The 139971-nt window shown below is 42.9% G+C and overlaps 7 protein-coding genes and 1 long non-coding RNA gene across 18 annotated transcripts; 5 read left to right on the forward strand and 3 right to left on the reverse strand.

Annotated features, from left to right (window-relative positions):
* Positions 1-8438: 8438 nt before the first annotated feature.
* Lysmd1 (LysM domain containing 1) lies at positions 8439-21985 on the reverse strand. Of its 3 annotated transcripts, none has more exons than XR_010048706.1 (4): positions 21170-21985; positions 13709-14076; positions 13121-13326; positions 8439-9581 (listed from the first exon to the last, which is right to left on the reverse strand). XR_010048706.1 is itself a non-coding variant. In XM_005007782.4 (3 exons), exons 1-3 carry the CDS (start codon positions 21347-21349, stop codon positions 13188-13190), a joined length of 687 nt encoding a protein of 228 aa, XP_005007839.1. In that variant the 5' UTR covers positions 21350-21985; the 3' UTR covers positions 12150-13187. The 3 variants fall into 3 exon arrangements, 1 of the variants encoding a protein (XP_005007839.1); XR_216467.4 differs by lacking the exon at positions 8439-9581 and adding an exon at positions 12150-12756; XM_005007782.4 differs by lacking the exon at positions 8439-9581 and having other exon boundaries at positions 12150-13326.
* Positions 9303-25735, forward strand: Tnfaip8l2 (TNF alpha induced protein 8 like 2). 2 transcript variants are annotated; one of them, XM_063253244.1, is made up of 6 exons: positions 9303-9432; positions 11044-13606; positions 22521-22591; positions 22810-22898; positions 22985-23082; positions 25573-25735. In XM_063253244.1, exon 2 carries the CDS (start codon positions 11096-11098, stop codon positions 11648-11650), a length of 555 nt encoding a protein of 184 aa, XP_063109314.1. In that variant the 5' UTR covers positions 9303-9432; positions 11044-11095; the 3' UTR covers positions 11651-13606; positions 22521-22591; positions 22810-22898; positions 22985-23082; positions 25573-25735. The 2 variants fall into 2 exon arrangements, with proteins under 2 accessions (XP_063109314.1, XP_063109304.1); XM_063253234.1 differs by having other exon boundaries at positions 11067-13606.
* Scnm1 (sodium channel modifier 1) lies at positions 22096-25735 on the forward strand. Its single transcript, XM_003478971.5, has 7 exons — positions 22096-22272; positions 22521-22591; positions 22810-22898; positions 22985-23082; positions 23191-23279; positions 24847-25041; positions 25573-25735. The coding sequence occupies exons 1-7, from the start codon at positions 22222-22224 to the stop codon at positions 25670-25672; spliced, it is 693 nt and encodes a 230-aa protein (XP_003479019.1). The 5' UTR covers positions 22096-22221; the 3' UTR covers positions 25673-25735.
* Tmod4 (tropomodulin 4) lies at positions 24384-32063 on the reverse strand. 4 transcript variants are annotated; one of them, XM_063253177.1, is made up of 10 exons: positions 31509-32063; positions 30393-30553; positions 30034-30190; positions 29599-29715; positions 28748-28837; positions 28453-28583; positions 28254-28361; positions 27742-27885; positions 27338-27501; positions 24384-26366 (listed from the first exon to the last, which is right to left on the reverse strand). In XM_063253177.1, the coding sequence occupies exons 2-10, from the start codon at positions 30513-30515 to the stop codon at positions 26201-26203; spliced, it is 1200 nt and encodes a 399-aa protein (XP_063109247.1). In that variant the 5' UTR covers positions 30516-30553; positions 31509-32063; the 3' UTR covers positions 24384-26200. The 4 variants fall into 4 exon arrangements, with proteins under 4 accessions (XP_063109247.1, XP_063109250.1, XP_003479018.1 ...); XM_003478970.4 differs by having other exon boundaries at positions 26247-26366; positions 27357-27501; XM_063253180.1 differs by lacking the exon at positions 27742-27885.
* Positions 32064-32222: 159 nt separating this feature from the next.
* Positions 32223-45372, reverse strand: Vps72 (vacuolar protein sorting 72 homolog). The gene is made up of 6 exons (XM_003478973.5): positions 45164-45372; positions 39945-40097; positions 39678-39792; positions 38901-39077; positions 33093-33237; positions 32223-32806 (listed from the first exon to the last, which is right to left on the reverse strand). Exons 1-6 carry the CDS (start codon positions 45356-45358, stop codon positions 32419-32421), a joined length of 1173 nt encoding a protein of 390 aa, XP_003479021.2. The 5' UTR covers positions 45359-45372; the 3' UTR covers positions 32223-32418.
* Positions 45373-49256: 3884 nt separating this feature from the next.
* Pip5k1a (phosphatidylinositol-4-phosphate 5-kinase type 1 alpha) lies at positions 49257-95358 on the forward strand. Of its 4 annotated transcripts, none has more exons than XM_063253115.1 (16): positions 49260-49731; positions 63114-63152; positions 68009-68046; positions 68787-68867; positions 72823-72953; positions 73347-73464; positions 73959-74111; positions 78311-78610; positions 81538-81743; positions 82487-82570; positions 84455-84503; positions 84709-84793; positions 85931-86077; positions 86305-86434; positions 93220-93265; positions 93766-95358. In XM_063253115.1, the coding sequence occupies exons 1-16, from the start codon at positions 49656-49658 to the stop codon at positions 93766-93768; spliced, it is 1686 nt and encodes a 561-aa protein (XP_063109185.1). In that variant the 5' UTR covers positions 49260-49655; the 3' UTR covers positions 93769-95358. The 4 variants fall into 4 exon arrangements, with proteins under 4 accessions (XP_063109202.1, XP_063109185.1, XP_063109197.1 ...); XM_063253127.1 differs by lacking the exon at positions 63114-63152 and adding an exon at positions 65251-65343 and having other exon boundaries at positions 49261-49731; XM_063253132.1 differs by lacking the exon at positions 85931-86077 and having other exon boundaries at positions 49257-49731.
* A 3173-nt stretch (positions 95359-98531) lies between these two features.
* On the forward strand, positions 98532-109147 carry Psmd4 (proteasome 26S subunit ubiquitin receptor, non-ATPase 4). 2 transcript variants are annotated; one of them, XM_005007785.4, is made up of 10 exons: positions 98532-98671; positions 104030-104170; positions 106016-106130; positions 106487-106573; positions 106806-106874; positions 107007-107222; positions 107587-107695; positions 107865-107996; positions 108076-108143; positions 108845-109147. In XM_005007785.4, exons 1-10 carry the CDS (start codon positions 98646-98648, stop codon positions 109013-109015), a joined length of 1134 nt encoding a protein of 377 aa, XP_005007842.1. In that variant the 5' UTR covers positions 98532-98645; the 3' UTR covers positions 109016-109147. The 2 variants fall into 2 exon arrangements, with proteins under 2 accessions (XP_005007842.1, XP_063109272.1); XM_063253202.1 differs by lacking the exon at positions 104030-104170 and having other exon boundaries at positions 98631-98671.
* A 12599-nt stretch (positions 109148-121746) lies between these two features.
* Positions 121747-126939, forward strand: LOC134476911 (uncharacterized). Its single transcript, XR_010048719.1, has 2 exons — positions 121747-123638; positions 126096-126939. It is a non-coding gene; the product is annotated as an uncharacterized LOC134476911 (long non-coding RNA).
* The last annotated feature ends 13032 nt before the right edge of the window (positions 126940-139971 follow it).

Genomic DNA, 139971 nt, shown 5'->3' on the forward strand with positions numbered 1-139971 from the left:
TAAATAAATAAATAAATAAACAAAAACCTGGGGATGTAGCCCAGTGCAAAAGGACTGGGTTCAATCCCAATACCACCAAAAACAAAACAAAACAAAAGGGAGCATAGATCAGTGATACAGTACTTGTACAGCTTACAACAAGCCCCTGAGTTTGATCCTCAGCACTGCACAGGTTTGGAAAGAAATGGATGAAATTGGTGAAGTTATTTCAAAGGACAAATCAAAACAACTCTGCTCCTACCCCACTGGTGTTCTGAAGAAAATCACACAGTCCCACAATCTTTATAAATGCAGCATCTCCAAACTGGGAAAATCACTCTCTCCTAATACGCAAAGTAGCCACTTCAAGTCGTCTCCTCTTTTTTCAAGTTCCTTGCCTCATCCCTTCTTTACCCATCTCAGCAGAAACTACACCTATCTTCAGAGAAAATTAGAACAATAAAGTAAGAATTCCAACTTTTGCCTCCTGCAGATGAACTCAGCTGCATTATTATATTTCTCTCATCCTGGTGGACAAAGCATGAAAATCTCCAGTCCACTGTAATATGCACTCCCTGCTGTGTGTCTATCCTACTCACCTCTGTATTCTTTCCATTCAGCACAGCACTTGTGCATAGTAGGTGTTAACTATTAACACATTAGTTGAATAAATCTGTATTTTGAGCCAGGAATGGTGGCAAATGCCTATAATCCTAGCATTTGGGAGGTTGAGGCAGGAGGATTGAGAATTCAAGGCCAATTTGTGTTCCATAGCAAGTTCTAGGCCACTATGAAATATAGTGAGACCCTATTTAAAAAAAAACAGGGCTGGAGATTTAGCTCAGCGGCATAAGTGGCTGCCTTGCAAGCAGGCAGTTGTGAGTACCGATAAAAACAAAAACAAACAAACACCCCCCAAAGAAAGTAATAAGCACTAAGGAGTAATAAAATCCAAGATGTGTAAATTTTGTTGTAAAAAAGAGAGGGAAAAAAAAAAAAGAAAAAGAAAAAGAGCTCTAACGGATATAACAGCAAGTGTGTTTGGGGGCGTTAAATAGCTGACTTTATCAATGTTTTTGGAACATTGAACACAGCTGTTTGCAGTCTCCCTGTTTGAATGTCCACCTTGTGTTCTTTGATACTGTGATTTGAGGAACTATTTTCAAGAAAATAGTGTGTAATCTACTAGCAGGTAATTTCTTACTGTTATGGTTTTTTGTTTTGTTTTGTTTTGTAGTTCTGTATTGCGTGTACCCTTACGCCGCTTTGGTTTGTTTTGTGTTTTTCTTTTTTTCCTCTTAAATAAAAAAAAAAACAAACAAACAAACAAAAAAAACTAAACTAAAAAAAAAAAAAGACAAGTAGATAAATTCAAGTCAGCCCCTACAATTTAGGATTTAGTAAGACTCTCTCTCTTTCTCTCTCTTACACACACACACACACACACACACACACACACACACACACAATAACAATAATAATTTAAAAGGACTACAGATGTAGCTCATTGTGAAGGCACTGGGTTTGATCCTCAGTATTGAAAAAACTCTGGGTTGGGCATGGTGTCCCATACCTGTAAAACTAGCACTCAAGGGGCTGGGGATTTAGCTCAGCAGCATAAACACTGCCTTACAAGCACATGGTCATGAGTTCGATCCTGGTACTAATAAAAAGTGGGAAAAAAAGTAGGAAAACCAGTACCCAGGAGGCTGAGACCAGAGGCTCACTGTGAGTTAGATGCCATCTTGGGCTACATAGTGAATATAAAGCCAGCTTGAACTACTCAACAACATCCTGTAACAAAAAAACAAAACAAACAAAAACTAGCCAACTAACCAAACAAAGCCCAAAGCTCTGTACTGTTTTTCCCACTTTAAATATGGGAAAGAATTGTTGTCTGAATTTCATATTGTCTTCAAATCCTTAATCCTTTCCTTCTTTTTGTTTTTTGTCTTTTAAAGACAAGATCTCACTATGCAGTTCAGACTGGCCTTGGGCTCACTTTGGAGCCCAGGCTGGTCTTAAACTTGCAATAATTCTGCAGCCTCAGCTTCGTGAGCTGGGGTTACAGGTACGTGCCACTACGCCAGGCAAACTGCAACCACATTTACTTCTGAATCTTTTTAGTTTTTGCTTCCACTGATCCAGTCACACTCACTGAACAGCTCTTCAGTCTATTCATTTGTCCTCTTAGTGGCATTTGACCCTATTAATCTCTATTTCCTTGAAATGCTCTCCCCTTTTGGCTCATGCAGTTCTACTTTCTCTTGACAAAAACTAGGGGCTTAAAAAATTCTTAAAATTGGGGGCTGGGGATTTAGCTCAGCGGCATAAGCACCTGCCTTGCAAGCAGGCAGTCGTGAGTTCAATCCCCAGTACTGATTAAAAAAAGAAAAAGAAAAAAAATTCTTAAAATGCCTGTAATCCCAGCACTTGGGAGGTTGAGGCAGGAGGATCATTGCAAGTTCGAGACCAGCCTGGGCTATAAAGTGAGCTCAAGGCCATCCTGAACTGTATAGCCAGACCCTGTCTCAAAAAGACAAAAACAAACAAACAAACAAACAAACAAACAAAAAACTTAAAATGAGTCAGGCATGGTGATGCACACCTTATAATCCCAGCACTCAGGAAGCTAAAACAGAAGAATTGTTGCAAATTTGAGACCAGCCTGGGCTACAAAGTGAGTTTAAGGCTAGCTCGAACTGCACAGCAAGACCTGTGAATGGCTTTATTTCTATTAATATGCCTTCCTTAGCTTTCTCTAACCAACCCCTGGAGTGTGGGTGTTCTACAGAGTTCCTTTTTTTTTGTATGGGGGAACAAACTCACAACTTCGCACTTACCAAGCAGGTGCTTGTGCTGCTGAGCTAAACCCCTGGCCCTAGAGTTCCTTTTTTTTGAGACAAGGTCTTACTATGCATTTCAGGCTGGCCTTGAACTTACATTGTAGCCCAGGCTGTTCTCAAATTTGCAACAATTCTGTTGCTTCCGCCTCCTGAGTGCTGGGATTACTGACATGTGCCACCACCATCGGCTAGGGTTCCTTCTTAATGTACACATTTTCTTGGTTAAAATAATCCAGCTGGGCATCATGGTGCATGTTTGTAATCCCAACACTCAGGAAGCTGAGGCAGGAGGATTGATTGTTGCAAATTTGAGATCAGCCTGAGTTACAAAATGAGCTCAAGGCCAGCCTGAACTGCATAGTAAGACTCTGTCTCAAAAAGACACACAGAAAGTAAATAAACATATACAAATACAAAGATAATACACATTAATAGTTCGAATAACTCTGCGTTACTCACATTACCATGTAAACAGTTGTTCATTAGATAGTTCCATTTGGGTTTCTCCACTAAAGACAGGAAGCTTGTCTTTTATCTTTTTATCCTTAGCACTTAGTCATAATGTCTGGCAGGCAGTGGGTAGAGGAAGAAATAAATGCATTGAAGATTACAAGGAAACAAAAGATTAAAAGCTGAGAACTATTTCCAACTAGGTTGGGCCACCTTGCCTGGCTGCTAGATGTCATTCTGAGCACCCTCCGGAACTGATAGAGAGTTTTATCCAACCTCCACACACCCTCAGGGACAGGGAAGAGCTTGATGCAGTTTGGGGTTAGACATGGGAGGGCCTGGGTTCAACTTGCAGTACCCCAAACCAACAAAAACCTAACCTCAGCTAAATCAAAGTGTGGATTGTGCTCTAGTCTCAAAATGTTCATTCTGTTACAACTTTATTTTTTTATTTTCACTGCCGGAGGCCTGAAACCCAGGGCTTTGTGCGTGCAAGGCAAGTGCTATCATCAGGTTATCTGTGCAGATGTCACTAGGTTTCAAATGGAGATTATTCAAAAAGGTATTATTAATCTCCTGTGACCTAGCCGGACGTGGTGGCTCACGCCTGTAATCCCAGCACTTGGGAGGCTGAGGCAGGAGGATTGTTGCAAAGTCGAGACCAGCCTGGGCTACAAAGCGAGCTCAAGGACAGCCTGAACTACATATTGAGACTCTGTCTCAAAAAGACAAAAAAAAAAAAAAAAAAAAAAAATCTCCTGTGACCTTGACAATGGTAAGAAGATGATTTGAAGTAATCAAGACCTAGTTTAAAAAAAAAAAAGACCTAGCTTCTTCCCTGGAGCATGGCTTTGGATAAATTACTTCACTCTAAAACTGAATGTATTAAAAGCTGGGCGTGGTGGTGCACTCCCACAGTCCCAGCACTTGGGAGGCCAAGGTAGGAGAATCATTTGCAAATTTGAGATCAGCCTGGGCTACAAAGTGGTCCCAAGGCCAGTCTGAATTGCATAAGGACACCTGTCTCAAAAAGATAAAAGTCAATCAATCAATCAATCAATAAAACTGAATATCATCTGTGATGGACATATTACCTTTCTGCCTAATTCATGAGACCAACTAAGATAATGTTGTAAGGCCATTTGTGGATTGCAGGGGGAGAGAACCAGGCCTCACCAGGAGGTGATCCTCACCTGGAAACCAGCACCATGTGCAGGCCCCTGCTGGAGTAGGGACAGCCAGACCCAAGCCTCTCTCCGTGAAGCTTTTGCAGACTGTGGGGTGGGGTGGACAAGGCCTCACCAGGAAGGGATCTCCACCTGGAAAACATATCATTTTTATTGTTTTATTGGGTTGGGTTTCATTCTGTTTTGTTTATGTTAAATCTAATGACATAAGCAGCTATTTAAAAAATAGCAAGACATAGTATGGCAACCATTTTGGATTTACTATTGTCTTGTTTTGAAGTCCTTTATTGCATTCATTGTTTTGTTTTTATTGTTTCTATTCTATTCTGTTCTGTTCGATTTTTACCATGTCCAAAGGTATCTGTAGCTATTTTGAAGACAAAAAAAGGCATTGTGGTAACTTTTGTTGATTTTATAAGGTTTTTGTTTTATTTTGTTTTGAGATAGGTTCTCACCGTGTAGTTCAGGCTGGCCTTGAGCTCACTTTGTAGCCCAAGCTGGTCTCAAACTTGCAATGATCCTCCTGCTTCAGCTTCCGGAGTGCTGGGATTACGAGGTGCATCACCACGCCTGGCCTCTTTTGTAAGGTTTTGAAGTCCTGTATCACTTATACTGATTTATTTTGATTGGTTTTATTCTGTTTTATTTCCCTTGGTTTTATCCTCTTTAAAATAAAAAAAAAAAGATAATATAGTGAGATGCTTTGCAAACTCAAAAGCACTTCACAGTGGCAAGGTGGCACTTGTCTGTGAACTACACAGTAAGATGCTGTCTCAAAAAGAACCAAAATACCAAGGTTTCATATATTTAAGACACTATGATTAACCCATTTTCTGCCTACTCAGAGGCAGCACTCTGAACTTACTCAGGAAGAGCAAAGACAGGATATCTGTGGCTTCTACTGCTCTCCCCTCCTTCACATGGCCAAATGTTGCAATTTTCAGTTGTCTGCTTTTCTGCTATCCTAGTCTCTTTTTGCTGTGTCAATTCTCATTGTTACCAGTGTTCTTAAGTTAAAAGCACCTTTTTTTCTCTTTTCATTTGCAGTCAATTGTATGCTATGGATTTAGAGAGTACTAGACACAGGTGTACATTAAGAGAAAACAGGGGCTGGGGATTTAGCTCAGCGGCATAAGCACCTGCCTTGCAAGCAGGCAGTCGTGAGTTCAATCCCTGGTACCGATAAAAAAGGAAAAAGACAAAAAAAAAACCTTCCTTATGCGTAAATGAACATTATTACATGTGACTATCACAGCATTACAATCTCTCCCTTTCCCTTAGCTCTTGTTGGATATGTTTTGAATTTGTACTTTGGGAAAACATTTACTGAGCACAATAAAGCAGAATCTCTGTCTGCATCCAATCTACAGTCCAGTGGGAAGGCATTTACGGAAATCATCATCATTTATGAAATCATCAGCAGGAGTGTAGTTCTAGAGGACCATGTAACAGAAGCTAAGGAAGTAGAGGCAGCTTCACAAATCAGGGTTTTCAGAGGAAATGTGGGGGAGAATGTATGTGTGGAAAATTAGTTCTAGCAGATGGATAAGAAATGGGAAGGTCCCCAGGATGCAGGAACAACCGGCAGGAGGCAGGGAGACAGACCACCACAGAGAGTACCACTAGGCGTGATAGCACACACCTGTATTCCCAGCACTCAGGAGGCTGAGGCAAGAGGATTGTTTGCAGCTCCAGTTCAATTTGGGCTACACAGTGAGTTCAAGGCCAGTCTACACTACATAGTGAGACCCTGCTTCAAAAACAAACATATGTAAGAGAAAGCCAAGACTTAAGCAGAGCATAGGAAGTGACAGGAGACAGACAAAGCAGGAGAGGAAAATGGTTAGAGGGAGCAGACTTCTGGGATCAGAAGTCAATACTGTATGTGCATCTTCTTGTAGTTTCATTGCCTATTTATTTATTGGGATTGAACCCAAAGCCTTTGCACTTAGTTACATTTCCAGCCCATTTCTATTTTTATTTTGAAACAAAGTCTTGCTAAATTGGCCAGGCTGGGCTCAAAGCTGAGATCCTCTTGCTTCAGCCTCCAAGAGTGATGGGATTTACAGGCATGGTTGGCTGCCTTTGTTATTTTCAAAGTAGACTACATTTCACTCTCTGTCTGTCTGTCTCTGTCTCCAATCTGTCTTCATCTATCTTTCTTTCAGTATTGAGGATCAGACTCAGGGCCTTATTAATGCTAGGCAATTACTGTACCACCGAACTTTCCTCCCAGCCCCTGTGTATTTCTTACAAAAAGGTCTTTTCTCTTCCCATGATTTTGCTAGTGGCACCTAGTATTATCCCCAGTGCGTTCATAGAGCAAACTGAAGTAGAATGAAGCCATGTTAAGCTGCTCAAGTTATTAACTCATAAGCTTGTGAGTTTTGTTATTATAAAAAAAAAAAAACATGTTTGAGAAACAAAAAAGGTCGTCATGCTACCATTTGCTAGCTTTGTAATTTGGGGGCAAGTTATTCAACCTGCTTAAGCCTCCACTTTTTTATCATCAAAAAGGAAAGAGGGGCATTTTATCCATGAAGTGTTATGAAGATTAAATGAGATGTTTAAACTGGGTGTGGTGGTGTATGCTTGTAATCCCAGCATTTGAGAGGCTGAGGCAGGAGGATTGCCTGGAGTTTGAAGCCAGCCTGAGCCACACAGCAAAACCCTATCTCTCTTTTTTAAAAAACCCTATCTCAAAATAAGTAAGTAGGGGCTGGGAATTTGGCTCAATGGTTTAAGCACTTCCCTGGTAAACCCAAGATCGTGAGTTCAATCCCTGGTGGCAAAAATAAATAAGTAAATAATAAAAAATAAAGGAAATACATGTCATCTCACAGCACACCCCATAATGCCAGCTCACCTTACCTCTCACCTCCTTTCTTAGAACCCTTAGCCCATTATCTTCCATCTGCCCCTATACCTTACTTCATAACTATCTTCTCTCCTCTGCATTTGCTAAGCCTGCCTCTCCATTGGCTCCATTTTTAGCCTACAAATTGCCCTCAACTAAAAGCTAAAACCAGTCCCTCATTCAATCCAGATCTCCATTCTTTTAAGCTTTCCATTTCTCTTCATCTTTCTGCATCAAACTCCTTAAAAGAGAGTTGTTAACATTCCCAACCCAAGTTGATCCCAGAGCTAGAGTCAGCTCTGGATCTCAGGAGACAAGACCAACCACTGTTTCCAGGAAGGACCAAGGGAGTGAGGCATGCTGAGCACCTTGGGATACTCAACTTCACACAACCAAGCAACTTTCCAGGCTTTCCTCTTCTGGAGTTCCTTTCTTACAGAATCATTGTACCCACAGGCTGGTCTTAGCTTAGTGGTAGAGTACATGGCATGCCTGAGGCCCTAAATCTTCACCATCACAATAAAGTACTTTATCAATATCCTCCCCAACTACAAATTTATTGAAGCATCTTACATTCTCAGTGAGCTAATTACCTTACTTTCCTGATAAACATTTCTAGTGTTTCCTCACTGTCTACAGGAAAGCCCTGTACTCTTTTAGTTTATTTTTATTTATTTATGTTTGATTATTTTCTGGAGGCAGGGTCTCATCATGTAATTCAGACTGGCCTTTAACTTGAACCAATCCTCCTGCCTCAGCATCCAGAGTGTTGAGATTATAGGCATGCACCACCATATCTGGTGCAAGGCCTGAACTCTTGAGTAATTTCTTTAATGTCAGTCACTATCTTAGCTTTTTCTTTCTTCACTTATCTCTTAAAGAATGTATACTGTACATATGCAGAATAAGCCACTACTTCGTGAAGGTGTCTCATATTGGGGTTATTCACTGTACATAGTTATGCAGTTCCCATTATCTGGGAATCACTTCTTTCCAATCTCTGGCTTTTAAATAGTTTAAATTGCCGGTCATGGTGACACACACCTATAATTCCAGCACTGGGGAGGCTGAAGCAGGAGGACTGTGTGTTTAAGGTCAGTCTAAACTATTCAACAAGAATCGGTTTCAAAAAAAAAGTTTATTTTCTCTCTTTTTCTGTGACAGGGTCTGGTTATATTTCACAGGTTGGCCTTGAATTTGCAATGGTACCAATCAGGACAATTGAAGCTTCTTAAAATATTCTCGTAATTCTTTAAACTATTGAAGTTAATGGGAGAGCTGAGGGTTATTGCTTAGGGGTAGAACACCTGACTAGCAGGTTAAGAGGCTTGAAGCCACCAGCCCCAGCTAGATCACAAGACTCTTTTTTTTTTTTCTTTTTCTTTTTTTGTCTTTTTGGTTTTTATCGGTACCAGGGATCAAACTGACGACTGCCTGCTTGCAAGGCAGGTCCTTATGCCGCTGAGCTAAATCCCCAGCCCCACAAGATTCTTGATTGCAAACAGTTTTGCCTCGCTCAAGAACCATGACTTCTCATTGGCGGGTCCTTAGAGGTTTGTTCCCGTAGCGCTTCGGTGCAGTGCCGACACCTGCTGGTCACAGGTGGTTTGGCAGCCCCGGCCTCCGCATTTCCGCCCTCGGGCACTAATTGGCGGGATATCTACCAGATGCTTTCCAGGCTCTGGAAGATGCTTGTGATAATGTTGTCCCACAGTGCCACCCTTTCAAGCTTGCTAACTTCCCCCAAGAGCCCCCAACCCATCAACTTGGACTTTGCATCCTCCCCAGTACCACAGATACAGAATACAGTCTTAAGGAGATGGGTGACAAGAAAGAAGGGAACACTTTGAGAGACGGGAGATATGCAACCCCTTCTCCTCACCCCAAAGAGCCAAGGGTGTTTCCAACAAACCCCTATTCCTCTAGACCTCTGCCTTACTTCTAGGTTTCTCTTGGGCCATGGGCTGCTTGGTGCTGGTGGCCCGGAGGTAGAGCGGCCTGGGTAGGCGGAGCCTGCGGGGTGGGGCCAAGCCAAAGTGCCTCTCGCTAGGCGCTTCTCCATTCTGTCAGCTCTCAGGGACATCCACGCCAAGACTGGCACCCGTTGTGGCAGGTGAGGGACCGTCCGTGAGGGTGGATTTGGGAGCATGGTGGTGGAAGGGCCCCGAACTCCTTCAGCTTTAACTTTCCATATCATGGAGGTCTCACTTGTAGAGTTCTTGGGCTCCCAGTTCAGCTTCCTTTTCCTTGGGGCAAGGCAGCCTTTGAAAGAAAGAGCTGGCTTGGGATGGGGTTAAGTGTAGGGCTGAGGTACAGGGGTGGGCATGGGTGTGTGCCAAATCAAGGCAGTCTTGAGGTGTGGAGGGAGCTGGGTGTGGACCAGTGGGAGAACAGAAGACCTTTGGGAGGGCCCAGGAGACGGAAAGAGGGAGGAAACAGGAGGCAGAAAGAGGACAGGGGGCAAAGTCATGCTCCCCAGAGGGGCAATGGAGAGCCGGGAAACAGGAAGGCTGAGGAGGAAGGCAGGCTCACTGGAGCAATCTAGTCTTCCGGCCTCCTCCAGCTGCGGAGCCTGGTCCAGAAAGCCCCAGGGCAGGCCAGCAGCAGATGGGGGCTGCAGGCTCCTATGGAATGCGTCAGCGGGAAGGAAAAACCCTTCTGGTTACCCACTCCCCTGCCTCTTCAGACTCCCAGTTTCTTTCGGAGGAGAGGGCGAGGCTCTCCAAACTGCGGTTGCAGCCACATCCTGCAAGAGCAGGGGAGGGGGAAGTAAGAAGCAAAACAACTAAAAGAACCACAGGAGAGGACTGTGGGGTGGGAACCTGGACCTCTGCAGTAGACGGCCCCGCAGGGTCTCGAGTGCAGCTGGGAGCCCGCAGACCTGCAGGCCTCCTGCCCTGGAGGGGCTGGCTCAGCTCCCATGCCCGCAGCCACGCAGAGAGCAGTCCAGGGAAACATGTTTTGGGACTACTTGACCTGAAGCTCATTTTTATCATTTACCCATGACTCCAGCCAAGGTGTTTCATTTTTCTTAACTTCAGTTTTCTCACTGCAAAGTGGGGATATCTGTTTATAGAGCTGGAAAGAGATGCAGTTCACAAAAAGCAGCACTTGGCACACAGCAATCTCTGAGTAAATGTTAATTATTCTTATCAGAACTTGCAGGACCCCTATGCTTCTCACTTCTTTAAAGGAAACAGTTGACATGGGATTTTGGAGTTAGGAAGTCAGCTGTGTTTGATCTCAGGTAAATAATTTAACACAAGCCTCACTTTACGGGGAGCAATGCCTATACCTCTCCGGGATGCAGGGTGCACAATCAGGGTCACAAGGTGGCTACGGGAAGGATCACAGCTAAGCCCTTACGGCAGCCCCCGCTTCCCAACCTCACCTTGGGGCTGCCTTTCCTGTGGCCACTCCTCAAACAGGGTTAGCGTTGTTCCACTGGCTTGCTCTGGAGAGCAAGAATCCCTACAACACTAAGAAAAAAAGCAGGTGCAAGGCAGCAAGACACAGAGGACATGGGAGCTTAGGGGAAACAGAGGGCAAGGTAATCAAATCACAGAAAAGGGAAAGCCTTATTTTGTTTGTTTTTTTGAGACAGGGTTTCACTGTGTAGTTCAGGCTGGCCTTGGCCTTGCGGCAGTCCTCCTGCCTCAGCCTCCCAAATGCTAGGATTACAGGCGTGTGCCACCACACGCAGCGTCATTTCTCTCTTTCTTAGGAGGTCTGTTGCCTCTCTTCTAGCAACCAACCACCTCCCCTCCCTGGGAACCATGGAGTCCTTCAGTTCAAAAAGCCTGGCACTGCAAGCAGAGAAAAAGCTACTGAGTAAGATGGCGGGTCGGTCTGTGGCTCATCTCTTCATCGATGAGACGAGCAGTGAGGTGCTAGATGAGCTCTACCGAGTGTCCAAGGACTACACACACAGCCGGCCGCAAGCCCAGCGGGTCATCAAGGACCTGGTCAAGGTGGCCGTCAAGGTGGCCGTGCTGCACCGAAATGGCTGCTTTGGTCCTGGGGAGCTGGCCCTGGCTACCCGCTTCCGCCAGAAGCTGCGGCAGGGTGCCATGACAGCGCTCAGCTTTGGGGAGGTGGACTTCACCTTCGAGGCTGCTGTGCTGGCTGGCCTGCTCACTGAGTGCCGGGATGTGCTGCTGGAGCTGGTGGGGCACCACCTCACCCCCAAATCCCACGGCCGCATCCGCCATGTGTTTGATCACTTCTCCGACCCAGGCCTACTCACAGCCCTCTACGGGCCTGACTTCACCCAGCACCTTGGCAAGATCTGTGATGGGCTCAGGAAGCTGCTAGATGAGGGGAAGCTCTGAGAGCTCTCAGAGCCTCCAGCCGGGCTGACTGGGAAAAACACACACCAAGGGCTTTCTAACCCTGCTCTAGGCACTAATGCTTTTCAACCCTCAGGCTTCGATCTCTCCCAAGGGAGCCTCACCTCTGAGACCACCCGCACCCGAACTGCTGGAGAAGGTGCAGCACTGAGCGGGGCAGGAGGCTCACTCCCACTACAGCCCCAGCACAGGAAACAGCTGCCTGAAAAAGGTGAAGTGAAACTTGGATCTCCCACACTTCTCCCACAAAGGATATCTGAAACAGGGAAGCCCCTCCGCTACAAACCAAAGGGGACAGAACCCACAGAACCCTTCTGGGGACACTAAAGACAGAAGAGGGATGGTGACACTTAGAGACTTCCTAGGCTTCCAGCTCTAGACAGAGCATGAACAGATACCAGCGGCTGTGTCCCAGGGTGCAGGAAGAGTGGTGAGGGCAGGGGAAGAGTCTTACAGGGGAAATAAAACTCCTGAAACATGGTCAGGGCTCAGTGTTTAATCTCTCCAGCTGCTACACCTTCGGGTCATCACAGAGGAAAGGTAGTATACAGAAGACACCCTATCTCACCTCCACCACGGCCACACAGGAGACTGAGGCGTATCTCTAGTACTACTGAGGTTCCCTTGCCTACTGCTTTGTTTGAGAAACAAAAAACAAACTGTACTGCAGATCAGTGCTACAAGTCACAAAAGAACACACAATGAGAAGCAAGGCATAGATAGGCTCTGGGGGGAAGGCGTGCAACTAAGTCTCCCAAGCCAACCTCTCCTCTTCGAATCCCACAGGAATCTCCCTCTGCCCTTCAGCCCCACTGCAGGCTGCGCAGAGAACAAGTCAGAAGGGTGAACTAGGGGAATGGAGAGGCCATATCCCTACTCTGCTGCTCTTTCTCACAGCAAGAGTTGTGAAAAAGTTACAGGGAAATGGTTAGTCAAGACTGAATCCAAATCCTTGAACTTACCATCCTTGGTGTGACACCAGATTGCAGAGTCCCTATGCTCAGTAACATGCTCAGAAAGGAGCTGGGGAAGATGAGGAACCAGCAGCTACTGGCTTGGCTCCAGGCTACAGAAATCCCATGTTTCAGCTAAGAGTGGGGAAGAGAGTTAGATATAGCAAATAAATATTACTCAATATAGCACCAAATAAATTAGGGAATATTGTTGGAGCTGGGGAGTTGAAGGGGAGTGTCTGCTTCCCTGCTCTAAGGGCAAAAAACAGTGAAAAAGAAAAGAAAGGCAGCAGGGATTAAAAAAAAAAAAAAAAAAAAAAAAAAAAGCCACCTGAATCTAAAGGACAACTCCAGATGTAGCCAAGAACTGGGAAGGGATTTAGTTCTCATCTCCTGCTTTTACCCCAAAAATGTGCTCCAGCTGGCAATGGACAAGAGCCTGGGGGAGACAGCTGGAGTAGAGGGAGGCAGGCTGGAAAGCCATGTTTCTGAGCCTCACCTCAGGCTCCTCTCTCCCTCAAGTTGTTCTTTCCAAATTCTGCTTCTCTCAGTCCATTCAGGGAACATCAGAGTTTGAAGATTTCATCCTCCTGGTCCCGTAGCATCCGAGTCCGAGAGGTCCGAGTCAGCGGCACAGGACCTAGGACAGCTCGTTGCTGGGTCCGAGGGGAGCTCAGGTGGAGATGTGCGTCCTCCCTGGGTACCCTGTAGGTGAGGAAAAGGGGAAAGAGCCCCAGATCAATGGAAGAAACTGAGAATGGGCCAGGAGGTATGGGAAACTTGTCTCCTCTCCTGCTTCATGAATTTTCTGCTCCAAGACAGTCTCAATATCATCTGAAAATCTTAGCCCTAATGTTCCTCCTGTATGGTTAAGAAAGCAGCAAGAACAATCAACTGTTCTTCTCCGATGAGAACATGGAACCCAGCTCAGCCCATCCTGGGAGCCATGGGCTACGCACTGCATCGTGGGGCCTCCCAGGCAAAGGTACCACCCTGCTTCCCCTGGTCCTACGCTTACTTACTTGTGTTTGTAGGAGGTTGGACAGGAGTCTGTGGAGCAATTTAGGAGGACTCAGTCAAGACTCACCCACTTTCTCCTTTGCTCAGCTTCTGTGTGGCGACCTTCTTTGACAGGCTGATCTGTGAGTCCAGCTTCTTAAGGAAATCTGAGGCAGAGAGGTCATGGGTGGGCCCAGGGGGGTCCTGGCCAGGTGTGGGAGGGACACTGTCACCTTTGGCAGGTTCTGAACCCATTTCTTGTTTGCTTCTCTCTGCTGAAGATGGCCTTGCTTCATTTTTCCTTGGGTGCACCTCTTCCTCTCCATCTTTCTCTTCTTCAGAATCCAAACCATTGAACAGGTCTCTGGGCTCTGTCAGGATGGGGATGTAGAGGGTTTTCTTCAAGAAGATGGAGTCATTAGTATAAAGGCGGTTTGCACGCTTAATCTGTTCCATCTTTAAAAAAAAAAAAGCCACCAAAATTAATGACAGTAACAACATCCATCTTACATAGAATCTCACGCTTTTAAAAGTAATTATATCCAGCATTTGGGAGGCTGAGGCAGGAGGATCACTGTAAATTTGAGGCCAGCCTGGGCTACATAACGAGTTCCAGCCAGTCTGAACTACATGGTGAGGCCCTGTCTCAAAAAGCTTTAAAAAAAAAAAAAATAGTTAGACAGTGATATCAGTCACTTATTCAGTGATGAATATTTACAAAATAAATATCTGATAAAAGAAATAATTCATAGGGCTAGGGATATAGCTCAGCAGCACAAGCACTTGTCTGGCAAGTGCAAGATCCTGAGTTTGATTCTCAGTTAAAAACAAAACAAAACAAAGAAATAATTCATACAGTACAACAAACATTTCATGAGGAAGCAAAAAGGCCTAAGATTCTAGTTCTATGTTCATCGTTAACTTGCCAGGTAAATTTAAGCAAGTAGCTTAATCTTTCTGAGCCTCTACCTTTACCTTTTTTTTTTTTTTTTTTTTTTGTCTTTTTCTTCTTATTGGTACCGGGGATCGAACTCACGACCACCTGCTTGCAAGGCAGGTGCTTATGCCGCTGAGCTAAATCCCCAGCCCCCTACCTTTACCTTTAACAGTGGCTCACAATGAGGTCTCAGGCTCTGCAGGGGCCCTCAAGGTCAGAACTATTTTCCTAGTAATAAAATGTTATTTTCCCTTTCATTCTCAGTTCTCATGAGTGTACAGTGTTTTCCAGGGGCTGCATAATGTGTGATATTGCAACAGATTGAATGAAGAAGCAGTTGGAGCAGCTGGGTGCAGTGGCAGATGCCCATAATCCCAGCATTTGGGAGATTTGAGACAGGAGGCTCACCACAAGCCAGCCTGGGTTACAAAGTGAGTTTAAGGCCAACTTAAACTTCATAGCAAGACCCTAACTCCGAAAGACATATACATTCTCTCTCTCTCTCTCTCTCTCTCTCTCTCATCTCACACATACTGAACCTTCTCAACTGGGTTATCCCAACAATTTCACAACTCTTCCTCTTTCATTTCTACTCATCTTCCTCTTGACATCTAGAAAACTGTCTCTTATTAACCCACTAGCCTGTTTATTATTATAAACCTCCCATGGCTTGTGACTGGCTAAGAAATAAAAGTCCAAATCAGCATTGAAGGGCTTTCTCAATCGAGCTCCCAACGGAAATGTCTAGCCTTGTCTCACTTTCATTACTTATGTAGTTTGCTGTGCTTTTCATTTTACTTTGAAGATTCCATCATCTTTCATACAGTTGAGTGTTTATTCATCCTGAAATGCCTCTCCCTACTCCCTTTCCTGCTTGGCAAATTTCTACTCATCAATTATCATATCTTTGTGTGACCCTCTTCAGGGCTCGCAATGCAGCCTGTAATGACAACAAAAAAATAATAGTTGTAGGGCTGTAACAATAGTTGCCCTGTGCTTGTGGGGGCTGAGGGTGTAGCTCAGAGCAAAAGTCCTGGTTCAATCTCCAGGGCTGCAAAAAACGAACTTGCCCTATGCGCTAGGGTACAGCTCTGGTAGATTGCTTGCTTAATACTGTAAGACTCTGGGTTTGATCTCCAGTACTGCAAAATACAAGATCAAATGCAAACAAACAACAATTCTGCCCTGTTATATGGTTAAGTCACTTCTTTGCTGAAACCATGTAAATCTTTTAAGGGCAGGAATGGTAACCTGCTGTCTCTGTAACCCAAAGGTGTGCCTTAGAATCCTACAGAGGTTGGCACAGCACAGGGGCTTATAAAAAGTACTAATTTATTTATGAATAAGTAAATAGATAATAAATACAGTATCTCAGATAGTTTATTAGTATTTTATTCTCAGAAGCCAGTGTCATTTTTACTATGTCATTTTACATTGGTACCAGTGTGGAAAATACTATTTCTTATATCTTATATCTTAAATATAAGAGCTTTTTCTGTCCTGAGGCAAGACTATTACAGTAAACTTGACAAGTAAAATCTTACAAGGCCTTTAAAAATAAAATCAGATGAACTGGAATTATTTTATTTCTTTTTTTGTTTGTTTTTTATCTTGTTATGCAGTTCTGGCTATGTGGACTGGCCTTGAACTATGTAGCCCAGGCTGGCCTCAAACTTCATAGCAAACCTCTTGCTTTAGCCTTTCAAGTGCTGGTATTATAAATGTGTGCCACTACATCCAGCACTTTATTGTTTTATTTTGCTTTTTGAGACAGGGTATCAGTTTGTAATTCAGACTCACAGTGATGTTTCAGCCTCAGCCTCCAGAGTACTGAGATTATGAGCATGTGGCACCATACTCAGCCTTTACTTTTTTTTTTTTTTTTTATCGGTACCAGGGATCGAACTCATGACTGCAGGCTTGCAAGGCAGGCGCTTATGCCGCTGAGCTAAATCCCCAGCCTTTTTACTTATTTTTTGAGACAGGGTCTTGCTGTACACTCCAGCCTGGCCTAGAACTTAAAACCCTTCTGCCTCAGTCTCCTAAATGCTCAGATTACAAGCGCGCACCACCATGTCTGTCAGCAATCTGAAGGATTTTAAAAAGTTAGAATTGTCTTGCACTTCCGAACATGCCAAATATTTTAATGCTATCAACTTTATTTTGCCTAGATTATCTCATAGATCTCCTCCAGTTCCAAGATGTTAGGAATACTCTGTGAGTTTTGTGGTGCTTTTATTATTTGCCAGAGGGATCCTAGTCCACCAATCTAGTTTTTTTCTTGAGAGGTTCTTAAGAGTCTAGTAACATAATAGAGAGATTAAAGCCGGGTGTGGTGGCTCATGCCCATAATCCCAGCACTGGGGCGTTGAGGCAGGAGGATCATTGTGAGTTTAGAGTTCAGCCTGGGCTACTAAGTGAACTCAAGGCTAGCCTGAACTACATAGAGAGACCCTGTCTCAAAAAGAAAAAAAAAAAGAGAGAGAGATTAAAAGGAAAGACTTTAGGCTGGGCATGGTGGCACATGCCTGTATTATGAGCGCTTGGAAAACTGAGGCAGGTGAATCAGTGCAAGTATGAGATAAGCCTGAGTTACAAAGTGAGCTCAATTCCAGCCTGAACTGCATAGTGAAATCCAGTCTCAAAAAGACAAAAAAAAAAAAGTAAGAATTTCAGAATGAGTCAGTCAAGTCTGAAGCCTAACTCCATCAGTAGTAATACTAGTTATATAGGTAATGGCAAGTTATCCTATCTCCCTGTCTGTTTCCTCATCTCTCCCTCTTTTTTGGTGGTACTGGGATCAACCTGAGAGACTACACACTGAGCTACCTCCCCAGTCCTTTTATGTTTTTAAAACATAGCCTCAGTAATTTGCACAGGCTGGGCTTCAGTTTACAATATTATTCCCTTGGTTTCCCAGAGTGCTGGTCTCCTGTAGGTATGTACCACTGCACTAAACTTTACTTATTTGCAGTACGGGGGATTAAATCCAAGGCCTTTAAACTGAGCAACACCTTCAGTCTTTATATTTTTATTTTGAGACAGACTCTCACTATGCAGTTCAGGCTGGCCTTGAACTCACTAGGTAGCCTAGGCTGGTCTCAAACTCACAGCAGTCCTCCTGTCTCTGTTTCCCAAATGCTGGGATTACAGCTATGTACTACCATACCTGGCTCCTCATCTTTAAATGGGACTAATTATACCTACCTCATATTCTTATAAGGAAAACATGCAATAATAGATATATAAAGCCTGGTATATATTGTGTTTAATAGATAGGTCGGTAACAATTTAAGCAGTTACCATTATTTAATACACTTTCTTCATTTTATAAAGGGTAGACAAACTGAGGTACCAGACAGGAGCAGTGATTCAACCCACAAGCAGAACCACAATACAAAACTCTTCTTAACTAGACTACAGAGTTTTTCCAGAGCTATAAGACAGTTTCACAAACCAGGCATTGTGGCATATGCTAGTAATCCTAGCTACTCATGAGGTTAATATAGGAGGACCACAAATTGGAGGCCAGCCTAGGCAACTTGTGACAGCCTCTCTCAAAATGCTGGTATGCAGCTTAGTGGCCGAGTATTGCCTTAGCATGCAGGAGGCTTTGGGTTCAATCTCCAGCATGGGGCAGGGGTTCTTAATAATCAGTTGCTGGTTCTCTGCATGACTTAGTGGGGTTTTTTTTGTTTGTTTGTTTGTTCGCTGAGGATTTAATTCAGGGCTTTGCTCATGCTAGGTACATAGGTGCTCCAGCCCTTACTATTTAAGACAGTCTCCCCAAATCCTTAAATTACCCAGGCTGGCCTCAAACTTATGTTTGCCACGCCCAGCTCCCAGTTCTCTGAACACAACTTATGAGCCCTTGCTAAGACCGAGGTTGCTCTGCACTTTTTTTTTTGTCTTTTTCGTTTTTTATCGGTACCGGGGACCGAACTCACGACTGCCTGCTTGCAAGGCAGGTGCTTATGCCGCTGAGCTAAATCCCCAGCCCCTGCTCTGCACTTTTCATACCCACTTCTTTGCTTAGGCCATCCTTTGACTTGAAACATTCTTTTATTCTTTCTCTTTCTCTTGCTGTCTCTCTCTCTTTTTTTTAAATTTCAAAACTGGGGATTAAACCTAGGATCTTTTGTACTGGGCTATGCTTATAGCCGTTTTTATTTGTTTTGAAAACAGGATCTCATTAAGTCACTAACTGCACAGGCTCAAATTTGCAATCTTCCTGTCTCAGCCTTCCAGAGTGTTGGCATTACGTGAGTGTGCCATCATGCCTGGTGGAAATATTTTCTTCCCTACATTCCCAATTTCCATGTGTGGAAAATCTAGTCACATTTTCATCCATTCAAAACAGTATCTTTTGGGCTGGGGATTTAGCTCAGTGGCACAACTGCCTGTCTGGCAAGCATAAAGTCATGAGTTCAAATCCCAGTGCCAAACAAAACAGTATCATTTTGATAAGAAAAGATGGCAACAAATAAGACAGATTTTTAGAGATTGTGAAGGGAATGAAGAAGGCAGAAGGAAAGTAGGAAATGGGGGCACAATTCAAAACATGTTATTTTCACATACTAAAATAGATTTCATTGTTCTGTATTACTAATATGTGCCCCAAAAGAGGTGGTCTCTTCATCTTTTATTTGCTGGTAACTATTAAATCTAAAGATAGGAAATTAAAACAGTTCTACTGGTTATGGTTTTAGAGGCCTGTAATCCCAGCACTCGGGAGGCTGACTGAGGAGCATAACAGTGACTCTGAGGCCAGTCTGAACTACATACCAAGATACAGTCTCAAAAAACAGAAAAGTATGTGTTGTGAGGTGATGGTTAAAGATGTGTGTAGTTCAGTGGTAGAGTGCCCCTGGGTTGTACCCTCAATAACACCTCCCCCAAAAAAAGAAAATAAATAGTTTCTACTCTAAAGGAGCACAGAGGTCACTGGAAGGCAAAAATCTGTAATAAATAAGTTTTTTTTTTTTTTTTTTTTTTTTTGGTACCTGGGATCGAACTCAAGACCTCAAGCTTGCCCAGCAGGTGCTTGTGCCACTGAGCTAAATCCCTGGTCCTGTAATACATAAGTTTGTAAAAGAAACATAGACGTTTCTAAGCTTTTCAAAGCCTACAGTGATGGTGGCCTTAAACCTGCAATGATGTCTCCGTTCTAGGTAAAAATTAATTTTCTCTGATTTCCCCCCTAAATATCAATAGAAATTCACCAAATTCTGTCATAATCATTGTGTCCCTGTACATTTTTCACTAGATTCAAAACTGCATAAACACAGCAATTGTACATTTAACTCTCCAAGAAGAGCTATCCTAGTGCTTTATTTTTTTGTTTTACTTTTTATTTTTATTTTTTTGTCTTTTTCCTTTTTATTGGTACCAGGGATCGAACCCACGACTGCCTGCTTGCAAGGCAGGCATTTATGCCGCTGAGCTAAATCCCCAGCCCCTATCCTAGTGCTTTAAACATAGAAAGCACAAAAATTCTGGTTAAATCCAACAATTGTAAATGGAGCTGGAAAAATCTCAAGAACATAAAAGCAGTATTTTTTTTTTTTTTTTTAAACTGGCATAGGAGTCACACCTGTAATCCTAGTACTTGGGAGGTTGAGACAAGAGGCCAGCATTCATGAGTCTGATGCCAGTCTGAGCTACACAGAGTTTAGGGCCAGCCTGAACTATATAGAAAGACTCTATATCAAAAGGCAAAAAACAAAAACAAACAACAACAAGAAGAAAAACAAAAAAACTTTCCACAAAACTTAAAAAAAAAAAAGAGTGGGACATGGTGGTACATGCTTAGAATTCCAGCATGCAGGAGGTTGAGGCAGGGGGATTGTGTCCAGTTCAAGGCCAACCTGGGCTACAAAGTGAGTTCAAGGCCAACCTGAATTGCATAGTGAGATGCTATCTCAAAAAGACAAAAAAGACTTAAAAATTTTTTTTAATTGTAAAAAAAGAAATTTTATTCACAGCAAGCTAATGCAATATATTTTTACATTTCTAATTTTACTCTCCAGTTATTATCTGAAATACTTAGGATAGAGAGGACCTGTTTTGCACCTTGCAGTTAGGAAACAAGAACAAGAGATAGGTACTTTAGGACTTAGACCTAAAAACCAGTTCTTCATTATTTGCTATAAATATTTAATCACTCTCAAAATTTTTCTTTGTGGTTAATAGTAACTTTAGAATCAGACAGAGCTTTCTGAATTCCAACTCTGACACTCAGTTATTTATCCTTGGTCAAATTGATTAATCAAGTCTCAAGTTTCTTCATCTGAAAAAAACCAAAAACCAAAAACACAATAGTTGTATATTTGATAGGGATATTAGGCTCAAACAGGTTAACATACTATACAGAAAGCATGGTATCTGGCATAATAAATAGGAGCTGCTGCTCTCTGTTGATATAGCGGAACAGAATCTGTCCCAACCAGACAGTGTAACATTGGGATGGGAAAACAAAACAGATAAAGGCAGAACAGACCATAGGGCAATTAAGAAAATGTCAGGGGAGGTTGCTTGAAAGGATCACTGCATTTTCATTAGGACTAAATTTCCCCTAAACGGTTATTTACACCACCATCCTGGAAGACTCACCGTCACTCCGTATTTGAGTGCCAGCCCAGCCAGGGTGTCTTCAGGCTTCAATTGATGCTCCAGGCGTCTTTCTCTTACAGGGGAGCAAGCTGATTGCACCAGGCTTCCATAAGAACGAGCCCGACTCCCTTGAAGCAGCCCAGACCCCCCGAGGGATGGCTGTCTAGAGGGAGAAGCCATGTCCTCACCCAGCTGGGCTTGCAGCTGAGGAAGGCCGGGCCAAGTGACGGCCTGAACTCAGGGAATGGATAATCAGGGAATTCCTATTCTCCGCTTCTTCTTTCCTGTGTCTCGCTGCTCTCCGCCGACTATGTCCGCGCTCTTCCCCTCCGGGCTTCTCCCACCTACAACCCTTACTCACAAATTTGTCTTCTGAATAATTGGTCCTTGTTACAGTCTCCACTTAACATCCCTCTTACTTTCGACCCTTACTCGCTACACTGACCTCTGACCTTTGAACTGCAGATACCCCGCTCAACACTTTTCCTCAGTTTACCCCCAAACCCAGCAGCTGGGCCTCAGGGCGTCCCCATATCTTGGCCCGGACTCGTCTCAGGGTTCGTACGCTAGGGTCAGGAACAAATTGGGCCTACCCTAGGTAGGCTACGGCCGCAGACAAAACGCGTGAGGATTTCGAGAGCTTGCAGTACACTTTCCAGTGTGAGATCCTCAAGGGCTCTCTTGCGCATCAGTCAGGTCACATCCTCAAACCCGGGCTACCCATCTGGGTTTTTGTCTCTTGAAAAGCCTCTAATCTCCCAAGATGCGACGGCCAGTATCCAGCAGAGCGGCAAATTTTTTGAAAAAGACTTCATTTCCCAAAAGGCTCAACACTTGCGGTGTCGCAGGGCACCATGGGAAATGCAGTCCGGGTAGCATGCTGGAGGCAGGCTTTCCGGATCGCGTGGCGCATGCGTAGAAACGCGCCCCGGAAGTGTGAAAACCGAATGGAAAGAGACCGGAAGAAGGAAAGGAGAGGTCCCACTGCTCCTACGGTGGCCCGAAGGAGTTGCCTGAGAGTATTGTGTCATTTCTGAGATTCAAAGTCGTTGATGTCTTTCAAGAGAGAAGGAGATGATTGGAGTCAGCTCAATGTGCTCAAAGTAAGCGCGAGTAGAGAATAAGGGCAAGGAAAGACTATGAAGAAGCATTGTTTTTTTTTTTTTTTTTTTGCTCTGGCAACTGCTTGGGAAAGGTAGTCAGGAAATCAAAACTGGGTAGTGATCCGTTCTCCATATGACCACTGTTCTTCCCTTGATGCTTATTCTTTATGACTCCTGTTAGTATTTCCCTTCTTCCCATCCGGATATGCTGCTGATCCCATCTGGACTTCTTTCCCTGTCTCTTGCAGAAACGAAGAGTTGGGGACTTGCTGGCCAGTTACATCCCAGAAGATGAAGTGCTGATGCTACGGGACGGACGGTGAGAGCAAGGGATAAATTAACATTGCGGTTAGACCCTCAACAAACTTTAACTATGAAGGAGAGGAGGGATATCTAGAATTTTTGGGGCGAGAAGTGAAGACTAGAAGACATGGAGACTGGGAAACCTGGAAGACTTTGGAAAGGACTTCTAGGACAGGGATGGAAAGATTCTCCCTATCTCCTTGAGCTTATTATTTTCTTCTCCTCCCTTCTTAGTTTTGCTTGTGCCATCTGTCCTCATCGACCTATCCTGGACACACTGGCCATGTTGACAGCCCACCGTGGAGGCAAGAAGCATTTATCTAGTAAGTCTCAGGGACGACAAGATAGAAAATAAACTGCAGACTATCCTTGCTGCTATGCTTTTAATTCTCATTCCTTTTCTCCTCAGGCCTGCAGCTCTTCTATGGTAAGAATCAGTCAGGAAAGGAAATGGAGCAAAATCCAAGACCACAGAATGAATTGAAGAAGGAAGGGACCAAACTTGAGGTAATCGGAGAGGGAGAAGACTGTTTTCCAAGAATGACCTTGCTGCACACAATACACTGGAAGAACTGTTCCCTCTTAAGACCTAACTTGGTCTCTTGTCTCTACCAGGCTCCTCTGCTAACCCAGACTCGACTTATCACCCAGAGTGCTCTGCACAGAGCTCCCCACTATAATAGTTGCTGCCGCAGGAAGCACAGGTCTGTGGGAAGGGTGGGAAACCTAGAGTAGGAAAAGACAGGAAGAGATAGATGGCCCTATGAGTACTCTTTTCCACAGTAGTTTGGGCATGGTGGTGTACACTCTAGGAGGCTAAGGTAGGAAGAGCACAAGTTTGAGCTCAGCCTGGCCAATTTAGTGACTTAATGGAACCCTGTCTCAGAACAAAAATGGGCTGGGTGTGTAGCTCAGTGTGAAGGCAGTAGATTCAACCTTCAGTACTGCAAGAAATAATTAAAGGAAATGCTTTCCAAATTGCATTCTAAGGAATACTAGTATTTTGGAGGAAAAAAATGATTTTTGAGATTTTAAATAAATTTTAGGAAATGGAGTATTGGTCAGGTGTGGTAACATCAGTAAACCCAGTGCTAGGGAGGCTAAGATAGAGTGGTAAATTTGAAGCTAGCCTGTGCAACATGATAGAAGACACTGTCTCAAAACCAAATACATAAAGAAAATAAAACACTGGTAATATTGGTATATTTTAAAGGCTGTACAAAATCCTTTTTTCTTTTGTACTTGGGAGTGAACCCAGAGCCTTTATACTGAGTTATATTCCCAGCCCACTCCACCCCCACTTTTTTTTTTTTGAGTTAAGGTCTCCCTGTGTAATTTAGGCTAGTCATAAACTTACTGTTTAGTCCAGGCTGGCCTTGAACTTAATCCTTCTGCCTCAACTTGCCAGCCCTTTTTATTTGTTATTTTAGAGACAGGCTCTCCCTAAGTAACCCAGGCTGGGATGAAACTTCCAGTCCTTCTGTCTAAGCATCCTGAGTAGTGGCTGGGACTATACCCATTTGCCACCATACCCAGCTATACAAAATCTTAAGGTTTAAATTTTTTTTTTTTTAAATTTTAGGATGGCTTTTCCCAAAGTTATACTCCAAAATCCTTTTTTTACCAGAACACTTATGAGGTGGGATAGTGGCACATTCTTGTAATCCCAGCATTCAGGAGGCTGTCAAGAGAATCCCTTTGAGTTTGAAGCCAGCGTGGGCTACATAGCGAGTTCAAGGTCAGCCTCAACTATATAGTAAGACCTGTCTTAAAAAACAAAGGAAATCCGTTCCAATACCTTGTTTAAAAAAAAAAAAAAAAAAAAAGGAAAATTTGTATTTTTTTTTTTTTTAATCGGTACCGGGGATCGAACTCACGACTGTCTGCCTGCAAGGCAGGCGCTTATACTGCTGAGCTAAATCCCCAGCCCTGAAAATTTGTATCTTAAGAAAAGTTTAAGAAACACTGCTTAGCACAGTGACCTGAGTTCAATCCCCAGTACCACAAGAAAGAAGAAAGAAAGAAAGAAAGAAAGAAAGAAAGAAAGAAAGAAAGAAAAGAAAGAAGGAAAGAGAAAAAAAGAAAGAAAGAGAGAAGGCGAGGGATTTTGCTCAGTGGCACAAGCACCTGCCTGGCAAGTGTGAGGTTGTGAGTTCAATTCCCAGTACAAAAAAAAAACAAAAAAAGAGACTGCTCTAATGAGTTGGAAGTCATAGAAGAGTTGGCCTTTTCCTTCACAGCTCTTACAGGCTTTGATTCTTCTCTACACAGACCAGAAGCCCCTAGTCCCTCTATCTCCTGTTCCCCTTTGCCAGCCCAAGAGATTGAATTCCAGAGTGAGAAGATCAGTAGGGAACCTGAGCCTAGGTCTGGCCTACAGGCTAAAGAGTCAACAACTGCCTCAGCCCCTGCACCCATTAGCCCCACAAGAAGACAAGCCCTGGACCGTTATCTCACTCTTCGAAGGTGGGTATTCCAATCCCTTTCCTCAGATTTTTCTCCTTGATCCCCTTTTTCTAACGTATCTGTTTTCCTTTTAATTTTAATTATTTTCAGACAGTGTCTCACATGTAGTCCAAGCTGGCCTTTAGCTAGCCCAGGCTGGTCTCAAACTTGCAATCTTCCTGTCTTAATGCCCCAAATACTGAGATTATAAGCATGTGCCATCACCGCCTGACTCTAGTTTTTCTTTTTTATTGCCACTAACTTTTTTTTTTTTAAAGACTAATCAAGTGCAATAGTGAGAAGGGGGGAAAGAGTAGAACAAGGAGTTCAATCTGTACTGACTGTGAACAATTAATTGAAATAAGTCACTACCTTCGGACCAGCCAACTTTTTTTTTTTTTGTCTCTTTCCTTTTTATCTGTACCAGGGATCGAACTCATGACTGCCTGGCTTGTAAGGCAGGCGCTTATGCCGCTGAGCTAAATCCCCAGCCCCGCCACTAACTTTTTAATAAACTTCTGTCCTAACCAATTCTGTTTGCTTCATTTCCAGCTCTGGATGGATCCCAGATGGAGAAGGTCGATGGGTAAAAGATGAAAATGTTGAGTTTGACTCCGATGAGGAGGAACCCCCTGATCTCCTGTTGGACTGACAACTTTCTACATTTGTTTCATAAATAAACTACAGTGGGCATTGGGAGCCCAACTTTGCTTAAGTCAGGTTCCTTGTCTAATCTCAGGATTTCAAATCTGTTCATTCTCAGCCTGACCACTCCCTCCCTGCAAGGTACACAGCTCCCCTACTTCTGCCCCCTCCCCCACTCTACCCCAAAGTCATGCCAAGCGTCAGCTGCACGTAGCCCGGTGCCCTATTAATAAGTCTGTCAGAAAGAAGTCCTTGCCCTTCATGTTGTTTTCCTCTGTTCCCAACTCCATTCAAAGTCCTTCCCTCTTCAGATCATAAGAGGACTCTGAATACGCCCTGGGGAAATCTGACCATATCTGGAAACAGAAATGAGTCCAAGAACCCTATGAAAGTAAGAAAGACTGAAGGCACTGGCAGGTTTATGGGGAACACCAAGGGACGCAGCTCCCCTACCTCCTAGTAACCTGAACCTCCCTGCCTGCTGATCCCCAGAGTATAAATAATCCCCTGATGAACTGGCAGTAACCCTTAGGGGTTAGTGCCAAGATTCCCACCCAAAAGCCCAAGGAAGGAGGCAGGCAAAGTGGACAAAAGGGCCTTTATTTACAGGAAAGGGGAAGAGATGAGGATTTATGAATCCAGGGCTTCCTGTTCTAGTTGGTAAAGGAAAGGGCAGTGTTATCTCTTCTTTTGCTGGCGACCTATATAGGAAGAAAAGTATGATCTTTCATTTCATCTCCTTTTGGCAAGTTCCTTAGCCAGATGCATATGGTGTTAGTGTTTGAGGCTCCCTGACACTACACTAACAAAATAAGAAGCCATAATAAAAGTATGTCTAGTTAGGTACAATAGTGCATGGCTATAATTCTATCATTGTGGGAGGGTAGGGTAGGCTTACAGAGACCCTGTGTCAAAATAAAAGGGGAGGGGGGTACAGTTCAATATGAAGGCTTTAGGTACTATCCTCAGTACTGAAGAGTTATCTAGCCAAGCACTGTGCATACCTAGCACATCTGCAATCCCAGCAGGAAGGCAAAGGCAGGAAGATTGTGAGTTCAAAGCCAGTTTGGGCCATATAGGAGACCCTTTCTCAAAAAACCAAAACAAAAACCATCTCATGAGGAGGCAGGATCAAAAGTTCAAGGTCATTTTGGGTAAGTTAGGGAGATCCTATCACAAAATTAGAAAAGCCTTAGTGGTAGTGTGCTTGGGTAGCATGCATGAGGCCTTGGGTTTGATCTCTGGTACTACATTAAAAACGATGTCTTTGCAGCTGGGGATTTAGCTCAGCAGCATGAGCGCCTGCCTGGCAAGCACGAGGTTGTGAGTTCAATCCTTGGTACAAAAAAAAAAAAAGTGCAGAGCCGGTATGGTAGTGCACACCTGTAATCTCAGCACTCAGGAAGAGGTGGGCAGATTGTCTTGAGTTCAAAACCAGCCTAGGCTATATAGTGAGTTCAAAGCTAGCCCAAACTACATAGCAAGACTGTCTTAACCCAACAAAGATGTCTAGGTTCTTTTCCATTTCTCTGATGGTATATATATTTGGAACAGGGACTTTTCTACATACTGTCTGATCTCTTGTAGGATCTGGGAGCCATCCAAGCTGTCACTAGGTCTTCTTCAGGGAGAACTCCCAGTTTCTGTACTATACCCTGCCCCCTGCCAATACCACGTCTGGAGTTGCTCACGTAGTTCGTTGTTCCTGGTCATGGCCTGGGCTGCCCGAGCTCGAGGCCCCTGTTGTGTAAAGTGGTAGCCAAAGCGGACAATAGAAGGACACTGCTCTAGCACGGTGGCCATTTCCATCTCCACTGCATCACCAGGCCACTGGCGCTGTCAGAGGGAGAAGCGGGGCTGTCAGCCATAAGTGGGTTGTTCATCCTGGACCACAGACCCCTTGGGAAGTCAAGAGTCTTTTTTTCACCAGAATAGGTGAAGAGAGGTTTCCCTCAGAGACAATGAAGAGGAAGAGTCAAACAGGATTAAAGGAGATAGCTGCCCTGTGGGGTGGCTCAGGGAGGAAGCCTGATGGGTATCAGTTGGATGCTAATACCAGGGGAAAGGGATACTGACCTGGTTGTCTACACGCAGTTCAGTGAGTGTGGAATTTTCCCGAACTGCCTTCAGCACAGCCATGAGCCCTGTGCTGCTAATGAAGTTGGACTCAATATTCAGGCTCTGGAGGCTACGGTTCTCACGTAACATGTCAGCCACCGCCTGGGTACCAGGGACTTGGGTTAGGATTAGGGAATAGTTGCACAGAGGAGAGAAAAAAATGGGAGCAAGAGGGAAACAGCTCTTTGAGAAGAGTCTAAGTGGGACTAGAGGGAGATAGCATGGGAAGCAGATGAAAACGGAGATTAAGCATGCAGTGGAACTGGGGGCATCAAGGTTGTGACCCTTCAGTACAATGATCTCAAGATTTGAGTTGTGAGCCCCAGGACTGAGGGTAGGGAGTCTCCATGATAGCAGCTTCCTAAGTAAGCATGGTGGAAAGAGTACTCTTAACACAACCATTTATGACAGCTCTCCTGGGAGCACAGGGTAAGGCAGAGGGAGAGTGCTGGGATGTCAACTAGCCTTACATGGGCGATGGGGTCACCACTCCTTGTGGCCACCAGACTGAAGCTCCGGACATAGGTATTCGTTTTCATTGCATCACACAGCTCACTCAGCATGGGTATTGGGATGTCCTATCAGACAGGCATGGAAACAGTGGAGTAAGGACTCTCCTCGGTCCAGAGTTACCCCTATGTTATTGTTAGGAAGATGGGAGTCAAATACCTGTATATTATTGAGATTCACCTCCTCCAAGTCCTTGTCGTTGCTTCGAACCCTTGTCAACATCTCCTCAATGTTTGTGGGATTTGGGGGCTCATCTGGCACTGGCTTATACTTGTCAGGCTGAACCACACCTGATGGGTGAGGGCAGGAAGGAACCCCAACATGTCCCCCACCATCTTTCCCTTGGTTCTCTTGTCACTCATGTGTCATGTCATCTCTTAAACCCCTGTTACCTTTGCTCAGGTTCTGAGGCTGCCCGCCTGGAGCCCTGGGGTCACGCTCCCCACACACTTACTGCTGATGCCTTCCGTGTTGCAGATTTCCCCACTGCAGATGGCATCATAGTACTGCTTGTTGCTCATCAATGTGTACATTCCCAGAATTGCTGCAGTGTATGAAAAGAGGGGTGCAGGGAATGAGAGGCGGTCTGTTCTAAGTCCTCATCTTGTCTCGATCTGCTACGGCCCATCCTTTCCATAGTTCCAAAGAGGTTTCCCACCTTCCCTCCGCTCTAGGCATCCCTGCCTTAGACTGCCTGATGGTTTCTATACCATTGAGCTGGAGTTCAGGAGTAATTCCTAAAGAGCCACTAGAGTGTGTGTAGATGCAGGTGGGGCAGAGCCCTATCTCAGATTTTAGCCAAAATACCTGTACTTTGATTTGTTTTTACAATCTCTTCATAAGCGTGGCTTATTTTGTGTGTGTGGGGGGGGTATGTGTGTGTGGCTGAAATGGTCTTGGGACATGGCCCAGGCAGGCCTTGAATTCACAGCAATCTTCCTGCCTTGGTCTCCCTAGTGCTGGGATTAGAGGTGTGTACCACTATGTCTAGTTTGAAAAAATGCTCTTGGGCTGGGGATTTAGCTCTGCGGCATAAGCACCTGCCTTGCAAGCAGGGGGTCGTGAGTTCAATCCCTGGTACCGATAAAAAAAGTTAAAAAAAAAATGCTCTTGACATGTTGACTTATTAAATTTAAAGATGAATTAATATGAAAACAAATAAATTAAAAACTATTGCTGGAAAAAAATAAAAACTACAGCTGGAGGCATTCTCAGACATCCACGTTCTAGGTCAGGGCCTTCCTTGGCAGTCCCTCAATAACGCAAGAATGCGCTCCCACCCTGAGCAACTTCCCAGCTGCCTACCTGCAATATCACACATTTCAGCATCAGTGGCATGGGCCAGTGCCTCTTCCAGCTCAGGCTCCAGCGTGATCTGTTCCTGTGCTGGAATTTCTCTTTTGGGCTGAATATAGGGTTTCCCTGATGGGAAGATGAAGGATGGTTCAGGTAGAGGTCATTTCTCCCAAGATCCTGGTTTCCAGCATCCTGTCCTTCTCCAAGAGGTACAATGCTGGGTCACTAGGGGATACCAGAAAGCCTGAATTCTTTGCCAGCTCAGGACTCCTGGGTCCCCCGACCTCTCACGAGAACCAAAGAGTACAAGCTGGCATGCAAGTGTCACAGTGCCCATGACCCTTGGCAGGTAGGAGCTGGAAGTTGAGAGGGGAGGAAGCTGAGGGGCGGCTTGTGAGAGATATCATTGGTTTTTGGGAGGCATGAATGGCACGGTGCCCATACCCTTCTTTTCTCCTGTGAAGGGCACCAAGTCATCACGTTCCTTGGCTTCTAGTGCCTGTTGCTCCAGGTACTGCAAAAGGGCCTCTCGGTCCAGTGGCCCTGTTGGGCTCTTTTTTGTCTGGTCACGTTGTCTTAGTCCAGCCGGCAGGAGCATGTTCTTAGGGATGAGTTTTGGGGAATAGGTCAGGTACCCCTCCAGGGCACCTCTAAGGCTCCCTAAAACATTTTCAGGTATCTTTTCCCTGGCCACCTTGGCAAACTCCAAGCCCTGTGGGTAGTCCTGGTCTCAGCCACCCAGCACCTATCACTCTTCCATAATCCTGGGGACTACTCCAAATCTCCTGTGCTGGGGTCCCTACCTCTGGGTCCATCTCCTGTAGCTCGCAGTCCAGTTGCTCTAGCTCTTCAGGGCTCAAGGTCTTTAAGATCTCATCTTCATCTATGTCTCTGTACTTCTCTAGTTCCTTCTGATATGATGACATAGTGGCCCCTGTCCCCTCTCCACTGTGACACTCAGAGCCTGGGAGGACATGGGAAAAGTAGTTGGACATGGAAAGATGGACACGGACACAGCAGGGATACAAAGAACCAGCCAGCATGAACACTGACTAGATACCCTGGCGCTTAGAAATGTAGTCGAGGATGGAAAGAGGGGAGGTCAGGTTGTTCAGAGTTAGAATGCAGTTTTCCCTCTACCTGCCTCCCCAGCAGCACGTCATTTTGGATGGGGATCCCAGGATCCAAAGAAGTTTTGTCATCTCACTATACGATGCAGAAATCCTGGTAACACCCCTCCCTGTAACCTCGCCCGTCAGTGCCTCTTGCCCTAGCACAGGTGCCGGAAGTTCTGCCAAAACAGGTGGCTCCATGCCCAGTAACTATTGAAAGGTGGGAGAGGGGTGGGACAGAACTTCAAGGGAATTTCTCTTCTTCTCTATTCACCCTTTTTTCTAAACTGGTTAAAGTGAGCAAGGACAGCTAGTGGCACTGGGCAAAAGGAGTCTCTACTCTACCCTTATATCCTCTTTTATTGTGGAAAGACCAAGATTTCACTGTCTGGTAAAATCCTAAATCCTAAAGAAAGGGCTGAGAAACTGAGGGACTGCCATTGGGGAAGGGCAATATGGTTTCAGGAAAAGAGATTTAGTCCTCACAAACTGTCACAGCAAGGTGACACCAGACCAATGGAGTGGAAAATATCTTCTAAATGGAGTAAGGTTTTTCTAAAATCAGCAGGAAAATTGAACTTACACAATCTTTTACAATATGAAAAACACAAGCTACATAGACACACCATGCTTAACGTAAAAGATCTAGAAAGTGTGTGGGATTTACACTTACAACACACAATTAAGGGACTGGACAGGACAGTGGCAGATACACTGACAGCAGACACATACTCCGTTATTCCCCATAAGAGCCACTCTCCTCCCATTCCACCAGGCTAACATAAGCCCCTTGCCTTCCCCACCTACCCGTCCTGACGACTATTTCCCTTCTGCTGGTCAGTCTGTCCGTTCCACTGGGCCACTGTCCTGCAGCAGAAGTCCAGTGCACGGAGAGGGTGGGGGAACAGTGAGCTCAGCATTTTATTATTTTAGCTCTGGCCAGGTGGGGGTTAGGGGGAGATCACATATACACAGCCCCCATACCCTGCCCAGCCCTGGGAGCCTCTAGTGGCCACCAACAGACATAGCACCTCTTCTGCTTCTCTCCATACAAGCTATTTCCTAGAGTTGAGTACTGTAAGAATCAGCTATTAGTTTCTACTCATTTGGTGCTGGCTACAGTCAAAATGGTGAATAAAAAGTAATAGAAAGAGGGCTGGGGATTTAGCTCAGCGGCATAAGCACCTGCCTTGCAAGCAGGCAGTCGTGAGTTCGATTCCCAGTACTGATAAAAGTTAAATACAGGAATTGTCTTTTGGCAGCTAAGTATAAGGTGTTTATAATTTAGTTGGAGGAATACTGCACAAGCAAAGACAAACTAGGGATTCATGCATCTGTAGTGCCTGTAACAGAGGACTGCTTGAGCCCAGGAGTCTGAGACCAATCACAGCAATACAGCAGGACCCCAAATCAGAAAAAAACAAAACAAGAGAAGTCATAAGTACTATCAAGCAAGAAGACCCAAATATACTCAGACGTTCACAAACACTTCTTATTCTCAACCCTACATTAGATACCAGATAAAACGGACCATCCCATTTTTATTAGATTTAAAAATGTAACAAAACCAGTAGGAACCAGGAGAAAAGATGGGGAAAAAAATAGAGACGACTTGGAAAAGATCAGAAATGATCAGTGAAAGAAGCAGGGAGACAGAAGGGAAGCTTAAGAGCCCGAGCCAGAGCAGAGGAGTGGTTTCTAAGGACCGGACATCTCTTCATTTAATGACAATTTTCTGGCGCAAGGCTCGGGGCCCTGTGCCAGGGAGGGGCTCAGGAGGTGGCGGCCCAGGGCCCAGAGATGAGGCAGTGGGCGGCAGTCCATGGGCAGTGATATACTTCTTGTAAGCCTCACGGATGATTTTGAAGGCCCGTGCAGTGGCATAGGGTATGTCTGTGACAGGGTCCCGGTATAGTGCCGGACGATGGGTCACTGGGCAGACCTCCCGAACAGGGATCTTTGGGGGTCGCCCTTGGGGGAACCATTCCTCAAATGTTGCATCATCACTAAATGTGATGAAGGTCCTGGAGCAATGAGCAGGAGGGATGACAGGTCCGGTCACAGCGTGGGAAGTCAATGCAGAAGCCACAGGAGCCGGATCAAGTCTGAGGGCAAAAGACAGAGAAAAACAACTGAGGAGAGGACAACAGATGCCATATAAAAAAAATCAGGGAGGAGAGAGAAAAAGGCAGAGTGGATGAACATTCTGAGAGAACCTACTAAAAAGTGGTAGACATGGAAAAAGTGAGAATAGAAAGAAAAATAAGAAAGGGAAAAGGGAGGCTAAGAGAAAGAAGGAGTTGAAGGGAGGGTGGAACCAGAAAGCTCTGCTAGAGCGAGGAGGAGCAGAGTGAGTGAAGCGGGCCCAGGAGGACACTGCTGATCACTCACCCTTCTACATCCACATTCTCCTCCTTGGGACCCGGCTCCCCAACAAGCGGCACTGTCATGGAATGGTAGGTGATTATGGGCCCGGGGCACTTTCGCTTCTTATGAACCTGTTTCTTTTTGTCAGCCTCAAGTCGCTCGTATGTCTCTGCAGAATCAAAGGGAGGAAGGAGGGATGGTCAGAGTTTTTCCTTTTCCCACATTCCAGTTCTGTCCTACGACCAGTCAGTTATCTTTCTGGGCATCGATTGTGTCCCCGCCAATGACTCAAGCCAACTCTGGATACCCCCAAGGCTACAGTGCCTCCAACCTCACAGGCTTCTGCCTCCCCCTCCTGATATCCTCTGCTCCTTTTTTCAAGGTCCTTACCCACTTAGAATTAGAGGATGCCACGTTGGAAGGGACCTGTGATGAGGATCCTGTTCATTTTCTGGATACCAGAATCTTCTCTACAATTACTCCATCAACTCATCTTTACAGAATTCTCCCCTATTCTGAGCTGAAACAGAATTCCTGACAACACTTTTACTGTGTGTGTGCTTCTGCGTGTTACTGGGAATTTAACTGGGGCCTTCATATTGAGTTACATCCCTGGCCTTTAAAAAAAAAAAAATTGGGGGGCTGGATATAGCTCAGTGGCACAGTGTTTGCCAGGCAAGTGCAAGGTTGTGAGTTGAATTCCTGGTACAAAAACAAAAAAAATTTTTGTTTAAATTTTGAGACAGGGTTTCACTAGAGCTTCTAAATTGTCCAGTGTGGAAATGAAGTTTTTAAGGCATAAAGAACACAAATCTAATCTGTCTTCAGTATCACAGTCCTTCAAATAGCTGAACTGAGCACTTTCAATAGACCTCACAAGGCTGATCACAACCCTTATTATCTAAACCACTCCTCTTCCCACACAGCGTTGAGAAACTCCCTCAATTTCCCACCCCTACGCCAGGTCTACTCCTCTATTCCTATAGCAAAGGCTGCAAGATGGGGTCCTCTCAAATGTTTGATCTGTGTAATGTTTTTGTTTCCAGTACTGGGAAAGAACCCAGAGATTTCACACCGAGCAACACTTCCAGGCATTTTTTTGAGACAAGAGTCTAAATCGCTCTGTTACCTAGGCCTGGCTCCAACTGTTGACTTCTTGCTTCATTCTCTCAGAGTGCTGGGATTCAAGTGTGCACCACCAACACCTGGTTTTGGCTCCCTTCCTTTTTTGTGTGATAATGGGGAGAAAAGCCAGAACCTTCACACTAAGCTACAACCCCAGTACTTCTCTTTATTTTTTATTTTATGACAGAGTCTCCCTAAATTGCTAAGTTGTCCAGGCTGGGCTCCAACTTGTGATCTTGCCTCAACTTCCCAGAGTGCTAGGATTACAAGCATGTGCCACCACATCCAGCTTTTATTTTTTCATTTTTTGTCTTTATGAGACAGGGTCTCACTACACAGTTCAGGCTGGCCTTGAGCTCACTTTGTAGCCCAGCTGGCCTCAAATCTGCAACGATCCTCTGCCTCAATTATATGGTATTTTAAAGAAAAACAGAACTAGTTGCTGACATTAATTTAAAAACTAGGAAATTGAAGCCAGGTGCAGTAGCACATATCTGTAATCCCAGAACTCTGGGAGGCTGAGGGAGGAGGACTGCCAGTTCATGCCTACCTTAGGCAATTTAGCAAGACCCTGTCCCAAAATAAAAAGTACAAATGGCCTGAGGATACTGGTCTGTGTGAAGGCTATGGGTTTAATTCCCAGTAAAAACCTCCCCTTCCCAAATTAGGAAATTACACTGAAAGATTTCTGGTTTCTCTTGAAAAAATAAAGAACTTTGAGGACCCTGGGCCTACATTTACACAGGGCAAGGGCAACAATCAGCTGAGTAAAGTAACTTTTCCACAGCAACAATCAGCTGAGTAAAGTAACTTTTTCTTTTTGAAATTCCTCCAATTCACCTTAGCCCATGTGGCAGATTGCATTCTGCTACCTGTCTGGACCCCGGTACACTGCTCCATGGCAATGATTGTGGCCATATATGTCTCCTACTTAAGAGCAGTGACCATGACTCATATTAGGTATCAGACAGTACTCCACTATCATAGGCACCCTAAATATTTTTAATAAATATATCAAAGTATTACTGAAGCCTTTCCTATAAATGAAGTTAAAGCTTTTGTTTTCAAAATTTTTTCAACTATTTTGGGGAAAATAAAATTTCATAATAAAAATTAACAGCAGTTAATACACTGTGTATCATTATCTTCAAAGAAGTTACTTTTTTTTCTCTTTTGTGACACTGGGATTGAATTGAGGCCCTCATACATGCTAAGCAAGCATCCTACCACTGAGCTACATCTCTGGCATTATTTAACTAACTAATTAATTAATTAATTTATGGTACCAGGCGCTTACACTGCTGAGCTAAATCCCTGGCATCCCTGAGCTTTTAAAAATTTATTGTTATATTTCGTTTCTATACTGTACTTATTTAATTTTATACTACAGCGCATTGAACCCATGGTGTTTCTCACTGAGCTGCAGCTGCATTCCCAGCGCGTTATTTTTTTAGACAAGGTCCTTGCTAAGTCACTGAGTTGCCCTGGCTCGGCTTGAACTTGTGATTCTCTTGCCTCAGTTTCTTAGAGGGTTGGGATTAGAGGAATCTGTCATCACACCCAGCCTCTGGTTCCTCTGTGTAGGTACTGAGAACATAACCCTCTAAGTCTGACTATAAAGGGGCCAGGGATTTAGCTCAATGGCACAAGGGCCTGTCTAGCATGTGTGAAGTTCAGTTTGATCTTCTGTACATTAAAAGAACAAGAAAGACAGAAGACCATAAAACGTCCCCTGGGTATCCCTTAGGTGAGTGAACTTCTTTTAAACTCTTATTGATAATGTTGCTTTCTTTCCTGTGAGTCAAACTTCTAACACTTCTCCATTCAAATACATCTTTAGAGGGGCTAGGGATTTAGCTCAGCGGCATAAGCGCCTGCCTTGCAAGCAGGCAGTCGTGAGTTCAATCCCCGGTACTGATAAAAAGGAAAAAGACAAAAAAAAAAAAAAAACCATCTTTAGGCTGTGGGATTCCAGCTCTATCAGCCAGTCCACACTTGTCCTTGAGCTGTTCACTCAGCATTCCTTATACCTAGAAACCAGGCAGCCCTCTGGTAGAGACGCTCATTCGATCACATTCCTTGCAGATTACAGCTGTGGCCTACTGAGCCCCTTCCTGTGGCTTTCAGGTCACTGCTCCCGCCACTCACTGTGTATGTTCTTCTTGAGACCAGTGCTGGCAGTCAGAACACCTCTTCCTTGTCACAGCCACTCTCTTATTCGCTGAAGACCTCAACTCCTGCCATCTTAGGTTACCCTGGTGGCTTTAAAGTCTGCCATCTTGGGGCTGGGGATTTAGCTCAGCGGCATAAGTGCCTGCCTTGCAAGCAGGCAGTTGTGAATTCGATCCCTGGTACCGATAAAAATGAAAAAGACAAAAAAATAAAAATAAAAAAAAATAAAGTCTGCCACCTTGTTATTACCTGTGGCCTGTGATAGTTCTCAACTGCTTTGGAAGATAACTACCATTTAAAAATCCTGAATAACTATTATGAACATTGAAAATTATGAATGCCAACCAAGTATGGTGGTGCATACTTGTAGTTCCAGCTACTAGGATGCTGAGGCAAGAGAATGCTTTGAGTTCATAAGATCAAGACCAGCCTGACGAATATAGTAAATTCTCATCTCAAATAAATGATAAAATTATAATTTTAGCGTCAATATAATGAGTGTTCCCCTCTCACCCCGCCCAAACACTGAGAAGTAACTTACCACTAAGCTATAATCTCTACACCCCCTTTTTAGGACAGGATCTCACTATGTATTTCATGCTGGCTTTGAACTCACTATGTAGCCCAGGCTGGCTTCAAACTTGTGGTGATCTTTCTGCCTCAGTCTCCTGAGTGCTAAAGACTAGGAATGTGTCTCTGTGCCCAGCTTCCACCCTTTTTACAATTCTGACATAATGTTTTGCTAAATTGTCCAGGCTGTCCTCAAACTTTCAATCTCCTTAATCTCCCAAGCGCTAGGATTTTTTTAGACAGGGTCCTGCTTTGTGTTGCAGGCTGGTCTTGAACTCCCAATAATCCTCCTGCCTCAGTCTCCTGAGTACTGGGATTACAGATGTGCACCACATTGGCTGGCTGAAACTTTTAAAAGTCATGAAAATACATTCTGAAGATGTTGAGGCTGAAATAAACCTTTTCTCAATCTATATGTTATTTTGAAGCAAAACTGTCTCAATTTCATAACTATCATTAAACCAGGATGGGTTGGACACCAGACATTTTAGGGCAAGTGATTGCCTCCTCTACAGTGAAAATGCTGTATGCATTATCAACTATGTATGTGCTTGGTTCAGAAAGAGAGGGGGCTGAGGTTACACAACTTGGTAGTACAGCATTTGCCTAGCATAGTGAGCCTAATAATGACTATGAAAGATATTCAGGAAGAGAAACATAAACACTATAAGTGCTTATCTTGCTGTTTCATTCAATGAAAATATGTATTAGCATGTAAGGGGGGGGTTTGTAAACCTGCTATTCCCTGCTATTCTCAACCTGAGACTCTTAACATTCTACAAAACAATGTATGACTTTTATGTTTGTCTGTTTGAGACAGCCCAATCTTTTATTTATTTATTTTTTTGTCTTTTTTTGAGACAGGGTCTCGCTATGTGGTTCAGGCTGGCCTTGAGCTCACTTTGTAGCCCAGGCTGGTCCCGAACTTGCAATGATTCTCCTGCCTCAGCCTCCCCAGTGCTGGGATTATAGGCACAAGCCACCACGCCCAGCTAAGAGACAGCCTAGTCTTGAACTCACTATGTAGCTAAGCTGCCGTCAAACTCATGGTGATCCTCCTGCCGCAGCCTTCCAAGTGCTGAGATTACAGGCATGTACTACTCCCAAATCAGTCTCTTTTTTTTGCAGTACTGAAGATTGAAGACTGGGCCTTTGCACTGAGCCACATCCCCAGGTTTTTTTTTTTTTTTTTTTGAGAAGGGATCTCATTATGTAGTTCAGGTTGTCCTTGAACTCACCTTGTAGCTCAGGATGGCCTTGACTTGTGGCAGCCCTCCTGCTTCAGCCTCCTAAATGCTAGGATTATAAGCATGTACTACCATGCCTGACCCCAGCCTTTTTTTTCCTTAGCCTTTTAAAAACTCATTTTTATTTTTTGTGGTATGAGGAACTCATATGTTTGAACTAGGTTACATCGCCACCATTCCCCTTTTCATTTTTTTTAATTTAATTTTTATTTTTTAACTTTTTTTTTTATATCTTTTTATCGGTACTGGGAATCGAATTCACGACCGCCTGCTTGCAAGGCAGGTGCTTACGCCGCTGAGCTAAATCCCCAGCCCCCCTTTTCATTTTAAGACCGGGTCTTGCAAGTCGCCCAGATTATGTTTGAACTTGTAATCCTCCTGCCTCTGCTTCCCAGAGTGCTAGAATTACAGGTAGGCACTACCATACTTGGCTTCTATGTTATTTTTACTTTATTCCTTTTTTTTTTTTTTGGTACTGGGGATCAAACTCACGACCTTGCGCTTACCAGGCAGGTGCTTTTATGCTGCTGAGCTAAATCCCTGGCTCTTTATTCTTAAAATTACTTCAATATAACTTATTCCTCAGAGCATTTACTACTTAGTCACTTGCTTCTAATCCACTCTCAACCACTCTCATTTCTTTCTTTTGATTCTTCTGTTCCAAATTTCTGATGTGTCTTAGCATCTCTATGCACATTTTCCAAAACTACATACTGACCCAGTGAACGCAAATTGAGCTCTTCTGTGATCTTGGCTTCTCTGAGCAGCTCTTCTTGGGTCAGGGGTCGCTCACAGTGGGGCCCTTTCCGCCTTCGAGACTGGCCCTGCCTCTCCTGTACCCGAAGGAATGTTTGTCGTGTATGTTCAGCTGTAGACTGACGCATGGACTTGCGACCTGGGAAGAATCAGATGTAAATAAATCTTTGAATTTGTGTCTAGTTTATTTTCTCTATTTTAATTTGGAAATAATTTCAAACTTATAAAAAAGCTGTAATAGTAGAAACAATACTCATGTATCTTTCATTTACATTCCCAGATGTTAATGTTGCTTCATTTCATTTTGTATCTTTTACTTGTTGTTGTTTTTGTTTTTGGAAACAGGGTTTCACTATACTGGGTTTAGGCTGGCTTTTTTTGAGGCAGGGTCTCACTATATAGTTCAGGGTAGCCTGGACTCACTGTGCAGCCCAGGTTGGCCTTGAACTTGTGGGGGATCTTCCTGGTTCAGCCTCCTGAGTGCTGGAATTATAAACATCTGCCACCATGCTCAAGCTCATTCTGTGTTATTTTTCTGAATGCTCTTAGTATTAAACATAGTACTAAACTGAAGAATTTAACACTGATAGAGCATCATCACACTGCAATGTTTTCTTTCTTTTTTTTTTCTGAGACCAAAAATCAAACCCAGGACATTTTGTATGGTGGGCAGGTGCTTGTGCTGCTGAGCTGTATCCCTGGCCCACAATGTTTTCATCTGACCAAATTTCCCACTCACTGTCAGAGCCATCATCCTGTAGTTCTAGAGGCAGCACAGCCTTCTCCTCTCGGGTCTTCTGAGTGCTTCCAGCTGGTGTGCTGACCTTTCGAGGCCTCAAACTTTTTAAAGGCTCCTGGGGACAGATTAAAATCAGATAGCAGGTGTAAATAAAGACCAAAATATATAATAGATACTGTAAAATAGGAAGAAAATGTTCAAGTGGGAAGGGGAAGTAGGGAAGGGGGAAGGAAAGGAAAAGAAAGAAAACTAGGAATCCTCTTGCACCTTATAGGCTTTGGTGACTACACGCCGCTTCCGTCTGGGCTCTTCTGTTTCTCCATCACTGGAGGGCTCATCCCCTTCATCGATGTCAAAGTCCGAGTCTACCTCATCCTCTGTGTCTGACTGGTCTCCTTGATACTCATCGTCTCCGGATTCCTGAGGACACAGAGACAGTGGAATGACAATGGAACACAGAATCAGCAGTGTGACTTCAGGAGGAAGATTTCACTTCCCTAATAAGGGTTGCCCCACTCTCCAGCTCAACTCAGCCCTTCAGTTTCCTCAGGCAGTGCCTTTCTAGCTGATGGCCTTTGGCTCCCAGCACAACCAATTTTCAATCTTATGTTTTACTTGCTGGTGTCCATACATTACTGTGGGAAAAAAGGGCTTCTTTCTTGAGAGGGTCATAGTTTAGTGAAGGATAGAACACCACTATAAAAAGTGGGTTTTTTTTCGTTGTAGTACTGGGGATTGAACTCAGGTCCTTCATACTTCGTTATAATCTCAGTCCTTTTTATTTTGAGACAGGGTCTTGCTAAACTGTGTTCACTGGGTTTGAATTTGAAATGCTCCTACCTCAGTCTCCTAGAGTACTATGATTATAGGTGTGTGCCACCACACCTAGATAAAAAATGCAACATATAAAGTACTAGCAATGATATAATACAGAACAGCTGGACACAGTGGGGCACTCCACTGATAAGCACTGTTGAGGTTAACCAAAGTTACTAAAAGAAGTATGTGTCACTCTTCAGATGCAGTAGGACAGAAAAATATTTGATTACTTTTTTTTTTTTTCCTTTTTCATTTTTATCAGTACCAGGGATCGAACTCACGACTGCCTACCTGCAAGGCAGGTACTTACGCCACTGAGCTAAATCCCCAGCCCCCAATATTTGATTACTTTAGGTTACTAAAGCAGTCACTAAAGATTTGAGACCAAGCCCAAGGGGTTTTTCAGAAAACTCTGGAGGTTTGAGGAGCTAAACATGAACTACAGCCTAGATAGATCTAAGTTGATATAGGTGAGGGTTATAATGGCAGTGAGAGTCAAAGCAAAGGAGAAAAAAAAAATCACTCAAGGGAGAGGGAGTTAGGTTGGTGGGCAGTACTTTAAACATCTTAAACTCTTCCATCAGTAATGCAGGATAATGGACTAATCTTCCTTTTTTTTTTTTTTTTTTTTTTTTTTTTGGTACTAGGAATCAAACTCACAACCTTGTACTTAATCCCTGGCCAAATGGACTAATCTTGATACACAAGTGCCAAAGTAAGCCAGCAGCACAGATGGCTGACACTCCAAATCAGCCAGAGCTTAATCCTGCCCTGATGATTATTTCCTCCCAACTGATGTCTGTGAAAGACAGCCTGGGAACACATTAATCCCCTCAGCCTAGTCTGGTATTAAGCATATCACCAGGTGATGGGAGAACAGCTTCCCATGGACTTAAAGTGCCCAATCAAAATGCTGTCACCAAAGCAAGGATTTACTACCATTTCACTGCTTTTTATCAAGCATCATTAATAGACATGACTAATTCAGAGAATGTTTTTCTATTGACAAAACACTTGTGACTTTATATTCTCCCTAAGATTTAATGAAAGTAAGTTTTATCTTTCTTGAAGAATGTGCATGTTTCTTCATGCATGTAAAAAAAAAAAAAAAAAGAAAGAAAGAAAAAAAAGAAAAGTCAAAATTTGGTTCCCAGAAAGCTCACAGATAAATTTAATATCAACTGCTGTTACCATTTTAGCATATGCTCCTGGTACAACCACTTCTGGTCTGTCTCTATTTTTACTGTTCTTACTTTTTGTTTATATAAGCCTCCTTAAATCCTTTTTGGAAGCATGAAGGGTACATATTAAATAACGACTCATAAAATGACAGGAATAGGAAAATGGGCTTGCAGGAGGGATGAGAGAGTTCTATTTTTAAATTAATTGGTAGCTGGACATGGTGGTACACACCTATAGTTTCAGTTCTCGAGGAGGCCGAGGGAGGAGGATCTAAAGTTTCACTCCTATTTAGGTAATTTAGCAAAACGTTGCCTCACAATAAAAAAATAAAAAGGGCTGGGAAGGATGTAGCTCAAGTAAAGACTCTGGATTCAAGTCCTAGAACTGCAAACAAAAACACATACACACATAACAAAAATACCAGTGGGTTGAAGGGTCAGTAAAGACTCCCAAGTCAGTCTCCAAGTCCTATGGATTCTATTTTCTTAATTTCACTTAAACTCTTATGTCCTTGTTAACTGCCTTCTTTCCTGGCAGTGCTGGAAATCAAACCCAGGGCATTAGGCAAGCTTGCCAAGTGCGTCCAACCCCTGTCCTTGTTGTTCTATGGCTAGTGTCTCAGACTATTTTCATTACACAGTAATCTTTTAAAGCACAAACCTGATCACGGAAATGTAATTTATTTATTTATTTATTGGTAACAGGAATTAAACTCATGACCTTGTGCTTGCCAGGCAGGCATTACGCTGCTAAGCTATATCCTTGGCCCCAATTTTTTTTGGGGGGCCAAGTACAGGGACTGAGCAGGGTCTAGCCCATGCCAGCCCATGTTCTACCCCGAGCAATACCTACTGCCCTTGAATGTGGAACTTTTGTAGATTCTTATCAGTCCCCTGGAAAAATAGCAAAACTCCTTAATATAGTTCACAAGGTCATACATAATCTAACCAGGAGTTACCTCCTCTGCCTTACCAATCTCTATTTTTCTGGAAAATGAGAGCAAACTTCCAAGTTCCACAGTGAGATCTCAGTACCTTAAACACTCTGCATCATCTTTCCCCCAACACTATCCCTTCTCCTTCCACTACTCTTCATCCAGTCAAGGCTACTTTCTTTTTCTTTTTTCTTTTTTCGTCTTTTTCCTTTTTATCGGTACCAGGGATCGAACTCACGAATGCCTGCTTGCCAAGAAGGCGCTTATGCCGCTGAGCTAAACCCCCAGCCCCTTCTTTTTTTTTTTTTTTTTTTGGTCTTTTTGAGACAGGGTCTCTCTAGGCAATTCAGGCTGCTTTGGGCCCAGGCTGGTTTCAAACTTGCAAATGATTCTCCTATTTCAGTCTGAGTGCTGGGATTATAGGAGCGTGTCACCATGCCCAGTTTAAAGGCCTACTTTGCATACTGCTCTCAGTTTAAACATCATCCCTCTCAGGGGATGCCACTCCCCACCAAGCCTGGTTCTCACATGCTGGCACATTGTCCTATGCTTACCTCTTGTTTTAGTCCTGATCACAAAATATTTTAATTGATTAGGAACCTAGTCAGTTTCTCCACTGGGGCCTGGAATGTGTGAGGAGAAAGCCATGTTTGTTTTTTTTATCTGGCTGAGTTTTATTTTGTTTTGAAACAGGGTCTCATTAGTTCAGGCTGGTCTTGACTCTCAGTGAATCTCCTGTCTCAGCCTCCTAAAAGGGCCAGGATTATACATGTACACCACTGTGGGAGAGGAAACCCAGCTTTCTCCTGATAAATGAACTCCTTGCTAAGACCCGTCCCTGACCTCTCCTTCAACCTTATTTACTGAGTTATGCAAAGTTGGCTATTTTGACAATAAAGATGCTAATCTTCCATACATCAAAAATATCTGCATTGTTAATTCCAGGCCTCTATGCCTGATAGTGGTACAGAGTTTCTTTTCCCTACCCACCTACCTCCCTGATTGATATCAGTAAAAGCGGTAAGGCTTGGACAGAAACTTTTATTCCACAGAGAACATGGGTCACCCCAGAGCTCCTCAACTGCAGAGTATTTTCTCTTTATCTTTCTTTTGCATTCATGGGCTGTATCACTGGTTGGGTTAGACTGATACCATCATCAGGGGTTTTGGTATACCACCACACCTGGCATATTTGTCTGGTGGTGGTTTACCAATGCTAGGGATGGAACTCAGGTTTTCAGGCATGCTAAGCAAGCACTCTTCCACAGAGCTATTGCCTAAATGGCACACTCCTGGTGCTGAGCACATATTTAATAAATGAACAGATTCGATAAAAAATTTAAGTAGAGTCAGGCATAGTGGATTGCTGCAAGTTCAAGATGAGCCTGGCCTACACACTGAGTTCAAGGGCAGGCTAAACTACACAGTGAGACTGTCTTAAAAACCAAAACAACCCAAACAAGGTGATGAACACTTGTAATCCCAGCACTCACAAGGCTGAGGCAGGTAGTTCCCAAACTACATAGTGAGTTCAAGGTCAGCCAGAACTACATAGTGAGACCCTGGTTCCAAATGGTACCTCGGGGGGCTGGGGATTTAGCTCAGCAGCATAAGTGCCTGCCTTGCAAGCAGGCAGTCGTGAGTTCGATCCCTGGTACCGATTAAATATAATATATATAAACCTCCACCCAGGCCCCTTTTACAAGTGCCAGTCCAGTCCAGACGCTAAAGCAGGCCCTCAACATAAAATGCTAAACAGAGTCTATGCAGCTTAAAGTCCAAAGGGAGAGTAAAAACAAGCAAACCAAATCTAATTACAAAATGAAATATACAGGCTGAGAATGCTCAGTGGCCTGCCTTACAAGTGTGAGGTCATGAGTTCAATCTCCAGTACCAAATTAAAAAAAAAAAAAAAACTAAGAAATATATTTGTGTAACATAAATACACGGGGACTTCTTTAGGACAAAGATACGTTCTATAGGAAAATATTTGCATTAACGCAAGTGTGGTGGTGTATACCTGTAATCCTAGCACTTAGGTGGCCGAGACAGGAGGACTGCACCCAGGTTCGAGGCCAGCCTGGACTACATGGTGAACTGAAGGACAGTTTGAACTACATACCGGGATCCTGTCTCAAAAAGCTAAGAAAACAAAAACAGACTTGAAAATTGAAAAAGGAGTAGGCTATTTAAGCCTCTTAGAATAGCAGTTCTTTTCTATGACTCAGGTGAATACGTAGGCAATGAAATATATATATATGGTGCCTTGTGCATCCTACACCAGAGGGGTGCAGCAAGTGACTGCTGCTTTCTGCGGTAAGCCGGGAGGCCTCCGGAGAGCTTTTCCGTTCCTGACACTGACACACACACTTCCACTAACGCCAAGGGCGATCTCTTCTAGCTCCCCACTGCGTCCCCAACCTACCCACTTGGTCCCAACACCAGGCCGGGAGCGCCCCTACATTCCCCCCACCCCTTTCTTTGTTTGGGCTTTCTCCCTAGGGGCTGCTGCATTTTGCCACCTCCCCTCCTTCCTGAGCCCGAATCTTGCCTCTGTGAAACCCCCATAAGTCGTCTGGTAGAACTCATCTTCCTCCTCTGCCTCCAGGAGCCCAGAAAGCCGGTTTCCTGCGGTCTTCCGGGGGGCCCGGCCTCCAGCCAAACTCATGCCGCCTACAGAGACAGCGCTGCCACCAGCGACTTCTCGCACCAAGCTTTGATCTCGCAGCTCGGCACTCAACACCATCACCTGCGAGTGGCCGCTGACGGCGGAAGCCGGCGTTTGCAGGCATAAGCAACAGAGCATCGGGGAGCTCCGCGTCCTGCCTCTAAATCCTTTTACCTTTAAGCCTTGCCCAAGTCTAGCACAGACTTTCCACCTGCTGCGACACCGTTCAATTGGCTTGCTCAGTGAATCCTCTTCAGTGTTACCAGGACCCCCACTATCCTCCTAAAGTCTAGAATTTAGTAGTCAGCATGTTTTTAAAAGAAATCAGTCTCGCTGTGCTGCAGTTCTTTTTTGTTACTAAAATACCGAGGATCCAACCCAAGGACCACTCTACCACTGAGACACACACCCGGCCCTTTATAAGTTTTATTTTGAGATAGTATCTTACTAGCCTAGGCTGGCTTCCATTTTGCAATACTCCTGCCTCAGCCTCCAGAGTGGTTAGGGTTAAAGAGGCCACTGTGCCCAGTCACAGTCCATTTTTAAACTGCACAATTGAAAACCTTTCTAAAAATACAGACTTTGTCATTTCTATTTTCAAAAGTGTTTAATGAAGAAAAAAATGTTTAATGGTTCTCCGTCATCTATGGATATTCAAGAACCATGAACTCATGACCACTAGATTGTCAGGCAGGCACTAAAACCACTGAACTAAATCCCCAGCTCCATCCACCCCTTATTCTTTTTTTTTTTTTTTTTGGTCTTTTTCATTTTTATCGGTCCTGGGGATCAAACTCACGACCGCCTGCTTGCAAGCAAGAGCTTATGCCACTGAGCTAAATCCCCAGCCCCTCGTTATTCTTACTTCTGTGTTGTTCTTGCCTCTTCATTCTGATTTAAGGAACTATTCTAAGACCTGAAGGATGCTTTTTTCCTCTGCCACTGGACTATGGCTTCAGCCCCTAAAAAAGTACTTTATTTTATTTTTGATACCAGGGATTGAACTCACAGCCTTGTGTTTGCCAGGCAGGCACTTGTGCTGCTGAGCTAAATCCCTGGCCCTGAAGGTGCTTTATTTTTATTTGTCTTTTTTGTGGTACTGGGAATTGAACTCATGACCTTGTGCTTGCCAGGCAAGTGCTTATGCCACTAAGCTAAATCCCCTCCCAGAAGCTGCTTTAATAAAGCTGTGTGTGTACTCATGTGTACTTGTGTGAATGTGTGGCCCTATTTTTAAAAAATCTTTTTGAGACAGTTTCACCATGCAGTTCAGGTGGATCTTGAATTTGCTTTGTATTCCTGGCTGGCCTCAAACCCACAGCAATCCTGCCCCTGCCTTAACAAGTGCTGGGATTACAGGTATGTGCCACCACTCTGAAGTGTGGCTCTATTTTGAGGTCACAGTTTGACTTCCTTCCCAAAGCATGCATTTCTATTTCCTTGGGGCACTGAGCCAACATGTCCTGCTCTGCCCTGCTTCCACACCCTGCCACGTCACCTACTTCTGCTATGCCAGGAATGTTACTGGGGAAAAGTGGCTCTGTGACGCAGAGGGTACTAAAGGATGAGTAACATTGGCAGCAGAAAAAAGATTGAGGGGTAAAAGATGGGAGATACCTGCTACTCACACATCTGTAATTCCACTTTTTTTTTTTTTTTGTCTTTTTCATTTTTATCGGTACCAAGGATCGAACTCACGACCGCCTGCTTGCAAGGCAGGTGCTTATGCCGCTGAGCTAAATCCCAGCCCCTGTAATTCCACTTTTTGAATTTTGCCTTCATCTGTTCATATATTTAGAAGACACATTTAGTTGACAGGAATTGGCACTTACTCTTTCCCAGGTTACTATTCTCGATGCTTGAGATATAAAAATGGAGAAGATGTAACTTTTCCCTGAAGAGTTTGGTCTTATAAGACAAGCAGATAAACAGACATAATATAAAGTGGTAGGTGTAACAGCAGTCATTATCTTGACATATAAAGTAGAAACAAAGACCTCCAAAATGCTAAAAAATAGGGATTTCTTCATTCAGGAAGGGTGAAAGGAAATTCACTGATAAACTCTCAAAGAGATTTCCTTATTTGACGGCCTTGGTCATTCTGGGGTTTATTAGACTATTCCAATTTTGAAATTAGAAACAGCTTTCTTTCTATACTACCTGATGTGTGTGTGTGTGTGTGTGTGTGTGTGTGTGTGTGTGCTGGGGACCCAGCTCATGACCTTGTGTTTATTAGGCAAGCACTGGAGCCACTGAGCTAAATCCCCAGCCCTACACTAGCTGATTTTTTTTTTTTTTAACTAGCTGATTTTTAAAGTAACTCAGGAAATAGTAGTAACTGCATGCTTTTTCTGGAAACAAGAATAATTTATTCAACAATTTTTTTTTTTTTTTTTTTACTGAATACCTGTGAGCCAAATTCCTGAGCTATAGGTGCAGGGAATCATAAAACACTTGGAAGCTATATTGTTTCACTGTTGGGGAAAGACAAACAGTAATCCAAATGGGTGGAGTTGGTGTATCTTCATACCCAAAGGAGGCCAAATAATCCAGCAGGGGGCAGCAAGGAAACAATTATTTTAGATTTTCGTGAAAGCCGAGCAGAAAGCTGAAGTACAAGAGAGGGTGGATGTTCTATTAGCTTTCAGGTTTTAGTTTCCCATTGGAGAGCCCGGGAGAATTCTGAATAGAGCAAGAAAGCAAGCCACTTCAGGGGTTAGAAAACCAAGGATTTCCCCCAATTCTCCTGCATTTATTCACAAGTGATTGTTCAGCACCTACTTTGTACAGTGAGAAAAGGAAGTGAAGATATGAGTGAACCGAACACTTGCTCTCTAGAAGATTTGTTTAACTAGACAGATCTTCAGATCCCTACCAAGATTCACAATCCAGTGTGTTAAAACTGACTAGAGATAATTGGACTAGAAAGAAGGAATTTCTCCTGCGCAACTCCATGACCTTTGAAGCAGATAATTGATAGAGGCCAAGGACTTTGTATGATGATAAGATTGTAATAGGTAGTATAAATGCCTTTTTTCTTTTTTTCTTGTGGTGCTGAGAACAGACCCCAGGGGAACTCTATCACTGAGCTACATCCTTAACTCTTCTATTATGGACTGAATTGTCCATTCTGGCTTCGAAAATGCGATATTCCTGCTTCAACCTCTTGAGAAGTAGGGTTTACAGAAGTGCTGGGCCACTGTGGTCTTTTGACAGGTCTTCATTGATTTATTAGATATTTATCGCTGCAGGGTGTGGCGGCGGCACGGGCGCCTGAAATCCTAACATTCTGGGAGGCGGAGGCAGAGAATGGAGAGTTCGAGCCTAGCTTGGCTAATTTAGGGAGACTTTGTCACAAAAAACAAAAAAGGGCTGGGGGTGTAGCTCAGTGCGAAGACCCTGGGTTCAATCCCCAGTACCAAAAATAAAAACAAAAACACGAACCAAATATTTACTTAACCATGCCTAGCACTGTGTTTGACACAAACAGATCTATTTTGAATGTCATTCAAAGGAAGGTAAGACAAACCGGAAAGGGACTGGGAAGAATTTTTGGTGGCATGTGATTTTTACAGTATTTCATTGTGTAAGGTCTCTGACTTGACAGTAAAGTTTCTGTTTGTAGCTCTTTTCTGGATTGTGAATCTGAGAAGGCCAGTCCCGGTATGCTTAACCTGAACTCAGAGCACGCAAAACCCATTCTTTCCTATGAGCTGATGCTAAATGGACCTACCGAACCACCATAGAAGTAGTCCGCTGACCGCCGCGCGTCTGTCTTCCTCCGATGGATTCGCCAGCGCGTCAGTCACGTGACCATCAGTAGCCTTCTGATTGGCTTTGTTGTTCTTCCCTTTCCAATAGGGTGGAACTCCGAGAAGGTTGGACGCATGCGCACTATTGAATTTTTCTTGGCTACCCTAGAGCCGAGCGGAGGGGTTGAACGATAAACAGGCTGTGACTTAGGAGAAGGAGGAGGAGGGGGGCGAAGGGAGGAGCAAGAGAGGGAGGGGGACGGCTTTTCCCGGATTGTTCGTGCCTCGGATTTTCTTTACTTGTGGTCTGGTCTGGTCGCGGAGTCCCTGCCGCCAGTTTGAGCCTAGTCCCTTGTAAAAAAGGAAAGTATCTCCAGTGGAGAGCCGTCAGAAATCAGAGGGGTTGCGAGACGGTAGCTATATACCCTTATGCCAGGCAATGGTACAGCCCTGAGCTGGTCCCGAAACCAGCCAGAAGTGTCTGAGAGAGGCCCCAGAGGGGGCAGGAAGGTGGTCCGCAGAACTGGGGCTCTGTGAAGAGACGTGGGGAAGATTCGATTCCGAGAAGAGGAAGAGCCCGAGTGAAAGGGTGTGAGGCCGCTGAGGAGGAGGGGGCTGCCAAGATGGCGTCGGCCTCCTCTGGGCCGTCGGCTGTCGGATTTTCAACTTTGGATCCCGGGGTCTCGGGGCCGACTTCTGGTAAGCCAGGCGAGGCCGTGGCAGTGGGCTGGTGATGATTGTTCGACGGGATGTAGAGGGAGATCTGGGTGGGCATTTGTAGTTGGGAATCTCTGAGGAGTTTCGGCAAGGAGGACAGACAGACTGGGTTTTTATATGGCAATTTCGGAGCGGGCAGGGGAGTGTGCAAAGAATGGGTTAGACGACTGAGAAAAGGGAAGCTGCCGAAAATGTTGTCTTCGAGGAAACCTGATTGAGGAATTTTAGGAGGTTGGATTAAACTAAAAGGAGGCTTGGTTCGTAGAAAAAAACTGAAGAGTACGAGGCAGGTAGTATCCGAATTGATAGTGGAGTGAGTTGGATCAAGATAGTTAAGAGATCATGGAACTAAAGGGCCCTGAAGAATTCTGTGACGCCTTTGATTGCTGGGGAGTTGGGGAGCAGGAGAGGCATTATCGGGGTTGTCTTTTCTCCGCAGATTCTCCCCCCATGCGTCATTCCTTCTCATTCGCCCCACCCCCAACGCGAGGGGGCGCCGCTGCACTCACGCAGTTTCTCAGGCTAATTCATCTCTGGACTACCTCCTAACTTGGGGAAAGAAATTCAAAGTTTTTGTTTTGGTTTTGTGAAGCACGGTATTGAACCCATTACGCTAAGCAAGACCCTTAACAGCACTGAACTGCATCCTCAGTCCCTAGCAATGGGAGATTGTGAAAAGTGTCAGGAATGTGCAAAATTAGGGTCAAAAGATTCTTAGAGAAGATACAGTGTAGTCTTGTGTTGAAGTAGAGCCTGAGGAAAGTGATGTTTGGCGTTAGGCTTTAAGAGAAGAGATTGGTGGCAGGTAGCTGTTGAGTGCTGTGGGGCAATGTTGCCTAATAGGAATGCTTAGGAGGTGTCAGGGTATTGGAATTTGGAGAATGGAGACAACATAGAGGCCGAAGAGTGGTTAGAAACTAACAAAGATCTTTAATCGAGGGCTGAGGAGTCTCACAAGAAAAATAACAGATTGTGTGTAGGAGGGAAATGTGTATATGAGGGGAGTGAGAAACTGTTCTAGAGCATCTGTCAGAAATGTCTGGTGTTCAGTGCCAGGTGTGGTGGTGCACCCTGTAATCCCAGCTCAAGGTAGGGTAGGCTGAGGCAGGAGGATTGTGGTGAATTTAAGACCAGCCAGGGTTACGTAGGGAGTTCAAGGCCAACCTGAACTGTGTTTTGAGAGCCTGTCTCATAAAACAAAACGACACACACACACCCCAAAAACAGAGATATTTGATGTCCCACAGTGACTGTTGCCTGTACACCCAACAAGAGAGGCTACCTGATGCTGAATGCTTTACTTAAATTTTAACATTTGCTTAGATTGGGGATTACATCCTTGACACTTATGTTTTTTAAACTGGATGTCAAAGCCATGGGTGCTCTACCACTGAGCTGTATCTCTGGCTTCCTTTTCAATTATTTACTTTTTTTTAGTTTTGAGATAGAATTTCACTAAATTACCTAGGCAGATGGGATTTAAACTTCTGGTCCTTCTGTCTCAGCCTCCCAAAGTGATGGAATTGCAGGTATAGGAGACCAGGATACCAAGATTTGAACTCAAAGCCTTTGCATTGAGCTGTGTCTCCATACCTTTTTTGTTTGTTTTGAGACAGGGTCTTGCTGTGTAGTTCAGGCTGGCCTTTTCTCACTATGGAGTGCAGGCTGACTTCACATTTGAGGCAGTCCTCCTGCTTCAGTCTCTGGAGTGCCACAATTACAGGCATGTGCCACCATGCCTGGCTCCTATCCATTGTATTTATTTTGAGATAGGGTCTTGCCAGGTTGCCTAGGCTGACGCCAACTTTCTTTTTTCTGTTTTTTGAGGCAGAGTCTTGCTATGTAGTTCAGGCTGGGTTTGATTTGAACTCCCTATATATCCTAGGCTGGCCTCAAATTTGTGGTGATCCTCCTTCCTCAGCTCAGCCTCTTGAGTGCTGAAATCACAGATGTGTGCTACCATACTTAGCTAACTTTTTGTCTCACTGCCTCAGCCTTCCAGAGTGCTAGATTACAGGAAATCCACTACTCCCAGCCATGTCCTTGCCATTTTGAATTGGTGAGAGGGTTCTACTTTAACAGATGGTCACAAATAATAATAAACTGGAGTTTTATTTATTTGCATCTATTTTATCTATTTTTAGTTTATGGAAAGGTAGTTTTTGCCTTTCCTATAAAAGCAGTAGAGGACCAGAATAATTTGTCTTGTATTCTGAGCATGAAAAGGGATTAAAAGTGATGCTTTTTAATACTTTTTAATTTGTTTGCTTGTTTTTTGGTAGTAAGACTCAAACTCGGGACCTTGTGCTTGCCAGGCAGGCACTTGTGCCACTGAGCTATATATCCCTGGCAATACTTTTTTTTTTCTTATTTTTTGGGGGGCACTGAGGATTGAATCCAAGACCTTTATACAGAGTCACATCTCTTGGCCTTTTTTCCCCTCTTAATTTAATTATTATTATTATTATTTCTTTTGGAGACAGACAGCTGCTAAGTTGCCCAGGCTGGTTTCTGAACTTGCTGTCTTGCTGCTGAAACCTTGCAGAGTGCTGGGATTATAGGCATGGGCCACCTCTCTGGTTTAATTTATTTAATTTCTTATTCCCTGCTCTGCTTCTTTTGGCATAGTGAAATGGTTGGATTAGGAACAGTTCTGTTCAGCTGGGTGTGGTGTGTACTCCTGTAATCTCAGTGCCTGGGAGACAAAGGCAAGGAGGATGGGAGTTAAAGGCCAACCAGAACTACAAAGTGAGACCTTATCTCAAAACACACAAAAAAGTTCTGTTAAAAAAATATGCCTGAAAGCATTTTGACACTGTGTACACAGTGTTGACTATTTTTGTATATCTCTATGTTCACTTAGGCTTGGGTTTAATAAATTCAATTTAGTAGAATTTTTTCTTTCAAGATACATTTTGAAGATGATAAGAGGTTTACTCTGATGTAGAAGAGGCTGCCAAGGGTATTTTGTGATTGAAGAGGGCTTTCCTCTGGATGTACTTGGGGATTATATTGGCAAGAATACGTAATGGTTTACGATTTCCTGAATTGTTAAAGGCTAGAAGTCTGGCCTTGTAGAAATTTAGGGTGTGTGTGGGGTGTGTGTGTGTGTGTGTGTGTGTGTGTGTGTGTGTGTGTTTGTTTCAACAACCCCGAAACCAGTTTATTATTCTTAATACTTGAAGGCCACTTAAATTTTAGTGAAGCTCTGAAATCCTAAAGATACGTTCTCTGGCAGTGTTCAAGTGAGTATGTCATGGTTCAATAATAAGTTGACCAACAGTTTCTTTTCTGTTTTTAATGATAGAGGCAATTGAACCCAGAGCCCACACACTAATAGACATTTCCAGGCCTCTGTTTTATTTTCTCATATTTATTGCTGTATTTGAGGTTGGATTCAGAGGATTTGTACTGAACTGCATCCTCACCCCTTTTTTGTTTGTTTGTTGTGAGACTGGACTGGATCTCTAAATCACTCAGGCTGGGTTTAAATTTGCCACCCTAGTGCCTTAGCCTTGAGTTGTTCCATGCCTATAATACCTCTGTCTAGATTGTTTTACCATTAAACTAGAGCTGGTCTTTTATTCTGCTACAAGTGAAAAACAGGGTAAAACATAGTGTCAGCTCTAAGAAGTATTTAACATCTTTTCTGTTAGAGTAGTTAACAGTTGAATTTGGGGGAGGCAGTTATAAATGAATAGCACCTCCGTAATCCCAGCATTTGGGGGACTGAAGTAGGAAAATTGTCTTGAAGCCAGATGGGCTACATAGTGAGTTCAAGGCCAGCCTGAACTGCATAGTTGGACCTTGTCTGTCTCAAAACAACAACAAAAGCAGCAACAACACCAATCCCTCAAAAATGAGTGCTGGGGCTGGGGATTTAGCTCAGCGGCATAAGTGCCTGTCTTGTAAGCAGGCAGTCGTGAGTTCAATTCCTGGTACCGATAAAAAGGAAAAAGACAAAAAAAAAAAAGATAGACAAAAATGAGTGTTACAAACCGGGAGTGGAGGTGCATGCTTGTAATCCCAGCATTTGGGAGGCTGAGGCAAGTGGGTTGCTTCAAGTTCAAGGCCAGCCTGGGCTACAAAGTGAGGTCAGCCTGAACTGTATAGTGAGTCTCTGTCTCAAAAAAGACCAAAAAAAAAAAAAAAAAATCTTACAACAGCCATTATAAGAGCTTGTTTTTACACTTTGGTTGTTAATAAAAGGTGATATGTGGCACATGGCTGTAATTCCAGCACTTAGGACACTGAGGCAGGAGGATCACTGAGTTGAGGCCAGCCTGGGCTACAAAATGAGTTCAAGGCCAACTTGAACCTCAGTGGAACGCTGTTTCAAGAAAAAAAAAAAAAAAAAGTGATGCAGTTTGCTATCTAGTCTCAGCTGTTTGGTGTATAAAGAAAGTTTATTCTTTCCCCCTCATTCTCATTATTTGGACAATGCTACCACTTACTACTAATAGAATTAGCTCTGATGAGGTGCTGTTGACAGTAACCATCTGTCACACCAGTATTTAGAGAGCTTCTTTCCCTATCTCTAATTAACTTTTTATAGTCCACAAGGAACTTGAAACTCATGTCAGTGAGTCCTCTTTTTAAAAGTAAAGACTTTTGGGTCAGGGGATTTAGCTCAGCGGCTGCCTTGTAAGCACTTGGTTGTGAGTTCAATCCCCGGTACCAAAAAAAAAAAAAAAAAAAAAAAGTAAAGACTTTCTATTTCAGAGTCTTGATTTTAAGGTGGTGGGAGGGTTAGAAAGGAAGTAGTTGGTTTGTTTTTGTTTTTTGATGAGTGTTCTTATTGAGCTACATCACCAGCCCCCCCCCTTTTTTTTTCTTAATGGTACCAGGGATTGAACTCATGACCTTCTGCTTACCAGGCAGGCACTTATGCCAGTGAGCTAAATCCCCGGCCCCAGTCTGTTCTTGTAGTCTACTCACTATGTAGCCCAGGATGGCATGGAACTTGTGGTGATCCTCTTGCCTCAGCCTCCCAAGTGTTGGTATTATAGGTATACACTAATAGGCTTGGCTCTTTTTTTTTTTTTTCCCCCCAATTTTGAGACAGGGTCTCACTGAGTTGTAGGCTGTTCTTGAACTTGCAGACTTGTGACACTTATGCTTTGGCCTCCATAAATGATTTGGGGGTAACTGTACAGCTCCTTTTCTGACTTGGAGTGTGTGTGAGACTTTTTTTTGAGACAGTTTCACTATGTGTCAGAATTCAGGCTGTCCTTGAACTCACTGGGTACCCCAAACTGGCCTTGAACTTGAGACAGTCTTGCTGTCTCAGTCTCCCCAGTGTTGGGCTTATGCGTGTGCACCACCATGCCTGGCTTTTTTTCCTCTTAACTGATGAGAGAAACTTCAGATACACAGATTGGGAAGTCTGTTCAATTGGAAGTCCTTTATAGTGGACCAGCCTCCTAAACCCTTGGTTATGATGGCTTTGTTCTTCCTAGGACAGCTCCACCATGAAACTGGAGTCGTCTGGTAACTCCAGTGGCAATTGTGTTTTGTTGTCTGTGTTCTTTGTATATGACTGTAAATTATTTGTAGGCCGATGGATTTCTTTCCCTTTTTTTTTTTTTTTTTTTTTTGATACCAGAGTTTGAACTCAGGACCTTGAGCTTGCCAGGCAATTGCTTATGCTGCTAAGCTGTATCACCAGCCTTTCCCTTTAATTCTACTCGGGGCTGGGGATTTAGCTCAGCGGCATAAGCGCCTCCCTTGCAAGAAGGCAGTCGTGAGTTCGATCCCGGTACCGATAAAAAGGAAAAAGACAAAAAAAAAAAAAAAAAAGTCCCTTTAATTCTACTCTGGTGAAAATTAAAGCAATTTAGAATACTTTACTAGAGTTCAAAATTAAAATTTGGGGAGTCATTTTGATTGATAATTCTTTTTTTTTTTTGATTGATAATTCTTAAGTAGGGAGAGATTTTTCTGTTTGTTTTAAAGACTTTTTGACCCCCCCCTTCCATGTTTGCAGTACATAGTACATCTTAAATATTTTTATATAAACTTACCTGCCTCCTTTTTGTCATTGGTACATTTTGCCAGAGAACAGACATCAATAATCCTTTGCTTCAGGACAAGGTCTCATGGGTAGTCCAGGCTTGCCTTGAACTCAGTGTGTAACCTCGCCTGATCTTGAACTCAAAGTGATCCTCTTGCTTTAGTTCCATAAAGGCATGTGCCACACACATACTTGGCTTGTTTGTTTTGAGACAGATTTCCCAGGTAGGTCTCATACTGGGCTCAAGCAACCCTGCTGTCTCAGCCTGACAGTAGCTAAAGTTATAGGTGTGTACAACCATGTCTAGTTTTACAGTGTCTTTTTTTTTTTTTTTTTAGACAAGAGTTTCCTTATGTAATTCACATTGACTTTGAACCTACTGCATAGCCCATACTGGTCCCCGATTTGCTGCAATCTTGCCTCAGCCTCTTGAGTGCTGGGATTACAGGCGTGCTTCACCACTTGACTCATTGCTTTTAATTAAATATTTCTACCACCCTTGTTCAAGCCCAGTGTTAGGAATAATTAACTAGTTTTATAGGTATCTATATTCTGAGATTAATGAGTAATGTGTATTTACAGATTAGTTTTGAATATCTGAATAAACCAAGTGTGGTGGCACATGACTGTAATTCCAGGGAGGCTGAGGCAGAAGCTCCTGATTTGGAGCTGATCTAAGCTACATAGCAAGAACCTATCTCAAAAAAATATCTGTTGTGTCAGTCTGAGCCCCTTCATCCAGAGTGTGCCCTCTCTAGGGGCACAAACTGGCCTCCTTTCTGATTTGTCTTACTCTTCTTTGTTAAAGCACCCACCTGATCTTCGTCAGTTTCTTACCATTTTCTCATGCTAACTAAAGCTTTTTGTCCTGTCCCCCCCCAAATGTAAAACAAGAGTATCAAAATAATACGCTTTACTTGCTGATGTCTGTGGACTCTTCTGGGTTGAGAGGATACTCTTGTTTTTTTTGGCTATGCAGTTCAGGCTGGCCTTGAGCTCACTTTGTAGCCCAGGCTGGTCTTGAACTCCCAAGGATCCTCCCACCTCAGCCTCCTGAGTGCTGGGATTACAGGCGTGAGCCACCACGCCCGGCTTAGGATACTCTTTTGATTAATACCTTTGCTTATGTGGAGACCCAAAGGACTGGGAAAAAAAAAATACCTTTGCTTAAATAGTTGTTACTTTATAGCTATAAAATATTTTATTAGCTTGTTTTTGTTTGATAATATAATAGAAACTGTAATTTGTGAAGTGAACATCAGAGTTCACTAGAGTTCTGCTAGACTATAGGCAGAACTGGGGAGAGGGAAGGTGATTATTTTATCCTTTAGGCTAGATGTTTTCTGCCCTGAAAGTTTAGAATATTTTTACTTGGGGCTGGGGGTTTAGCTCAGCGGCATAAGCGCCTGCCTTGAAAGCAGGCAGTCGTGAGTTCGATCCCTGGTACCGATAAAAAAGAAAAAGAAAAAAAAAAATCTAGAATATTTTTACTTAAGGGAACAAGAAGACCAAAGTGATTAGTATCTCTTTTTTTTCTGCTGGGTATATGTTCTTCACCAGGGTAAGGTGTATTTCAGGACGTGTGCTGTTTCCTGATAAACAAGTAGAGGGAAATCAGTTTTTCTGTGCTGTGTCCCAGTGACAAAAGTCCCAATGACATTTGCCTTATTCTTACTACCTCACTTGTCTATCATTTTCCATCAAAAAAGAGCATTGGTCACTTTCTAAAAAATATGTTTTCTTCATATGTCCCGTGACCATTTATTCTTTCATTTTTTTCTTTTCTTTTCTTTTTTTGTGCCAGGGATTGAACTCACGACCTCGAGTTTGCCAAGCAGGCACTTATGCCCCTGAGCTAAACCCCCGGCCTCTTTTACTTTTTTCTACTTAAAGTGAATTTTTTGTTGTTGTTGTTACACTGGGGATTGAATCCAGGACTTCTGCACTAAACTGCATCTCTAGTCCATTTTTAAATTTTATTTTATATTTTGTTATTTTTTTTTTTGTTGAGATATGATTTTGATAAGTAGTCCAAGCTGGCTTTGAACTCACTGTGTAGCCCTGGCCGAGTTTGAATTTGTGGTGATCCTCCTGCCTCAGCCTCCTGAGTGCTGGGGTTATAGGCATGTGCCACTACCTCCAACATCATTTTAATATTTTATTTTGAAGCAGAGTCTCACTAAATTGCCCAGATCACTCAAATTTGTGATATTGTCCCAGTGTGCTGGGATTACAGATATATATCACCTCACTGGGTTTAAAGCGAACTCTTTCCTCAATCCCTACACTTTTGTTTTTCCTTCTGTGTCCATTCATTTTGCCTTTCCCTTCCAGTGACATTCTAATCTTTTTTAAATTTGTAATAGCTGCATGTAATAAGTATTAATTTATAAATACCTGGCTCATAGATTCTCCTTGTTTTTGTTTGTTTGGTACCTGGGGTCAAACTCATGACCTCACACTTGCCAGGCAGGCATTTGTGCTACTGAACTAAATCCCTGGCCCTTGTCTTGTCTTTTTTGAGACAGTCTCGCTATGTAGTTCACGCCGGCCTTAAACTTTCCAAAACTCTCCTGCCTTGGCGTCCTGAGTGCTGGGATTACAGGTGTGTGCCACCATTCGTGGCTCTACCTGTTGAAATTTGAAGACTTCGGCAAAAATAAGAGGCAGGGGGCTGGGGATTTAGCTCAGCGGCATAAGCGCACGCAAGCAGGTGAGTTCAATCCCTGGTACCGATAAAAAGGAAAAAGACCAAAAAAAAAAAGAGGCAGGATCCTTGAAAGGGGGTTCAGTATATCGTATTATTTGCCTTGCATGTTAACAAAACAATGTTTAACTCAAAATAAGCAGTGTTCTAAGAATTAGTGATGTCGATAAAGGGGAGGGGGATGAGGTGAGCTGAGGGAGGGGAGTTGTGGGGAGAGAATGGAAAGAGATTTTTTTTTTAGTAAATGTAACAGTTTGTGTTAACTTTGCTCTGCACAGTATAGTCAACTTCAAGTTCTCATTGACAAGAAGTTGTATGAAAGACTTAAGCAGGGTTGGTGGTTCACTCCTGTAATATCAGTGGTCTGGGAGGTTAAGACAGGAAAATTGCAAGTTTAAGTCAGAAATTTAATGAGACCCTGTATTAAAAAATAAATAAGGCTAGGGTTGTAAATTGTACCTAGGACAGAGACCCAATGTTCAATCTCCAGGCATACACACATAAAGAAAGGGATACCAGATGACAGAGAAGTTACTTGGTTCTATTTCCATTTTTTTTGTTGTTGTTGTTGTTGAAAAGGATTGCCTTGAAGTATATTAGTGCATTGTCGGGGCAATTAATGCTCGCTGTAAGAACAGTAAAGTTAAGCCTTCTCTGTTAAAATATGTGCAGGGAAATTAGAATTTGAATTTGTTCCTATAGAAACATTCATTGTTCTTTCAAGAGTTGGATATAGGATTGGGAGGTGGTTGTTAGATGTGGTGGTGCATGCCTGTAATTCCAGCACTCTGGGCGATTGAGGTAAGAGAAACCCATGAGTGTGAGGCCAGCCTGAGTTATATAATGAGTTCAAGACCAGCCTTAACTACATAGGGAGACCCTGTCTCAAAACAAGCAAACAAGAAGCAAGGCATGGTGATGCACTCCTGTAATCCCAGCATTTGGGAGGCTGAGGTAGGAGGATGGTTGCAATTTTGAGACTAGGCTGCTACTTAGTGAGTCCAAAGCCAGCCTGAACTGCATAGTGAGACCCTGTCTCAAAAAGACCAAGACAGAAAAACAAAAAAACCAAGAAAGAAAGAAAAATGGGAGGTGGTAATCTGCCAAAAATCTCAAACGCGTCTTGGCCATTGGTAGTTTATTGAGAAAACCTGGGTCTGTCTTTTAGGGGTAAGGGTAAGGTCTCACGTAGCTCAGGCTGGCTTCAAAGTTGGGATGATCCTCTTTCCTCAGCCTTCTGAGTGCTGGGATTGTTTTTCATAATTTCAAGCAAAGTGTGGGTACTGAGGCCTGAGAACCATATGGAACTGGAAACAAAAATTCTCTAGAGCTAAGTAGTTTATTTTATCCCTCCCCCCTTTTTGGATTGAATCCAGGGTTTGGGAGTGCTAGGCAAGCATTGTACCACTGACCTACATCCCCAGCCTCCAGAGTAATTTTAATTTAACTTGGTCAGAGAGGGATTGCTACCTGTGGCTAGCATGTTGTGTGAAGGGTGGGTGTTAATGAAAGTGAATCTTAAAGAGGTTTGTGGTTCATTCCTTGCTGTGTGTCTTAGTGAGATGATGCCAGGGGTTAGTAGATCAAACTGTTGTTGAGTATTGTTGTAGGCCAGTGATAGCAAACCTTTTTAGAGTTATCCAGGATGTAAGCAGTCCACTCTAAGTTTGCCACCACTGTCCTAGGCTTATCCTTAACTTTTTTTTTTTTTTTTTCCCCAGAACATGCTTAGGAAAAATTGGCATCTGTGAGGAAACAGAATTAGCTCTTTTAGAGCTGTGATTTGGTTTTAATTGGCTTGGTTCAGAGGATGTTGAAGGTGGGCTGATGGTAGAGATTTTTTGGTTTTTTTTTACACATTGTTGATTACAGTTGAGTTGCCTGTTCCACAGTGCTGCTTAGGAGGCACTTAGACATATTTGTGAGTATTTTTATTTGGAGAACATATTGTTCCTCCAGCTGCAGGGGTATAGTTAGAATGGTTTTCAGTCTTCCAAGTTAACTAGGACCAAAGAGATTGTTTCAGATAGTTCAGCAAACAATGAGGTTGATACCCTGTCCTCCACTCTCACCTTTTTTTTTTAATACTTGGATTGAACCCCAGGGTCTTTGCACTACTGAGCTATATCCCTAGACCTTGTTGTTTTTAATTTTGAAGACAGTCTCACTAAATTCCCCAGGCCTCCTGGAACTTGCAATCCTCTTGCCTCAGCCTCTCTGAGTGTGGAAGGTACAGGTGTGGGCTTTTTTTTTTTTTTTTTTCTTTTTTTCTTTTTTATCAGTACCAGGGATCGAACTCACAACTGCCTGCTTGCAAGGCAGGCGCTTATGCTGCTGAGCTAAATCCCCAGCCCCCAGGTGTGGGCTTTTTAAATTTTTAAAATATCTCTAGCTTGCAACTTACTAACCAAGAGTTCCCAAAGGTTAGCATTTTGCTTCCAAAAATCCCCCTCAGCTTTTTGTGCTTGATGTCACAATTATTGACACATTTATGTAGCAGTGTCTGTAGATCACTGAGTTTGATCTCCGGAAGTGCCTCTCTATGACCTGTTCAGGCAAGCCCACAGTTGTCTGAGGAATGCACATCCGGTTTGCCTCTAGTGTCCCCAAATTACATGTGTACTTCAGGGATTAATGTCAGTCACTGACGGCTTTCCTAGTTTCTTGTTTGGTAAGTGAAGACATCTTGATATAGGAGAATGAAACTCCCGACCTACTATGTCCAGTAAGAGTTTGAGTTCTCTAAAATCGAAGAATGAATTTTAGGGACAACAGGTTAAGAGTAGAATATATTTATTGAGAGAAAGAACGCTTCTGTCTGAGTGACAGAAGGGGTCCCTAGTGGGTTACCAAGAACTCTGTCTTTTCTAGGGACTTGTATAGAGCAAAATCATGGGGTGAGATGGGTTGAAGGTGGGGGAAAACTGGGAACTCACAGGCAGATAGGCATAAAGTGGGACATAACCATAGTTAGGCAGTAATATAGTAGTTCAGGTAAAATTGATTCAGTTAGGGACAAATGGGGAAGCGAATCACGTAGAAAGTAGACATTCTTAAGGAGCAGTGACTCTTCCCTAGGGGGATGGGATGTGACGCCAGGCTTCCTCAGCGTGATAGGGAACTATTTAGAATATCCATCCTCAGGATATGATGGGTGCATTTGTTTGGTCTTTTGTCTTGAGATCACACAGGAGGTGTCTGTCTCTCCTGCTGTTGCCAGATGTCTGGGCTTATGCACTGGCTCCTTTGAGGACCTATCCCTGTCTCACTGCCTATAATATTTCTAACTAACTCTGCTGCCTGCAACACTCTCATCTCTGACGGAAATGCTTCTGTGCTGAAAATGTTGGGAGAGGCTCTGCTATTAAGTCCACTTTGTTATGTTCACTATGCTTGAGAAGTAAGCCTAACTCATTTTAGAGCTGTTTACTGTCTGACAGTATCTTTAAATTGTCTCTTTTAAGTCTAAATAATTTTTCTCTGTGAAGTTTGACTTTTTTACACTTCTCAAGATTATATTGAAGTTTTTTCTCTTTTGTAATTCTTCTCAATAGGGAATTTTACTCTCCAGTGACTCAGTAGTAGCAAACATATTCATGGAGAATTACAGGGTGTTTTGCCAAGTGATTAGAAACCAGCCCTACCAGTATCTTTTTCTGTACAAACAAGATAGAGTGGAGCAAGGACCAGAATAAAATGCTTCCCTAAGACTTGGTACAGAGTTGGTTAGAAAAATTTTTTGTAACAGTTTAATGACTCATTCTTGTTACTTAACTTATTTAGGGACTGGATCTGTGTAGTTCAGACTGGCTTTGAACTTTCACTGTGTGGTCCAGGCTGGCCTCAGAACTGACTGCAATCCTCCTGCATCAGCCACCCAGTGCTGGGGTGGCCTGGCTTGAAATGTTTTTTTTTTTTTTTTTTTTTTTTTTGACACAGGGTCTCGATACCTGGGTTAGACTGGTCTTGGGCTCACTTTGTAGCCCAGGCTGGTCTTGAATTTGCAAGGATCCTCTTACCTCAACCTCCTGAGTGCTGGGATTACAGGAGTACACCACCATACCTGGCTTCAATTTTGTATTTTGGTGAAAATTGACTGGGTTTTCCCTGCTGTGGCTTTTGTCTTGGCTGGCTTAGGTGTTCTGAAATTATTTTAGTAATGATTTATGATTCCCCAGCATAGTTTAATAAGTTAGAGTGCAAGTTTTATATATTTTTCAAGTCTTGGCATATATGAGATAGGCTGAAATTGAATATCCCTGTTTTATAGTTCACGGATATTCTAGGGGATATGATTACCTTAGAACAGCTTTTTTGTGATACTAGGGACTGAGGCAGGAGGATCATTGCAAGTTCAAGGCAAGCCTAGACTACATAGGGAGACCCTATCTCCAAAAAACAAAAAAAACCCATGAAATGCTTTGGAATAAATGCTTTGTGTCTGCTCCTGGAATTACTGTTTAACAGCTGTTACTTCTTTTTGAACATTTAGCTTGAACAAATTCACAGTGCACAGTGTGGTAAAGATATTGGTAGAGTTAGATTTTGTTCATAATTTTGAATTTTAGTATATTTACTCTACTGTAAATAGGTAACAGATAGAATCCCAGAAGTAAGTGGTAATTTTCTGTTTTTCTTCATTAGGTTTCAACTTTCTGTGCTGTGGGGTGAACCGTAAGAGAGGTAGATCTGATGTGTATCTGCTGAAGAAGCTTGAGCTCCTTGCTATGACTTGCAGCCAGCTATTCTTCCCTGTTAATAACTGTACACTTTCTATTGCTGTGTGTGGTTTTTTGAGAAGGCGGTTGATATCTTGCAAGCATTTCTTTTTTAATTTTTTGCAGTGTTCAGAACATCTTATTAAAATACAGAATTGTTGGATTTAAGATAAATAGAAAAACATAGTAAATATTTGCTTGCAAGCATTATTTGTCTATAGCTGCCATACCCAAATAGAATGCAGTTTTGACATAAAACTCTGCCAGGTGTGAGGTACGTGCATATAATCTCTGCACTCTGGGAGGCTGAGACAGGAGAGTCATAGGTTCAACCACACCCTGTGCAGTTTAGCAAGATCCTGTCTCAGAATAAAAAATAAAAAGGAATGTAGCTCAGTGTTAAAGGCCTTGGGTTCAATCCCTAGTATACAAAAACAACAGTGACACAAAACTAACTTCCAGTGATTGTTTTCATTTCAGTAAAGTAAGTCTCTCTGCTCCCTTCCTTTCCCTTGTGTTGCACATCATTTACCTGACATTTCTAGTCTTGTAGATGGGTTTCATAATTCATAATGATAATAATAGGTAGTATTATTATAGTGCTTATTATGTGTCAGATTTGTAGGTTACTCTCATTTAATTCTCCTCTTCCCCCAAATCTGAACCCAGGGTTCTCAGGCAAGCCCTGTTAATGCCTGAACTATACCAATATCCCTATTTGTGCATTTGATGGGGAGGGGTTGAGACAGGGTCTTAGCACATAGTGCAGATTGGCCTTGAGCTTGCTTATGTAACTCAGGCTGACCTTTAACTCCATGATTCTCCTGTCTCAGCTTTCCAAGTGCTGAAATTACAAGTGTGCACTGCCATAGCTGGCTATTTCTGCATTCTACAAAGTAAACAAGGACTAGAGATGCTTTAACCTGTGTGTCCAGGACTTCCTAGTTAGTAATTGTTAGACTCAGCTAGTAAGCTTAGGTGTTCAGATTATACAGCCTGAATTACTACCCCTTGTGCTATTTGTTGTTCTCTTTGCTAATCTGTTTTGTTTTTGCAGAGATGGCATCAGAGCTTGCACATTGTAGGCAAGCATTGACGCACTTAACTACATCCTCAGCCCTGCCTGTTTTTACCTAAACTTTTGTGTAAACTAACTTGCCTTTACACATTATTGTTATTGTTGTTATTGTTGTTATTATTATTGCAGTGCTGGGTATGAAATATAGGGTAGTGAACACACTAGATATATATTCTGCCTCTGAGCTACCAGCTGCTAACTTGCTTTTAAACAAATTAAATGTTTGTTGCTGAGTAGGTTTTATCTAAATGTGACATTTGTAATGAAGGAAATAGTAGTACAGAAGGTAACTTCTCTTTCTGACCGTAATTTTCCTAAAAAAGCAACAAAAGTCTGAGCTCTGTGCATGCAGAATTATCATTTTTTTATAGAACTGTTTTAGAAGTTAATGTGTACTTTTTTCTTTTTCTCTTTCTTTCTTTTTTTTTGTTTGTTTTTTGAGACAGGGTCTCACTATACAGTTCAGACTAGACTTGAGCTCACTTTGTAACCCAGGCTGGTTTTGAATTCTTTGAACAACAATTCTCCTGCCTCAAGACTCCCAAGTGCTGGGCATGCACCACCATGCCTGGCAAAGTTAATGTGTACTTTTGTCAAGAATGGATTAATAATTCTGTTGTCAATTCCAAGATCCCTAAAACAAAACTAGTTTTGTCAGTAGTGCTTTTTTTTTTCAGTTGACCATTACAAATGCATTTGTTAATGGTGTTTTATACTGTACTTTTAATTAGAGCAAGCCAGGCAGGTGCTGTGTCCCTGTGTACCAAAAAGAAAACTAGTCAGAGATGAGTGGAACTTTTACTTTTTGCTAGAATGATTAATGGCTTTTGTTTATTTGTTGTTGTAAGATAGGAATCTCAAATCTCCCTGTGTTGCCCATATTAACTTTGACCTCTTGGCCTCAGTCTTGCCATTGACGGGGACTATAGGCTCATCATTGAACCTGGCATGTCTTATTTAATGTTTTTGTTGCTGTTGTTTTTAGTTTTTTGAGACAGAACCTCACTATGTAACCCAGGCTGGTCTCAAAACTCATAGTGATCCTGCTGCCTCAGCCTCCCAAGTGCTGGGCTTATAGGTGTGTACTACTATGTCTGGTTTAATCTTTTTTTTAATTATTATTATTATTTTTTTATCTTTTTCCTTTTCCTTTTTACTGGTACCGGGGATCGAACTCACAACTGCCTGCTTGCAAGGCAGGCGCTTATGCCGCTGAGCTAAATCCCCGGCCCCTGTTTGGTTTAATCTTTACATAAACCTTCTTAAATAGTTCTCCTTTTTTAGTGAAATATAAAGAACAATTTGCCTATATTGCCTTTGACTTCTGGACATAGATCCAGGTCTTCTGCTTTCTTTTATTTATTTATAAATAAAGGGATTATTTATTTATAAATAATTTGGTACTTGGGATTGAACTCATGACTTCTTACTTCCTACAAGGTAGATACTTGTGCCACTGAGCTATATTCCTAGCCCTTTTAATTTTTAAAGGTTTTTTGGTGTGTGTGGGGGGATTTAGACATATGGTCTTATTATATATAGGCCAGCTTTGAACAGGATCCTTCTGCCTCAGCCTCCTGAGTGCTGGGTTTATAGATGTCTGCCACTTTACCAGACTGTCATTTTTGGCTTTTTTTTTTCAGTGGTTTGGTATTTTGACTCTTAGTTGAAGGGTTATAAGATAAAAAAGATTTGACTTTATTCTTTTTTTTTTTTTTGGTACCAGGGATCAAACTCATGACCTCATGCTTGCCAGGCAGGTGTTTATCTGCCACTCAGCTAAAAGCCCAGCACCCAGATTTGATTTCTTTTGTTTGTTTGTTTTTGAGACTTTGTAGCCCAGGCTGTCTCAAACTCTCCACACGATCCTCCAGTCTCAGTCTCCCAAGAGCAGGGATTACAGGCGTGAGCCACCAGCCCAGCTAGATTTGACTTCTTAATAATAGACATTCTAAGTTATCAACAATTGGTCACGCATCTGTTGTCCTCCCCCGCTTTTTTTTTGGTCATCTCTTTTTGGGGGGTGGTTAATGGGAATCGAACTCAGGACCTTGCACTTGCCAGGCAGGTGCTGTGTCCCTGAGCTACATTCCCAGCCCTTTTTGTCATCTTTGTCACTTTGTAACCTAGGCTGGTCTTGAACTCTCAAGGATCCTCCTGTCTCAGCCTCCCCAATGTTGGGATTATAGGCAGTGGCAACACACCCAGCTTGTCCCCAATTACTGTTTTTTGTTGTTGTTGTTGTCTTTTTTGAGACAAGGTCTCAGTTCAGGCTGGCCTTGAGCTCACTTTGTAGCCCAGGCTAGTCTTCAACTCGCAATGATTCTCCTGCCTCATCCCTCCCGAGTGCTGAGATTACAGGCGTGAGCCACCACGCCCAGCTCCGTTTACTGTTTCTTGAAAGCATTAGTTTAGAATTTCACTCCTAATTTAATGTTTCACCCAGCTGAAGTTAGCCTTATTAACCAGCACTGTGAAGTATCTTTTTGACGGCTAGATGACATTTCTCTTGTCTTTTGAGAAGAGAAATGAAAACTATTAGCAGTATATTGAAGGGAAGGTCTAGTCCATTCTGGTGACTTTTAATTTTTAAAAACAGCTGGGGATTTAGCTCAGCGGCATAAGCACCTGCTTTGCAAGCAGGCAGTCGTGAGTTCGATCCCCGGTACCGATAAAAAGGAAAAAGACAAAAAAAAAAAAATTTTTTTAAAAACATAGTTAATGTTTATTTCCTTCCAATTTTATTTTAATTAATTATTTTGAGGACATGATTTTGCTATGTAACCCAGGCTAGCTTCTAATTTGTGGCAGTCTTCTTGCCTTAGGCTCTCAAATACAGGGGTCTACCACTGTGCCCAGCCCCAGTTTCTATTAATGAATTTTAAATACCAAGAGATCGCTGTTGTTTATAGTAGAAATCAGGAGGAGAATGTGAGGGCAACCAATTTTTTTTTTCTTGCCACTGTTGCTAAGTTAAGGGCAACCAACTTTTGCTTGCTTTGAGTGCTGTTTTATTTTTTTCAGCATTAGTTTCTCATGCTTAACTTCCTCATTGTCACAAGTCAACTCTTTTATCTTCTGAATTACTACATATGGTCTCTAAAAGTTCTTATCCTTTCAACCCTTAAAATTTTTTTTTTTTTGGGTCAAGCTGGGGCTCCATAGCTCAGTAGCACAGCGCCTTCCTGGAAAGCACAAGCTTCTGAGTTTGATTGATTCCCAGTACAAAAAAAAAAAAAAAGTCAAGCCTCAAGGTCTCCAGTGTGTGGAGTTATCTCTTACTCCCTTTCTCTTTAGACCATTGTGTTAGTGAGACCCTTTAATGGCTAAATATTAAGAAAGGTTATCTTTCCCACAGAAAATCTGAATGTTTTGAGTGAGAAAGGATGTGTAACAAGAATGGAATTTGAGAAGGTCTCTGAGCACAGAGGAGAAGGAAGAAGGGACACTGAAAAAGCATGATCCAAAAGGAAAGCAGCAGGAGCTTCTGGTTATGTTTAGTTTGACTTAAATTTTGATTATTATTATTATTATTTTTTTTTTTGACACAGTTTCTACATAGTTCAGGCTGGTCTTGAGCTCAGTATCCTCCTGCTTCAGTTCCCGTGTTCAGTTATAGGCATGTGCGGCCACAGCTGGCTTCAAACCTAAATTCTTCAGTGTGTTTGATGGAGATTATATGAGTGGATGTGTACATATTAATGACTTTTTTAAAAATTTATTTATTTATTTATTTATTTTAGCAGCGGCAACTGGAATCAAAAGATCTATGGCATCTGAGGTGAGTTGCATAATAATAATCACAGTTTTATTCCAGGATAGCAGGATATTTGTGAAATTTTCAGTTTCTCTATGCTTAGGTCTTGAGATTTTAGTTTTGAACAAACAACTTATACAATTAGCTTGCATACTGTCAGAGAGGACTGTATATTCTGGCTGTGGCACACATACCATAGGTTTGCCAGGGGCCAGATGTTTTCACCTGTCAGTTCAATGTGAGCAAACAGTATTGAGAGTGAGTGGAGGATTAGCTAATTCAGAAAAGAAACTGGTGAAAAAAGAAGGCTGGAAGTGGCAGTGGGCACATACAGTCCCAGGTGCTCAGCTGACTAAGGTAGGGAATGGTTGGAGCCTAGGAGTTTAAGGTTGTCCTGGGCAATGCAATGAAATGCTATCTCAATAAATAGTAAAATAAATGTGATACTGTGCATTAACATGGTATATGCCTTCTGAATATTTTATAAGATGTTCTTAATCCAGAAAGGATGTGTTAGGTTCTTTATTTTCTTTCGCTATTGGGCATTAAATCTAGGACTTTTGTACTGAGCTACATCTGCATCCCATTTTTTGTTTTTGTTTTGAGACAGGAACTTTTAAGTTGCCCAGACTGGCCTCAGATTTGTAGTCCTTTTGCCTTACCTCTACAGAGTGCTACCATTGTGACTTGTGATTTATCATCACTACAGTGTAACTGTTGTATTACATGAGAATCATATATTGATTTAGACTCCTCTCTTCTAGACGCCTTATGCCACTGGCATGACTATCAAGAAGATAGGACACCGAAGTGTTGATCCTTCAGGAGAGACAACATACAAAAAGGTGAGTCTGGATTGAACTCTCTCATCTTACTTTGAGAATGCAGTAGGGACAGCACAGTTTCCTTGATACTGTTCTCTGTGATATCCCATTTGTTAATATCTGAGCCTTTGGACATTGGCTGTACAATTTAGAGTTTAGAATCTATATTTCATAAAGGGCAAAGTATTCTATGTGTATGTATGTATGTTTAAATGAGGATGTTCTTTGTAGTTTTTTGTTGTTGTTGATGTTGTTTTGTTTTTGAAATAAGCTCTCTTTGCACAGTCCAGGCCTTAAACTCAACTGTTGTGGCCCAGCCTGGCTTTAAATTTATAATCCTCTTTCAGGCTCCTGAGTAATAGGATTGCAAGTGTGTGCCATGGCAGTTGGTGATTATTTGTTTTGTTTGTTTCTTTTTTCCTTTCTGATGCTTGGGAGCAAATCCGGGTTCTGTATATGCTAGACAGGTGCTCTACCACTAAGCTACATCTCCATTCCTAAATGAGAATATTCTTTTTTTGTTGTTGTTGTTGTTGTTTTTTTCGTTTTTATTGGTACCAGGGATTGAACTCATGACCACACACTTGCAAGGCAGGTGCTTATGCCGCTGAGCTAAATTCCCAGCCCTTAAATGGGAATATTCTTTGTGAACAAATCTGCTTCTGTGAGGTAGAGTCCTTGGGTTTCACTGTTAGGTGTAAGCATATAACTAGACCCTCAAGGCCACTTTTTGTCACAGAGAATTACGTTTCTTGAAGACTTCTTGCTTTCCTCTATTGCTGGGTGTTCATGAATTGAGGGCCATGTCCCAGCCTGGTGATACACAGAGAGGCAGCACAATGATTTTTTTTTTTCTTTCCTTATTTTTTGATTTTGTTTATCTTATGATTATCATCATTATCTTCAGACAGCCTCCTTCAGTCCTCCAGTTCTGGACTAATTTGGAGAAGCTTAGGCTTCCCAAAAGGGATAGTGTTTAAGCATCTGTGTCTTTTTTTTTTTTTTTGTGATACTGGGGATTGAACTCACAACCTTGTGCTTGCTAGGCAGGCGCTGAGCTAAATCCTTAGCCCATCTGTGTCTTGTTTGATGCAAAGCATGAAGATTTCTTGGATTCTTAATTCTGACCCATATAAATTTTGTCTGTTTTCTGCCTTTATTTTGTTGTGCTAAGTAGCAGAAGTGAACTGACTCATATTCTTTTTTTTTTTTTTTTTGTCTTTTTCATTTTCATTGGTACCAGGGATTGAACTCACGACCACCTGCTTGCAAGGCAGGTGCTTATGCCGCTGAGGTAAATCCCCAGCCCCTGACTCATATTCTTAATCAGGTACTTGCCTGTGTCTGGAATGGGTTCTATAGCCCATTCAACTGACATTTACTGAGCTCTTTTTTTTAATGAGTTTTTTGAGAGTGTGTTCTACTACGTAATCCAGGCAGGGTGGCCAGTCTTAAATTTGCTATATAGCCTCAACTGCCCTTGAATTTGTAATCTTCTTGCCTCTGCCTCTTGAGTGCTGGGATTACAGGGATGTGCCAGCATGCCTGGCTCTCTTGAGTTGTTTTTTTGTTTTTTTCCTCCCCGTTACCAGGAATTAAACTCACGACTTTGCACTTGCCAAGCAGGTGCTTATACCATTGAACTAAATCTCCAACCCTGGAGCTCTTTTTATGTGCTAAAAATCGGAATAAAAAGGTGAGTTTCTAGGCAAAACTTTAAAACACTAGTTATAATTACTTATTTATTTTTATTTTATTCTATTTTTTGGTACGGGGACTTGAACTTATGCTTGTAAAATAGGCACTAATGCCAATGAGCTATATGCCTGGCCCATCTGGATATAATTTTAATGCCTACTGAAGACTAAGTGTAATGTCTATTGTAGGTAGGGATGAGGGAAATAATTTATAAGAAACTAACCCAATAAAACTTTTTGTGAGGATTGAGAAATGTGTTATATGTGTGTTAAGAGGGTGGTAGCTACTAGCCACACTTCTGCTGTAGCTTTATTTAGTATAGTTATAAAATAACTGTAGCTATTTAGTATTTAAATTTAATTTAATTTAATTTAAATTTGAAAATCCACGTGTATTTTATTGGACATAAATTTATATGATGTGATATTTTCCCCTGGGATCAAAATCCTGGATTATTAGAGCTTTTATATTTGTGGTTTTACCATATTGTGAAAATTATAAAATCATGTGGTGGTACATGCGTATAATCCCAGCACTCAGGAGGCTGAGGCAGGAGGATCATTTTCAGTTCAATACCAGCCTGGGTTGAAAAGTGAGCTCTAGGTTAGCGTGTGTATAATAAGACCTGTCTTGCTGTCGCTTGCTTGCTTCTCTCTCTCTCTCTCTCTCTCTTTTTATTTTTTTGTACCAGGATTGAATTTACAACCTCATACTTGCTAGAGAGGTGCTTATGCCTCTGAGCTATATTCCCTGCCCTCTTTTGGTTTTTTAAGACAGGGTGTTGCTCTGTAGTTCAGGTTGATTTTGAACTCATCATATAATCCAAGGTGACTTCAGATTAGCTTCCCTTGTGCTGGGGTTATGAGTATGTGCCATCATGCCTAGCAGTAATTGTAATTCTTGGGGGTTTTTGGCACTTGTGCCACTGAGCTAAACCCCTAGCCTAATAATTCTAATTCTATTTTTTTTATTCTAATAATTCTAATTCTTAAGTACTTCTTTCAGAAATAATTTGAATTGAGCCCAGTGTGATGACATATGCTGTAATATTGGCATTCTGGGAGGTTTAGACAGGAAGATTACAAGTTTGAGTCCCAGTTGGACAACTGGGTGACTTTAAACCTTGTCTCAAAATAAAAAATAAGGTAAAACTCACTCTGAAGGCACTACTTCAATTTTTATTTATTACTTTTGTCTTTTCCAGGCAGGGTTTTGCTATGCAGTTGAGGGTGTCCTTGAACTCGTAGTGATCCTCCTGCCTCAGCCTCCTGAGTGCTGTGATTACAAGTATGCACCCCCCATGCCCGGCCTACTTTTATTTATTCATTTATTTAGGTAGCGGGAATCAAACTCACAACCTTGCACTTGCTGCACAGGTGCTGTGCCCCTGAGCTTGCCCTGCTTTAATTTTTAAAAAAATTTTATTTATTTTTAAAAAATGCATGATGGGGGGCCAGGAGGTCAGTGCTTTAGGATGGACAGAGGCCAAGATACTCCAAACCAGCCACTATTTATTGGGTGTATACTATGTAAGAGGGCTATTGAAAGATTCAAGTTCAGTGAAAGATTCAGATATCGATGATTCCCTGCTTCAATTTTTAGTACCATCAAAAAATATATAATAATTTAAATTGCTTGCTTGGTGGTACATCCCTGTAATCCTAGCACTTGGGAGGTTGAGGCAGATTACTAATTCTAGGTCAGTCTGGATTACATAGACCCTATCTCAAGAAAATAAACAATGAATTTGTCTTTCATATTTCCTTTTTCACTTAAGAGCTTTTTGCCAGTCTGTTACTCTTGATACACTGATCAGGCCCTTCTTTAGAGGAGTAAAGCCTCTTTAACCAAATAGTTAAGTAAACATATAGTCAATTTTAGTTATGTTTAAATATTTAGAAGGTACTCTACTAGCAGGAATCTTGCAAGTGAGACCTAAGAGTATTCTTGGGACACAGTTCATCTTCTGAATACAAAGAAGCTCTTTTTTTTTTTTTTTTTTTTTTTTTGAAATTCCTGTTTAGTCAGGTCAGTAGGTGTAATGCTTAGCCTAGTCAAGGCAGCTCAATCTCAGCTTTATTACTTTGTATTTTCATTGGCCTACCCAGTCTTTTCCAGGCTTAATTGCAGTGTGAACCATGAGAATTGTCCCAATTTAGTGTTAATTACGGAAGGGCATTTGTTTTCAAGTGTTGCTTCTGACTTGTTTCTCCTGAGTTTTTATTGCTGTTGTCACACTTAATTTAGAAATTTTTCCTGTCTTTTTTCTTTTCCTTAGACGACATCATCAGCTTTGAAAGGTGCCATTCAGTTAGGCATTACTCACACTGTGGGGAGTTTGAGTACCAAACCAGAGCGGGATGTCCTCATGCAAGATTTCTACGTGGTGGAGAGTATTTTCTTTCCTAGGTATGGAGGTTAAATTAATGTTTAGGGGAATATCCTAGAAGATGCAGCTTTTCAAAGTCAATGTTAGAGCAACTTCAGGATTCATGGTCTGACCATATTAAGGATGTGTCCAATCCTTAGCCTATTCATAATTGGACTGATGTAAACTAGGGAATTTTAAGAGCAGATTCTGTCCTTTAGATGCTGCTGTGAGCCTCTGGCCTGTGTACTGACCCATTAAATAAGTAATACATTGCCTAGTCTTCTGTGTCTGTCTCAGTGAGTGGTAGACTCATCTGTCCCCACTGACCCTCTAAGAGAATATGTTCTTAAGGGAAAGCCTCCCTCTCCCTTATTAGGGTGGACTCCCTCTGTGAGATTGAGAAGTTAGGGATCTTCTGTTTAACCCTACAGTGAAGGGAGCAACTTGACACCTGCTCATCACTATAATGACTTCCGGTTCAAGACCTATGCACCTGTTGCCTTCCGCTACTTTCGGGAGCTGTTTGGTATCCGGCCTGATGATTACTTGGTAAGCAACTGATTTTTTTTTTTTTTACACTTTTTTTTTTTTCTTTTTTCTCTTTATCGGTACCGGAGATCGAACTCACGACCGCCTGCTTGCAAGGCAGGTGCTTATGCCGCTGAACTAAATCCCCAGCCCCTAAGCAACTGATTTTGGAACTCTTAACTGCGGTTTCTTAGGATTATTCATAGAAAAAGGCTCCCTCTTTTCATAACCTTAAGGCTTTTAAAATTTTTTTCCCTCATCTTTTTTTGAGACAAGATTTCTCTATGTAGTTCAAGCTCACGTTGAACTCACTTTGTAGCCCAGGCTAGCCTCGAACTCACAGTGATTCTCTGGTCTCAGCCTTCTGACTGCTGTGATTACAGGCATGCTTCATCACATCTGGCCTCTCTTGATATTCTTGCTGTAGTTTTTCTTCAGAATAGATGTGTATCTAATTGATTTCTGTATTGGGTACTGGTATGTCTAAATCTGTTACTGTCTCCTCTTGGCCTCAGTATTCCCTCTGCAATGAGCCACTGATTGAACTCTGCAACTCTGGAGCTAGCGGTTCTCTTTTCTACGTGTCCAGTGATGATGAGTTCATCATCAAGACAGTGCAGCATAAAGAAGCGGAGTTTCTACAGAAGCTGCTTCCTGGGTACTACATGGTAAGGGGATAGGACACTGGCCACTGAGGCTGCCTATCCTGGACAGGGTTGGGGAAGCTGTCTTCAGCAGGGCAAAACAGTGTGTCAGTCAGTGATGTGTTAGAGTATACGGGTTTGTGATTGCCCATACATACTTTTTTGCCCTGTTTCTATCATGTCACTGTGGTTAAAGGATTTTTTTTCTATCTTTTTTGAGGGGCGATTACTATGAATTGAACTTGGGGCTTTTGCTTTGAGCTTTATCAGCCTTTGGTATTTATTTATTTGTTGTTTTAATTTTTTGTGACAGGGTCTCAGTGTATAGTTTAGCCTGGCCTTGAACCTACTGTGTAGTCCAGGTGGCCTCAAGCTTATGGCAATCCTATGCCTCAGCTTTCTCTGGTGTTGGAATTATAGGTGTGAGCCACCACCCCTGGCACATAAATTTTCCCCCTTATTACCAAAATATCTCATTAATTACATTTTTTAATTCTTGTTTTTACTAATTTATTTATTTAGTTTTTTTGAGATAGGGTCTCACTATATGGTTTAGGCTGGCCTTGACCTCACTTTGTAGCCCAGGCTGGTCTCAAATAATGATCCTCCCAAGTGCTGGGATTACAGGTGAGAGCCACCACACTTGGCTGGTAATGTGATTTTTAACATCGGCTGGAAAAAATGATAGCCTCTTTAACAATGCTGGTTGTCCACATGTAGACAAATAATTCCAGACATCTTTTACAGTGCACTAAATAAAATCAAAATTGATTAAAGCCCTACATATAAAAACAGAAATAATTGCTGGAAGAACAAAAAAAGGTAAAACTTAGAAAGACATAGGAATAGACAAGGACTTTGTTTTTTGCATTTTTGAGATAGGATCTTGCTGTGTAGTGAAGGTTGGCCTCAAACTCATTACCCAGGCTGGCTTTGAACTTTGTGTCAGTCCTCTCTCAGCTGGGATTAGAGACATGAGCCACCTGCTAGACAAGGACTTCTTAAACAGAGCTCTAGTTCCATAAAATATAATAATACCAAGAAACAACCGGTGGGATTATATCAATTTAAAAAGCACCTGCATCGCAAAGGAAATAAGAAAGTAAAAAAACAGTTTATAGAATGGGAAAGAATTTTTGCCAGCCATTCCTTAGAAGAGCGTATAAAGAACTCTAACAAGTTAGAAATAAATGACCTGGTCAAAAAATGGGCAGTTGAAAAAGATAAAACACTTTTCAAAAGAAGAAGTACAAATCATCAATAAATACATGAAAAAAAATATTGTGTAGCTTTGGCCATTAGAGAAATGCAAATTAAAACAGCACTGTGACTCCATCTTACTCCAGTAAGAATGGCCACATCAAGGACTTAAAAAATAACAAATGTTAGTGAAGTTGGGAAAAATGAACATTTCTATGCTATTGGTGGGAATGTTATATTGGTGTAATTACTATTGAAAACAGTATGAGATTCTTCAAAAAACTAAAAATACAAATTTTATTTGTCCCACTTACACCTTTTTTGAGGTCTCATCTTAAGAGTTATCATACAGCAGCAAAGTCACAATAGCTAAAGTATAAAAGAGAGCCAGGGATTTAGCTCAGGGGCATAAGCACCTGCCTGGCAAGTACAAGGTTGTGAGTTTGATTTTTGGTCCAAAAAAAAAAAAAAAAAAATGAAGACAAAAATTATGAAAGAGCTGTTGGGGTCAGTTCAGTTCCTGATACCAAAAAAAGAAAAAAGAAAGAAAAAAAAGAAAAAGAAGCCTAAATTACCATCAACAGATGAAGAAAATGTAGTATATTTACTCAGTGGGGTACTGCTAGGCCATAAAGAAGGTTAACTTGGGTCACTGTTTTGAAAATGGATGACTTTTTTCATTTTTTGTTTTTTTTTTTTAAGAGTCGAAAGAATTGGGCTGGGGATTTAGCTCAACGGCATAAGCGCCTCCCTGGCAGGCGCGAGATCGTGAGTTCAATCCCCAGTACCGCAAAAAAAAAAAAAGAGAAAGAGTAGGAAGAATTTATTTGTTTATTCAATATTCATTCATTCTTTTTTCTTTGGGGTACCGGGAATTGAACTCATAACCTGGCACTTGTCAGGCAGGCGCTTATGCCACTGAGCTAAATCCCTGGCCCCAGGAAGAATTTATTGAGAGAAAGAAAGCTTTGTCTAAGAGGGACAAAAGGGGGCCCAGAAAATGAGTTGCCCACCAACCCTGCTTCTCAAGCGTGTTTATTGAGCAAAACCATGTTGAGAGACAGGTTCCAGCTGGGACAGAACAATAATCAATCAATAAAGTTATAACAATAGTCACAGTCACTAATATTGATTCAGTAGCAAGTCACAAGGTGGGTTTGAGGTGGGCCAAGAAAATGGTGAACCAATGGTGAATAAGACTACAACAAGCATAGTCACTTGGGTAATAGTGATTAAATGGGGATCAAATGGGGAAGCAAGTCATGCAGAGCAAGCCCACCTGGGACAGAGAAGAACTTTCCTAGAGGGGGAAGGTTAAGGTTTGGTCCTCCACTCCAAGGTGATTGATGTCTATTTAGAATATTGGGGCTGGGGATTTTAGCTCAGCAGTATAAGTGCCTGCCTTGCAAGTGCACAGTCATGAGTTCAAGCCCCAGTACTGGGGAAAAAAAAAAAGACCATGCCCAGCACCTCCAACACATAGGAAATAGAGTCTGAGTAACTGAAAGGCCATTTTTGGGCTAGGGATTTAACTTAGCAGCATAAGTGCTTACTTGCAAGCGTGTGGTTGTGAGTTCAATCCCTGGTACCAATAAAAAATTTTTAAGAAAGTTTAGAATATCATTCACTGCTGTTCAACCCTAGAGGAAGTATATGGGTGAGTAGTTTCTGTTTTTCTTGAAGTCTGGTCTTTGGTTAATACAGCACCACCACAGTTGTCTTAGCATTTACCTTTCAAGGGCCCAGCCCTGTCTGACTGCCCACAATATTTCTACCTAACTTAGCTGTTTATAATAGGATTGGTACACAGATGAAGTATGTACCTTTATACAATTTTAAATGGCCTGTTCTTTTTTGATCAGAGTAAAACAGGCATTCTCAAGGACTGGAGAAAGGAAGAATAAGCCTGGGGATGGTATGTGGGAGGCATCTCAGTGCTTCAGGGAGAATTTGGTCTGTTCCATTGAAAAAGCATATTCAGGGACAATTTGTTTTTGTAATGTAATCTTCAAGATGTCTTCCAGTTTCATCTCCAACATGTCAGTACAGTAATACATTTCTTCCAGTCCTCTTGTTCTGTGCCTCTGTCCAGTGATCTCAGTGGAAGACCTCCAGCTGGGTGTGATGGTGTATTCTTGTAATCCCAGCACTCTGGAGACTGAGGTAGGAGGATCTTCACAAGTTTGAGACCAGCCTGGACTGCAAAGTGAGCCCAAGGCCAGCCTGAACCACGTAGCAAGACCCTGTCTCAAAAAGACTAAACAAAACAAAAGAAAATCCCGACTTACTAGATGTTCAATACAAGTTTGTGTTCTCTAAAATCAAAGAATGAGTTTTAGGAACACCAAAGGTTAAGAGCAGAATCTATTTATTGAGAGAAAGAAAACTTCTGTCTGAGACAGAGATGAAAGTGGTCCTGAGGGGGTTGCCCTGGATGACTCTGGAGGCCGTAATGCAAAGTGGAATCATTCACAGAAGGTTAAATACCACATGGTTTCTCCAATAAGAGATCTCAAGTAAAAATAAAGAACAAAATGAACAAGAGATGGTAGGAAATGGAGATAGATTGTGGAGGTGCGAAGGGAAGAGAAGGAACAGGAACAGTTCTATGAGACAAATGTAATTATTATGTGTTACAAACATACTAATAAATGCATTTTTAAAAATAAAATTCTCTGTGTGGGCTATATAAGCAAGTTCAAATCCAGCCTGCGCTATGCATAGTAAAACCCTGTTTCAAAACAAAGCAAAATACTTGGGGAAAAACAACTGCTTTAAACTCCTCTGAATATATTCATGTCACGGTTCATGTCCTCAGTGACTACTATATTGGAGGGTCTGTGGCTCAGTTTGTGGTGATCTCATCGAGACACATGCTTTTGAGAAATTTTGAACATGTGTAGGTGTACGGACAGATTGTCCCTATGTCAGAGACAAATGCAGGATGGATGGTAACTTTTACCCTTGAGTTGCACTGGAAATGAACTGACTTGCTTTATTACATTTTACTTTTGTGTGCTCAGAACCTCAACCAAAACCCTCGCACTTTGCTGCCTAAATTCTATGGACTGTACTGTGTGCAGGCAGGTGGCAAGAATATTCGGATTGTAGTGATGAACAATCTCTTACCACGGTCAGTCAAGATGCATATCAAATATGACCTCAAGGGTTCCACCTACAAACGGCGTGCTTCTCAGAAAGAGCGAGAGAAGCCTCTGCCGACCTTTAAAGACCTGGACTTCCTACAAGATATGCCTGATGGTCTTTTCTTGGATGCTGACATGTACAATGCTTTGTGTAAGACCCTTCAGCGTGACTGTTTGGTGAGTCTGTTGCATATCCTCTGTCAGACACGAAAAATCTCAATCAGCAAGACAGCTTGGTTATACTTAAGAGTTCATTCTGTGGTAGATGGGACTGTGTTCCTTAATTGTGTGTCTTAGACTGAATATAAAAGAATTAAATCAGCTCATAGCTATGGCATCACATTTAAAAATTTTTTAAAAATTATTTTGAAGGTAGTAATATACAACAAAACAAGACGGAACAAAGCCAATTGAGACAGTGTAGTGAAATTGGTACAGAACTTCACAGCAGGTTACCGGGACAACAGTAATAGGTACCATATATCTCGTTATCTTCACCGTGGTTGTTCTTTCAATCAGGCATAGCAAAATCAAACCAAATACATAACATTATAGAACTTATTAAGACAGAATATTGAGTAGAGCAATACCATTCATTAATCAGAACAAAGCAAAACAGTGATAAAAATATTTGCCTTCAAAGAGATAGAAGGAAAGCCCCCTTATTTGCTGTATTGCATATGGTTAGCCTCTCAAGAGATGCTCAGATCTCTGGCTCCCATTTGTTAATGGGGGAGGGAGGATGGCATCACATTTTTACTTTCTCACTGTTGATTCTCCCTATTGAGCTTTAACTTCCTTCTTTAGTTAGCCTGGGTCATGTAGTTACACATACTTTTTTAAACAAGAAAAGAATAAAAATGATACAGAATTTCAAAACAAAATAGATTAACACTGGTTAGTATATTGCATATTGTTATCTTCAAAGTAGTTCAGATCACAAGATAAAGGCATGAAAAAATGATCAATTGCCTTGCAAGAAGGCGGTCATGAGTTCGATCCCCGGTACCGATAAAAAGTTAAAAAAAAAAAGAAAAAATGATCAATCGAATAATGAAAGCACAAACTGTTCTTTTTGCTGAACTATTGGTGATTAGTAGTATAGTTATATATCTTATATATATATATATATATATAGTATAGTTATCTACTACTACATAGTCTCACTGTGCAGTTCAGGCTGGCCTTGAATGCACTTTGTAGCCCAAACTGATCTTGAACTTGAAACAATCCACCTGCCCCAGCCTCCTAGGTGCTGGGATTGCAGTATGCCATTATGCCCAGCTTCCCTTCCCTTTGACAATACCTGTTGTACATTTTGGATCTTATTTACTGTTTCAGTTTTTTACACTGGGGAGACAATATAGTATTTACATGTGAGTCTGATCAATTTCATTTAGGAATATGGTCTCAAGCTGCATCCATTTACTCATAAAAGCCTCAAGTTTATCCTCCTTTATAGCCAATTAGTATTCCATTGTATAAAAATACCACGTATTTTTAGCCATTCTATGGTTGATGGGCATTTGAGTTTTTTTCAGGATTTAGCTGTTACAAACTGTGCTATTATAAACATGGATGTACATGTGTTGCAGAGTTATATATATTTTTAAGCCAGCATCATAATTCCTCATATTTGGGCTTCTGGCCAAGTTTATAGGTTGGCAAATGAGAGTTGCTGAAGAAAGTCACAGCTGTGTGTCCTGGTAGTATCTATAACTGGTCACATTCATTTGCACAGGGACCCATTGTTCTATGTCCTGTTCTCATCAGAGATTTCAGGTATTCATGTTCTGCTCAAACTGCTAGTTCCCCCAACTCCAGCTTTGTTTCTGAAAAGACTATCTTAACTTTCCATCCTATTCCATCCCTTTATGCTGCCTCCGTTACCAGTTGTTTTTTTTGTACTGGGGATTGAACTTATGAATGCAAGGCAGGTGCTTATGATGCTGAACTAAATCCCCAGCCATCTGTTACCAGTTTTTAAAAGTATCTGCACTTAGAATTTTTACTATCCTTTCCTCCCAACTTTGTGACTTATTTCAAGCCAGTTTGTGTTCTAGATTCCTTTCTTTTCTATAGTTTTAGCTCCTACTGGCCATTTTTTGTCAGTATATCAGCTAGCTTATCTATATTTAGTTTAGGAGAAATTTTTTCTCCTCAGTGCTTCCATTTTTTCCTTTTTCTTAATTCCTGCCTCAGCTCATTGTGTCCTGTTCTGGCTTTTGTTTGTTTTTATCATCTTACAGAACTACTCTCCCCAGTGACTGCATTGATTTTAAAGAGAAAATGCTTCTCCATTCTTCCTCGAGTTTTCTGTACCATTTGACAATAAACTGTTTTCTGTCTTCTTTTTACACTTTTTTTTTCTTTTTTTTATTGGTACCGGGGATCGAACTCACGACTACCTGCTTGCAAGGCAGGTGCTTATGCCGCTGAGCTAAATCCCCAGCCCCTCAGCCTCTTGATTACTGAGACTACAGACATGTGCCATCACACCTTCCTTCCCTTCTGCCCTCCATCCCTCCCTCCCCCTTCTCGCATCTTTCCTTCTAACACTCCTCCTTGGTACTGTGGTTCAAACCCAATGCCTCACACAAACAAACTCTCCTAAAGTGTTTTTATGTCCTTGTAGACAGGCACAGTGCCTACTCTTGATACAGATTCAGTTTAATGTTCAAATGAACTAAAACCATAAAAGATTTTGTCACAGATCTGTCACGAGGAGTACTTTTATTGAGACACCCTCATTGAGGACGCTTTATAGCACCAATATGTGTTCCTTGTTCCCTTGAGAACATGGTGTTATTTTTGTGAAGAAATAGAAAGAAGAATAGAGAGGGTCTATGAGCTAGGCAATAGGACTTGAAAATATAATTTGTGTTGCACAAATTAGAGAAAGGTAAGCAGATATAGATACAGAAGTAAGTAGATGGACCAGAGGAACTAATAAACTCTTTTTTTCCAAGGAGTAGGCAATCAGAAGATAGGATAATCCTATGGTTAGCTGTTGCGGTTCTTCACCAAGAATAATGAAATCGTGAGATTCCCCCCCAAAATTCCCAATAATTCTTAGAGCTTAGATCATTTTTTTCTTCTGTTAGGTGCTTCAAAGCTTCAAGATAATGGACTATAGTCTCTTGATGTCAATCCACAACATAGATCACGCACAACGAGAGCCCTTAAACAATGAAACACAATACACAGTTGATACGCGTAGACCAACCTCCCAGAAGGCACTGTATTCCACAGCCATGGAATCCATCCAAGGCGAGGCTCGACGTGGTGGCACCATGGAGACTGATGACCAGTGAGTGGGTTTGGGGCATTGGGGAGGTGAGCAGATGTGTAACACTTTTTCTTACAGAAAGAATCTAATTTGTGGAAAGGAAGTAGCTTTGAGGCAGCAGTTAAGCCAGCAACAAAAATTCTTGTAGAACCATCAAATGAGTTTTCTTAAGAGTATAAAAGGCTTTAATTTGGAGATTTTAATAAATTTGGGAACAGAGCTATCCAGGGTGAAAAGACTTAAAATTATTACATTCAAAATGTTAGGTGTGTGTCTGTTAATTATAACTATCACAATTCATTAAAGACTTCTTTGTGGAACATACCTTTCTTACCGTCATTGAGTTTAATCAGTTTAGTTTCTGAAATACCCTGTCTGTTGGGTGGTTTCATTTTTAGGTATTCCATAGCATGACTTTAAAGAAGAATGTCTTTCGTAGGCAATAAGGTATAGAACTTTGAGAACATTCAGAGTTAATTGTGGGAGGCCATCATATTGCTATTAATTATTAGAGTCTTTTTGTTTGTTTGTTTTGGTGAAGCTGGGGTAGGAATGGTAGGCCAGGAGGTTAAACAGGAGATTATAGTGCATATCCTAGAGATTCTTATGGTTGGAGGAAGGAATCTCACAGTCTTGAGGTTTATAGAAGATAAGTCAGTTATATTTAGATACCAGTTCCATCCTGATTTGACTTAAGGTTAGAAGAGAAGCTCCTACCTTCTAGCTAACAGGTTTCCTAATTCTTTCCTTTTTGTTTTTCCCAGCATGGGTGGCATCCCTGCACGCAATAGTAAAGGGGAAAGGCTCCTGCTTTATGTTGGCATCATTGATATTCTGCAGTCGTACAGGTGAGGAGCATAGAAACCGATGCAGAAGCCACTCACATTACTTTGTTAGATGAGTCTGTTAAGTTTTTCCTCAGAACAGTAAGTTGCATTCATTTTGTGTGTGTGTGTGCGCGCGCCGGGGATTGAACTCAGGACCTTGCACTTGCAAGCAGGTGCTTATGCTGCTGAGCTAACTCCCCAGCTGATTTTTTTTTTTTTTAAGATGGTTGGATAGTTGGCCTCTTTCTGTGGATTTCCTACTCTACTGCTTCCCCACTGATGATAGAGACTTCTAAGGAAGGCTGAGTCAATGTTTGGAAGTACCAGGGTAGAACATACCATCTGCTTTGCTCTTTGTGAAAACCCTGTGAAATGAGTCATTCTCCACCCTGGGATGAAGCTGGAAGCATATGACCTTTTCCACAGAGGAACAACTTCTGTCAAAATTGTTGCCCAAGAGGCCGAGAGGCAGGAACGGTGCTGAGAGAGAAGCAGGACTTGTTTTTTGTTTTTTGTTTTTGTTTTGAGACCGGGTCTCACTGTGCAGTTAGGGCCTTGAGCTCACTTTGTCGCCCAGGCTGGTCTTGAATTTGCAAGGATTCTCCCACTTTAGCCTCCCAAGTGCTGGGATTATGGGCGTGCATCACCGCACCTAGCTAGGATTTGTTAGATCACAGTTTTGTTCCTGTATCCTTTCAGTACTAATGAGAACTAGACAGTACTTGATTTATTGATTCAGTGTTATCAAGTTTTTAAAATGAATTAAAATTTATTTTTGGATTTTTTTGAGTCAGGGTTTCACTGGTAATTCAGGCTAGTTTCAAACCTGTGGTGATTCTCCTTCTTCAACCTCTCCAGTGCAGTGTCCAAACTATAGTTATATGCTAGCAGTCCTGGCAGCTTATCTAATTTTAGCTACCCTTTCAGGCTCTTGCACATCTGTTTCTTCAGCTCACCTTGTTTTTTTTTAGTGTTTATATTTATTCATTTTTGTTTCACATTTGGTAATGGAATTTAGGGCTCACATATGCTAGCCAAGTGCTTTACCATTGAACTGTACTCCTACCCCTTTTTACTTTTTGTTTTGAGACAGGGTTTCACTAAAGTTGCCTAAATTGCCTCAAACTTGCTATCTTCCTACATCAGTTTCCCAGGTAGTTGGGTTGCAGGTGTGGGCCATTGTGCCTCATTTCTACAATTAATATACTTGTCTCTCACTTGCCAGGGACATATAAACTACTATTTTTTTATCGGTACTGGGGATCGAACTGACAACCACCTGTTTCCAAACAGGTTCTTACGCCACTGAGCTAAATCCCCAGCCCCTAACCTATTTTTTTTTTTTTTTTTTTTTTTTTTTTGTCATTTTCTTTTTTATTGGTACCAGGGATCGAACTCACGACCACACACTTGCAAGGCAGGCGCTTATGCTGCTGAACTAAACCCCCAGCCCGTAAACTACTTTTTTTTTTTTTTTTTTTGCAGTACTGGGGATTGAACTCACAACCTCGCGCTTGCCAGGCAGGCACTTATGCCACTGAGCTAAATCCCCAGCCCTAAACTACTATTTTTTTAATGAGGAATAATTGACTTAGGTAGAAACAGCATTTGTCTGCATGCTGAACTAGCACTGCAGTAGCTGTGTGTATACCACACTGTGTTTTTTCTAGCCTTTAATTTTCATTTTTTTGGGTGTGTGAGGTTGAGGCAGCGTCTCACTACATAGTCCAGGCTAGTTTTGAATTCATTATATAGGGGAGGCTGGCCTCAAACTCCCAGTGAGCCTCCTGGTTTAACCTCCCAGTGCTAGGATTATAGGTGCAGACCACCACATTTGGCTGCTTTTTTAGGCTTTTCAGTATCTTCATTCAATAACAGTGTATGTGATACAAAATTTTTTGGCAGGTTTGTTAAGAAGTTGGAGCACTCTTGGAAAGCACTGGTACATGATGGGGTGAGTAGTAGTCATCTAAAGACCTCCCACTTCTGCCTCTCACTTCTAATTTGCCCCACACCAGTTTCTCTGCATTTTAAAATTTCATTTCTGAGTTTCACCCTTCTCTAAGATCTTTGTCTAGGGGAAAATGACCCTCAGACTATAGATCGTCTTGCTGGGCTGCTCCTTCTCTAATTGTATAGCCTTTTCTTCTGCTCTGCAGGACACTGTATCAGTGCATCGTCCAGGCTTCTATGCTGAACGATTCCAGCGCTTCATGTGCAACACAGTGTTCAAGAAGATCCCCCGTAAGTGGCTTCTACCAGATGGCCCCCCAGTGGCTCCCTTACCTCAGCAGATGGGGGGCAGGACACCTCTGTCAGGGAGCTGCAAAAGCCAGAGACCTCTTCTGCTCTGTCTGCACCCTGTGAGAGCTGCTTCTCGTCCTTTTGTCAGTTACTTTGTCTGTCCCAGTCGTTTCCATCCAAGTCGCTGCTTACCCCCTGGCTCTCCCTACATGTATTATTGAGGTGAGGGCCATTTTTGGGAAATTGGTGGGATTGAAAAAAAAAAAAAAGTGTCATTGTGAATGTGGAATCTATGCCACATGGTTAGGTAGACCATATACAGAAGGATGTTATCAATGTCTTTTTTTTTTTTTTTTTTTTTTTTTTTTTTAATGCCTGTCTCAGGTACCAACAAAGTTTGCATCACTAATGTCTGTTTACTGAGTTTTCTTAGTCTATTCCTTCAACTTCCTTGGTCTGAAAGTGCCAGTATTCTTTTCTTTTTCAAATTCTCCATGCTATTACCACTGGCAAATTCTAGTTTTTCCTTCTCTCTCCTATCATGGACATCATTAGTCCCATAGTGAGGCAGAAGAAACCTAGGTGTGCCAAACAGTCTTAAGGAGCATGAAAAAATCCTTCTTTGTTTTTGTTGTTGTTTTTCTTGAGATAGAGTCTTGCTGTGTACAGGTGGGCCTTGAACTCATGATGATCCTCCTTCTTGTCTCAGCTGGGGTTATAGGCATGCACCATCACACCTAGTCCTTTTCTGTTTCTATCTATAATAATGAAAATTACATAGCTGTGTTCATCAGTGTTTAAAAGATGTAGACTGAAAGGGTCATCGTTATGTTATACTGGGAATTATGGAATAGAGGGCATCTCAGGTAGAGGCAAAGCCATTAAGATTGCATTGGGGGTTGGAGGGTGGTATATGTACATGTCATTTTTGCTCAAGGCTTTCTGTTTCTTTCTGAAGTGAAGAGAGACCTTCCTTCTAAATAATACTTGGTAGACCCATCTTTGTGACATTGTCCCGTCTTCCTGCTTTGCTTCAGAATACCTGGGTGTGTATTGGGGATAACTAGCAGTTTGTGTCTATGTCTTGGTGATGGTTTCTGAGGTTGGTGCTAAGTAGGCTCTCTTTCCCTTTTGAAGTGAAGCCCTCTCCTTCCAAAAAGTTTCGGTCTGGTTCATCTTTCTCTCGGCGAGCAGGCTCCAGCGGCAACTCCTGCATTACTTACCAGCCCTCGGTCTCTGGGGAGCACAGAGCACAAGTGACAACAAAGGCCGAAGTGGAGCCAGGTCAGCGCCAGGGCGACAGTGCCCATGTTGTGGTTTTGTTCCCTCTGTTCTGAGTCATTATCTTGTCTAGCCAGGACCTCTGCTCCCCATTTCTGTCCAGGAAAATCTAAGTTGCTACATGTTAAAAAGACAAAAAAACAAACTAAAACATATTTCCCTCATTAATTCCTTTGCGCATTACCTCTTTTATTTTATTTATTGATTTTCTTACCTTTTCTCTTTTCCAGAAGTCCACCTTGGGCGTCCAGATGTTTTACCCCAGACTCTACCTGTGGAGGAGGTCAGAGAGGACTTACTTGTTTCTGACCCTAGTTTCTCACATGTAGTTGGAGAGACTTTGCAAGTACTAAATACCAGGTTGGTTTCTTGACCTCTTTTACCATGTAATCATATTTTTTTTTTTTTTTGTTAGTGCTAGAGATCAAACTCCCAGCAAGTAAGTCTCCTGCTATTGTGTTATATCTGCAGCCCTTTTTATTTTGAGGGTCTTCTGAGTTGCTAGACTAACCTCAAACTTGGAAACCTTCTGCCTCGGCCTGGAAAGTAGCTGGAATTTACCCTCATACCTGACCCAAGTCCTACATCATTCTGTTTTCCATTGCATCATTATTTGTTTTCTTTACTGACTTTGTGCAGGTTCATTGGGAACTCATCTTTAGTTACTTGCAAAGTGTATCCATGCCTTTATGCTTTTAGGGATAATGTTTATGCAGATGGTATGGTATTCAGGTGTCTCAATTAATCCTTCATCTTTTGGTGAACCCCATGACTTCCTTATAGGAAAGCTCAGAAAATAACAGCTGGCTTAAGGAAGGAAAGGTGTAGCAACCAGCTATAACTCTAGATGTTCCTGGTGGGAAGGACAGTAATAGGATGAAAAAACAAACAAGAGCAAAGCTGAGGTCAGGTGGAGCCCTCTCCCCTGATGGGAGAAAAAGGACTGCTTAATTACTGTAGCATCTTTATTTATACACTCAAGAGAATGTTGTAGGTTTCAGTCCCTCTGCCTAGCAACTTGTTTGTCTGGTTGGCCTGGGCCACTTCCCTTCTTGGAGCTGGAACAGCTTCTTTATTTGCTTGCTTTGGACTCTGTGTTTTCCAGGCTGTCTTTTAGCTTCACCCCTGTCATCAATCTCTAGTTTTAGCTACCTACAGAAAGGTTTATTTAGCTGATAGGTTGTGAGGTTTCAGTCCCTAATCAGCTTGCTCCAAGGCAGGGTGGCACATGGCACAGGGCAAAAGCCGAAACAGAAAAAGGTGGGAGCAAATGTGAACAGGCTGCAGGTGTAACACACACATCACCTCTGTGCCCTCTTGCACAGGATGAGGATGTTTACAAAGTAAGAACCCTGGCTTCTTAGGGATTGTTTAGTTAAACTTCCAAACTCCTCAAATTGACACAGTGTATAAACCATTATATACTGTGAGAAAGAGAATGTGACTAAACAAGAATCACAATCTTTTTGTAACCTAATCTTAGAATTGATACCTACTCATTCATCAATTTCACAAATTTGTAATCACACACACACACACACACACACACACCCCATAGGGATACCTTGTCACACACACACACACACACACACACACACACACACACACACACGGAATGACATGAGATTTCCATACCAGAAGCTGGATCATTGGGAGCCATTTTAGAATCTGCCTGGAGAACTCACATATCCTCTCGCAAAGTCTGCGGAGTGTCACTGAATAATCGTGGGGCTCAATGGCCCACATTTTGTTACCTAAATCAGGTCCAAGTTTCAATAAACTCTCCATGTAGAGTTCCTTAAGCACAGCTCCTCTCAGAGAGCTCAAGAAACTAAAAAGAGAAGTTTCCGTTCCCCTCGCACACTGGGCATGCAATATGGTAGGACAAGCATTTGGTTTTTCATTTTGTTTTGTTTTGGTTTTTTGGTACTGGGGATTGAACTCTTTAAGTGTCAAGAACCCAGCCAAGAGTCCCGATTATCAGTCCCAAGAATGTTGCAAGAAAAATAAAATAGAGACAAGTAGTGTATTCCAACAATAGCTGGGAAATCAATGTCTCTAGATCTGCCTTCCTCTACTGCCAAAACAGCCACTATTTGTTTAGTCTATACAGTGATAGGTGGGGCTAGCAAAGGATTACAGTTCTTCCAAAGGCTCTGACTCCAGAGGGCGTAGACAATCTTGTGTTTGAAGTATCTTGGCCATCTGTGATGGTTTTAGAAGGTGTAGGTGCCCGGGATTTAGCATGGTGGTGTAAGTGCCTGCCTGGCAAGAGTGAGGTTGCGAGTTTGATCTCCAGTACCAAAAAAAAAAAAAAAAAAGGTGTAAACAATCTTACGCTTAGAAGTATTTTGTCCTTGGGTATAATCTTCAGATGACTTAAGAAGGCATAGGTATGATCTTATGCTTGGAAGAGTCAATGGGAAATCACAGATGGGTGGTGTCAACAATCTCATTCCTTTCTTTCCTTGCACAGGGAAATACACCAAGACCAGTCACTATGAATTTGTGGTCCCCAGCACTTTTAAGGACACCATGATCACCATGGTGTGCCTTCATGTACTGAAGAGAAAATGAGAAGTGGCAATGCCACCAATAATAGGATCCTTGCCTGGCATGAGGAAACCTTGGGTTATTCCTAGCACTACTAGAAAAAGGGAGAAACATGAAAAGATTCATTGGTTTTGTTTTTAGTGGTACTAGGATTGAATCAAGAGCCTTCCCATTGAGTTAGACCCTTAACCTGGTTTTGTGTTGGTGGTAATATTTTGTTTCATTCTGTTGTGGTTTTTTGAGACAGTTTCTCACTATGTAGCTCAGGCCTGCCTTGAATTTTAACTGTGTATCCAGGCTGGTTTCAACTCCCAGCAAACCTCTTGCCTCAGCCTTCTGAGTGCTGGGATTGCAGGCATGCTCTACCACACCCAGACACTTTTATTTTTCTTTTTGAGGCAAAGACTCCCTAAATTGCTCAGGTTGGATTTTAATTTGTGGTCTTTCTGCCTCAGTGTCTCAGAATGTTGAGATCATAGGCATGTGCCACCACATTCGGCTAATAGTTACTGATTCATTGGCTATCCCACAACCCAGGAAGTGAAGTTTCTTTGATTAAATCCTAAAATATGAGAACAGTTTTTCATGGTTCTTAGCTTTACCTTTGGAACTCTGGATTTTGTGTTGTTTTACTTTTTAGTGAAAACTAGAATGTGTTTACATTTAAGCATTTTTCACAGCCTGCTTCTTTTCAATACAGTTTGTCAAGGGCAGTGGGTTTCGTGGGTTCTTCATTTTATAGTCTCTGTCTCTTTTGACCCAAACCAGTAGGTTTTTTTTTTTTTTTTGCTGATACAATTTCCTTAGCTTACGCCAATGAGCTAAAATCTCCAGCCCCCATAAATGTCTTCTTAATAAGCTCTCCTCTTTTTTTATACCGTGGATTGAACTCATGACTTTGTTTTTGCCAGTCAGGTGTTTATGCCACTGAGCTAAGTCCCTAGCCCTGCCCCCCCCCCCCTTTTTTTGGCCTTTTTGAGATAGGGTCTCGCTATGCAGTTCAAGTTGGTCTCAAACTCACAACAATCCTCCTGCATCAGCCTCTCGAGTGTTGGGATTACAGGCATACACCACCATGCCTGGCCTGACTCCTACTTTTTATATACCCTGCTTTTTCAGTTGAGAGGCTTTGTGAGAACATATCCATGATCTTTCTGTTCACTTTTTTTTTTTTTTCCATGATCTTCCTGTTCACTTTTGCAGTGCTGGTAAATGGTCTTATACATGCTAGGCAAGTATTATATCAATGAGCTACTCTCTCAGCCCTTTTTAATTTGTTTTTATTTTAAGAATTTATATATATATATATATTTTTTGGTCTTTTTCCTTTTTATCGGTACCGGGGATTGAACTCACGACTGCCTGCTTGCAAGGCAGGCGCTTATGCCGCTGAGATAAATCCCCAGCCCGTACGCTGCCCTTTTTAGGTCTCAAGATGTTACTTGCTGAAGTGTCCAGACTAGGCTCAAAATCAAAATTGCCTCAGCTCCCTAGAATGCTTGGATTCACAGATACGTGCCACCATGCTCAGGCCTTTTTTTTTTTTGAGGTCTTATAGTTAATACCCTTGACTTTATCTTTAGACACTATTTTCTTGACAGTGCCATGGATTTGATCCTTGCTCAAGATTTTTCAGTTTTGGGGGCTGGGGATTTAGCTCAGCGGCATAAGCCCTGTCTTGCAAGCCTGTGGTTGTGGGTTTGATTCCCGGTACCGATTAAAAGAAAAAAAAGTTAAAAAAAAAAAAAAAAGATTTTTCAGTTTTTTTAGGGCTGGAGATTTAGTTTAGCCTAGTAAGTGCCTGCCTTGCAAGTGTGAGGTATGAATTTGATCCCCGGTACCAAAAAAAAAAAGACTTCAAATTTTTAAAAATAGATTTATTAGTTTTGGGTGAGTTTTGTTTGTTTTTTTGAGAAAGAGTCTTACTGTCTAAGTTGGCCCAGCCTTGAACTGACTAGTAGTCCACACAGGCATCAAATTCATAGCAATCCTCTTGCTTCAGACTCACCAGTGCTAGGATTACAGGTGAGTGCCACCAAACCAGCCTATTTTTTCATTTTTAAGGTCATTGTGGTGTTGCACACCTGTAATCCAGGCAGTCTAGGAGGCTGACGCAGGAGGATCACTATTTTGAGCCCTACTTGAATATATACCTTAATCATTTCATGAGACCCTGTCCCAAGAAAAGAAAAAAGACTGCTGAAGAAGTAGCTCATTGCAGTGGCCCTGGGTTTAATTCCCAGTACTTTAAAAAAAAAAAAGTTAGTTTAAGCATTGATTGTTCTCTAGAGTTCAAATTTTTTTTTTATTTAAGGAGAAAAGAAAAAAAAGCAGTGAAAGGGTACAAGTTATACAGATTTACAGAAGAAAAAAATGAACAGTAGGAAATCATTAGTTAATGGATTACATATTGCCATCTTAGAAATAATTGTTCAAGTCACAAGATTAAAGCTTGTAGAGTGGACATTCCAACAATGATACTGCAAACAGTTCTGTTCAATGATCCAATAAAACTCTGTGATATCATTTTCTATCTTATACACTTAAATATACATGCAGTTATATAGTTTAGAGCGCTTTCTTTTCCTCTCTTTTGTGCAATGACTATTACACATTTTGGGTTTCATTGCTCCCACGGTTCTTATTGCTTTTTTGGAAGAGAGTAAAACCAAATGAGACATAACAGAATCGGTCAAGTCAAAAGGGTGGACATAATAGATAATATAAAAACATAATACAAGGTGATCAACAATGGTTACCATAATGCCTCCCGCTATCTCTAATAGAATTGCCTATATCATTAGTTATAATACAATTGAACAAAACAGTAAAGAACAAAACCGACAAAACCAAAACAACGGAGACATTGTAGGTCTTCAAAAGTAGATAAAAGTCAACGAGAATGGGCGTCATAATGAATCTCGTTATCTTCACAGCTAGACTTTCGAACCTGATACTATCCAGCAAAACAGAATAGGGGAACATCAGTCAAAAACAAGATGGTGAGAGTAATACAGGGCTTCAAATCAAGATAATAGAAAGTCAAAGTGGGTTACTATATTATATCCTGCTATTTTTTTCCCTTTAATTAAACGGATAAAAATAAAAAAGTAAATAATGGAGTGGAGATTGAGAAAAAAGAGGGCATAACAGCGAAACAGCGCAGATCAAAACATAACCATTTAAGCAGAATAGTGTTTCACCACCAGATAATTCCGACCCAAAAGTAGTTACCATATTAACTCTTTCCTTGAAGTCCTTGAGTACAACTTCGTATACTGTAGCATTAAGTATATCAAAACAATGTAAAACCATTTAAGAGAATGACAGCATTACAGAGTATTTAGAATCGACTAACAGAAAATGAACAATGGTTTCTGTATAATCTCCTTGTCTTTAAAAGGTTTTTGCTTATACTATCGTACATAATAAAATCCAATAAGATACAACCTGTTTAGACCATTGGAGACAGAAGAACAAAGCTAGATGAGACTTCAAAACAAGATGATACTAAATCAGTATTACCTATTAAGATGTCATTTTCTCCAAAATAGCTGTTCCTATCATTAGAGTTCAAATTTTTGGTACTGGGGATCAAACTCATGACCTGCACTTGGCCAGGCAGGCACTTGTGCCACTGAGCTAAACTCTGGCCCCTGAAGTTCAAAATTTTTGAGATAGAGTTTCACCAGTTTCTCTCGATTGCCCTGAAACTTGGAATTCTCCTGCCTCAGCGTTCCAAGTAGCTGGAATTGCAGCTGTATGTCTGACCATGGCTGTCCCTTTAAAATTTTACAATTTATCTTTTTTTATCTTATTTCTAATTTTGTTGTGGTTTTATTTGTTTGTTTTTGAACCAAGGTCTTACTCTGTAGTCAAGATTGTCCTTGAACTTGCCATGTAATCAAGGCTGAGTAGAAGCTTATGATCATCCTGCCTCAGCCTTCCAAATTCTGAAATTACAAATTTGAGACACCATGCCTTGCTTTAAAAATCCAGAGTATAAGGGGCTGGGGATTTAGCTCTGCGGCATAAGCACCTGCCTTGCAAGCAGACAGTCGTGAGTTCGATCCCCGGTACCGATAAAAAGGAAAAAGACAAAAAAATCCAGAGTATATGCCTAATAAATTGAGTGATCTAGCTAAGGAGGTTTCTGAGTATTGTAGATACCATCTTTTTTTTTTTTTGGTGGTGGTTCTGAGGACAGACCCCAGAACTTCACACAAACTAAACATATGTTCTATACCAGCTGTATCACTGCTTTGAAGTGTATAGTAAAATGAGAAGGAAAACAAAGAGAAGAAATATAAAAAGCCAGGAATTGAGAAAAATTTTTTATGGGGTATAGCTCAGTAGCAGAGTGCTTGTGTGCTCAGAATACTCAAGGCCTTGAATTTCATCCTTGGTGCTGTAAAAGAAAGAAAGAGAGAGAACATTTTTTAAATCTAGTAGCTTCTTTTTTCTGAATTCTGAATTGATTCTGAAGGGAAATAGGAAGAAACAATATAAGATTGCACCTTACAGGGAAGTGTTTTTTTTTTTTTTTTCTTCTAATCTTCTGATTCTTTGCTTCTTTTTTTTTCTCCTTTTAGTTCAGCCTTGGAAAAGCTTGAAATTACAGAAGAGGAGTTCCCCCACGTAAGTGTCTGGGGTGTGGGGGAGGGGAAGAGTTTTTGGAGAGTATGAAGAAAATCACTGACAGAATGGAGCTAGAAGTTAGTGGGAGGGAGTTTTAAGAAAAAAAAAAAAAAAAAAGTAATGGACAAAGTTAAGAGAGCCAGAGTGCCCCTACAACTTGTTTTTTATGAATTTTATTTTGGTAACGCACCTTTGTAAAATGAGGAGAAACAGACACCAGGAATATAGCTCAGCAGCACAGGCCCTCCCTGGCAAGTGTGAGGTCATGAATTTGATTCCTGGTACCAAAAAGAAAAAAACAGGCCCGGGGATTAAGCTCAGTGGCATAAGCACCTGCCTGGTCAGCGTGAAGTCGTGAGTTCAATCCCCGGTTCTGTGGAAAAAAAACCCAGAAGAAGGTATCTTAACTTTGCTACCTAGGTTTAAATTAACTTGAATTCCATTGCTACTTCCTAATCTTATGCTCCATATCCTTAACTTTACATACTTTCCCTTTTCAGTGAGCAACAAACCTCAGAAGACCTGAAACAAGATCCTACTGTCTCTGTGATATCAAAATGTCAGCCTTTGCCCAGGAATGCTGTTTTCTTATTGGTCATCAAAAACAAACAAAAAAGGAGTTTAATGTGGAGCTCGGGGAGTTTTCCATCTCCTTCATGAAGAAGAAGTTGTTCTTCCCCATCTTCTGAGTGGGCATTAGTGCCTTGGACAGTTAAGGATGCAGTAGCCTTCCACTCCAGAGTCAGCTGGTACAGGCCAGCCTTGGCTTCCAAAGTTGAATTTCTTCAGACTCCCATTGTTGTGCTGGAATTGGAGTTGTTGGACTTCGTGGTTTTCCTTCCTTTGTGCATCTTTCACCAGGAGCTGGACTCTTCATTTCCTCAGGACAGACTGGCTGGCACACGATCCCCTACCTTCGTCTTTCTGTTTTCTAGAGGAAGACCCCTAGAATTGTTGTAAAGGGTTTTGGGGGAATAAGGGTATTTAACTATCTCCATCCGTCTCCTTTTTTCTTTATAAAGGATGAGAACAAAGAGCACACAGCACAATTTCAAGCCAGTTTAGATCAGAACTCCAAAAGTCAGTAATAACCTGCCTGTGAAGTTCCTACAGATGAGGCCGGAGTTTGTGAAGCAGAAACGTGACAATTCTTCTGCCAGCAGCAGCCTCTTTTCAAGAATCTCATGAAATTCTTAAGGCTGAAGGGATGAGAAGAAAGGGACATTGAGTCATCTTTGCCCCTTTTGTTAAAACGGTGGGGCTGCTATGGGCTAGGAAATTAGAGGCGTCCTTAGGCAGGACCCCACTCACTGCCAGGCCATAATGTTTACTAATACTTGGTAGTTTGAAATGTATTTTAGTCATTTTTCTAAATAAGAAGATTTATCAAATGGATTGGAGACCATTCTTCAAAGGAGACTGCTTATTCTTCCAATCTTTCCAAACAGTGTTCTGCTATCTGTGGAGCTGAGATGGACAGCGATACCTGTGTCTGTTGAACAGGCAGTCAGGCAAGAGAAGGTTCTCTTCAGCTCAAGGGAGCCAGCAGACCGTTGCCTTGATGACGTCAGGGCTGTGCCCACGCCCTGCTCCTGCTCTTTCAGTGCAGGGAATTTGGAGTGGGGGCTGTAAACCGTCTCTTCCCCATCTCTGAATTGTGGATGTCTGAGCAGTCTGCTCTTGTCAGGGAAGAAGGCTGCTTGGTGTCTGAGGCAGATTGTCGAAGTTCTACAGTCTTCTTCACCCCACCCTACCATGGCAGTAGGTTAGCCTTGTACCCCAAGCATCTGTCTATATTAGACACCCCCGGCCAGTTTCTGGCTCCCTGTCTTTGCTGCCATGTTCTTTTTTACAAGAAGAAAAGCAACAATTCTTGCTATTTTGTTTTTCATAATTTACTATTTATGATGTATTTAAGTGTTTTATTCAGGACAGAGTTCTGTAAGGGGTGGGAAGGATATTTGAGGGGGAGGGTCTTAGGGAAAGGAATGGGGATGCAGCATTTTTATGAAGTGTTACTATTTGCCTCTACTTTGTATTGTTCAGAAATGGCAAATGCAATTTAAAAGTAATAAATAACTGGTTTTAATGTATTGAACTTTCGTCTGTTATTTAGACTTCTTTTTCTCTTCTTTGTTGTTACTCTTTTTGCCGTTGTCTTTGGTACTGGGGATTAAACCCAGGGACTTGAACATGCTAAGCAAGTGCTTCACACCTGCCGCCTCTCCCTGTTCATATCCGTCTGCCTCGCTGTCTCCCACCCAGGCTCAGTGTTGTGCATATTTTCATACTTCCAGTTTCCCTTACTCCAGCTTCAGTCTAACTCCGGTTTTCTGTGCCTGCTTTCCAGCCACTTCGCCACAGTAAAAACAGGAATCTTAATTGAAAGCTCATAGAGTTTACTTCTCTCATAGAGTTACTTCTCATAGAGTTACTCTCATAGAGTTACTTCTTAAACATAGAGTTTAAGAAGAAAACACAGGAAAGCCAGCTCAATATTGGTGGCCATAAGTTCTCTGCTTTTTATTCTTCTGGGTGCATGGCTGTCAGATTATCACTAAATCATGAAGACTTCTTTCCTCAAGGTTGAGTGTAGGAGAGTAGAAGAGTGAGATGGGTTTATTTCTAAGTAGGGAAACTTTAGAAAAGCAAGTTCACTAAATACTGTTTCTTTCTGAACCACTGTTCCCTGTGCTGATGAGATAATTTTTTTTCAAGTATTTATGTAGCAGCAATGTCCAGGGCAATTGGAGGTCAAAAAAATTAATTAGCTTCAGAGTTCATAATGTCCAGGGGGAAACACATACCCAAAAACATTAGGAAAAATTAGATGTGATATGGCTGGGGATATAATTCAGCATAGCGCCTGTCAGCAAGAGCAAAGTCTTTGGTTCAGTTCTCAATACAAAAAAAAAAAACCTAAGGATTGATGCTCTTTGAAAGGATGATACAATATATAAAAGTGAAAGGAAGTCAGAGGTTACTGTAGGCTAAAAGTGTTGGGAAAAGTTTCATTTCAGCACAAGGTCTTAAGACCATGAAAATGGTCTGTTTTAGAGAACTGGAAAAGATGGTGGTAAGCATATTGGACGAGGTATGGGTGGAAGCAACATCAGAAACAGCTTGTAGGCTAAGAAATTTTCAGGTTAAACTGTGGACAGTGGAGAATCATGGAATCTTTTTAAAAATGATAAAATAGTTCAGGGCTGCTAGTGTAGTTTGGAAGTGTTTGCTTCATGTGTGAGGTGTTGAATTTGATCCTGCAGAACTGGAAAAAACAGTCTGTTAACAGTGTTTCATCAGAATGGATTTTTGAGGTGTGACGACGTGGATTGGGAACAGTGGTCATGGCAATTGGGAGAGAGCATAAAGTGCTTCAGAGAAAAACAACCTTGTGTGAAAAAGATTGGATTGGAAGAGGAACTGAAGAGACTCAGTTTTGATTTGGACTTCACCACAGGCTCAGCCCTCTGTTTTGTTTCTTTGTTTTGTCTTTGTTTTTTGAGGTAAGTTCTCACCACATAGACTGGGCTGGACTCAAATTCCTACCTCAGCAGCCTGCTGGGATTACAGGCATGCAGTGCTGTGCCTGCCTGTTTATCCTTCACTGAGGCTCGATAAGAGAAAACGTTTTTCCCCAATAGAAATTAGATCTGAATGTGTTTAAGCCCAAATGGTCGTTGCTACCCCTTGGGGGCATTACAACTGCCAAAGCTTAGATTAAATCTCTTCGCAGTCAAAGGGTCCCTCTAGTGGTGGGTGGCAGCAAGTGTACAGTCCACTAGATTTAGATACAAAGGGATAATGAAGTTAACTGCGTCTGGTCTGATTTTTTTAAAATTAGGTTTATTGATACATTTTAGGTACGCATGTAATGATGTAATGTTTTAAGCACATCACTCAGTTATTCAAAAACATTCAAGTAGTCAGATCATTCTTTAAACAAAGATAGGCCAGTTGAAATAGAGTCCAGACTAAGCAGTTAATACATTGTTTTTCAAGGACATTAAAAATCAGGTAATTATCAAATCTTTCAAAATTATTTTAAAATTCGTGACGAGCATGGTGGCCCACACCTGTAGTCCTAGCTCTGAGGCTGAGGCTGGAGGAATGTTGTGAGTTTGAGACCAGCCTGAACTACCTAATGAGAAGGTTTTTGGTTTTTTGTTTCTTTGTTTTGTCTTTTTGAGACAGGGTTTCACTATGTAGTTTAGATTGGCCTTAAACTCACTTCATACCCGAGTGCTGCGATTACAGGCATGCACTCTAAAAAATTATAAAGGATATGTTTGCTGATTCCAGTTTCTCGTCTCCCCATCTCCAACTCCAGCTTTTTTTTTTTTTCTTTTTTATTAAAAAAATATTTTTTTGAGACAATCTCCCTGGTAGTCTTGGCTGGCCGTGACCGTCAGTGATCCTCTGGTGTCAGTTCCTGAGAGCTGGGATTGCAGGTGTGTGCTCTAAAAAACTCAGGTTTGGGGGCTGGGGATTTAGCTCAGCGGCATAAGCAACTGCTTTGCAAAGCAGGTGGTCCTGAGTTCCATCCTCCGTACCGATTTAAAAAAAAAAAAACAAAAAACAAAAAAACTCAGGTTTTGGGTCGGGGCTTTAGACCAACAGTGCAAGTACTTGCATGTCAAGTAGTGCACGACCAAGTATCCAAACAAACATATTTTGTTTTTAATGGTGGAAATTTTCAAAACCAAAGAATAGTATGATGAACTGCCATTACCCTTCAACATCTATTAACAAAAATACTGTCAATGTTTCATCTATACTTTATAGTCTCCCCTCACTTTCTCTCTGTACCTCCAAAGGATTAAGTTAAATTCTAGGCATCATATCCTCTTGTCCACAAATACTTGAACATATGATTTAAGAGATAAGGTCAACGCCTCCCCCATCCTGCCCACACAATGCTGAGGACCAAGAACTCAGTGCCTGTGCATGCTGGGCAAGTGCTCTTCCACTAAGTCACTTCCAGTCCTCGCACACATAAACATACACACAATATAATACTATTCTCAGCCTAAAAATTAACTCCTCAATATCAGGTGTTCAGTCAGTGGTTCAAAGCTGACAAACTGTCTTACAAATAGGTTTTTGCTTTCCTTTTGTGGCGCTGATTATTGAACCCAGGAGCTCGCCAGGCTCTAGGCCTCTTTTAGGGTTGTTACGGTGATAACCCTTTTATCCGCTCACTCTCCCAGGCAGTTTTTTATTTTGTCTGTCGCCTACAACTCCCAGAATGCAATGCGCAGAAAGGAGGCAGGACCAGCGTGCGGAGCCGAGGCCTGTGATTGGTGCTTATTGCCAGACCAATTGGAGGAACTCTTGTTAGGCAGTCACAGAACCGGTCGGGAGAAAGGAAGACTGCAAGATGGTGTTGGAAAGTACTATGGTTTGGTGAGGAACTACTTGGGGCTCGCGAAGAATGGGACTAGTTGAGGGGCTACCCAGAACCAGGCCATCCTTGCCTGGGCTGGGGGCGGAAGGTCGATAGACTAGATGAGGCCTTGGGACCGGGAGGGAGCAGCCGGGTCGACTCCCTGAGTCATCCTGGAGTCCAGCTGAGGACCGGCCCTGGTATCCCCATACCCTTTACCCCGTGGACAGCCATTGAACAGCCCATCCCTGCTGTCTTGTTTTATTATAGCCTGTCTTCTGTAGACCAGCCCCGGATCTATCTTTAACCTGAGTCAGGGACTCAAAATAGATGTTAGGAAGAGAGATTATAAGTTGCCCCATTCTCTGATCTCTAACTCGATTACCTTTGTCTGTATTATTGTCAAAGTTACAGCTTACAAATGGTTTTCTGTATGTCAGGCACTTTACTTACTTTATTTCACCTAAACTTCATTTAAGGTAAATATCTCTCCATATTACAGATGAATGTGACGATTTTAAATGACTTGTCCAGTCACACCGCCGCTTAAGTGGTGGAGGTGGAATTTAAATTCAAGGCTAGCTTGCACAAAGCTTGCTAGCTTGTCCAGTGAGCTAGCTCTCTTCAGGCCCAGATTTGAGCTGAGTTTCTGAGTCTGATTCAAAGCCAAGGACACAAACTTTTGCAGGGTTTCGAGAGCTTTTAAATGAGAGCATAAAAGATAATGCAGTGTAGTACACAGGGTCCGGGATTTATAGCTCGGTGGTACAGTGCCTGCCTGGCAAGTGCGAGGTCCTGAGTTCGATTTCCAGTACAAAAAAAAAAAAAAAGGTTACCCAAACACCATTTAGAAGACACATATACGTAAGAGGCTTCTCCTTTTTGGCGGGGAAGGGATAGCACTCCCTGATAAATACAGGATGCTCAGTTAGATTGGCTTTTCAGGTAAACAATAAATAATCTTAGTATTAAAAAATACAAGTATCTTCTAGGTATTGCACTAAAAAGTTATTTGTCTGAAATTTAGATTTAATTGGGAGTCTTTTTTTTTTTTTTGGTCATTTTGAGACAGGGTCTTGTTTTGCAGTTCAGGTTGGCCTTGAACTTACTTTATAGCCCAGGCTAGCCTTGAACTGGCAGCAGTCTTCCTGTGTTAGCCTTCTGAGTGCTGGGATTACAGGCATGCACCACAACACCTGTCTTGGGAATCATTTTTATTTGCTAAGTCTGGCAACTTCTGGGAGAGAATATGTTAAGGGTAGAAAGAGGACAGGATTTGAAACCCAAAAGAATGTGTTTACTGGTATTCAGCAGTTGTTTGTTCTTGAAAATGTTAGCAAATATATCTATAAATTGGTGATTACAGTAATATATATGTGAAATACACCAGCAAGTTGATGATTATAGTACAAGAAAATATTTGGGGTAGTGTTTTGTAAACACATTGTGTACTGTGTATATGTTAGTGGCCAAGGCACTTGAGAATACTCAATGAAAAAATTGTGAGCCAAATGTGATGGCACACATCTGTAATCCCAGTACTCAGGAGACTGAGGCAGGAGAATTGCCAAGAGTTAGAGGCCAACCTGGGCTACATAATGAGTTCAAGACAGCCTGGACCCCACAGTGAGACCCTGTCTAAAAAACAAAGCAAACAAAAAACTAGTGAGTGGTGGATGACTTTAACCCAGCACACTGGAAAGCTGAGGCAGAAGGATTGCAGGTTCCAGCCCAGCTCAGATTGGGTGATGATTATTGAGACCCTGTCTCAAAAATAAAATTAAAAAAGCCAGGGGATTGAGCCCAGTGCAGAAGCTCCTGAGTTCAATCCCCAGTGCCCCCCGCCATGTGGCATTGTGGCATGAACAGAATGACTTCTGTGTTCCATAGGACTTCCTACTTTTCCAGGATCAGAATTCTGTAGGACAACTTGACTTCCTTAGTCTGTGTTTGATTTACCTTTTAACCTGCTGGCCAAGGAAGTCTAGTCACCTGTAGTTTTTTGTATTTTCCCCCGCTCTCTGTGTTGGGGTTGAACCCAGGGCATCACACATGTTAGACAATGACTCTGCCACTAACCTATATCCTTAGCAACTCCAACCCCTTTTTTAAAAAGAGAGGTCTTACTGTGCTATCTGAAGAGATCCTTCTGGGACAGGAGATGTAGGTGTAGCAGACAACTTGTTCATCATGAATGAAGTGCTCAATTCAATTCCCAGTATCACAAGAGAAAAACCAGAGTCTCCTGTCTCAGCTTCCTAGATTTTTGTTTTGTTTGCGTTACTGAGAATTTTTTTTTTTTAAAGGAATCCTACTGGAATACTACGGTATTTTTTTTTTTTCATTTTTTTTGGTCTTTTTTCGTTTTTATCGGTATCAGGGATCGAACTCATGAGGCCTGCTTGTAAGGCAGGCGCTTATGCCGCTGAGCTAAATCCCCAGCCCCCAATACTACGGTATTTTTAATATTCACTCATATGTGTTTTTTTTGGTCTTTTTCCTTTTTATCAGTACCTGGGATCGAACTCACGACTGCCTGTTTGCAAGGCAGGCGCTTATGCTTCTGAGCTAAATCCCCAGCCCGTGTTAACTGAGAATTGAACCCAGGGTCTTCATCTCCAGCTCTTTGTTTTTTTTTTTTTTTTTTTTGTCTTTTTTGTTTTTATTGGTACCGGGGATCGAACTCAGGACTGCCTGCTTGCAAGGCAGGCGCTTATGCCGCTGAACTAAATCCTCAATCTCTCCAGCTCTTTGTTATTTTGAAGTGTTGAGAGATGTCTTATTAAGTTGCCTAAGCTGCACTTGAACCTGGGAGCCTCCTGCTTTACTAGCTGGGACTACAGGTGTGTGTCATTACAGCCAACTTATTTTCTCCTTTCAAATGAAGACTTCATGGAATGGTTGACAAGTATCCTCAGCCCTTATTTTGATATGTGTATTTAGGGGGGGAATTTGTATACTGTTTTGCAAAAGTTATTGCAGATACATATATTATTCCATTCATAGCAAACTCGATCGGAAAAACTAAAACATATCTTTTAGCGATGCATACTCAGGTGTAAGGCACCGTGTTTCTGCCCTACCAGTACCTGATCCTCATGAGCTATGATTCCTAGAGAGAAAATTGCTGCCATTCTCCACTGTTGGTTCTCTATAGACCTCACAAACACCCTTTCTTACTCAGAACACAATTTTTGTCCACCCTTGGCCATTTGCTGGTTTTGTCCACAGTCCTTAGTCTTAGAGCTGTCTCCTACTCTGCATCTACTCAGTCTTCCTTCTTTGTGTGCTGTATTTGTAAATATGCATCAGTGAAGAAAGTGTCACTTGCATGATACCTCATTTGGGCAGTAGAGTCAACCCTTGACCTCCTTTGTGGTGTTTGTTCAGAGGTATGTGATTGAGGCTTTTACTGTAAGAACTAGTCTATGTTTCATGCTTGTACTGTTAGGTTCTGTACTACTATTTTCTGTTTACTCCTCATCACAACCCTGTAGGAGTGTGTATAACAAAACATACTCTACAGGTAAAGTAACTGAACCTTAGTAAAATTGAGCACCTTCCCTAGGATTATAGCATTAGAAAGTAGCAGGGTGAGAATATGAGCCTGCCTAAACATTGCCCTGTATTCCCTTTTCTGCTTGTTTTCTAGTAGTTTTTTCTTCCTTTTATTTTATTTAGAAAAGATCTTGCTCTGTAATTCGGTTGGCCTCAGCTTCCGAGTTCTGAGATTGCAGGCATATGCCGCCACTCCTGGCATTGAGTAGCTTCTTACATTTCTCTGTTTATCGTTTTTGGTTTGCATTTATTACCAGACAAAGCATTCTGGAAAAAAAATTTTCCCCAAGTTGATGTTTTGCTTGCCAGTAGGAATGAGGTATCTCATTTGGGCACTACTTTTTAAGTGTTTCTAGCACAAGTAAAATCACTGACTGTCAGAGATTTAGAGATCTCAGAGGTCATCAAGAATTGATCCACTGGTACATGCCATAATCCTAGTGCTCTGGGAGACTGAGGCAGGAGGAGCCCAGGTTCGAGCCCCAGCTGGGGCAATTTAGCAAGACTCTACCTCAAAATAAAGAGAGTCTGGGCTTTAGTTTAGTGGGAAAGCCCTGGATTAAATCCTCAGTACTACAGAACCAGCAACAACAAAAAGGAATTGATCCACTACAGAGACTTATGTAACTACTTCAGATGCCTGATTTTTGGTCTCTGGGAAACTGGAACTTATATTTCATATTATCTGGTCTTTTCTAGAATGTGAGAAGTGTCAGGGATGGGACTATAGGTGAGATTCTAAATAGGTGAAACCTTTTTTTTTTTTCCTTTTTGTTACTGGGGCTGAAACCTCACTTTTGTCATTTAGTGCAGCTGCTAAAGCTGTTAATGCATTTAATCAGATTTTTGTTTGTTTTGTTTTGTTTTGTTTTGTTTTGTGACAGGATCTCATTATGCAGTCCAGGGTGGCCTTGAACCTGTGGCAGTGCTCCTCTCTCAGTCTCCCAAGTGGTGGGGTTTATTGTATTGTACTTTCTCGCTCTCAGAGGGTGTTATTTTATATATTTTTTAATCTTTTTGAGACAAGGTCTCACTGTGCAGTTCAAGCTGGCCTTGAGCTCGCTTTGTAGTGCAGGCTGGTCTTGAACTGCCAAGGATTCTCCTGCCTCAGCCTCCTGAGTACTGGGATTACAGGTGTGTGCCACCATGCCCATTTTATCAAAAGCACATACCTATAGTCCTAGTGCTTAGGAGGCTGGGCCTGAAGGATTTTGAGTTAGAGGCTTACATATTGAGACCCTATTTCAAAAAACAAGGGGAAATAAGAAGAATTGAAATGTGTTGGGACTGGGGATTTAGCTCAGCGGCATAAGCACCTGCCTTGCAAGCAGGCAGTCGTGAGTTCTATCACTGGTACTGATAAAAACGAAAAAGACAAAAAAAAAAAAAAGTGTTATGTGCATGTATCAACTTCCCACGATGACTGTAATCATTATGCTGCATATATGCTAATAAAAAGTTAAATCCACGTGTAGTGGCACATCCCTGTAACCCCAGCATGTTTGGAGGCTGAGGCAGGAGGATTACCATAAGTTCAAGACCAGCCTGAACTACACAGCAAGACTCTGTCTCAAAAAAATAAATAAATAAAGTAAAATTCAAAACAAAATAAACAAGGCTTTTGTTCTCTGTATACTGTGTGTAAAATGGTGCAGGTGATGCTATCTTGTACAAAGATATGCCCTGTGCTTTCCCACAGTGTACCTCGTACAAAAGGTGCTTAACAGGGCCCTGGAACTGGAAAGGAAGGACCAAAAGAAAACTGGAAAGGGTGTCAGGGAGACCCTACATTTCTCTTTGCTCCACCCCTGTCTTGACAGTGTGGACAACAGTGAATATATGCGCAATGGTGACTTCCTACCCACTCGGCTGCAGGCCCAGCAGGATGCTGTCAACATAGTGTGTCACTCAAAGACCCGCAGCAACCCTGAGAACAACGTGGGCCTCATCACACTGGCCAAGTATGTGACATGGGAAGAGGGGCTGGTTTTGTCCTATGGCACATTTGTCACACCTGCTTTAAACATTGTCTTTTTTGGTGCCTTGCAGTTGAACTCAGGGCCTTGTATTTGCCAGGGTTTTGCTACGCAGTTCAAGATGGCCTTGAGCTCACTTTGTAGCCCAGGGTGGTCTTGGACTTGCAGTCATCTTCCTGCCTCAGCCTCCTGAGTGCTGAGATCACATACATGCACCCTCACACCCATACTGTGATGCTGCTTTTGCCCATATCTTTCTAGATTCATTCTTCACAACTTGATATTAATGCCAATAGCAGTTTGTTAATGTTACCCTGATTTAGTGCAGTTTTGAAGCTAAATCTCCTGGGATGAAATTTCATAATGTATATTTTTAATTTTATTTATTTAATTTTTTGTGTTCCTAGGAAACAAACCCAGGACCTTGTGCATGCTAGGCATGTGCTTTTCCACTGAGCTATACTCAGCCCTCACAGTATTTTATTTTTTTCTCACAGTATATTTTAAGGTCATGGCTGGCTGTAGATATTTATCTACAATAGAAAAAGCCCTGGGTTCAATCCTCAGTACTGTAAAAAGGAGGGAAAAAAAAATCAAAAGATTTTTGAATTGGAGCCTCTGGGCATACATCACACGTCCTGTTACCCCAGTTGATGTTTTAAGAAATGATAATCTTCAAGTGAATCACCTCACCCCACCACACATACTGTTAGCTGAAAATAAGTCTAGACGTGGAAAGGGTGGGAGCATCCATTTATTGTGGAGGAACCTCAGGACCCTGAGATCCAGATGAGAGGAGCTAGGGCAAAAGGTTGGCAGACCTGGGAAGGTAGTTTTCTTATGTTCTCATCCTCTCTGCTTGGTGGCTATTAAACACTAGATATTTGATTTTTTTTGTCTTTTTTGAGACAAGGGCTGGGGATTTAGCTCAGCAGCATAAACGCCTGCCTTGCAAGCAGGCAGTCGTGAGTTCGATCCCTGGTACCAGTTAAAAAAAAGAAAAAGACAAAAAAAATTTTAAAAAGCAATTTTTTTTTTTTTTTTGTGACAGTCTCAGTAAGTCCCAGCTGGCTATAACTTTTTTTTTTTTTTTTTTTTTTTTTTTTTTGAGACAGGCTGTCTATGCAGTTCCTGCTAGCCTTGAGCTCACTTTGTAGCCCAGGCTAGTCTCAAACTCCCAATGATCCTCCCACCTCAGCCTACCAAGTGCTGGGATTACAGGTGTGAGCCACCACGCCCAGCTCAAACACTAGGTATTTGATTAAGAAGAATAAAGTTGGGCTGGGGATTTAGCTCAGCAGCATAAGTGCCTGCCTTGCAAGCGTGTGGTCGTGAGTATCGGTCCTTGGTACCGATAAAAAAAAAAATAAATAAAATTTAAAAAGAAGAATAAAGTTTACAATATTAAGGTCTCTAAAGAAAAAAAATAAGGGCAAGGGATGTAGCTCAGTAGTAGAGTGTTTGCCAGGTGCAAGGCCCTGGATTTAATCAGAAGTACTGCAAAAAATAAAAATTAGAAATTAAAAAATGTTTTTCACTGGATATAGTAGTGCATACCTGTAGTGCCAGTATTTGGGAGCTGGATCAAGAGGTTTAGATAGTGAGACCCTATCAACAAATAGCAAGGGGCTGGGGATTTAGCTCAGCGGCATAAGCACCTGCCTTGCAAGCAGGCGGTCGTGGGTTCAATCCCTGGTACCGATAAAAATGAAAAAGACAAAAACAACAACAAAAAAGTTAACTAAAATAAAAAAAAACAAAAAAAAGCAAGAGTCAGACATGTGGGGTGTTCATGCTGACCTAACTCACTGAAATGTTGCCCTGCCCCAGTGACTGTGAAGTGCTAACCACCCTCACCCCTGACACCGGCCGCATCCTCTCTAAGCTGCATACTGTCCAGCCCAAAGGCAAGATCACCTTCTGCACTGGCATCCGTGTGGCCCACGTGAGTCCTACTGGTCCCGGTGATTGTCCCTCCTTCCTCAGAGGCTCTGTCTCCAACACCACTCATCTCTGGAACCCTGAGCTAGAGCCAGAGCAGGGGGCAGGAAGAGCCTGTAGGAATTACTTGGAGAGAAAGGCTATGGTGAGATGAATCTCAGGATCCAGGAGAATTATGAATGTTAGAATTGAGATCCCTAGAATTGAGGGTTCTATCCACCTGTTCCCAGAGAGACACACCGGGAGGGAGGATTGGATCTTTAGTAGGTATGCAGTACATAGGACTGTAAGGAGCAAGTGACAGAGGAAAGAACTAGGCAACTTCTCGGGTTGACTCTGCAAAATCTCCTCCTTCACTAGCTGGCTCTGAAGCACAGACAGGGCAAGAATCACAAGATGCGCATCATTGCCTTTGTGGGGAGCCCCGTGGAGGACAATGAGAAGGATGTGAGTCCAAAGGGTGGATGTGGGGGCCTCTTGGGAATAGGAAGTGTGGTCTTTCACACTTGACACAGCCCAGCTGAGGCGCTGGGCCATTGTGTGGGAAAGGCGGGTATTGATTCAGTGTTTCTGCTGGGGCCCTGCAAGGTCAGCAGATTTTTGTGTACTGTTATGAGGCGTGTCCTTTCCCCTGAACGAGAAATTGGTATCTTAATTTTTTTTCTCCCTTTTTTCCCAGTTGGTGAAACTGGCTAAGCGCCTTAAGAAAGAAAAAGTGAATGTTGACATTATCAATTTTGGAGAAGAGGTGAGTCAGGACTGGAGGCATTGGTTTAATTGTGAACAGGACAGTCATTCCCAGTGGAGGGCACATACCAGGAAAGCTGTAGGTTGGGGCTGCAGTGGGGGGACTGTGTGTTACATGTTTCCCCTCCCCCAGGAGGTAAACACAGAGAAGCTCACAGCCTTCGTAAACACACTGAATGGCAAAGATGGCACCGGTTCTCATCTGGTAACAGTGCCTCCTGGGCCCAGCCTGGCTGATGCGCTCATCAGTTCTCCCATTCTGGCTGGCGAGGGTGGTGCCATGCTGGGGCTTGGTGCCAGTGACTTTGAATTTGGAGTGGATCCCAGTGCTGATCCTGAGCTGGCCTTGGTAAGCAAATGTGGGCCCCAGGTGGAGCCTTGGGTCCTTTGTTCTCCTCCATTGCTGTGTACATGATAGGGCTGAACAGTCCCATAGCCCTTAATCATTTTCCAAGACCTCGTTTCACTCCCTCTTGCCCATAATTCTCTCTGCTCTCTAGGAGCACCGGTGTCAAACTCTGTCTTACTCTCTTCTCCTGATGAAACCCGAGGCTTCTCCCGTATCCTGCCCTCTTATTATGCTACTTCGTCCCTCTCCAGCTTGTCTACATGATAAGCCAGCCTCTGCCCCTTTCCCAGCCTCTGAGCTGCCTCCCTAGCCACCCGTAGAACTGAGGCTGGGGGATGTCTGATCGTGCCCTGTGCTTTTCCAGGCCCTTCGTGTTTCTATGGAAGAGCAGCGACAGCGGCAGGAGGAGGAGGCCCGGCGGGCAGCTGCAGCCTCTGCAGCCGAAGCTGGGATTGCCACCACTGGGACTGAAGGTGAATGAGGTGGAATCTGAAGTCCTTGGACAGCAGGGTGCCAAACACTGGGAGCTGGAAAGGCACTACAGTGGGCATGGGGCACCAGGGGACTCTGGGAAGGCACGGTTGGAGAAACGGTGTGGGTATGGTGCTTGTTCTACTTGGATGCCCTTCCTCCTTTTCCCAGACTCAGATGATGCCCTGCTGAAGATGACCATCAGCCAGCAGGAGTTCAGTCGTACTGGGCTCCCTGACCTAAGCAGTATGACGGAAGAAGAGCAGATTGCTTATGCCATGCAGATGTCCCTGCAGGGAGCAGGTGAGCCAGATTGGCTTGGTGGTGTGGGGCAGAGGTCAAGTGGGTAGTGGAACTGAGCAGGCTGCTCTTCTTTCCTCAGAGTTTGGTCAGGCAGAGTCAGCTGACATGGATGCCAGCTCAGCCATGGACACCTCCGAGCCAGCCAAGGTGAGGGCCAACAGTGACCCCTGCCCTACCAGGCTCAAATCACCTTATGTTCAGAGCCTTGGCCCACAGCCTGGGGCCCTTCCTCTTGGTTTCAAGGATGAGAAGCTGGAACACTTCCTCCTGTGTGCGAACCTTGCTAAAGGAACAGAATAACTGTGGCCAGAGAGGGAGCAACACCCCAATGTTCTGAAACTAGTGGGACCAGTCTGGACAGTACTCTTGAGTACTATCTCCCCAGAAGAATAAGAAGAGGTCTGAGAAAAAGGAAAGGGAAGGGCCGGGGATTTAGCTCAGTGATGTAAGCGCCTTCCTGGCAAGGTCGTGAGTTGGATTCCTGGTTCCGGAAAGGGAAGGAAAGGGAAGGGGAAGGGAAGGAAGAATGGAAAAGAAAGAAAGAAAGGAAGGAAAGAAAAGAAAGAAAGGAAAGAAAGAACAAAAGAGAGTCTGGTAGTGGGAAACCTAAACGTGCTGGCTGCTGGGTTTTTCCTCTAAGTGTGGTTAGCAGAGTTCTCAGGCATCTCAGTGCAGTCATTAATGAAGGCAAGTTTTCATGCCCCTGGGCACTGCAGCCCACTGCCGTGCGGTCTCCTTCCTTTGGCTGAAGTACGCCAGCCTTATACTGTCAGGAGAGGAGCAGGGCTGGGCCAGGGCAGCTCCTGTCTCGCCCTCTTCCTGCCCTGAGCTGACCTGCCTGTCTCTAGGAGGAGGATGATTATGACGTGATGCAGGACCCGGAGTTCCTTCAGAGTGTCCTAGAAAACCTTCCAGGAGTGGATCCTAACAACGAAGCCATCCGGAATGCCATGGGCTCCCTGGCCTCCCAGGCATCCAAAGATGGCAAGAAGGACAAGAAGGAAGAGGATAAGAAGTGAGGCTGGAGGGGAAGGGTAGCTGTGCCTGCCTAGGGACTGAGGAGTGGGCGGGCCGGTGCAGTGTTAGGTGTGTCCTCTGTAACCCTTACAGCCTCAATAAAGTTTAGCAAGGTACTTTCCTTTTTCGGTTCACACAGTAGTTTCTTTGTGTGTGAGACAGGAGGAGCATGGTGTGGTGGAGTTCCTTCACTGTTAAGTACTCTGTCTTCACTTGCTGCTCTACGGATCTGACCCGCTTCCCTCCCTTTTATCTCTCCTCATGATAGGTGGTCCTCACAGACTGCCACCCTGGGGCTGTTTTACTTTGTATTAAAGAGATATTTTGAGAGCCAGAGATTTAGCTCAGTGGCGTAAGCACCTGCCTGGTAAGCATGAGGTTGTGAGTTCAATCCCTGGTACAAAAAAAAAAAAACTTTGAGAGCTCACTTTGTGTTAGGCACCACTGCCACAAAAGTGAATACAAAATTGCATTGGCCTTTAGGGACTCTTAGGGAAGAACTGGCATGCAGTGAGTGATACATTTCCCTGGAAGTGCCCAGGGAGAAGGGTGAGTGCTGGATCAGCCTCTGGCTCCTGCTGGTAAATTTTGAGCCCTCCAAAGGCAAGAAGTTGGTGGGCCAGTAAGGAAGAGATGGGGGTGATTTCAGCTCACAGGGCAGCATATGCCAGCTTGCTTAAGGCTTGTTTGAGGACTGAGCTCTGAGAATAGTTGGATGAGTGGCCAGGGGACCATGGACCAGGGACCTCTGAGGCCTCACTGTCACAATAGAGTAAATGAAGCCACAGAGTAGAACGTGGGACAGCTTCATGCAGCACGAAATTTGGAAGAAGGTTTTCTTGACTTCCTGGAAACTAGAGCCAGCCATCTGTGTGGAAAGAGCAGAAGACTGGAGCACAGGTCCAGTTGTGACTTGCTGGGCAGGTTCTGCCGACACCTGGGTTTGCTCGGATGCTGCATGCAGGTGCCCTGAAGTGGAAGTGACTGCTACTTCTATAGCGATACCTTGAAGTCCTAAGTGACAGAGTGTTTCTTGCAAGTCATATTTGATTTCTAAAATACAGTCTTCATGCCGAGTGTGGTAGCACACACCTGTAATTCTACCTACTCAGGAGGCTGCGGCAGGAGAATCACAAGTTTGAGGTCAGCCCGGGTAACTTAGCAAGACTTGTCTCAAAATTTTTAAAAAGGGCCAGTAATATAACTCAGTAGTGGAGCTTTTGCCTAGCATGCATAAGGCTCTAGATTCAAAACCCAATATAGAATTCAAGAAACCAAGAAGTTGCTGATACTATACTGGATTCCACATTATAACTAACCTGTAACACACTACTTTGTATTGAGTTTTAATTTTTTTAAACAAGCATGGTTTCAACATTTTACCCAGCTGTGCATGTAGCTTTTTAAGTACCCCCCTCCTGTTTTTGTTATTATGTAGTTCAGGTTAACTTCTTGCAGCATAGCTCAGTCTGGCCTTGAATATGACATCTTTAGCCTCAGCCTCATGAGTATTGGAGTGACAGATGTGTGCTGCCTTGGCCAGTTTGGAGTCCTCTGCCCAATGTGAGCTGCTTTTTCAAATGTCCTCTGCTCATTCTTGAAATAGTAGTCCAGAGGTAGTGAACCCGTGGTACATGTGCTGCAGTGGGCTGTATTGAAAGGTTTGCCATCCCCACACTAGTCTGTCGGTTTCCAACCTGGCTTGCTTTCTTCTGTATCCACTCTTGCTTTCAGTATTTCCATTTCACTCTGTGACACTTAAAAATCTCTCACATTTTTGGGCCTGGGGATTTAGCTCAGAGGCATAAGCGCCTGCCTTGCAAGCAGGCAGTCGTGAGTTTGAAAAAGACCCCCCCAAGGGAAAAAAAAAAAAAACTCTCACATTTTTATGTGACTTGTGCATCTAAATCTTCAATCTGCATCCCCTTCTACCATTTTAAAGCAAGAGTCATCCCCAGCCCTCTTTATATTTTTTATATTGAGATAGACTTAAGTAGTTAAATTAACCAAGCTGAGGTCAGCTTGGTTAATTTAGCTACTTGTTTTCTTTACGCCTCAGCCTCGCAGAGTACCTTCAGCAAGTCATTTTCTTCTTTTATTTTTCAATAAGCATACATTTAAGAAAATATGTAAGTAGCCAGGCATGGTGGCACAGGGCAGTAATCTCAGCACTCTGGGAGGGTGAGACGGGGATTTCAAGTTGGAATCCACCCTGGGCAATTGAGCAGTTTACTGAGACTCTGTCTCAGAAAAATTTTTAAAAGGTTGGGGCTATATCTCAATGCAAGGGCTTTGGGCTCAATTTCTAGAACCCCTGATTCTATATCACTACAAATACTTTATTTCAAAAGGAAAATATATAGCTGGAAATTGTACGGTTCTGTAATCCAGCACTTTGGGAACTTTGGGAGGAAGAGGAAAGAGGATCCAAGTTTGATCTCAGCCTGGGCAACTTAACCAACTTGGGAAGATCTTGTCTCAACATTTAAAAAATTTATAAATGGCAAGGGATGTAGCTCAGTGGGTTCAGTCCTCAGTACCACACACATACAGAGTAAATATGATACAAAAGAGGAAAAGTGGATAGCTAGTCAAAAATAATGTCTCATTCTCCAGTTAGTAAAACGCCAGATTCTGCTCCCTAAACTGATCGCTTTGCCAGTTCATTAATCCTTAAGTAGACTGCTTTAGAAAGCATATCCATTGCTTTTTAAATATAGTTGGTAGTGTACCATACAAAGCTCCTTTATCTAATTTGCTTTACATTGAATATTTTTGCAAGTAATACATACATACAGATAATTTTTAAATGAAAATTGGTGTCGGACCTCTCCCCTCTCCCTCTTCACTATTCTGTTTTTGTTTTTGTGAGGCAGGGTTTCACTACATAGTCCAGGCTGGCCTGGAACTTGGGATCCACCTGACTTAGTCTCTCAAATGCTGGGATTATGGTGTGTGCCTCCTTGCTTATATTTTACTTTGTTTTGTTCAAGACAGGATCCTGCTATGTATCCCAGGCTGAATTTGAACTCCAGATCCTCCTGCCTCAGCCTCCTGAATGCTGGGGTTGTAGCCTTGTATACGCCACTCCCTTTCCTTCTCTACACTTCAGTTCTAACAGGAATTTCAATTTCTTTTAAAATTTTTTTACATATTTATTTCTTTGTTGCTTAAATAAGATACTTTTTGGGGGGTGAAGGTTACTGGCAATTGAATTTAACCCTTAATTTCATTTTGAAACAAGTTCTTGCTAAGTTGCCCAAAGAGGACTTTGACTTACAACCCTTCTGCCTCAGCCCCTCAAGAGTACTGTGATTACAGTGTGTGCCACCATGCCTGGCCTGTTTTCATGCATTCAGTTTCTACAAAATCTTTATTATTTTGTGAACATACTTTAATAGCATCCTTGTCTTCTACCATGGGTGCTGTATCTTATTTTTCTGCGGATGTGTGTGTGTGTGTTGCTTAGGATCAAATCCAGGAACTTAGCTTGTCCTAGGCCAGTGCTCTACCCCAGCCCCATTTTATTTTATTTTATTTTTTTGAGACAGGGCATTGCATGAATTTCCCAGAGATACATAAAAGAAATGTTTGCCTCTGAATTGAGAGAGCATTGGTAGTCTAATGACATCCCAGACAAGTCCAGCCTGGCAAGTATATGAGTTTATTAGAGCTTAAAAACTTGAGTTCCTAAGACAGCTCTTCCAGCCTTGGAATTGCTCTGCTTTTCCCAAATAGCTGGAGTGACCTCTCCTAGTTCCACTTCTCTCTCTCTCTCTCTCTCTCTCTCTCTCTCTCTCTCTCTCTCTCTCTCTCTCTCTTTTTCCTTTCTTTCTTGAGACAGGGTCTTGCTATGTAGCTGAGGCTGATCTCAAACTTAGAACCATCCTCCCTGCCCTTAGCCTCTTTGTGCTGGACTTAAGGCAGGCACCGTGACACCCAGCTTGTATGCTGTACTTCTGTGCTGCTTTAGTTTTATTTTGTCATAGTGAGGGCTTGAACCCAGGGCTTTCACACTGAGCTACATCCCCAACTCTTCGTTGCAGTACTGGGGATCAAACCCAGGAATGCTGTACCACGAGCTATATCCATACCCCTTTTTAATTTTGAGGAACTGAACTGAGCGAAAATAAACCTTTCCTTCTTTAACTTGTGGGTATTAGAGATTGTGTCTCAGTGATGAGAAAAATAAGACAGGCAAGAGAACACAACTTCACCCATCATGACTTCTGTCATATTCAGCTTATATGTGATTATAAATTGGACAAGGAGGAATGACACATGCCTATTGTTATACTTTGGAGGCTGAGAGGAGAGGATTGCTTGAGTTTGAGGCCAGCCAGGGCAATACATTAAGACATAGTCTTAAATAAGATGAAGAGAGGAGTGGGACAGGCCTTGGAGCAGCACTGAAGTCCTATGGCTCCCTTCCTACCTGCTAGGATTGGAGTGGTACCAGGAGACAGTGGATGTAGGCCCTGGGCCAGTTAGTCACAAAGACTAGGCGGACCCTCAGAGACCTCAGGAACAAAGTCCTGCACATGGATTGGTGCAAAGATAGAACTGCGAGCGCCTTGCCGGACAGGAAGGTCACTGTGGTATTTCCTCACTACCAGTGAGGTGTGGGAGCCCCGTACATACGTGCTGACATTCACTTAGCTCCACTGGAATGTGCCGCTGCTTGGGTGGTGTGGGCAAGTGTTGTGTATCCACTGATGTTTGATAAGAATGAACACATGGCTGCCGGAAGTCTTGTGACGCTCACCCACTTGTGCTGGCCTACAGCCTCAGCAACAGTGACATGCAGATCCTGATGGCCAGTGGGGACCGAACATGCACACTGTGGGACCAGGAAGTAGACAGTTGCTGCAGGACTTCAGTGGCACCCTTGGAGACTGGAAACACCTTTGTGTCCAGTGATGTGACAAAGCTATGGTGCGGGACATGGACTCGGCAACATGTGCAGGCTTGGGGGACACGGGAGTCTATCAGCAGCAGTGTTCAGTCCTGCAACCGAGATGCCTTGCCTTGGGTCACATGATACCACATGTGGCCCCTGTGGCTCCTGGGCAGACAGGGAAGTTATCTGTTCCCAGGGGATACTGTATTTGGAGCACACAGCCTGGATTTCTCCTGTGGTGATCACCTGCTGTTTGCGCCAGTGGTTGTGTAATCAGCATTTCGGGTATGCTCACAGGCTCTGGCATTGCGTTCTGTTCACTGTCTTAGTACTCTGCAAGTGTCCCTTGTGGCAGTGCTTTCCTCTCAGGATCGTGGGACCATGTCCTAAGAGCCAGCAGAATAATCTCATTGGGTACCATGTGAACCTGAGGACCGGATGTGCAGCTTTCCTGTCAGGACAAGGAGCTGTGAGAGGCACAGTGGGGCTCCTTGCGTTTAGCTGAAGGAATCACCTCCAATGTCACTGCTGAAGCCATCTCCCTTGGAATCACACTTGTGTGTGTCTTTAGCACTTCAATAACACTACAGGGTTATGCTGATTTTTAATTTTTATTCTTTTTCCTCAGCCTTGGTTATTCTGATTTTAATCATTTTCAGCTCATTCTTTTACCACTCACATTCAGTACTTAAAGTAGTCTAGGGCTGGGGATTTAGTTCAGTGGAACAGAGCCTGCCTGGCAAGTGTGAGGTCCTGAGTTTGATTCCCAGTACCAAAAAGAAACAAACCCTGAAGACAATATTCCATACTGTTTCCTTGAATCTGGTTCATTTATACAACACTTTAAAACCTGCTTTTGCTATACGTGTGCTGTGACTTGGGACTTTTCCTTTCAAAGTGCTGATTTTATGGTCTTGCTGTAAAGGGCTGTTTTAAAAGAAAATTTTAACTCCAAATGTCATTAGCTAAGAACTACTTTGTTTTGTTTTAACCAGAAAACAAACTTACAACCTCACAGTTGTCAGGTGGGTACTGTGCCATTGAGCTATATACCCAGTCCCAAGATCTACTTTTTAAAAGGTGGGGTTTTGTTTTTGTTTTTTGTCTTTTTGAGACAGGGTCTTGCTGTGCAGTTCAGGCTGGCCTTGAGCTCACTTTGTAGCCCAGGCTGGTCTCGAACTCGCAACGATCTTCCTGCCTCAGCCTCCCGAGTGCTGGGATTACAGGCATGAGCTACCACGCCCGGCTTAAAAGGTGTTTTTTAAAAAACGTATGTGAATCGGACTTGACTGTCCAAACTCCCAAACTAGCAGGGATACTATTCTCAGCAGGGAACTCAGCTCAGCACTAAGGCTGTCATCCACAGACCACTGTAAGATAGGACAAGAGATAAATAAGATAGGACAAGAAATCCTGCAGGTCCCAAGACATCTGGAGACACCCAAAGATTTACACCAGAAGCTTCAAGAACTTTGCCTGCTGAGGTGCAAGACTGCCAGAGAACTTTGACTACAGATGTTTATTAAAATCTTCATCTTAATGTCCCTTGCCTCCTTTCAGTTCCTGTAAAAGGGGCATGCTCCTCTTTGTTCTCTACACAGTCTTTTTGCCTTCAGTCTGCCTGCACCCAGGCACTATAAACTTCACATCATGTTGCCTTTACATGGGCCTGGTGGTCTTCGCGCCATTCATTACAGTATGCTTTCTCAGCCTCTTATTCTATTGTATTTCCCTGGATAAAACATCCTCATCTGTGTGAGCTGTTATAAATGAAGCAGAAATATGCAATAAAATGAACAGGATATTTTACTCCTGGAGAAAAAAAAAAATACTTGACAAGGAAGTGAAGAAAGTCATGGAGCAGTGGCCCCTTCTGGAGGTCTTTATTACTCTCCCTCCTTCATTCCCATTCTTGGAGAGGGAGGGGAGCCCACAGCTAGGCAGAAGAACATCAAGACAGAGACACTTGCAAAAGCAGGATGCCTTGCTCATTGGCTGGATGCGTCCTGGGGGGCAGAATTTTTGTCCCACTGTTGGCAAAGGGTACAAATACAGCAGCAAGAGCTTCTGGGAGAATTTGACAGGAGCTTCCTGACTTCAAGGAAGTGAAGCTGGAGAGAAGTAGCTACTGAGAGCCTGAATGTGTGGAAGGTGGCACTGGAGCTTGACCTGCATTTCCAGCTTGTGGGATCATAAGCATGGGAGAACCTCGTAGACCAAGAAGCTACATCTGATGGAACCCTGCCCATGAGGGTTCCCACAGAGCAGGAAGAGAGGCAAAAGTTCAGAGTGCCATGTAGGGCTCACAGTGTAAAGGATGTAGTTCAGTAATACAGCATTTGCCTTATATGTGTTAAGGACATGAATTGGATTCTCAGTACTGAATAAAAAGACTTGCAATGTGTGACAATGACCAGAAAACCATGACTCTGCTTAAGTGTTTTCTGAAAAGGGGCTGGTTGTAGACAGAACATGTTTGGAAGCAGTGGTTGATTGTGTGTGTGTATGCTATTTTCCTTTGTATCTTATTTCAATGGCTTAATTCAGTGAGCCAATATACATTTCAAATCATAGACATCCACTCAAATATTCACTTTATTTTGCAACACTGAGGATTGAACCCAGGGTCTTATGTACACTAGACAAGTGCACAATTACTAAGCTATATCAGTAGCCCTTATTGAGTTACCTCCTTGGTGCCAGATTGTATGTAGGCTGCAGGTAATTAAAATGATGAACAAAGCCAAAGTACCTGAGTCAGGTGTGGTGGTGTAGGCCTATAATCTCAGCACAGGAAAGGCAGAGGCAGGAGAATCCCCTCAAATCCAGGCTAACCTGGACTATATACATAGTGAGTTCAAGTCCAACCTGAACTACATAGCAAGACTCAGTCTCAAGAATCGATAGAGAGAAAGAGAGAGAGAGAGAGAGAGAGAGAGAGAGAGAGAGAGAGAGAACAAAGGAGTCCTTGTCCTCATAATCAGTGAATATTTGTTCCATAATCCTATTCTCTAAGGAAGGAACTGAAGTTTGCTATCAACAATAGAGAGTAGAAGTAATAGTGGATTAAATTAGGCTAAAGTTCTATTTTTCTTACACTTAAACATATCCCACAGTAGGTGCTCATGGCCTCTCCATCAACAGCAGGGGCCTATACTTGTCTTGATCACCATCCTTACCGTGTGGTTTTTATTCTCAAACTTAACTTATGATCCAAGGTGACATTGGAACTCCAGCTGTCATGTGTGCATCCCAGCCAGGAGTCAGAAGCAAAGGATAAAGAGAGGGAAATTCTCTGTCTCCGTCTATCTGTCTCTCTCTCTTGTCCGTCTCTTTCTGCGAGTCTCATTATGTAGTTCAGGCTGGCTTTGAACTCACTATATAGCCCAGGTTTGACTTGAATTTGTGGAGATTCTCTTTCCTCAGCCTCCCAAGTGCTAGGATTATAGGCATGTGCTGTAATTTCCTGTTTTAAAAAGCTTCCTTGGAAGTCTTTTTCAACAACTTTCATTTATATCTCATGGGCCAGGATTTTGTCACAAGACCACTTTTAGCTACAGTGGAACTTAAGAAGTGAGATTTTTGTTGTTGTTGTTTTTATTAAGGTAAAAGAGAAGAGTAGATTTTAGGTAAAGCCCAGCTTCTAGAGCAGTACACCCACCCTTTCCCTGTTTAGTCTTTTATCACCTCCTCATGTGGCTGCTTATGACCTGGCACCCCATAAACCTGAGACAGTTACCACCACCACCACCTCTGACCCATGTGCTGGGATGGAAACTGTTGGCCCCTTTCCCTTTGAGAGAGAAGAGCCCAGGAAATGCCCCAAAGTCCCCAGGCAAGCTCCGCAGTCCACAGAGGCAGGGACTGTGCTCTTGTCCCCCAAACTCTGCTGTGTGTTGGTGGCTTGGCCAGCAGGGCACCATGTTGCTTTCTGGTTGCTGAGAGAGGTCCTGAGAGCAAAGGTAGTTTCTGTGTTGTCTTCTGGAGCACTTTTTCTGGGAGCTGGGGTCTCGGGTCACATTCCAACTGCTCAGGTCACTGTCTTGTGAATGGCCCATAGTAGCCCATGCAGAGTCACTGGAAAGCCCAAGTACAACCAGGTAGGATGGCAAACAACTGTTACTTCAACTTTTGGAGCCTGAGGCAGGAGGATGGCAAACTCGAGGCCATCCTGGACAAATTAGCAATTGAAACCTTACATCCAAATCCAAAAAAGAAAAGAAAAAAAAACCAAAAGACCCTGGCTGGGGCTGCAGCTCAGTGTGAAAGCCCTGTGTCCAATCCCCAGTACCACACTCATGGGGTGGGAGGTGGGTCAGGGTGGGGAGACAAAAGGAAGAAGAAAAGGCTAAGGATATATGAAGACAGTGAGATCTTAGTAAGCCCCTACCTGTTCCAGCAGCAGCCGCTGCTCATCTACACTGGACCACTGCCCAGCCAAGCCCTCTGGGCCCATGAAAACTGTAAGCAAATACAGTCACACCCCAATCAATGGCCATGTACAATGGGGTATTCAGATCTGGGGCAGGGGATGATCAGCCCTGATGCAGGAGCAAGTTAGTTGATCAGTCTGTCTGGCTTCCCAGTCTCCACTGTCTTGTCTCTGTAGCCCTTGACTCTGTCCTCAGAGAGGGTGTTCCTTGGCCCCGTGCCTGTGGCCCAAAAGAGCTTCAGTGGGTGGCAGCCACCTCTGGAGATCGGATGCTTAGTCTATGGTCTTAGGCTCTTGCAGGTCAGATGTTGGCTCTTGGTAGTTTGCTTGGTAACGTGATTTCCTGAAATAATCAGAAGGCTCACAGTAACAAGTATCAACATGGGTTGCTGTAGCTATTCACTTTACAAATCCTATCAAAGCTTAAAATCTCTCCTGTTTTGCATTTTGGCCTCTGTTCCAGCTATCCCCTAAGTTTCCCATGGGGTGGGACTTGAAGGAGAAGAGAGCACTAATTTGATCTTTGATAGTTGGGTTGCACCACTGTTAGTCATAGAATTTTTTTTTTCTTCCCCTAGACATAATCTTACTAAGTTGCCCAGGCTGGGCTTGAACTCATTATCCTCTTGCTTTAGCCTCCCAGAGTGGTAGGATCACCGTGTCTGACTTGTCCTGTCTTTATTTTGCCTTTTTTAGGGGGAGCAGGGAGTGGAGAAATTGCTGGATGCTGGGAATTGGACCCAAAGCCTTGTGTTTTATCCAAGCTACTGTCCTCTTTAGTTATTTCAATTCAATTGCCTAGAGGCAAGTGCTCTACTACCACTAAGGTATACCTTCCAGTTGCTATCATTGACTCTTTGTTGGACGGGGTCTTGCTATGCAGTTTAGGCTGGCCTTGAGCTCACTTTGTAGCCCAGGCTGGTCTCGAACTTGCAATGATCCTCCCCGCTCAGCCTGCTAAATGCTGGGATTACAGGTGTGAGCTACTACACCTGGTTTATCATTGACTCTTAACAGAAGGTAGTCAACCAGGGGTTTAGCTCAGTGGTAGAGCACCTGCCTGGCAGGTGCAAGGACCTGAGTTCGATTCCAGTTAACAACAACAACAACAAAACAGAAAGTGCTTAGAAAATACCTCTTTGGGGTCACAGTGTTATCACCTGCTGGGGGTACCTGCATTTCATTTTATTTTATTATTTTAGGTTTTTAGAGATAGGTTTCATTATGTAGCTCAGGTTGGCTGGCCTTGAACTCATGACAATCTACCTGCTTCAGCCTCTCAAAAGTGCTGGGATTACAGGTATGTGCCACCACTCTTGGTTTCCTTATTTTTGTTTGGAAACAAAAAATGTCTTGTTAAGTGCTCAAGGCTGCAGTCAACTTTTTATTCCTGATGTGTGTATGTATGTGTGTGTGTGTGAGAGAGAGAGAGAGAGACTGAGACCAAGACCTAAGCACACAGTGCTTTCCTTACCAGTGGTTTTTTATTTTTATTTTTAAATTTTATTTTATCTTTTTGTTTTATTTTGTTTTTGTATGAGGTACTGAACTTATGACCTCGCCCTTAACAGGCAAGCAGTTACCAAGCAAGCACTTGAACTGCTGTGCTAAATCCCTGGCCTTTTTCTTTTTTTTTTGTCTTTTTTTTTTTTTTTTTTTTTTTTTGTCTTTTTAAGACAGAGTCTCACTTTGTAGTTAAGGCTAGCCTGGAACTCGAGAGGATCCTCCTGCCTCAGCCTTCCTCATGCTAGGGTTACACTTGATTTTAGCCAAAAGGCCAAGAAGTTATTGTGTCGCCACACCTGGCTTCTTTTTTTTTTTTTTTTTTAACTTTTTATCAGTACCGGGGATAGAACTCAGGACTACCTGCTTGCAAGGAAGGCGCTTATGCCGCTGAGCTAAATCCCCAGCCCCCACACCTGGCTTCTTTACCAGTGTTACTTCCTTTTTGAAAACTACTTCCCCACCAGTTTAAGCCTGATTTTTACATCTGAATTCAGGGTTTGCTAGTCAAGTGTGGCGTCGCACAGGCCAATAATCCAGCATTTCAGCAAGGTCGAGGCAGGACGATTGAAGTTCAAGCCTAGCCTAGGCAACTTAATTTAGGGAACCTATTCTTTAAAAATAAAAAGAGGACTGGGGCTGTTGCTCAGTATGAAGGGGCTGTTCCCCAGTGCCACACACGCACACACACAATTAATTAATAAATTAGAGCTTTGCTAAAAATTAGAATTAGCACACAAAAATGCATCTTGATTGCTTTCCAAGGTACCTGGGGAACAGTCTGACAGAGTGACTTGCAGACCCAGGGTCACCAGGTTCCTCGCCAGCACAGCCCCAACCCTTCTCCTTAGCCCTCTCCATGTCTAGGCTTTTAGAGCATGCGCCTCTCACTCACTGCCCTCTGTGCATCAGCCTGTGGCTGCGTGTGTGCGTATAACACGCTGGAACAGGGCTGCAGTGAGGCGGAAGTTTATACTTCTCTCACTTCTGGCTAATACACTGCCCCCAGGTATTCGGAGAAAATGCTCCCAGGCTGCTTGTATTTTCTTAGTCTACTCTGTAGCTTCAACCCTCAGTTTAGGGGCCAGGGATTTAGCTCAGCGGCATAAGTACCTGTCTTGCAAGCAGGAGGTTGTGAGTTCGATCCCTGGTACTGATAAAAAAGAAAAAGACAAAAAAAAAAAAAAAAAGTAACCCTCAGTTTACTTAAAAATCACAAGGTCCTTTGACCTTCATGTCTGTGGTCTAGATAGGAAACAGGAAGAGGAGAGGAGGAAGAAAATGAAATAATCAAAGAGAGCAGGGGCTTAGGTATAGTTAATTGCTAAGGCCCAAGGCCTTGGGTTCAATCACTAGCAACCCTCCTCCCCCTTTCCACACACACACAAAAGGTAAAATAAAGAGAAAAAAAGCTGTGCACATCAGCAGACTGTAGTCCCTGGATTCTGGGAAGCTGAGGCAAGAGGACTACAAGTTTAAGCCCAGCCAGGACAATTTAGGAAGACTCCGTTTAGTTTTTTTTTTTTTTAAGGCACTAGGAATGAACCTCAGTGTGACGGTTCTGAGTTCAATCTCTGGTAGTACCAACAAGGAAGGAAGGAAAGAAAGAGAGAGAGAAAAAGGAGAAAAGGAAGGAAGGAAGGTATATGCTACCTGTTTTTCATTTGTTTTCTTTTGTCTTTTTTCATTGCTGGCGGTTGAACCCAGGGCCTTGTGCACGCTGTGCAAATGTTTTACCCTAACCTTTTAAAAAATTTTTGTTTTGAGAGAGGCTCTCCCTTGATCCTTCTATCTTAGGCTGTCAAGTAACTGTGATTATAGGTATATGGTGTGTGTGTGTGTGTGTGTGTGTGTGTGTGTGTGTGTGTGTGTGTGAATTTATTCAGAGAAAGAAAGCTTCTAAAAAGGACAGAACAGGGGCCAAAAAGTGGATTGCCCACCAAACCTCCTTCTCAAGGGTGTTTATTGAGCAAAGCCACAAAGGGAGGCAGGTTTAAGGCAGAATTATAATCAATCAGTAAGATTAAAAGTACAGTTGCTGGGGCTGGGGATTTAGCTCAGTGGCATAAGCACCTGCCTTGCAAGCAGGCAGTCGTGAGTTTGATCCCTGGTACCCATAAAAAAAAAAAAAAGTACAGTTGCTTAGGTCATATTGATCCAGTGAGAAATCATAGGTAAATATGAGGTAGGACAAGATTACAGTGATACAAAACAGGTCCCCTTAGAGAAGCATCATAACCTTATAACCCTCACATGTGTCTTGGTTACTTTTTTCTTGTTGCTAGGACAAAATACCTGACAACCAAAATTAAGGAAGGAAAGGTTTATTTAGCTTACAGTTTGTGGAGGTTTCAGTCTGTAATCAGCTGGCTCCAAGGCAGGGTGGCCTAGCTGAGGGGCAACACTTCAAGGCAGAAGAAAACAGCAGAAGCAACAAGAACCAAAGGGGAAAGCCTGCACTGCTCCAGCTGGTAGCAGACCTTGGCATCATCCACATGGTGCTGGTTTTAGGTGCATTCAGAATGCAAGAGTTATGGGGTTAAAAGAGCTTCCATCCAATTTCAGAGGGCCTGGGAGGCCAGGCACTTTGCCCAGAGAGGACAGTGTGTGAAACTGTGAGGGTGAAGCCAAAGGTGCAGTGGAGACCCCAGAAGTTTGGAAAAGCCAGGAATATGGATTGTCTTAAGAAACTTACAAGGAGGAAGTAAAACAGGCTTTAGGTTTGTTGTTGTTTTGTGTGAGGACTCATGACCCATGCTTGCCAGGCAGGTGCTACATTGCTAAGCTATATCCCTAGGGCTTAAGAGAGAAGCTGTGGGAGACACAACCACCAGAAATGCCATAGGGATGGAGTCACTCAATGGCTTCGGAGCTCACAATTTGCCACTGATTGCTTCACATACTGGATGTGAAACTATAGGACTTAATGTTTGCCCTGCTGGATTTTGGATTTGTTCCTATTCCTTTGTATACCCTCTTCTTGTTCTTGTTGCTCTAGTTGTCTTCCACAGCCTTGAAATATTGCCCCAGTGCCAAGCCACCCGGCCTGGGAGCCAGCTGATTATGGACTGAAACTTCTACAAACCATGAGCTAAAGAAATTTTCCTTCCTTGATTTTGAGCATCAGGTATTTTGTCTCAGTGACAGGAGAAAAAATAACAAGGACACCATGTTTTCAAGTTAAATTTATCAGCATTTTAATAACATTGTATGAGGAGAAGCATGACCAATATAAAGACATAGCATAAAAACTTGAAGCATAAAAATTTTGATTATCTAAGTGGGCCACAATCCAGTATTTACAAAAACAAACCAAATAAATAAAGCAAATTTGTAGGGGGCGGCGTGACTTCCCCACTGCTGTCTCCCCGCCTCTCCCTTGTATGGGCACGTAGTGCATCTACACCAATCATGATCCTCTCCTGCTCACATTACGTACACAGACATGACGATGACCCATCAGAAATCACCCCGTAGCCTCTTCCTGTCCCACCAGCCTGCCCTTGCCCTATAAAAGCTGTGACCACTTCCTCAATAAATGAGACTTGATTGGAATTCCTCAACTTGTCTCCATCTCTCTTTGTCTCTTGCCCTGCCTTTGTCAATCCCTGTTCCTCCTCCAGGTGGTTGCCATGTGGATTGACCCATGGGCTGGGTCAAGTGGTGCCCAATGTGGGGCTCTTGGCACAGAGGATTCAATGAGGGAGCCGTTCAGAGATGCCAGCCAAAACTGAAACTAAAGATCCGAGACCTACGCCACGCAGGAGCCTGCCATGCCGCTTGAGCCACGGTAAGAGAATGGCGATCCCTTCCCCCTTTCCCGGCATGGGTCAAGCATTGAGTGACCACGAACTTTTCGTGGGAGGCCTAAGTAAGGCGTTAAAGTCAAGAGGGATTAAGGCTAAAGAAAAAGATTTATTATAATATTTTCAATTTATTCATAAGGTTTGTCCCTGTTTCCCTTTAGAGGGCTCTATTGATACAAAAAGGTGGGAGAGAATAGGAGATGCATTCAAAGACTACTATCAGGTCTTTGGCCCTGAAAAGGTCCTGGTTACAGCCTTTGCCTACTGGAACCTAATCTCAGAGCTACTTACACAGCGCTACCGAGCCCCTCAAATTGATGAAACGATCACCCAAGATGAAACCACCCTGCATGCTTCTGCTGTGCCAACACCACTCCCTTCAGGAAACAAATCTGATGTTTCTTGCCTCTCCGACAAGGAGAAAAATGATATGTTAGAAAATCTCCAAGATGGTGGCCCACTGCCACCTGAGCCCCTACCACCTGAGGCCCACTACAAATCTTTATATCCCGACCTCGCTCCTTTACAAGAGGTCTATTGGGATAAACTGGTGGAAGAGGTCACCAGATACCACTGTGGTCCTATTGTGGCTCCAGCCACCGTAAAACTGCCCCCTAGCTACAACGAGACACCCAAAACTTCCCCTGGCCCCTCCGACACACTCCTAGAGTTAGAGGCCTGAGTCTTAGAGTTACAAAAACAGGTACAACTAGAACAAGAATGTCAAAGGCTCATGTTACAATTACAGACCCTACGGACAGGCCAATTAGATGCTGCTCCTAAAATGGTGCCCATCCCTAAGATGGCGCCTGCCCCACATGCACCACACCAGGGCAGGTCTCCACCTAAGATGGCATTTCCGGTGACAGAGACAAACATGCCAGCCCAAGATGGCACTGGACCACAGGCAGTTAGAACACACACACTGTTTATAGTAGCCGCCCTAAAGGAACTAAAAACTGCGGTTGCCCAATATGGTCCCACTGCCACGTTCACCATCACAGTCTTAGATTCTATGACCCAGGGTTGGATTATTCCCAATGAATGGAGGGATTTAGCTAAGGCCACGCTCTTGGGAGGTAATTATCCATTATGGAAATCTGAGTTTTTTGGCCAATGTGAAAATACTGCCAGAGATAATGCTGCTAGATGAAACCCTTGGACCCTCCCTATGCTTACGGGGACCGGAGACTTCAATACAAAAGAGGCCCAAATGAGATATGATCCCGGCCTCTTCACACAAGTCAATGTGACGGCTACTAGGGCTTGGAAGCGGCTCCCTTCCGGAGGTGAACCAACTTCCTCCCTTACCCAAATTAAACAAAAGCCACAAGTTAGACCAAACTGCTCCTGCCTTTTTGAGGAAGCTGTACATTCTATGTGTTATACAACAGTTTCCGAATGTGTCGGACCAAATAACAAAATTTATTTCACAGCCATCCTTACCAAAACTACTCCGCCCCAATATGTCTCAGATTGGAGCACTAACCCCAAGGCCATTGGTGTCTGCTCATATTCTCAAGCAGGATGTAAAGGCAATATTGGGGCACCCACATGTTGGTTCAGAGAGGCACCTGTCCATGTTTCTGATGGGGGAGGCCCCCAAGACAATATCAGACAAGAATATGTTCACCAATGACTAGAAGAGATGATAGCTATTCCCAAAGATCAATTATCACCCATTGGCACTCCCCAAACCTCGGGGAGTGGACCTAGATCCACAGACCTATGATATTCTTTTAGCCACTCAAAAGGCACTTAATGTCACCAACCTTAACCTGGTAAAGGACTGTTAGCTATGCATGGCCCTAGGCACCCCTATGCCAATAACTACCCCTCCAATTCAACACCTATCTCCCTAGGGGACTCCCCCAACTGTACGCCTGGCCAGCCACTTCCTGTCCAACCAGTGGTAATGGCCAATTTATCTGTCCCATGTATTCAGGGCTCTTTTGCAAATGACTCATTCGTCATTGATGTGGGCCCCCTCATATCCCCTGGCTGCTCCCAATTTGCCAATTACACTGAACCCTTATGCCCCCTCTCAGGACAAGTGTTTGTATGTGGGGCCAATCTGGCTTACCCTTTTCTCCCATCCAATTGGTCAAGAATATGTATGCTAGCCACCACTTTGCCTGATATTGATATAATTCCCGGACAAGAGCCTATACCCATACCAGAATTTACCTACATCTCTGGCCACAAAAAAGGAGCAGTGGCTCTCGTCCCACTTCTGATAGGAATGGGTGTCACCGGGGCACTGGCCACCAGTACAGCTGGACTGGGTGTCACCCTAGACAAATATACTGAGATCTCCAACAAGCTGTCAGAAGATGTCCGGGCCTTGTTCGCCACCATATGGACCCTCCAAGATCAACTAGATCATTGCAGAGGTGGTCTTCCAAAACAGACAAGGGCTAGACCTCCTAACTGCAGAATAGGGGGGAATTTGTCTTGCCTTACAGGAAAAATGTTGCTTCTGTGTTAACCAGTCTGGCATCATATGTGGAAAACTTCAAGAAATTGAAGAGCAGCTCAAATTGAGAAAACACCAGATGGCCTCTAACCCTTTCTCCTCACTCTGGGGAGGGCTCTTCCCCTACTTAGTGCCCCTCCTGGGGCCCCTAGCTGCCCTGTTGCTTCTCCTCTCTGTGGGTCCTTGTATTTTTCAGAGGATTATGACACTCGTTAATAACTGGATAGATGCATTTATGGCAAAGCCCATTCAGGTACACTGTCACCAGCTGGAGATGGCAGATCAACAAACCTATTGGGAAAGAATTCCCACGAGAGGCCCATATGACAATGTGGCCTAACCACCCTGGGGCAGTGGACAGGCAGCCAGAGACAGGCAACTAGAACATACATGCCATACCACCAGCCGCCTAAGACAGGCACAGGACCAACTGCTGTCCTGCAAGCCCATGACAAGTAAGGCTTGGTTGAGTTCATGTAAAGAGGTGCTTGACCCAAGACAGGCACTGTCCTCACAGGGCCTGCCATAAAATATATTTAATCAGGCCTGCCTGATTAAAAATACAAAAAGGGAGGAGATGTAGGGGGTGGTGCGACCACCCCACTGTTGTGTCCCCGCCTCTCCCTTATATGTGCACATAGTGCGTCTACACCAATCATGATCTTCTCCTGCTCACGTCACATACATGGACATGATGATGACCCATCAGAGATCACCCCGTAGCCTCTTCCTGTCCCACTGGCCTGCCCTTGCCCTCTAAAAGCTGTGACCACTTCCTCAATAAATGAGACTTGATTGGAATTCCTCAACTTGTCTCCGTCTCTCTTTGTCTCTTGCCCTGCCTTTGTCAATCCCTGTTCCTCCTCCAGGTGGTTGCCCCACGGATTGACCCACGGGCTAGGTCACAAATTCTTACTTCTGTCCAGTTATCTCAGTGAAGACCTCCAAATGCTATAGGGGAAAAAAACTTCCAACCTGCTAGGTGTCCAAAATGCTGAGTTTGTGTTCTCTAAATTTAAGGAATGAATTCTAGGACCAACATAGGTTAAGAATGGAAAGAATTTATTGAAAGAAAGCAAGCTTTTGTCTAAGAGGAGGGGGCGCTGAAAGTGTGTTGGCCCATTTTTTCTTTATAAATTTGAACTGTACATTATTAACATATAGATTTATAATTATTATATCTTTCTGGTGAATTAAAATATGTCAACATAGAAACTTTTTATGTCTGTTTAACACTTTTAGTCTTAAAATTTATTTTTGGTTTTGTTTGTTGAGGCAAGGTCTTCCTTTGGAGTTCAGGCTGGCCTTAAATTCACTGTGTGATCTAGACTGGCTTCAAACTTGTGGCCGTCCTCCTGCCTCAGTGCCCTGAGTGCTAGGGTTATACTCCTGCATCATGAGGCACAGATCTATCCTTTTACTTAGTTTTGTAGTGCTGGGGATTGAGCTCAGGACTTTGTGCTAGTCCGGAGCTCTACCACTAAGCTATAACCTAATCTTCCTGCTGTATTCATTTTAACCTCTCTACCTAATATATTTTAGATATGTCTCTTATAGTTAACATGTAAGTGGATCTTAATGTTTATGTAACAAACTTCGCCATATGTCTGTGTAGGTGGGCACTGAATTAACAGTACACTTTAAATTTATGATGAAAAAACTAAATCATACTGAACCACACATCTGTAATCACAGCTACTTGACAGCCTGAGGTGAGAGGATCAAGGGAGACCCTGTCTCAAAATAAAATGCCCAGCAAGGGCCTTTGCACTGAGCTATACTTCCGATAGCCTGCCTTTTATATTTTTAAAATTTTATTTGTTTAAAAGAAAAAAAGACACAGCAAAAAACAAAAGAGATAAATGAACAACAACAAACCCAAAACAATAACAGTATAGGTTTTCAAAACAAAATATAGGAATTTAACCATGTTTGTAATATCTGCCCTTTTATTTTATTTATTTATTTATTTTTTTGCCCTTTTTATCTTTTTACAGAATATCTGTAAATCACTCTGTTACTTAGGTGGGAGTCAAATTTGTCATCCTTTTGCCTCAGCTTCCTGAATTCTGGGATTACATGTGCAACCATGCTTAGCTGAGTCACTGTGATTTTTTTTCCTTCCTTTTTTTTTTGTACCAGGGATTGAACCCACGACCTCATACTTGCCAGGCAGGCGCTTACGCCACTGAGCTAAATCCCCAGCTCTTTTTCTTTCTTGCAATGATTTTTTTGGCTCTCTATGCCCTACCATCTGGTCCTAAAGTCCTCTCCAGTTTTCTGGATGTTCTCTGATAGGAAGGATGTTCTCTGAAGGAAGCAGTGTTTAGTTAATCTCATCTTTTCCAAGAAGTCTTTCTGGGAGCCTCTGGCCTGATCTCTGACTTTGTCTTTTATCCTCTAAACTCCCCTCTCTCCCATCTTGGAAACTGTGACTGCTAATCCTGATACCTCAACTATGTTGGGTTAAGAAATTCCTAGCATGGGGCTTGGGATTTAGCTCAGTGGCCTAAGAGCATGCCTGGCAAGTGCAAGGTTGTGAGTTCAATACCTGGTACCAAAAAAAAAAAAAAAGAAAGAAAGAAAGAAAGACAGAAATTCCTACCAGATCAGTAAAGCCTACTTCTGGTTTTGTCTGGATGAGTCACAGGGTGTATCCTTGGGTATGACATCTAGTCTTGGCATGTTCCTCTCTGGCACTGTTCCCTGCTCTGCTTCTCAACTGCCATGAACATCTTTGTCCTGCTTTGCCCTTCCACCATTGGTGCCTTGGAAATAGCTGACCATGGACTGAATCCCCCCAAACCATGAGCTAAATTAAACCTTTCTGGAGCCAGGGATATAGTTCAGCAGCATAAGTGCCTGTCTAGCAAGTGAAAGTCCTGAATTCAATTCCTGGTACAAAAAAAAGGAAAAAAAACAAACCCTTTCTCCTTTAAGTTGCACATGTGGGGTATTGTGTCACAGCAAGGTGAAAGCTTACTGATACTGCTTCTTGTCTGTGATGGGTCCTATTTTCCATATTCCACTAGATTTCTTTCTGGACTTCCTCTTTTGCTTTGTTAGACCAAAGACTTGAGTTTTGCTCGGAAGGTTTGTCCTAGCCTGATCAGGTAACCATCATAACAAGCTTACGGACTTCTTGTGTTATAGGTGATCACTTGCCAAAGGAAGTTCAAGATATCTCACCAAATAAAGGAAGATAGAGAATTTGCAAATACAGAGCTTAGATAAAGCTTAAAGGAAGCAGTGTTTTCCCTCCAACCCCAGCACTTCTTGTACCTTGGCATAACTGATGCCATCTTGTATTTGTGGGGTTTTTTGTTTGTTTGTTTTGGTAACCAGGGATCGAACTCATGACCTTGAACTTGCCAGTAAGGTGCTTATGCAACTGAGCTAAATCCTTAGCCCTTGTGCCCTGCATTTGACTTGTGCCCTGTATTTGACCTAGAAGAATGAAAAATTATTCAGGATATAAGTCCCATGAGAAAAACAGAATGAGCTGCACCCACAAGAAGATACAGGTATCAACCAAAATTCATGTAAGATTCTAGCTAAATTGTTTCTAATGGGATGTCTTGCTTTATGGCTTTCTGCTTTAAAATCTCTATCACCCTCCAGTTCAGGGGCAGTTTGGTTTGACTCTGAAACAGGGATCTTTGCTGGTAGTCACTGAGTTCAGCTAATAAAATCCCAAAATTTGTCAATTTGGCTGCTTGGATTTCCTTATTGATTATGAACCTACCTCATTTGGGGGCTCATCCAGGATCTCTATTGAGAGATTTATAGGATCCAATCCTCTTTTTGAGGCAATTAATTCCTTAGGGGGACTGCTGAGAGATGTTCCTTGCCCCGAGGAATCTCTTTGTTTCAAAGAGAAACCAAAACCAAAACTAAAATTCTGGAAGCTAATTCAGAGTGAGCTGTCCAGATCCTTACCCATAAGACAGTTTTAGTTTGGTGGGGTGCCCCTCAGAGTCCTTGGATATGTTGGATGCAACATTAGAGTCTCTGGGACTCATTTCCAGACCAAGATGCTGGCTGGGACTTGTCTATCATAGGTTCAAAATAGTTCTTGATGTTAATCTACGGATTGACATAGTTTCTGTCTTTGTCTTGTTTATCTTGTTTGTTGGCTTGTTAATCTCATCACTGGTTTAATGCCTATCATTTGTGTCATGGTCAGTTTACTTTTGCCTCTTTGTCACTTCTGCACTGTGTCCTTAACTATTTTCAGGAATTTCATTGGAGAGCCTCTTCCTATGGTGAACCAGTTTACCCAGGAAAACTCTGAACTTTTTGTAAACTTGAGTGGCCCATTTTGGGGCCTCTTGGCCACCAGATGAGTCTTTTAATCTCTGTTTGTGTCAACAGGTCCATCAGGTCATCTTTGGGACACCTGGACACCCTGACCAAGTTGTTTATATCCAAACCTGGATTGATTGATTCTGGATCCTCCAAGAGGGTCCCTCCTGCCCTCCTAAACACCACACCATCATTGCAGTTGCAAAGCCTGCTTCTCCTTCCCTTCCTTCCTTTCTTCTTCCTGAGAAGCAGCAGCTCCCATGGAGCAGCCTGCCCAGGTGCCCCTGAGAATAGCTTGGCACCTCCTTCCTCCTCCTCATGAGCTGAGTAATCAGCCTGAGCGTGGTGCCTTAACCATTTCATATCTAGTGACTCCTGGCCCAGCAGCAATCGAGCCATCAATTGGGGCTGGCAGTGGGATGCACTTTGACGTCTGACCCCCCCGGGCTAAATCACAACATGGTGGCAACAAAGGGAAACGAGAGAGGGCAATATGGACACTCAAGGGACAAGTGTGGTCCATGTGGCCTGGGGAACTCTGCGTCCCTGGTGTGGGTACCACTGGGGGAGGGAAAAAAACCTGAGGCCTGAAAGATGTGACTCAGCCTAGGATATCTCCAGGTTCCCACTGTAGACACAGAGGATGGCTTTGGCTCAGGGTGTGGTCTGGCCTGGGCTCGGTGGGAGCCATTCTCCACCTGAAGAACCCAATTCCTCTTCCCTACTCAGCCCCTCACACACCTGTAGTGGGCACCCCTTTTCTAGGGTTTTTGCCCTGGGACTCTTCTCTCCTGACTCCACTTCTGCCCCTCTGGCCCCTTTTACCTTTTGTTATGGATTAAGAACTGGTGGTCAACTTTATGCCAGCTGGATTACATCAGCATGGCACTGAGCATAGATGATCCACCTGAAGAAAGTTGCCAGCATGAATAGAGAAGCGGAGAAGGAGAAGGAAGGCATTAATACATCATAAGGCGTTGAGGTGTTGAGGCATTGTGGGTTCTCCTACAAGTTGCTGTTTGAGCTGTTGATTCTCCTGGAGAAGCTCTGGTCCCCACATGGAGCACTGCTTCCTGGCTCCAGAGGGAAAGACGTGTGCTGCTTGGTCTCAAGGATGAACTCATCACCCTAGCTTCCTGGCATGTACTTGACTGTGCTTGTCATCGGAAGAGCTTGGGGCCTTCGTGTCACTGAGGATGGCTGTGGTGCCTTTCAGGATAGCCCTGGTCTTTGTTGTGAGTGTGACTTCTTGGCTCAGCATAGAACCCTCATCCCACTAGCACAGCTCCTTCACCCCGCTGACATGGACTTCCTGGCTTCCACTGCTGACCTTTGGGCCTTCCTGGATCCATAAGAGACTGCCGTGAGTCCTTCTTGTGGGCTCTGGACCTCCACTTGGACTCATAGGAGGCATTGTCATGAGCTCTGGGTTTTCATCTGGACTCATGTTGGGACATTGCTGAGGGATTTAGGCCCTTGACTAATATATGTCTTTGGTGTTGCAGATAGATTTCCTGAAGTTTCTTGTGTTAACTCTGGGTGACCATCATAAAACAATATTATAAACTCCATGTTCTGATTCTAATTGTTCTCTGCACAACCCCTGACTACAACACCCCTCTACCCCTCCACAGGGCTGCGTGCCTGAGAAGGAACCTCAAGCCCTTCCTAGTCTACGTCCCCTTCCCTACCAGTGATCTCTACAATTGGAAACAACAAAACCCCTCATTCTATCAAAACCCCCAGAGTCTTATTTCCCTCCTTGAATCTGTTTTCTTTACACATGAACCCACTTGGGACAACTACCAGCAGCTTCTTCAGATCCTCTTCACTTCTGAAGAATGAGAACACATCCACCCCCTGGGATGAAAACTGGTCCTGGGACCAGATGGCCACCCTCGTTCTGACCTGGCCCATTTGGACATCATGTTGCCCTTCACTCACCCTACTTGGAACCCAAATGATGACTATGGTAAGGAGGCCCTTAAATGATATCACCAGACTTTCCTGGGTACCTTAAAAGCAGCTCCTTAGAAGCCAGTCAATCTGTCTGAAGTTTCAGAGGTCAGTCAGGGATCTGCTGAGGCTCCATTCTCCTGTTCTTGGAGCACCTACTAAAGGCATATCATATTTATACACTTTTTGACCTGAAGGCACCCAAGAACAGACGTGCACCCTAAATATCACTTTTACTTCCCAGTTGGCCCCAGATATTAGACAAAGCTAATATTTGTTAGAAGGATTCAAAGGTAAGGCACTCAGAGTGAGGGGAAATAGTCCAAAAGGTCAACTTCCTGGTCAACGCAGAAGTGAGCTATTCAGTCCTACAACAGCCAGTGGGTCCTCTGTGCCAGATCAAGACGTGCATTCAAGGAGCAACTGGAAAAATAAAGTCTTATCCATGGACTCGGGCCAGTATTATGGACTTGAGCAGAGGGTCCCTAGCCCATTGTTTCCTTGTCATGCCCGAATGCCCTTACACCCTGATTGGACAAGACTTGTTCCACAAGTTACAGGCTCAAATCTCTTTTGAGTACACAACTCCCTTGGTGACTCTCAGATTTCACAGGAGGACTAGCTATCACCAGATCAGAGTCAGCTTGGGAACACACCTTTGCTACCCATCCAGAAGCCTGGGACTTCAGACTGTCCCAGACCTCTGAGAGGTAAATAAGAGTCATGATTCTACACCCCATTGTCCCTAATCCATATATTTTGCTCAGTCTTCTGTCTCCTATGCACATCTGCTACTCTGCACTGGACCTGAAAGATGTCTTCTTCTATTTACCACTGGTCCGGTAAGTCAACCCTTCTTTGCCTTTGAATGGACAGACCCTAAGACAGGAGAATTAGGACAACTAACCTGGACACACTTACCCCAGGGGTTCAAAAATGTGCCAGCTGTATTGGATGAGGTCCTCAGCAGGGACCTTCAAGATTTCTGGCAGAATGCCCCTCTGTCACAGTGCTTCAATAACTTGATGATTTACTGCTGGCCACTATGCACTTGCCCTCTTGCCTAGAAGCCACAGAGGCCCTAATCAGAGTCTCAGACAGATTGGGCTATCAAGTCTCTGCCAAAAAGGCACAGCTCTGCCTTCCCAAAGACATTTATCTGGGGTATGTATTAGAGGAAGGAAAATGGTCTTTGTCAGATAAAAAAACTGAAGTTATCTCAAAAATCCTTTCCCCAAAGACCAAACACCAAGTTAGAGAATTTCTAGGTGCTTTGGGCTGCTGTGGATCCTGGGTTTTGCCAAATGGCTCAGCCACTCTATACCTCTAATGGAGGGGATCCATCTGGACTTTTAACCTGGACTGAGCTAGAAGAACAAGTTTTCAATAATTTAAAGCAGGCTCTTGTAATTGCCCCAGACTTTGCTCTCCCTGACTTAGCCAAACCTTTCCAATTGCATGTAGCCAAGAGCCGTGGGATCGCAAAATGGGTCTTAACCCAGTACTTAGGACTTTGGAAGAGGCCTGTTGTCTATCTCTCCCAGCAATCAGATGCCACAGCTGCAGGGAGGCCACATTGCTTACGGACAATTGCTACCCCTACAATGCTCACCAAGAAAGCCTCTAAGTTGACTTTTGGCCAGAGACTCCAGATAGTGGCCCTCCATGTTGTGAAGACACTGTTGCAGTCGTCTCCTGATAGATAGCTTTCCAGCACTCTCATTGTCCACACCAAGCCCTTTTTCTGGATCCTGACTGCATCGAGTTCTATCCTCTTCTGCCCTCAATCCAGCCACCCTCTTGCCAGATGGTGATCTCTTAATGCTGATGCATAGCTGCACGGACACTATTGACTTGGTCTCAAGCCTGTGAGCTGACCTGACTGATGTCCTGCTTGCCCAGCCTGAAGCCATCCTTTTCACAGACAGTAACAGTTACCTCCACCAAGGTACCTGAATGGCAGGAGCTGTGGGGACCCCTGAAACTGAGGTAATACAGGCCCAAGTTTTAGGGCTGGAAACTTCAGCTCAGCAGGCAGAACCAATAGCCCTTACTCAAGCCCTAAGAAGGGACAAAATAAATCTAGAAATATATATATATATATATATATATATATATATATATATATATCACATACATACATATATTCAGTATGCTTTTGCTACCATCCATGTTCATGGAGCAGCTTATCAGGAAGGAAGACTATTAACCTCAGCAGGAACAGAGATCAGGAATACCTCTGAGATCTTAGACCTCCTGGCTGCCATTTGGTTGCCCTGAAAGGTTGCCATTGTGCACTGTTCGGGGCACCAACAAGAAGACACCCCAATAGCTTGTGGAAATGCCCTTGCTGAAAAAACAGCCAAAGAGGTGGCCCTAAAACCAGTAGGGCCTATAATGCTCCCCCACAACCCATGCTACCCAAGCTGTCTTATTCAGATTCAGACTTGAGATTAGCCAAGAGCTTAGAGGCCCAACTTCTCTGGAAGGTGAGGAGACCTTACTGGATGGGCAAATTTTTATCCCAGAATCATTGGGCCTCCAGCTCATCCAGGAGATCCATTGGACCACTTACTTAGGGGGAACCAAATTGGCTGAGTTACAGTGCCTTCAAGTGAACCCTAAGCTGGCCCCCACTGACGTTTGAAAACGACAACAAGGCTTTACCTCTAGAGACCACTGGGAAATAGATTTTACCAAAATGGGCCGAGGAATGGGGCCATAAATATCTCTCAGTTTTCATAGACATATTCACCAGGTAGACCGAAGGATTCGCCACTCAGGCTGGATCAGTTGTCATAGTAGCTAAGAAACTCCTGTATGAGATAGTGCCTTGATTTGGTTTGTCCACTTCCCTGGGGTCTGACAATGGCCCAGCTTTCATAGTTCAGATCACTCAAAATTTAGCTGCAGCTTTAGAAATCAACTGGAAATTACACTGTGCCTACCAGCCTCAAAGTTCAAGCCAAGTAGAAAGGATAAAGAAGACTATTTCAAAACTGGCTCTTGATACTGGTGAAAACTGGGTAAGTCTCCTTCCTTTTGCCCTACTGCATGTGCAATGTACCCCCTACCTCCAGGGCATTATTCCTTTTGAGGCCATGTGTACAGTCAACCACCCCTTGAATCCCCCGTTTTCAAGATGATAAGTTGGCTGCTGTCACTAATGTGGAACTTGTTAAGTCTTTACAGTGTCTCCAGCCCCTCTTTCACTCAACCCACCACTTGTTCTGGGACCACTAGACTGTTTATGAAAGGCCTGATGATCCTGATAATCAAGTCTACATCAAAAGGAGACAGCCCACATCCCTAGGTGCCCACTGGGAAATCCAGAACCCCATACTACATGGGACTTGCTGCAAATGCTACTTTTGGGACCAACAATTGATCCCAGGTTATAAACACCTCAAACCTTGATTCTAGTTCTTCAGTGCTAAGGAGATCAAGGGCCTAAGTTCTTCACTTTGGGAAGCGTTCAGGGCTCTGGATTTTGCGTTCAGTCTGTAAATTTCCCCTTGAAGTGCTCCCCATTTCAAATCATTTGTAATTCAACTGTGTATGTACAAAATGTCTCTTACCCCCTCAACCAACAGTTAGTCTCCCTGCTGGGAACTTTGTTTGCCTGTACAAATGGCCTTAAGTCTTGCTCCTGTCTGGCTGTCTTCACTGGACCTAACCCTGAACTCTGTATTTTGACTCATGTTCTTCCCCAAGAGTACTAGAATTCTGGAGAAGAAAGTAGGGAATATATGGAGTTACCCAACCTCATGAGAACAAAAAGAACCACCTCAGTCCAATTCCTGTCCTTTTGGGATTGGGAATAGCCAATTCTATAGCAGCGGAAACCACAGTCCTCATAGTGGGAGACCAAAATTACTAGATACTGAGCAAAGAAATAGATCACGATCTGATTACACTTGAACAAAATGTTCATTGCATACAGGAGTCTCTAAACTCCCTGGCCGAGATGGTCTTCCAGAACCGATGAGATTCAGGCTTCCTATTCTTGAAACAGGGATGTCTATGCTTAGTCCTTGGTGAATCCTGTTGTTTTTACACCAACCATTCAGGAGTTATTAAGGACAGTCTTTTTTTTTTTTTTTTTTTGTCTTTTTCGTCTTTATCGGTACCAGGGATCGAACTCACAACCACACACTTGCAAGGAAGGCGCTTATGCCGCTGAGCTAAATCCCCAGCCCCCCCCCCTTTTAAAACCAGGGATCAAACTCACAACCTTGTGCTTGCCAGGCAGGCACTTATGCCACTGAGCTAAACTTCCAGCCATTAAGGACAGTCTTAATCAGCTCAGAAAGTATCTAGCTGGTAGAGAAAGTGAGAGACAACATTAACAAAAGTGGTATGAAAATTTGTTCTACACCATCCCATGGCTGACCACCTTACTTTTGGCTCTGGCAGAACCCTTGGTTCTCCTTTCACTAGCCATCTCTATTGGCCCCTGCATGATAAATTGTCTAATGCATTATGTCCAAGGCCAAGTGCAATCTGTTAAATTAATGGTTATATGTTCCCAATACAAGGATTTTACAAAATTTAGATGAGGAAGATGACCAGGAATCAAGGATTTGATTCATATAGTAAAACCAGTGGGGAATGTTGTAGCTTGGCATAACTGTCGCCATCTTGCGCCCTGCATTTGACTTGTGCTCTGTATTTGACTGAGAAGAGTGAAAAAATTACTCATGGTATGAGTCCCATAAGAAAAGCAGAATGAGCTGCACCCACAAGAATAAATTAACCTGCTCAACAAAGAAGCATGATACAGGTGTCAACCAAAATTAATGTAAGATTCTAGCTAAATTGTTCCAACAGAATGTCTTGATTTGCAGTTTTCTGCTTTAAAATCTCTGTAACTGGGGCTGGGGATTTAGCTCAGCAGCATAAGCACCTGCCTTGCAAGCAGGCGGTTGTGAGTTCGATCCTCAGTACTGATTAAAAAAAAAAATCTCTGTAACCCTCAAGTTTGGAGCCATTTAGTCTGACTTTGAAACAGGGGTCTTTGCAGGTGGTCAATGAGCTCAGCTAATAAAATCCCAAAATTTATCAATTTGGCTGCTTGGATTTCTATTTGATCATAAGCCAACTTCATTAATGACCAAAAGTAAACTACGGAAAAGGTTTTCTCTTTTTGTCACTATCCTTCATCCAAAGGCATCTTCTAGGGACATAAGGTGTTTAAGATCCAGGCAATGACCCATGGCACACACAGCCCTGGGGCAGGCTGGGTGAATCATGGATAGCTGGGAGCTTGCTGGTTGGGGTGTGAGGCAAGAAACAAAATGTCTCGCTATGCAATTCAGGCTGGCCTTGAGCTCAGTTTGTAGCCCAGGCTGGTCTCAATTTGCAAGATCCTTCTGCCTCACCCTCCCAAGTATTGGGATTACAGGTGTGCATCACTGTTCCCCACCTAACATAGGTGTTTTAGAGAAAGGAACTTAATTTATCATATTCAGAGGTTACAAAAGTTTTGGGAGGGCAACAGAAGGGGGTTCAAATTTGGGCTTCCTGAGAGAGAACGAATCTCAGGAATTGCGAAGCTCTCAGCCTGCTCTGAATTACTCAGTCCACACCACTACTGCACCTAGACCATGGCAAGAGGACGGTCTCTTCAGAAGTGGTGGAGATAAACTTTGGTCCTCAACCTCATACAATATATGAACCCTGACCCACAATTGATCATAAGCTTAACTATGAGAATTAAAACAAAGTCTATAGAAAATAAATGAAGAAGTCAATCTGGTTTTGTTTGGTTTTAAAGGAGGAAACATTTCTTTTGGTTCATAGTTTTAGTATGCAGGTGGCTGGTTCTACTGCTATAGGGCTGAGGTGTGGTGGAGGCATCTTGGCGCCAAGCCTGTGTGGGGCAAAGGTGCTCACCTCATGGTGGCCCAGAAGTTGAGACAGGGAATGAGCCAGAGAGCAAGGGGGCAGGACTTTGTGTAGGTCATGACCCCATGACACATTCCTATATTTAGGTCCACCTCCTGCTTCTGTCATCTTCCAATAATGCCATCAAGTTATGATCTCATCAGTGATTAATCCACTTGATGTTAGAGCCCTCATGATATGATACTCATTGCCTGGCAAACAAACAAAACAACCTTAACCTGGACACAAAAGCACCAACCATAAAGAAATACTGTTAAACTGAATTTTATTAAGCTGGTTCAACACCCAGTACTGAAAAAAAGTTGACTTTGTTACATGACTATCACCTCAATAAAAATAAATTAAAGCCTTAAATTTATGTTCATTAAAAAGCACCCCTAAAAGATGGGGAAGGCAAGTTGAGGGTTATAGTATCTGAAGTTAACATATTTGTATTTAGAATATACAAAAAAGAAAACAAACAAAAAACCACAAACACAACACAAAAAACAAACACCAAGACTAGGCATTGTGGCAATCTGCTCTGCATTCTCCCCACCACTATTCTTGATGGTTTCAACATCCCTGAAAACCAGCCTTAGCCTGCTGACCTCTCAGCCCATTGGTTTCTTCTCTTGGTCTACTTTTCTCTCCTGAATTCTAGAAAGTTCAAAGCCCTATTTAGGCAATTTAAGAGGCCCTATTTAAACAAAACAAAACAAAACAAAACAAAACAAAACAAAACAAAACAAAACAGGGGCTAGCAAGTAGCTTGCCCACCATGTGTGAAGTCCCTGGTTCAGTCACCAGTACTGAAAAACAAAAATATTCTGGATGAATGACTAGAAAAAGCAACTTAGAAAAGGAGATCTAAATGGCCAAAAAGAATACTAAAAAAAAAGATGCTTAGTACAATTTCTCATCAGGGAAATGCAAATTAAACTCACACCAAAATACCACAAAGTATCCCATAGAATACCTAAAACCAAAAGGAAGGCAAATGCCAAGTGTTGGTGAGGATTCTGTAGGACATCAAGAACACTCATAGGAAGCCAGGCATGGTGGCACATGCCTGTAATCCCAGCAGTCAGGAGGCCAAGGCAGGAGGATTGCTGGGAGTTCGAAGCTGGCCTACATAGTGAGCTTCAAGTCAGCATAAAGGGGGTTTAGCTCAGTGGTGTAAGTGTTTGCTTGGCAAACACTAAGTCGTGAGTTCGATCCCTGATACCAAATAAATAAATAAATTCAGCCTGAACTGCATAGTAAGATCTTGTCTCAAAAAATAAAAACTGTTGGAAACCACTGCGAGACAGCTCTCAGTAGGATTTAAAATTAACTAATTGGCTTTCTATGTTTATCTGTGAGTCTGTCTTAGGCCTAAGCCCCTTGCCTGGCAACGGGAGCTGATTCATAGTAAGTGAACCTCTATGAATCTATGAATCACTGGTCCTGGCTGAGGCCTGTAGTGGCCTGTGAGGCCAGAGATACCTCCAAGGGCAAGACAAGGCCACCGCTGAGGACACTTGGCATAAACATCAGGTAAGCAGCTAGAGACTGCAGCTGCAAAGATTACTCCTATAGTCTCACTTCTACCAAGTCTTCATGATAAGACAGTGTTACTAAATTGACTTGATTCATTACTTGGAGACATCCTTGAAGTGACTCCCAAAGTCCTGCTCATTGCCTGGGCTTTC

Source organism: Cavia porcellus, unplaced genomic scaffold (assembly GCF_034190915.1).
Source record: "Cavia porcellus strain 051 isolate PalLab524CR breed Dunkin Hartley unplaced genomic scaffold, mCavPor4.1 scaffold_1, whole genome shotgun sequence".
Taxonomy (NCBI): domain Eukaryota; kingdom Metazoa; phylum Chordata; class Mammalia; order Rodentia; family Caviidae; genus Cavia; species Cavia porcellus.

What these genes read in the sequence shown, in the direction of transcription:
- Tmod4 (XM_063253177.1), bottom strand. Translation starts at nt 30,515, where the DNA reads ATGTCATCATATCAGAAGGAACTAGAGAAGTACAGAGACATAGATGAA. An exon ending in TGAAATGTGTGATATTGCAG is followed by an intron (nt 28,838 to 29,598) that starts GTAGGCAGCTGG and finishes CATACACTGCAG; the next exon opens with CAATTCTGGGAATGTACACA. An exon ending in CGTGAGCAACTCCAGACGTG is followed by an intron (nt 26,367 to 27,337) that starts GTATTGGCAGGG and finishes CTTCCTATATAG; the next exon opens with GTCGCCAGCAAAAGAAGAGA.
- Pip5k1a (XM_063253115.1), top strand. Translation starts at nt 49,656, where the DNA reads ATGGCGTCGGCCTCCTCTGGGCCGTCGGCTGTCGGATTTTCAACTTTG. An exon ending in AGTGTTCAAGAAGATCCCCC is followed by an intron (nt 84,794 to 85,930) that starts GTAAGTGGCTTC and finishes TCCCTTTTGAAG; the next exon opens with TGAAGCCCTCTCCTTCCAAA. An exon ending in TTGCAAGTACTAAATACCAG is followed by an intron (nt 86,435 to 93,219) that starts GTTGGTTTCTTG and finishes TTCTCCTTTTAG; the next exon opens with TTCAGCCTTGGAAAAGCTTG.
- Tnfaip8l2 (XM_063253244.1), top strand. Translation starts at nt 11,096, where the DNA reads ATGGAGTCCTTCAGTTCAAAAAGCCTGGCACTGCAAGCAGAGAAAAAG.
- Scnm1 (XM_003478971.5), top strand. Translation starts at nt 22,222, where the DNA reads ATGTCTTTCAAGAGAGAAGGAGATGATTGGAGTCAGCTCAATGTGCTC. An exon ending in AGGAAGGGACCAAACTTGAG is followed by an intron (nt 23,083 to 23,190) that starts GTAATCGGAGAG and finishes TGTCTCTACCAG; the next exon opens with GCTCCTCTGCTAACCCAGAC. An exon ending in CGTTATCTCACTCTTCGAAG is followed by an intron (nt 25,042 to 25,572) that starts GTGGGTATTCCA and finishes CTTCATTTCCAG; the next exon opens with CTCTGGATGGATCCCAGATG.
- Vps72 (XM_003478973.5), bottom strand. Translation starts at nt 45,358, where the DNA reads ATGGTGTTGAGTGCCGAGCTGCGAGATCAAAGCTTGGTGCGAGAAGTC. An exon ending in ACAGGATGATGGCTCTGACA is followed by an intron (nt 39,078 to 39,677) that starts GTGAGTGGGAAA and finishes GATTCTTCCCAG; the next exon opens with GTCGCAAGTCCATGCGTCAG. An exon ending in GCTCAATTTGCGTTCACTGG is followed by an intron (nt 33,238 to 38,900) that starts GTCAGTATGTAG and finishes TTGATTCTGCAG; the next exon opens with AGACATACGAGCGACTTGAG.
- Psmd4 (XM_005007785.4), top strand. Translation starts at nt 98,646, where the DNA reads ATGGTGTTGGAAAGTACTATGGTTTG. An exon ending in CTGATCCTGAGCTGGCCTTG is followed by an intron (nt 107,223 to 107,586) that starts GTAAGCAAATGT and finishes GTGCTTTTCCAG; the next exon opens with GCCCTTCGTGTTTCTATGGA. An exon ending in TGCCACCACTGGGACTGAAG is followed by an intron (nt 107,696 to 107,864) that starts GTGAATGAGGTG and finishes TCCTTTTCCCAG; the next exon opens with ACTCAGATGATGCCCTGCTG.
- Lysmd1 (XM_005007782.4), bottom strand. Translation starts at nt 21,349, where the DNA reads ATGGCTTCTCCCTCTAGACAGCCATCCCTCGGGGGGTCTGGGCTGCTT. An exon ending in CACTCAAATACGGAGTGACG is followed by an intron (nt 14,077 to 21,169) that starts GTGAGTCTTCCA and finishes TTTTTTTTAAAG; the next exon opens with ATGGAACAGATTAAGCGTGC. An exon ending in CTGAGCAAAGGAGAAAGTGG is followed by an intron (nt 13,327 to 13,708) that starts GTGAGTCTTGAC and finishes CCTCACCTACAG; the next exon opens with GGTACCCAGGGAGGACGCAC.